Source organism: Oncorhynchus mykiss, chromosome 17 (genome assembly GCF_057628025.1).
Source record: "Oncorhynchus mykiss isolate SJ-2025 chromosome 17, ASM5762802v1, whole genome shotgun sequence".
NCBI classification, from domain to species: Eukaryota; Metazoa; Chordata; class Actinopteri; order Salmoniformes; family Salmonidae; genus Oncorhynchus; species Oncorhynchus mykiss.
Genome location: NC_143038.1, coordinates 61,819,213 through 61,963,391, shown reverse-complemented (window position 1 = coordinate 61,963,391; position 144,179 = coordinate 61,819,213). Strand labels below are relative to the sequence as shown.

The 144,179-nt window shown below is 42.9% G+C and overlaps 4 protein-coding genes across 41 annotated transcripts in view; 1 reads left to right on the top strand and 3 right to left on the bottom strand.

Annotated features, from left to right (window-relative positions):
* LOC110494629 (E3 ubiquitin-protein ligase TRIM62) overlaps window positions 1-12,946 on the bottom strand; it is a 42,550-nt gene extending 29,604 nt beyond the window's left edge. For 7 of the 37 annotated variants that reach the window (XM_090206225.1, XM_090206240.1, XM_090206230.1 and 4 more), the window contains exons 1-2: window positions 12,794-12,912; window positions 11,090-11,671 (exon numbers count right to left, since the gene is read on the bottom strand). In XM_090206225.1, coding sequence (XP_090062351.1) covers window positions 11,090-11,497 — 408 coding nt within the window. In that variant the 5' untranslated portion in view covers window positions 11,498-11,671; window positions 12,794-12,912. Of the gene's footprint in view, window positions 1-11,089; window positions 11,672-12,391 lie in introns of all 37 variants that reach the window. The other 30 variants (XM_090206223.1, XM_090206238.1, XM_090206228.1 and 27 more) reach the window with 12 other exon arrangements.
* A 20,431-nt stretch (window positions 12,947-33,377) lies between these two features.
* On the bottom strand, window positions 33,378-55,585 carry LOC110494628 (uncharacterized). Of its 2 annotated transcripts, none has more exons than XM_021569860.3 (9): window positions 55,144-55,585; window positions 38,558-38,663; window positions 38,064-38,189; window positions 36,051-36,206; window positions 35,813-35,906; window positions 35,535-35,722; window positions 35,037-35,111; window positions 34,856-34,920; window positions 33,378-34,739 (listed from the first exon to the last, which is right to left on the bottom strand). In XM_021569860.3, the coding sequence occupies exons 1-9, from the start codon at window positions 55,267-55,269 to the stop codon at window positions 34,260-34,262; spliced, it is 1,416 nt and encodes a 471-aa protein (XP_021425535.2). In that variant the 5' UTR covers window positions 55,270-55,585; the 3' UTR covers window positions 33,378-34,259. The 2 variants fall into 2 exon arrangements, with proteins under 2 accessions (XP_021425535.2, XP_021425536.2); XM_021569861.3 differs by lacking the exon at window positions 55,144-55,585 and adding an exon at window positions 53,948-55,141.
* A 975-nt stretch (window positions 55,586-56,560) lies between these two features.
* On the bottom strand, window positions 56,561-67,758 carry LOC110494627 (uncharacterized). Its single transcript, XM_021569859.3, has 10 exons — window positions 67,412-67,758; window positions 66,191-66,236; window positions 59,952-60,056; window positions 59,556-59,736; window positions 59,091-59,305; window positions 58,772-58,927; window positions 58,429-58,584; window positions 58,156-58,175; window positions 57,800-58,052; window positions 56,561-57,025 (listed from the first exon to the last, which is right to left on the bottom strand). Exons 1-10 carry the CDS (start codon window positions 67,469-67,471, stop codon window positions 56,796-56,798), a joined length of 1,422 nt encoding a protein of 473 aa, XP_021425534.3. The 5' UTR covers window positions 67,472-67,758; the 3' UTR covers window positions 56,561-56,795.
* A 34,077-nt stretch (window positions 67,759-101,835) lies between these two features.
* On the top strand, window positions 101,836-125,646 carry LOC110494625 (membrane metallo-endopeptidase-like 1). Its single transcript, XM_036948232.2, has 24 exons — window positions 101,836-102,151; window positions 108,953-109,247; window positions 109,759-109,803; window positions 110,167-110,226; window positions 110,390-110,551; window positions 110,723-110,803; window positions 110,960-111,055; window positions 113,577-113,695; window positions 113,818-113,883; window positions 113,984-114,118; window positions 114,402-114,491; window positions 115,018-115,154; window positions 115,533-115,626; window positions 115,935-116,063; window positions 116,218-116,316; window positions 116,912-116,995; window positions 117,132-117,235; window positions 117,346-117,404; window positions 119,936-120,055; window positions 120,194-120,327; window positions 120,478-120,543; window positions 120,685-120,780; window positions 124,257-124,333; window positions 124,415-125,646. Exons 2-24 carry the CDS (start codon window positions 109,091-109,093, stop codon window positions 124,512-124,514), a joined length of 2,310 nt encoding a protein of 769 aa, XP_036804127.1. The 5' UTR covers window positions 101,836-102,151; window positions 108,953-109,090; the 3' UTR covers window positions 124,515-125,646.
* Window positions 125,647-144,179: the final 18,533 nt, after the last annotated feature.

Genomic DNA, 144,179 nt, shown 5'->3' with positions numbered 1-144,179 from the left:
CCTAGTCATAGATAGACTGTTCTCTCTGTTACCGCACGGCAAGCGGTACCGGAGCGCCATGTCTAGGTCCAAGAGGCTTCTAAACAGCTTCTACCCCCAAGCCATAAGACTCCTGAACATCTAGTCAAATGGCTACCCAGACTAATTGCATTGCCCCGCCCCCACACCACTGCCACTCTCTGTTGTCATATATGCATAGTCACTTTAAAAACCTACATGTACATACTACCTCAACTAACCGGTGCCCCAGCACATGGAATCTGTACCGGCACCCCCCTGTATATATTGTTATTTTTTACTGTTGCTCTTTGATTACTTGTTACTTTTCTTCTCTCTTATTCTCATCCATATATTTTTTAAATTACATTGTTGGTTAGGGGCACGTAAGTAAGCATTTCACTGTAAGGTGTTGTTTTCGGGCGCAAATGACTAATAAAATTTGATAGCAAAGTTAGGACTACTTTTAACAATTCCCCCTGGTTTTTGTTTGGCATCCGTTTAAAAAGTGAAAAATCGGAGTCTCAGCATCATTCTGTTACCGTGGAATTTCCATCTCTGATCCCATTGCACCTTGACTGAGAAGGGGGAGACGTCGGAGTTACTGGGTAAACAGAGATAGGCCTAACCTACATTTATAATACAGAGGAAACACAGGAAGGGTAAACGACGTCAACCAGACAGGCTTCCCCACTCCTGGAGCACCATTAGAGTGGAGGGGTTGGGCTGTGAGGCGTGGAGGGGTTGGGCTGTAAGGCTCACTGATGGAGCAGTAATGAGGACTCCAATCAACAGTACACCTAATTAAATCATCTGGAGCTAAATCACAGACACAGGGAAGGAATCACATGAGATTATGGCCCACACTAGCCCTGGCCTCTAAACAATGGCCTGTAATCTGGGATGCTAAATCCAAAGCTAATCAGGAGCGCACAGCTCAGAGCCTTAGGGCTTTCATGGGGTCTGAGGCTGTCGTCCACACAGCACAATAATTACATTACGGACATGCTGCTCTAAGGAGAACTAAAGGAGGGTGGTGTATGGGCTACTACAGTCTACATACCCCACTAGACTAGCATTTAATATTCACTTTTAATACTCAGATGAAGTTGTCGCAAGGATAAAATTATATCCATGTAAAAGATTTCCATGCTGATCTGTTCCACAGTATCAACAAGGTGAACTAGCAGAAATGGGCCTATATAAACCCAATTACGCTGGCCTATTTCTCAAGCCTCGCACCGAATGTGGATATAGCATTCATCTGCTGTTTCTTCAGCGCGTTGTGTTTCAGGGATCACCAGCTGGAGAACCCTTTTCACCCAATTCTACAGAGAGTTGGACTGTAATAAAACAGATGTGGAGACCAAAGACTGGCCTCAGGATAAACGGAATGTTGGTCAATCCATCGATAAACAGTGGAGACTAATCCAAATCTGAACAGTGGAGCGAACAGTCCTTCAGTGTAATAAATTCTAATCTCTGACCAAGAGAATGCAAAACCAGCAACAGTCGATGTATTATCTCAACACCTGTTCAGTTCTTCAATGAGACAGTGGAAAAAAAGAGAAACATGCAGTAAAATGAAGATTGAGAGGATATGGGTGAGCTTGTCATGTTCCCATGGGAACCGAGAAGTCTAATTCACAACATCCGACTTGCCCATTGTAAACATACAGAAACTCCTCTATTCAAACAATACAGGACAGCAGATGTAAAGGATCCAAGATGGCGTAGCAGTCAGACGTCTTTGTCTTGTCCCATGTGTATATATATTTTTCATTGCATTCTTTTTAATATTTTTCCTAAACCTCAACTTCAAAATACTCTCCTGCAACCCGCCTCACCCAATGTGGTGTGAATCCGGAACCCCGCCGATCCTCTACGACTGGAATACCGACATAATCTGCCCGAGGATTCCAACATGCCCCTCAGGCACGACGCCCGTTGAAGGACCATTCTGCTAACTGGCTAGGCCTGCTAGCTACCTAGAGCAACTTGGAACCCTACTAATTCCACGACTGGTCTATCGATGTCACCACACGAAGAGGCAAAAACAGACTTACCCCCATCGGTACGTCCCCCAAAGGCTAACTTGCTAGCCCCGGTCTACTAACTGCTAGCTTGCCTGCCCCGGTCTGCTAACTGCTAGCTTGTTTAGCCCCGGCCTACTAACTGTTATCGTGTTTGCATCGGGCCTGCTAACTGTCTGAATCGCCGTGTTCCCAGTCAGCCTTAACCAACTATGTTGTCCCACCTCCTACATATGCAATGACATCACCTGGTTTAAACATCTCTAGAGACTATATCTCTCTCATCATTACTCAATGCCTAGGTTTACCTCCAATGTACTCACATCCTACCTTACCTTTGTACACTATGCCTTGAATCTATGCTATCGTGCCCAGAAACCTGCTCCTTTTACTCTCGGTTCCAAACGTGCTAGACGGCCAGTTCATTTAGCATTTAGCCACACCCTTATCCTACTTCTCCTCTGTTCCTCTGGTGATGTAGAGGTTAATCCAGGTCCTGCAGTGCCTAGCTCCACTCCCCAGCACGAGCTCAGAAGATAGATGGGGTGCAATCAATTCACATATGGTATCGAGGGCACAGCTGGGGGTAGAGGGAGGTCTATACCAAGTGGCAACAATGAGAGACTTGTTTCTGGAAAGGTACATTTTTAGAAGTAGAAGCTCGAATTGTTTGGGTACGGACTTGGATAGTAATACAGAACGCTGCAGGAATAGATACAGTGCCTTGCGAAAGTATTTGGCCCCCTTGAACTTTGCGACCTTTTGCCACATTTCAGGCTTCAAACAAAGATATAAAACTGTATTTCTTTGTGAAGAATCAACAACAAGTGGGACACAATCATGAAGTGGAACGACATTTATTGGATATTTCAAACTTTTTTAACAAATCAAAAACTGAAAAATTGGGCGTGCAAAATTATTCAGCCCCCTTAAGTTAATACTTTGTAGCGCCACCTTTTGCTGCGATTACAGCTGTAAGTCGCTTGGGGTATGTCTCTATCAGTTTTGCACATCGAGAGACTGACATTTTTTCCCATTCCTCCTTGCAAAACAGCTCGAGCTCAGTGAGGTTGGATGGAGAGCATTTGTGAACAGCAGTTTTCAGTTCTTTCCACAGATTCTCGATTGGATTCAGGTCTGGACTTTGACTTGGCCATTCTAACACCTGGATGTTTATTTTTGAACCATTCCATTGTAGATTTTGCTTTATGTTTTGGATCATTGTCTTGTTGGAAGACAAATCTCCATCCCAGTCTCAGGTCTTCTTCCAGAATGGTCCTGTATTTGGCTCCATCCATCTTCCCATCAATTTTAACCATCTTCCCTGTCCCTGCTGAAGAAAAGCAGGCCCAAACCATGATGCTGCCACCACCATGTTTGACAGTGGGGATGGTGTGTTCAGGGTGATGAGCTGTGTTGCTTTTACGCCAAACATAACGTTTTGCATTGTTGCCAAAAAGTTCAATTTTGGTTTCATCTGACCAGAGCACCTTCTTCCACATGTTTGGTGTGTCTCCCAGGTGGCTTGTGGCAAACTTTAAACAACACTTTTTATGGATATCTTTAAGAAATGGCTTTCTTCTTGCCACTCTTCCATAAAGGCCAGATTTGTGCAATATACGACTGATTGTTGTCCTATGGACAGAGTCTCCCACCTCAGCTGTAGATCTCTGCAGTTCATCCAGAGTGATCATGGGCCTCTTGGCTGCATCTCTGATCAGTCTTCTCCTTGTATGAGCTGAAAGTTTAGAGGGACGGCCAGGTCTTGGTAGATTTGCAGTGGTCTGAAACTCCTTCCATTTCAATATTATTATCGCTTGCACAGTGCTCCTTGGGATGTTTAAAGCTTGGGAAATCTTTTTGTATCCAAATCCGGCTTTAAACTTCTTCACAACAGTATCTCGGACCTGCCTGGTGTGTTCCTTGTTCTTCATGATGCTCTCTGCGCTTTTTAACGGACCTCTGAGACTATCACAGTGCAGGTGCATTTATACAGAGACTTGATTACACACAGGTGGATTGTATTTATCATCATTAGTCATTTTAGGTCAACATTGGATCATTGAGATCCTCACTGAACTTCTGGAGAGAGTTTGCTGCACTGAAAGTAAAGGGGCTGAATAATTTTGCATGCCCAATTTTTCAGTTTTTGATTTGTTAAAAAAGTTTGAAATATCCAATAAATGTCGTTCCACTTCATGATTGTGTCCCACTTGTTGATTCTTCACAAAACAATACAGTTTTATATCTTTATGTTTGAAGCCTGAAATGTGGCAAAAGGTCGCAAAGTTCAAGGGGGCCGAATACTTTCGCAAGGCACTGTATAGCAAGCAGCTTCAGTGGTAGCCGCAGTAGCAAGCAGCTTCAGTGGTAGCCGCAGTAGCAAGCAGCTTCAGTGGTAGCCGCAGTAGCAAGCAGCTTCAGTGGTAGCCGCAGTAGCAAGCAGCTTCAGTGGTAGCCGCAGTAGCAAGCAGCTTCAGTGGTAGCCGCAAGCAGCTTCAGTGGTAGCCGCAGTAGCAAGCAGCTTCAGTGGTAGCCGCAGTAGCAAGCAGCTTCAGTGGTAGCCGCAGTAGCAAGCAGCTTCAGTGGTAGCCGCAGTAGCAAGCAGCTTCAGTGGTAGCCGCAGTAGCAAGCAGCTTCAGTGGTAGCCGCAGTAGCAAGCAGCTTCAGTGGTAGCCGCAGTAGCAAGCAGCTTCAGTGGTAGCCGCAGTAGCAAGCAGCTTCAGTGGTAGCCGCAGTAACAAGCAGCTTCAGTGGTGGCCGCAGTAACAAGTGAAGTAACTACTGCATCTTTATGTCTGAGGACATTATGTCTGGACAAGTCTAACAGAACATGCCTGTTCTGCCATTCCCCATGGCTCTGTTTCCGCACAAATGCAAACGCTGTCTCTCTTTCTCTCTGCAATGCCACTGAGCGCTGAACTGTTCAAACATTAGCGAGTTATTTAACCATTTTTTTCACTCTGCCTTGTTCTGGGAACCACCTCTCTCAGAAGAATAAGGAATGAGGAGGAAGATTAAGGACGGGATAGAGAACAAGAAAGTAAACGAGAGTGAGGAAAGAGAGGGGGACCGGGAGCGGACTGGGACAGGCCTCAGGAGAGAGCCACGGGTGCCCTTGAAATTGCCTGACTCATTACTGCAGCAATGGCCATGCATGTGGAAGGGGAGCTCAGAGAGAGCTGTGTGAGTGTTAGAGAGTGAGCGAAAGTGAGAGAAAGCCCTGGTTAACCCCTGAAGGGACACTTCAAAGGCCCATACGCTCCTCTCTTTCCCCTGCTTCAAATACCACACAGTGTTAGTGGAGCAGGTAAGGGGAAAATGTTAACACCTCATCCTTAACCTGTGTGTTCTGGACCAGATAAGGATGAAATAATAACTGGGGAGGTCTAATGGAGAATGGTGTACAGGAGCTCCCTTTAACTGAAATACCTTGTTGGAGAGGTTCAACACTAGTGCTCCCATAGACCTCATAGCAGTAGAGCAAATCGGAGGGCCATTGGAAACTTTGCTAAAGCAAACAGATGTGCTGCACCCCTACCACAGCCTCCAGCCTATCCCTCAAAACAGAGTATCTGAAGCTCAGTCCCCAAATCCCTGTATGCATGGATAACCAGGGCTACAGAACCCTTCTCCTCTTGTCTGGGTTTCCCATCACCGCTGTCTAATGACAAGCAGAGCAGAACGAGGTACATGTCCCTGGGGCCACTGGAAAGCAGGCAAAGGCTCTAACTCCATATACTCCTGTCCCAGTCCCCATGCTGCTCTGCACACTGACAGACCACATTACAATTAAGGGACTGGCCTTAGTGACTCAAATTTGTCTATATGGAGCAAAGCTAAATATTCTGAGAATAAAGCACACATTCACAGCGTCCGTACAGGTCTGATAAGCTGTGTGGTGAAAGATGCCGTTGAAACAGCAATCTGCTAGCCTGTTTTTAGATGACAACAACATGGAAAACAAAACCAGAGGTCACCATTATTGCGTCAAACAAAGCTGTCCATTCACCCACAACACTTCAGACGAATAGGCAAGCAAATCAAATTAAATGTTTAAATAAGGCTAAACCAATAACCAACTAAACATTATTTCCATTTGTGTACAGGGGTTGTGCTGTCCATGCCAGCCTTTATGAACAGAGGCATACAGCCCTCCTAGGCAGAGTGCAGGAGCCCTTTTCCCTCTGAATCTCTGCTTCCTCAAGCAAATGGCAGAGCTGCCAACATATCCTTCCCTATACCACCTTAATATCCTTCACATTGAAAAGCATGTGCGCAGACAGTGTGTGTACGTGCGGACAGCAGCGTGTGTGTCACTGAGCTGAAGTGGAGGACATGCTAGCTAGCGCATTATAGATTTGACTGCAGCATGGATCCACAGGGGTAAGGATGACAATCGGCAGGAGCTAAAGCCCCCTGACATCAACAACCTGCATGCCTGTGGTCAGAGCAGAGAAGTGACATGCCAAGCTAAGGAGATTACACCTTCTCTCACTCTCAGCCCAAAGAGTAGCTCCTGCCCTGCCTGGCAGCCACACGACAACTAAAGCCCTCGCTGGGTTCATCTGTGGGCAGAGTCAGGCCAACAGACTGTCAACCACATCCCTTATCTTGCTCAACATATGTGGCAACAGTCAGGGCATTTCATCATCTTTAAGGCACTCAATACAAAACCAAAATGTTTATACGTAAACAGCAAGGTAACCAGAGACATTTTGCTCTATCCCCCCAGTCTTCCATTAGGTCAATGGGCAATATAGCTACAGTATGCTGTAACCTAAAAGCAAGCTTCCTTGGACAAACTACTGCATTGAGATAGGAATTGAAAAGCAATGTTTTAACCCAGGGCAGTAGACCTGGTGGAGGAGTCTGTCAGCCTAGACACATTTTCTCCTCCTCCTCGGTCTGACTGAGAACCTCCTCAGGGAGCTGCAGTGTCATTACAGCCAGAGAGAGAACAAAAGGGAGAACAATGTGTGTGTCCACCAAATTCCATCCCACCCAGCAACAAATACCCCTCAGTCTCACCTGACAAAACAAAAGATGAATCCCATTCAACAGACACACCCCACCTGGCATCACAAGTGCCTTCTGAACACTGTCTGAGTTGAACATTACTTTTAGACACCTTTGTCCATCACACCATGACACTTAACTTCTTCGGGGTAGGGGGCAGTATTGGGAATTTTGGATGAAAAGTGTGCCCAAATTAAGCTGCCTGCTACTCAGCCATAAAGGCTAGAATATGCATATAATTAGTAGATTTGGATAGAAAACACACTGAAGTTTCTAAAACGGTTTGAATGATGTCTGAGTATAACAGAACTCATATGGCAGCAAAAACCTGAGAAAAAAATCCAACCAGGAAGTGGGAAATCTGAGGTTTGTAGTTTTTCCACTCAGCCCCTATCGAATACAGTGGGATATTGATCATGTTGCACTTCCTACGGCTTCCACTAGATGTCAACAGTATTTAGAAACTGGTTTGAGGGTTCTACTATAAAGGAGGGGCTCATAAGAGCTCTTGGAGTGAGTGGTCTGGCAGAGTGCCACAGGCTCAGTCTCGCGCGCTCACGTGAAAGGTAGCTACGTTCCAATTAATTTCTGAAGACAAAGGAATTGTCCGGTTGGAATATTATTGAAGATTTGTGAAAAACATCCTAAACATTGATTCTAAATATTGTTTGACATGTTGCTACGAACTGTAACAGAACTTTTTTTGACTTTTTGTCTGCTCCTAGTGAAAGTGCGTCATGAATGTGGATTACTGGACTGAACGCACAAACAAAAGGAGCTATTTTGACATGAATTATGGACATTATCGAACAAAGCGAACATTTGTGGAACTGGGATTCCTGGGAGCACATTCTGATGAAGATCAAAGGTAAGTGAATATTTATAATGCTATTCTGACATCTGTTGACTCCAACATGGCGGATATCTGTTTGGCTTGATTTGGGCTCTGAGCACTGTACTCAGATTATTGCTTTTTTCGGTAAAGTTTTTTAAAAATCTGACAGCGGTTGCATTAAGGAGAAGTGTATCTATAATTCCGTGCATAATACTTGTATTTTCATCAACATTTTATGAGTATTTCTGTAAATTGATGTGGCTCTCTGCAAAGTCACCGGATCTTTTGGAACTACTGAACGTAACGCGCCAATGTAAACTCAGATTTTTGGATATAAATATGAACTTTACCGAACAAAACATACATGTATTGTGTAACATGAAGTCCTATGAGTGTCATCTGATGAAGATCAACGGTTAGTGATTAATTTGATCTATATTTCTGCTTTTTGTGACTCCTCTCTTTGGTTGGAAAATGGCTGAATGCTTTCTGTGACTCGTTGCTGACCTAACTGATCTATGTTCTGTTTTTGCCGAAAAGCGTTTTTGAAATCAAACACTGTGGTTGGTTTAACGAGAATTTTATCTTTAAAATGGTGTAAAATACTTCTATGTTTGAGGAATTTTAATTATGATATTTCTGTTATTTTGAATTTGGCGCCCTGCAGTTTAACTGGCAGTTGACAGGTGGGACGCTCCCACGTACCCTAGAGAGGCTAACTCAGCATTACCAGGGCATGCTGTTCAAAAGGAACTTCTACCCAAAGGCAAAACCTTTGCACAGTACGTTTCTTTAAACCGCCCAACTGGTCATTGAATGCTAAAAGCATTTTTTATTTTTATTTAATGGAACTGAAAGACCCAAAATGTTGGCCAATAACATCCTCAAAGAGCAACATTTCTGTTCCCGTCATTTCACTGAGCTAAACAAGAAATTACTTGAAAAATGACGACTCTCAGAAAATACAATGACTCGTATTTGAAGTCACACTTATAGGGGACATGTTTGTTTCTGTATCTTCTCTCGGGGTCCTGTAGATCGGGGCAGCTTTTTACCCTCCTGCTGTAAAGTTTATACGAAATGTCACAACAGATCCCATTGGAAAAGGCTCCAAGGAGAGAGAGAGAAACTGTCCAAGAAGAACAGCATGTTGTACTAATTAATTATCTATTGAGATTACACTGCCCTGACCTTTTGAATGCTCCAAGGCAGCCTAGATGCATCAAGATGGACTGTTTCAAGGCTCCTACAGCTCAGCAGCAAGGACATGCGAAATAGTCTACTAAGCCTTTGATTGTCAGGTACTTAACATTAAAAGAGAGGTTCTCTCTCTTCCTGAGTCAAGGAAAAAATAAGTTCAGTATACAATGAGGGGATAACATAAGGAACATTCAGAGCCTGCAGCCATCCCACAGACAGCCTAGCCTAATGCCTGTTGGACAGAAGAGGGATTGAGGAAATCATTTCAAACGGCACAAGTCTGATCCTTTTTCAGAGCTCCCTCCCTGGTGTTGACCAACCTACAGTGTTAATCATGTGCTCCAGTATCACACCTCGGCTCTGGTCCAACAGTGGCTTGGGACAGAGAGTGCGTCTATAGCTGCCTTGAGTGTTGACGGATTCAAGGGTATAATACACAAAACAAATGGGATTGGACTGTTATACATACTGTAACAATGGAGTGCAAAGAGAAGAGAACAGGATTAGCTACAATGCCAGAGTTATGGGATTGTGTCTCTGTGGGACTAATCAAAGTACGGAAGAAAAGGCTAACGATATTCATTGACTGAGTTTGTGGTAATATTGGGAATATCAAAGGGAAATATATTGAATTGGATTGTTGCTCTACATACGCTAGCATTAGTCTATACAGAGATGCTATTCATTATTTTAGACTACATGTGTAATGCCATGATGTAACTAAATCAGCTGAATCATTATTCTTTGTGAGCCCAAATGAAGGACAACTGTAGTGATGGAAATGTCATGGAAAGTCAGCCCATAAGGGTGGGGGAAACAGCTTGATGGGATTTCATAGTGCCCGAAACAACATTGATAGAAAATAAACCACAACGTATAAAAATCTGATATGTGCTTATTCAACCTGTTTACTCTGCCAGAGGGGCAAAGATCGTGTGTTCATTTGCGAATCAACGGTTGGTCCTCCGGCCCTTGGCAGACGACGTTTGTTTAGCCTATATTATAGTAAAACAATTGTCTTGACTGACAATAGCATTACTCTGGTGTTGTTAATCTTTTGAGGTAAACATCAAGGACAATACATCAACAAGTTCCGCTCTCAGAAAAGGGCACAGAGATCAATAGTCAGGTTGTTAACTGACTATCCTACCGATCCTTGACTTCGGCAATGTAATTGACAAAATAGCCTCCAACACTCTACTCAGCAAATTGGATGCAGTCTATCACAGTGCCATCCATTTTGTCACCAAAGCCCCATACATTGATGCGACATGTATGCTCTCGTTGGCTGGCCCTCGCTTCATATCCGTCGCCAAACTCACTGGCTCCAGGTCATCTATAAGTCGTTGCTAGGTAAAGCCCCGCCTTATCTCAGCTCACTGGTCACCATAGCAGCACCCACCCACAGCACGCGCTCCAGCTGGTATACTTCACTGGTCACCCCCAAAACCAATTCCTACTTCGGCCGCCTTTTCTTCCAGTTCTCTGCTGCCAATGACTGGAACGAACCTCATCACCATATTGTTATTTATTTAGCTCCTTTGCACTCCAGTACCGCTACTTGCACACTCATCTTCTGCACATCTATCACCCCAGTGTTTAATTTGCCATACTGGAATTATTTTGCCACTATGGCCTATTTATTGCCTCACCCCCCTTATCCTACCTCATTTACACACACACACTGTATATAGAGACTTTCTCTATTGTATTATTGACTGTATGTTTGTTTATTCCATGTGTAACTGTGTTGTTTGTGTCGCACTGCTTTGCTTTATCTTGGCCAGGTAGCAGTTGTAAATGAGAACTTGTTCTCAACTAGCCTACCTGGTTAAATAAAGGTGAAATAATAAATAAATAAAAAATAAATAAAAAATGGAGCTCAGTTTCAAAAGGCTTTCATTCCCCCCTAATTCAACTCCTGAGCCCTGGCTATGACTAACACTTAGAATTCTGGACACCCCATGGTACTAGACGAGGAGAAAGGACATCCAGTGGAACTGACCTGTATCTCCTCGTAGGCCTCGTCAATAGTGGTGACCTGGTGTTGCTCGTGTAAGGCTGGCTCGTCACAGAAGAAGCATACCAGGCTCTTGTCGCTGAGGCAGAAGAGCTTGACCTTCTCATGGTCCTTGCACGGATAGGAGCTCCTCTGCGCGTTGAGGATGGCGTCCAGCGGGAAGGCTGAGTAGCGCTCCACGATGTTGGACAGCTTGAGGCTTGGGGAGAGAAGAGGGTCTGCGAAGGTCCTCCTACACTCAGGACAGTCTCGGGCACCGTGGGGCTCCTGCCTGCTCCAGTGCTCAGTTATACACTTACGGCAGAAATAGTGCTCACAGCCAAAACTGACAGGGTCCTGATAGATACTCAGGCAAATGGAACACAAAAGCTCGTCCTTCAGACAGCAAGCCATTTGCAAACATAGAGGTTGAGATGCATCTGACTGCACACTGCTTGGGAGCAGAATGCACCTGGTTATATTTTTCAATACACTGTTCTGGACTGAGAGATCACATCAGGGTTTGGTTCTTGACTGTCAGTTCAATGACACCCACTTCAGAATCTTGGCCACTATTCTTTGATCTTTCTGCAATGACAAAACACAGACATAGCCACTGTGGAGCAATCTAATACAGACAGCAGACGGTATGCAAAAATATATACATCAAAGTAAATCTGATAAAGGGTTTAAGTAGTAAACCAGACATCTTTGGCATTCATCTCTTGGTGTGCAATAGCCAGCAAGGATAAGCTGTGGTCGCTGGAAGTTATGATTTTACCACTTGTTAGCTAGGAAATTTGAACCACTGTCAATTCTATAGCTTTTGAATCGCATACGTGGTCAAGCAAAAAGATTGAGCTTTGTTTTTTAACAGCATGGTTACATTCTCATTGTCTTCTACGACGATGGAGTCGCTCAACACAGCAACTGCAGTATTTTGACCTGTTCTCCTTTGGACACTGGCCGAATTAATGTCATAAGCTAGCACATTAGCTAGCTACGCTTAGTAGGGGAGCTAACTTATATGTCCAATAATGACCCCCGGCTAAGAATCGACATGTCTATAAAAATAAATACAAATAAGTGAGATAACAAGCTCCCTTAATTTGCCATACAACTTATTTAACTCACGTTTGTTACCTGGCTATTTCTGAATTTCGTTTCGCTTGTCAGCTAATATTTTCAATTGCAAAACTGACAACGTTAGCCGTCTAATTCGATAGCTAGCTAACGTTAGTTGCCTTGCTGGCCAGCTGGACTTAAACATCGCTATCTGCCTCCTCCATAAGAAAGAGATCAACTTACCATAGCAAATCTCCTTAAAATTTTACGTTAAATCATTTTGCTTTAAACGCAACCCTGTCTGATATTTTCCAAAATAATAAAAGAAAACCGCACCAGATCAAATTAATAATTTCAGACAACCTCACTCACAAGCATTCACGCCACCCAAACTGACATCCACTGCTGCTCAGTCGATCTCACTCTCCTTCAGAAAGGAATGAAACACAGCAATAGAAACAAACCAACGCTCCACCTGCGCGAACTATGGGTGTCACACTGACACATCAAAACTCTTCGTTCAATCTGTGGTTGCGGATTCACATACACATGTTATTTGCTTGAGTTAAAATTTAAAACGCATAAATGATTACGTACATACAAGTACACAGACGGAGGAAACGCTACTGGTGATAAATGTTGTACCCCTGTAAACGAATGGAATGGCGCAAACTTCGACGCGCTCAGCTGAAAGACAAAGATTAGTTCCGCTAGCACAGCAGCACTAACGTCAAAGACAGTAAAGTCACAGAGTTTCTAAACACAGAGGCGCAACATTGCAAGACTTCCGGGAAGGCTTACAAAACAGACCAAGCAGACCAGGCTGGGTTTGAGAAGGCAATGAGAGAAGTGAACGATTCTTCCTTAGCTGTTCATTTTCTAGAAATCTAAAGGCACAACCTAGATTCGAGTCAATGTCTGCCGAACGGTTTGTGCTGATTGTACTTTGATTGTGACCGCCGGTTAAATGGTGTCCCTTGAGAATGCAAGAACAAGATGTATGTCATGGGAAGTGCAGCATATTCATAAGGAGACATATACTTGGAATATGGAGGAGGAGTGGAGGGAAAAACAGAGGCAGATGAGGTCTAAGAGAGAGAGGGAGGAAGACTGAAAAGATTTGGAGTGTGTCCTCAGATCTTCAAAAAGTTATACAGCTGCACCGTTGAGAAGCTGTTAAGAAGCCTTTTGGACTTAGACTTGGCGCTCCGGTACCGCTTGCCGTGCAGTAGCAGAGAGAACAGTCTATGACTAGGGTGGCTGGAGTCTTTGACAATTTCTTTGAAATTGTGCTTTGCGGTCGGAGGCCGAGCAGTTGCCGTACCAGGCAGTGATACAACCTGTCAAAGACTCCAGCCACCCTAGTCATAGACTGTTCTCTCTGCTACTGCACGGCAAGCGGTACCGGAGCGCCAAGTCTAAGTCCAAAAGGTTGTATCACTGCCTGGTACGGCAACTGCTCCCCCTCCCTTTTTAAGCTGCTGATACTCTCTGTTTATTATCTATGCAGAGTCACTTTAATTCTGCCTACATGTACATATTACCTCAATTACCTCAACTAACTTCTGCCCCCGCACATTGACTCTGAATCGGTACCCCCTGTATATAGCCTCGCTACTGTTATTTTACTGCTGCTCTTTAATTGTCTTTTATTTTTATTTTTCACTTATCTATTTTTTACTTAACACTTGTTTTTCTTACAACTGCATTGTTGGTTAAGGGCTTGTAAGTAAGCATTTCACTGTAAGGTTGTATTCGGCACTTGTGACAAATACCTTTTGATTTGAAGAGGGTGAGCTTGAGTCGGTTAAAAATGGCAGAAATTGGGAGATGGTTTGTTAAAGAAGAACGATAGAAAGTGTATGCAGAGTGAGCTGAAGACAGGAGGAGAAATGGAAGTGAATGAGGGCGAAGTATCAGGGGTGGTAGGTGTGGTGAAGTTCTCTGAGCCTGAGGCTTGGACCGAGGGTCAGGATAAAGATGAGTCTGTGACAGTAGGAGTGAAGTTTTTGGAAAAAGTGGACCCTTGCTTTTTGGCTGATCCATTTGTGGTTTCATGGTGAGTGAAAACAGAGTTGGGTGCAGTGGAATTGGTGAGGGTAACCAGAAGTGATCTTGTGATAATTGTTTGTGTTTCTGCTGGTCAGAGCGAGCAGGCGCTCCACGTTAAATGAATGGCAAGATGTGTGAATTGTTTTGCTCTCAAGAAAAGGGCACCATTGGAATGAGTGATTACTGGGGTAGCAGTAAATGTGAAAGTTGACCAACTGAAGGGGAAGATTCCTGGTGTTTGTGATGCTCGTGGTTTAGTGCGACACAGACAGGGTGGCATGAGTGGTGAAACAGAAAAGTCGTTGTCTGTTCTTTTGAGTTTTGATGTTTAAGTCTTTGCCGAACAAAGTGATGTTAGGATATATAAGTTATCCTGTACAAGCTTTTGTGCCGAATACATTACGTTGTAACAGGTGTCAAGCTTATGGGCATTTGGCAGCAGTGTGTAAGATGGAGGTTCCTAGGTGTGAGAAGTGTGCAAAAGGGCACGACACAAAGGAATGTGTAGCATTAGGGAAAGTAGTGATATGTGTTAATTGTAGGGGTGCCCAGGGGGCTGGGGATCAGAAATGTCCCGTGTGAGAGAGGCAGGTTGAGTTTTCCAGTGTTCGAGTAGTGCAGACGTTGTCATATGCTGAAGCAGTAAATAAAGTTGTGGAAGATGGGTCAAGAGGGAGGGATCCTGAGAGGAGTTGTGTGTGAGTCGTAGCTCTGCACCAGTACAGAGGGATAAACCAACAAGTGAAATGTTTCAGTAAGATTGGATTTTTAGCATTTATAGCAATGGTTATCAACTGTACTGCAGGGATGGAACTTAAGTCGCAGAAAATTGAGGTTGTGGTGGCAGCTGCAGAGAGGTATTTGAGTGTGCGAGACTTGACGTCAGAAGAGTTACAGGGTGTGTTAAGTGGTAGTGTCCCATCCTTTCTGGCTGTTGGCCTGGACTAAATATATTTAAATTGTAGGACTAAATATATTTAAATAGTGGAGTAGGGTGTTTTATTAACTTTTTTGAGAGTGTAGTGTTAGCTAAAATAAATAAAAATGAACAAATGAACTAAGTATAAGGGATTTATACCCCAGTCTACTAGGTGGCGGTAATGCAACATTTATTGGATGCCAACCGCCATTAAACCTCATCGGAAGACGAGCCAATGTCAACATTTTATTAGTACAATTACTCTGTGAAAGTGACTAACTGACAAATTTTTGTCAAAAACAACTTTAGTAGTGCCTTTGATTTGACGGCCTGCACATACGCAGTTTGGCGCGAGACGACCATTAGACTTAGCATTATTTTTAATTTCAAATTAGAATACAATAACAACAAAAAACATAGGACTTCACTACATTTCATATTTTATATTTTGTTATTGGCAAATTCTAAAGATTCAATTAAATATTGGATTTCATGTAAAAAAAAAAAAAAACATATTGCAGATTTCAAATATTTGTTTTTGTGTATATACAATTTACCAGAGAGAATGAAGAAATTAACGACTAATTCAGTAGTTTTGTTTTCGTTTAGTAAATAACATATTGCATCTTTCATTGTAAATAGTTGGGTCTTTATTAATTCAATTCTAAATGTAATTACTTAACTCAGTCCAAAATAACTTCTCAGAGTCACACTTAAAAAAAATTGTATAATAGCTTCCCCTTATTTATTCCAGAAAAGGCATATGTCCTCTAAGCCCATGAATTTAGACAACAAGATATTGCAAGGGGTGTATTTTGTGCATGGTTTTTAAAGTTAATTTATTTTACTTTATTTGATATAAAACATTTGTGTAATATCTTTCAGTAATATATGCATTCCAGAAGAATTTCCCTCTAAGGGAGATCTTGTTCGTGGAGTGAAAGAGATATCTTAAGAATGTATTATTACATTTCTTATCCAGCAGGGGGCAACCTTCTAACATAAATTGTGCATCTATCTTCACATGTTCTCCAAAACACAAATTAGATTTTAAGTCTGAAGGTACTGCTTTCCCAATATAATTACATTTTTATAATGTTTTGGGAAGTTATATGTTTAGAATAACTTTCTATAAGAGAGTATAGTTCCTTCTTTATCAAATAAATCAAGCACAAATATATTTATTTCAAATTACTTAGGGAAGAATAAAGACTTGTTTTTAACAACATCTCTGTTGTTCCACATAAGTGTTTTGTGTGGGGAGAAGTTGTGGACATAATATAGTTTCCAGGCTAAAGGGGCTTGTTCATGAAATTTGCAGTTTGATGGCAAATTTTGCGGCAGAATAGTTGCACTTCAACATATATTGAAGATCACCAAATTTAATAAAAATATGACCGTTAGACTACAGACAGAAGGGTTAAGCCAGACACGTCACAGAGGCTATAAAGCTGAAGCATCCGTTTGGAACAACCAAATATGGTAGTGAGAGAAAGTCCAGTCGCATGTCGTGGGAGATGATGAAACAAGGGCCGACATTCTGCTAATGTTCTTACCGTTGAAACATCTGATCTCAATAAATGTTTCTGTTTCCAAAACTAGAATAAGTTATGAACACAGCGCACTAAGTTCTATAGACTTGATGCTTTGAAAAAGTGAAACGAAAAAATATTTTTTAGAAGGAGTGCAAGGTCGAATTGAGTTTGTGCACACGTGCACTGCCCTCCTGCCGAACTTTTCCTCCTGTGGTCTGAATCACTGTTTAATGTTTAATTGTGCGTTCATCTAAATGACGACATAGTTATTGTCAGTTCTCACTGGACATGATTCTCAGTTATCTGAACCATGAGTGGTCAGATGTCAGAAGATGCTTCAGATGCAGTGCCATTCCACATCAGCTTCAACATTAGCCCCGGTCTCGGATCCGAACCCTGCTTTGGAGTCCCTCACAGCGGTGCCACAGCTTTCTCCAGGGCCAGAGGAGCTACCAGAGCTCACCCTGGCAGAGCACCCTACCACTGTGCTCCAGCTGACCACAGCCGTGCAGATCCAGCCTGTTCCAACAATGGAACTCAAGTTAGTATTTGGGCCTACTACACTACACCTGCTCCTGCCATGGAGCTTCAGCTTACCACTCCCACAGCTGTGCATCAACAAGCTCATGAGTCTCAACTGCTTGCCACAGTTGTGCCATCTCCAGTGACTGAGGTTCTGCCGACCCCTGTTCTGGACCCAATATTTATCCTTACCACCCTGCCTATTCACCTTGAGGGAGAATCCTACTCCTACTCCAGCTGACACCTCTGGATGTCAGTTGATCCATAATGCGGGAGCCCTGTCAGTCCCTGCCTGGTGAAACCTGCCGGTCTCAGCCCTGGTGTTCTTGCTAGCCCCTCCAAACTGTTTCCTGCTAGTTCCAGACTTGGGAGACCCTTATGACGTCCCCATGGGGAACCCTCCTGACGTCCCAGTGGGGGACCCTCCTGACTGACGTGTTCAGTGTCCTGTCGTAAGAGACACCTCACCTTCTGCCCTACTAGGTCCTCAGTCTATTGCCGCAGTAGGTCCAGAGTATTTTAGCCCTGAGTTCCCTGATTCCCTTGTGGCTTCACAATTTCCTGCAAAGCTAGGTCCCCAGTTTCCTATCCCAGTAGGCCCAGAGCTTTCATCAATCCATGGATCCTTAACAGTTCTAACAGTCAGTTTCTTAACAGGTGCCTGTTTATCAATAATTGGAAGAATCAATTTCATAAATTCATCAAGTGCAGCGTCTGGATGCGCCTCATTAATCACATCAGACACATCAGACCAACAAATATTTCTAACATCATCCACATAAGAGTCACAGCAAAATATTTTAGGCCCAGCTGTTGGAACTTTGGCTTTCCTGGATATAGCCACTATATCCTGATCACTGCATCCAATGGCTATGGATACAGCTTTAGAACAAAGTTCTACAGTATTAGTAAAAATGTGATCAATACATGTGATGATATTGTTCCTGTAGTGTTTGTAAACAACCTGGTAGGTTGAATAACCTGAACCAGATTACAGGCACTGGTTACAGTAAGAAGCTTCCACTTGAGCGGGCAGCTTGATGAAAACCAGACAATATTCAGGTCCCCAAGAAAGTAGACCTCTTTGTTTACATCATATACACTATCAAGCATTTCACACATATTATTTAGATACTGACTATTAGCACTTGGTGGCCTATATCAACACCCCTAAAGAAAAGGCTTTAGATGTGCCAAGTGAACCTGCAACCACAACACTTCAATAACACTTGACATAAAATCTTCTCTAAGCATTACAGGGATATGGCTCCGAATATATACAGCACCTCCTCACCTATAAGCATTTCTGTCTCTTCTATAAATGTTATATCCTTGTATTGCTACTGATGTATCATCAAATGAATTATCTAAGTGAGTCTCAGAAAAGGCTAATATATGAATGCTATCTGATGTTAGCAGCTATTGATTTCATGAACCTTATTTCTAAGGCTACATATATTAATATGGGCTATTTTCAGCCCTTTCCTGTGCAGCTTATCAGAGATATACATAATATTGAAAAGAGCAGACAAAGCAAGAGAAAAAAATATACATTTAGCAGTCCATTAATCAATGGAAATTGACCACTATCGGCCTGGGCTTGTCACCTGGGCCGATGGTGGGTTTTTCAACCCTGTGAGCCGCTCCACCTCAATTTTCCTGTGGTCCAACTTCAATTTCTCAGAGATCATTTCCCTCACTTTGTCCTCAGTCTCCATCCAGGTCTCATGCGGAGATCCTGCAATTCCGTCCACAACCATGTTGTTTCGCCTTGATTGTCCCTCGAGAAACTGTTCTTCAGGTCCTGGACCTCTCTGGTCAAGTCGTTAATTCATTTATTAGTAGAATCCACAAGTATTTGGACAAAACACTTGAAACTATTTTCTTGTTGTTGTAACAACTGCTTATAGGTAACTTTTTGTTTGTTTTGTTCGACTTGCAAGATCCTACCCTTGACCTGCAAAACCCTATTCCAACTCCCATACCATCAACTTCCACAGGAAATGCATACCCTGTAAGCACACCATAGACACCCTCTACTGTACACATACAAAAATTAAGATCTGTGGAGAGCTATTTCAGCAGGTTGCTGACATTGTGGAGCATAGGACATACTGTGATATGAAATTAGGAAAGGAAATGTTTTAGTTATGGAAATTATAGGTTTAGCTGACAAGTGTAGGAATGGCATGATTCGTCATAACACAGGTTTACTGTACTAGCTTCTCACCTACTTTGGCACCATATAAAAAGTTGTTGAAAAGACACCAACACAGAATAGAAAGCATATAATAGAACACCGACAAAACATACATTTTGACGATTACAATAGATTTAAATAGTGTTCCTTGATATTCAGGATGTTCAGCACGCAAGACATTCCATCACTAGCCCAACACCATCAGCTTCCCAAAAGGCAGTCTACAGTGTAAGCATCCTATTCTACAGTGGTTTTCAACTTTTTGGGGGTTATTTGACCCAAATCACATTTTCTGTACTCTTGAAATACTCAATAATGAACCACTGCCATAGTACATCCCTGCTTATTGACTTAATGTAATTCCTGTAAACACAACACATTGATCAATAAAACGCAACATTTTTAAATAAAACAATGTTTCTTGTAAACATGGAGATCATAGCTACCCTTTTGAAAGTGCAGAGGCTTTCAAAAGGAAGCTGTATCAAACAGAGCAGCACAGGAATGAACTAATCAGGAAATTGCCTCGACACAAACCAATATCCTACATGGTTTCCTCTAATCATAACCACATCCATGCAGGTAATGTCTGATGTTGGATGGGATGAGCGTACGTCAGAACGTCCTGTATAACTCGGCATCAGATGACAATGTGGGCCTTGTTGACATGACAGATGACAAGGGTAGTAAGAGGGAAGCAGTTGAAGCCTTGGTGTTTATGATAGTGGGCCTTGATGGCTAATGGAAGGCCCCAGTGGCCTACTTCTTCACCCGGACACTTACTGGGGAGGTCCAAATAACATTAACAGAGCACATCAACGACATCAATATACAGTACATCTGGAGGCGCTGACCATGGATAGGCATGCATCGAACACAACAATGTCTCGTCTTTTTGGATGCCAGTTCGACCTTAAGACCCAAGAGACCACCGTAACGTCATTTACACCATCTGGGGTTGACAAGCCAACATCTTTTTTTTAGTTATATGCCACATGCTCAAGCTTGTTAGGAACTCACTGCACTGCTACAAATGCCTCAAAAGTGAGGATGAGGTGATCACATTGTCGACCAAGGAGGCATGTCGATTTTGGACAACAGGAATCCCCTGCCGCTCTGTTGCCCAGGCCCTGAAAATGCTGTACCTGTGTGAGGAACACAAGTTTTAAGCTTGCATGCTTACAGTCAGGTTCTGTGAGGTAATAATTTCGTATTTGTATATCTTATCTCACACATTTATCTCAGGGAATGACATCTGAAATGCAAACCAAACTATTTATTGTTATGTTACAGATCATAGACAAGCTGTTTGACGTCTTCAACACAAGGAGCACAAGGAGGCCTCGGCTCAAAGGCTGCCATCAACACTGACAATCTGCACCAAACTGATGCATTCCTGACAGAAGCATGGAAGTACCTGCTCAACTTAAAACACGGGGGACAAGACTCTATACGCCAGGAAAAGGGTGACCTGATATTATTGTTTAATGCACAACAAAATGGTGACTTAAAAAGCACAACAATACCTGAAGCTGTTTCTCAGCATGTGTCCATTGATGCCTCCTCTGAAGTCCTGTTATCAGACGGGGTTAGAAGAAACAAAAACCTAGTTATTTCTTTCTGAATGAAGTGCAGACCCATACCACCTATAAGAATCCAAACTACAACTGTATTTAACTACTAACTGTATTTAACCTTGAACTAAAATTCAACAATTCGTTACAATTCAAAGCTTTTTCTCCCAGACACACTGCAGTCACCGAATGGGTGGTCAACATAGATTCCCTCATCAGGATCCTCCCTGCTCTCCTGCAACTACAGAAGCATGTCCTCACATATACATTCAGCCAAGACCATCTGGAGCTGTTCTTCAATGCAGTGAGGAGATCTGGTATGTTTTGAACTACCTTGCCTTGTCTCAGGATGACACCACCATCTGTCTTTACAGGAGGCTGGAAATACAACCCGAACACAGGGCAGTTCCAGGCTGCATTCTGCCGCCTTCTCGCAAGGTGTGGGGGGAAGGCAAGGATAACAGGCAATGTGGTCGGCCATGACTCCACTGACTTCGTCCGTGTGGCCTCCGATAGAGCAATGACACCAGCCACTGGGGACAAGGAAGTAGAGTCTCCCTTTACCAACGAGCCTGGCCTGGTCACTGTCGCCATCAACACCACAGATGAATGCACTAATAGGTGCCTTGTTCAAGGGCACATCAGCAGATTTATCCCCTATTCCGCTCGGGGATTCAAACCAATGAACTTTTGATTACTTGCCCTAACCGCTAAGCTACTTGCCGTCCCCATCACCTTTATGTTAAAGCAACACATTACTGAAACACAAATTGGCATTGACAACCACCATTACACACTAATCATCACACTCATCACCAACATCTACTCCAAACTCAGGAAGCACCACATCGTCAAATGACATACAGTAACAACAAAATCCAGAAAACTAACAGGTTCAACCTAAACAAGAGCATAAACTTTCAGGCCAGTAACTTTTTTTATTTATTATTTTGTAATTTTTTAAAGTAAAATGTTTAACCTTTATTTAACTAGGCAAGTCAGTTATGAACAAATTCTTATTTTCAATGACAGCCTAGGAACAGTGGGTTAACTGCCTTGTTCAGGGGCAGAACGACACATTTTTACCTTGTCAGCTCTAGGATTCGATTGAGGCCAAGTCATAGCCAGTCACTAGTGGTCTCCTTGTGGAGCCTTATCCCCCGGGCCATAATGAATGCATTTGTATTTAATGTCGTTTATGTATTAGCTGATCATTTTGTTAACATCTTTGGTGCCTATAATGTTACATAATCTGCATTTGGCTTAATTAAAATGTGTACCTACAGGTTAGCTAGCAGCTAATGTTTTGTTTTAATTTCCTTACCTACAACTTTCTCAAGGACAAACTCACTGCACCACATAATGTTAGCCTACTTCAAAACTGTCCACCATATCGTGCAAGTTAGCTAGACAGCTCTAGCTAGCTAACAGTACTCAGGCACTCAACACATAGACAGTTAGCTAGCTAGGTAACGTTAGCTACACCATTCAATTTGAAGTCTGGTTTAACATTACTTTTATACCCAGGCATTACTGAAGGTAATGTAATCACTAACGTTAGCTAGACAGCTCTAGCTAGCTAACAGTAACTGTATAAGGCACCCCACACATAGACAGTTAGCTAGCTAGCAAGCTTGCGAGGTAGCAAGCAACCTAACCCAAACTAACGTTATCTACAGTGTCTTCAGAAAGTATTCATGCCCCTTGATTTATTCCACATTTTTTTGTTGCCTTAATTCAAAATGGATTGAATATATTTTTCTCTCTCACTCATTTACACACAATACCCCATAATGACAAAGTGAAAACATGTTTTTAGAAATGTTTTATTTATTGAAAATAAAATACAGAAATATCTAATTTAACATGAGTATTCACACCCCTGAGTCAATACTTTATAGAAGCACTTTTGGCAGAGATTACAGATGTGAGTCTTTCTGGTTAAGTGTCTAAGAGCTTTGCACACCTGGATTGTACAATATTTGCACATTATTCTTAAAAAAATTATTCAACTTCTGTCAAGGTGGTTGTTGATCATTGCTAGGCTGCCATTTTCAAGTCTTGCTATAGATTTTCAAGCTGATTTGAGTCAAAACTGTAACTAGGCCACTCAGGAACATTTAATGTTGCCTTGGTAAGCAACTTAAGTGTATATTTGGCCTTGTTTTTTTGGTTATTGTCCTGCTGAAAGAAGAATTTGTCTCCCAGTGTCTGAACCAGGCATTCCTCTAGAATTTTGCATGTGCTTAGCTCTATCCAATTCTAAAAACTCCCTAGTTCTTGCTGATGACGAGCATAGCCATAACATGATGCAGCCACCACCATGCTTGAAAATATGAAGATGTCACGTTCTGACCTTAGTTCTGTTATTATATCTTTGTTTTAGTATGGTCGGGCGTGAGTTGGTTGGGCAGTCTGTGTTTGTTTTTATATGTTGGTTTTTGAGTTCGGCCTAGTATGGTTCTCAATCAGAGGCAGCTGTTGGGTTTCACTTTTGGGTGGTGGGTGTTTGTTTTCTGTGTGAGTGTTTGGGTCACACGGTACTGTTTTGGTTTTGTATATTCACATCATCGTTTATTGTTTTGTTCGAGTGTTCTATTGTCTATATTAAAAACATTATGGACACTTACCACGCTGCATTTTGGTCCTCCGATCCTTCATACTACCCCTCTTCATCAGAAGAGGAGGACGAAAACCCTTACAGAAGTGTGGTACTTAGTGATGTGTTGTGTTGGATTTTCCCCAAACAACGCTTTGTATTCAGGACAAAGAATTAATTTATTGGCCACATATTTTGCAGTTTTACTTTACTGCCTTATTGCAAACAGGATGCATGTTTTGGAATATTTTTATTCTGTACAGGCTTCTGTCTTTTCACTCTGTCAATTAGGTTAGTATTGCAGAGTAACTACAATGTTGTTGACCCATCCTCTGTCTCCTATCACTGTTATCAGGGAACAGCCATTGTTACCTGCTATTGGTCAGTTCCGGTGTTATGAGACTGAGGGTCTCTCGACACAGATTACTTGTTTACATAGCAGGTTAGGATAACTATTGTGGCAGGTTAGGATAATTAACGTGGCAGGTTAGGTGAATTAGCGTGGCAGGTTTGATGAATTAGTGTGGCAGGTTATGAGACTGAGATTATGGTTAGGAAAAGGGTTAGGCTTAGCTACTATGCTACAGTTCTCAACAACTGTTGTCCCCGATGCAAAATAAATGGCCACGGACCACTGGCGAGCATTAATAGATTTTTACTTGATATCAAGAAAGGTTAGCAGAGCATTTTCGCTAATCCTAACTCTTTTCCTATCCTTAACCTCAGTCTCCCAACCTGCTACATTAATTCTCCTAACCTGCTATGAAAAAGTCACTTCGGTATCAAAGTGGCGTGAAAAGAGTGTTTCCCTAGCGGAGTAGAAAGATGCCTAAGGGGAGTCCCTACTTCTGTTTTTCAAGATAAATGGAAGTTTGGTTTACACCGATACAGTATTTTCAACCTGAAACATCCGCTTTTTTCAAACACTGCTAAGAGTGTTGGTTGGGGAACACCGTCAGCAGAGAAGGTGCAATTGCGGCACAAAGGAACCCGTCTTTATACTTCTATTGGTAAATTTTTAAGCTATGACTCCGGTACACAGCCGGCAGGCTGGGCTGCATAGGATGAACTATAACGTAGGATGCCAATTGCCGATAAACCCCACAGAAGAAGGGCAGGTGTTCGGCAGGTATTAGCAAAATACACTGGGTGCTAACTAGCAAGGACTCTGGTACACAGCAGGCGGGATCGGTAACTACCTAGCTAGCTAGTAGACTGTCCTTCACCCCCTCTTGACGAGCACTGCTTTCCCGCAGTTTTGTTAATCGCGGCGAAGGCAGGTGTTCAACAGGCGGGAGTGAAGGACACTGTGCGCTAACTAGCTAGCTAGCTACACTGAACAAAAATAAAAACGCAACAATTTCAAAGAGTTACAGTTCATATAAGGAATCAGTCAATTGAAATAAATTAATTAGGACCTAAGCTATGGATTTCATATGACTGGGAATACAGATATGCATCTGTTGGTCACAGATATCTTTTTAAAAAATAGGTAGGGGCGTGGATCAGGATACCAGTCAGTATCTGGTGGGACCACCATTTGCATCACACAGTGCAACACATCTCGTTCGTTGACCAGGCTGTTGATTGTGGCCTGTGGAATGTTGTCCCACTACTCTTCAATGGCTGTGCGAAGTTGCTGGATATTGGCGGGAACTGGAACACGCTGTCGTACACGTCGATCCAGAGCATCCCAAACATGCTCAATGGGTGACATGTCTGGTGAGTATGCAGGCCATGGAAGAACTGGGACATCTTCCAGGAATTGTGTACAGATTCTTGAGACATGGTGTCGTGCGTTATCATGCTGAAACATGAGGTGATGGCGGCAGATGAATGGCACGACAATGGGCCTCAGGATCTTGTCAGGGTATCTCTGTGCATTCAAATTGCCATCAATAAAATGCTATTGTGTTTTTTGTCCATAGCTTATGCCTGCCCATACCATAACCCCACTGCCACCATGGGGCACTCTGTTCACAACGTTGACATCAGCAAACTGCTCGCCCACACAACACCATACATGCTTTCTGCCATCTGACCAGTACAGTTGAAACCGGGATTGATCTGTAAAGAGCACACGTATTCAGTGTGCCAATGGCAATCGAAGGTCAAGACCCGGGTGAGGACGACGAGCGCACAGATGAGATTCCCTGAGACGGTTTCTGAAAGTTTGTGCAGAAATTATTTGGTTGTGCAAACCCACAGCTTCATCAGCCTTCCAGGTGGCTGGTCTCAGACGATCCCGTGGTCTGCAGTTGTGAGGCCGGTTGAATGTACTGACAAATTCCCTAAAATGACGTTGGAGGCAGCTTATGGTAGAGATATTAACATTCATTTCTCTGGCAACACCTCTGGTGGACATTCCTGCAGTCAGCATGCCAATTGCACGCTCCCTCAAAACTTGAGACATCTTTGGCACCGTGACAAAACTGCACACTTTAGAGTGGCCTTTTATTGTCCCTAGCACAAGGTGCACCTGTGTAATGATCATGCTGTTTAATCAGGTTCTTGATATGCCACACCTGTCAGGTGGATGGATTGTCTTGACAAATTATAAAATGCTGACGAACAGAGATGTAAACAAATTTCTGCACAAAATTTGAGAGAAACATGGGATCAGCACTTTACATGTTGCGTTTATATTTTTGTTCATCATACTTCTTCAGTTACATCCTTTACACTCAGCGCAACTCCAAAGACAACCACCTTGATAGGTGTAACAGCAGATCTCCGCTTCGTCTGAAGAGGAGTAAGGATCGGACCAAGATGCAGTGTGGTAAGTGTTCATGATGATATTTTAATAAAGACAAAATGAACACTCGAACAAAAACAATAAACGATAACATGAAATCTACAAAAAACGAAACAGTACCGTGTGGCGACAAACACACACACGGAAACAAACACCCACAAACCAACAGTGAAACCCAGGCTACCTAAGTATGATTCTCAATTAGAGACAATTAACGACACCTGCCTCTGATTGAGAACCATACTAGGCCGAAACAGAAACCCAACATAGAAAAACAATCATAGATTGCCCACCCCAACTCACGCCCTGACCATACTAAATAAAGACAAAACAAAGGAAATCAACGTCAGAACGGGACAGTACAGTTCCCCCCCCCCCCCAAAAGGTGCGGACTCCGGCCGAAAAACCTGAACCTATAGGGTGAGGGTCTGGGTGGGCATCTGTCCACGGTGGCGGCTCTGGAGCGGGACGTGGACCCCACTTCACCATAGTTTTGGTGCGCCTCTTAGCCCGCCTCCGTGGCCTCTTTAGAGTGGCAACCCTTGCCGCCGATCTTGGACTGGGGACCCACGCCACGGGTCCCGAAAGGACGGGATTCTCCGGCAGCGCCGGACAGGCGGGAGACTCCGGCGGCGCCGGACAGGCCGGCTCAGGACAGGCGGGAGACTCCGGCGGCTCAGGACAGGCGGGAGACTCCGGCGGCTCAGGACAGGCGGGAGACTCCGGCGGCTCAGGACAGGCGGGAGACTCCGGCGGCTCAGGACAGGCGGGAGACTCCGGCGGCTCAGGACAGGCGGGAGACTCCGGCGGCTCAGGACAGGCGGGAGACTCTGGCGGCTCAGGACAGACGGGAGACTCTGGCGGCTCAGGACAGACGGGAGACTCTGGCGGCGCTGGAGAGGAGGAAGGCTCTAGCAGCGCTGGACAGGCGGGAAACCCTGTAGGCAGAAGACGGAGGGACAGCCTGGTGTGGGGGGCTGCCACCGGAGGGCTGGTGCGTGGAGGTGGCACTGGGTAGACCGGACCGTGCAGGCGCACTGGAGCTCTTGAGCACCGAGCCTGCCCAACCTTACCTGGTTGAATGCTCCCGGTAGCCAGGCCAGTGCGGCGAGGGGGAATAGCCCGCACTGGGCTGTGCTGGCGAACTGGGGACACCATGCGTAAGGCTGGTGCCATATACGCCGGCCCGAGGAGACGCACTGGAGACCAGATGTGTGAAGCCGGCTTCATGGCACTTGGCTCGATGTCCACTCTAGCCCGGCCGATACAAGGAGCTGGAATGCACCGCATAACACGGTGCCTGCCCGGTCCCTCTCGCTCTCCGGTAAGCACGGGAAGTTGGCGCAGGTCTCCTACCTGAATTCGCCACACTCCCAGTGTGCCACCCCCCAATACATTTTTGGGGCTGCCGCTCGGGCTTCCAGCCTCGCTGCCTTCTCATACCGGCGCCTCTCTGCTTTCGCTGCCTCCAGCTCTGCTTTGGGACGGCGATATTCCCCTGGCTGAGTCCAGGGTCCTTTGCCGTCCAGAATCTCCTCCCATGTTCAGGAGTCCTGTGTACTTTGCCGCTGCTGCTGCTGCCTGTTACCACGCTGCTTGGTCCTTGGTTGGTGGGTGTTTCTGTAACAGCAGATCTCCTCTTCGTCTGAAGACGAGTAAAGATCGGACCACGATGCAGCGTGGTAAGTGTTCATGACGATATTTTATTAAAGACAAAATGAACACTCAAACAAAAACAACAAACGATAACGTGAAATCTACAAAAACCGAAACAGTACCATGTGGCGACAAACACTCACACGGAAACAAACACCCACAAACCAGCAGTGAAACCCAGGCTACCTAAGTATGATTCTCAATCAGAGACAACTAACGACACCTGCCTCTGATTGAGAACCATACTAGGCCGAAACAGAAACCAAACATAGAAAAACAAACATAGACTGCCCACCCCAACTCACGCCCTGACCGTACTAAATAAAGACAAAACAAAGGAAATAAAGGTCAGAACGGGACAATAGCCGCTTTGCTACGCAGATCCACACGCAACACATTCCAATCCGATATCCTTTTTGGTTGCACTGCACTCTCCCTCTGCTCCTCGGAAACACAAAAAAAATAAAAATAAGCCCACTTCTTGGTATCTTCACTGACGCAACCTTATCCAACATATCTATGATATTCATTGGGATGTCAAATGGATCTCCCTGATATTGCCATCGGTCTAAAACCCTCACTGCAACAACAAAAAAAGTAATAGCAAGGCTTGGCATTTGCCAGATTCCATGACCACTTTACTTCTCTTATGTTCCTTCTTGTTCACCATTGCAGTCCAATCCTCACTCTTATCTCCACTCGATGCGCCAACAATTTCAAACAAAACATCCACCATCTTCCACCCGCGATTTTTCTGCTTACTTCTCCCACATCTCCATCCAGTTGTGTCGGGAATAACAGTTGTTGACAACTGGACCATTTTAGCTTTTTTCCTAACATTAACCTCATTCTTCTAACCTGCTATGTTAATTATCCTAACCTACTGCGTTAGTTTTTCTAACCTGGTACGTGAAGTCACTTCTGTCTGTAGCTGGATTAGTCTTAGTAAAAATGTTACAGTTGCCATCAGTCCCGGAAAACCATCAGTATCACCACACAGGAACCAATGGAATGTTCGAGGGGGGAGGGGGGTGTTCCAGCAGATGCAGGAATGCCCACATGAAATATCCTGTAATATCCTATGTTTCACAGAATCGTGGCTGAATGACGACATGAATATTCAGCTAGCGGGATATATACGCTGCACCGGCAAGATAGAACAACACACCCTCGTAAGACGAGGGGGAGGGGCGGTCTGTGCATATTTGTAAACAACAGCTGGTGCACGAAATCTAAGGAAGTCTCTAGATTTTGCTTCCCTGAAGTAGAGTATATTGTGATAAATTGCAGGCCACACTACTTGCCTAGAGCTATACTTTTAGTGGCTGTTTTTTTACCATCACAGACAGATGCTGGCACTAACACCACACTCGGTCAGCTGTATAGGTAAATAAGCAAACAGGAAACCACTCACCAAAAGGCGGCGCTCCTAGTGGACGGAGACTTTAATGCAGGGAAACCTAAATCAATTCTACCAAATTTCCATCAACATCTTAAATGTGCAACCAGAGGGAAAGAAATTCTAGAACACCTGTGCTCCACACACAGAGACGCGTACAAAGCTCTCCCTCGCCCTCCATTTGGTAAATCCAACCACAACTCTATCCTCCTGATTCCTGCTTACAAGCAAAAATTAAAGCAGGAAGCACCAGTGACTCGTTCTATAAAAAAGTGGTCAGATGAAAAAGATGCTAATCTACAGGACTGTTTTGCTATCACAGACAGGAACATGTTCCGAGATTCTTCCGATGGCATTGAGGAGTACACCACATCAGTCACTGGCTTTATCAATAAGTGCATTGAGGACATCATCCCCACAGTGACTGTACGTACATACCCCAACCAGAAGCCAGGGATTACAGGCAACATTCGCACTGAGCTAAAGGGTAGAGCTGCCGCTTTCAAGGTGCGGGACTCTAACCCGGAAGCTTACAAGAAATCCTGCTATGCCCTGCGACGAACCATCAAACAGGCAAAGCGTCAATACATGGCTAAGATTGAATCATACTACACCGGCTCCAATGTGGCAAGGCTCGCAAACTATTACAGACTACAAAGGGGAGCACAGCTGCGAGCTGCCCAGTGACACAAGCCTACCAGACGAGCTAAATCAATTCTATGCTCGCTTCGAGGCAAGCAACACTGAGGCATGCATGAGACCATCAGCTGTTCCAGGTGACTGTATGATCCCGCTCTCCGTAGCCGACGTGAGTAAGACCTTTAAACAGGTCAACATACACAAGGCCGCGGGGCCAGACAAATTACCAGGATGTGTACTCAGAACATACAAAGACCAACTGGCAAGTGTCTTCACTGACATTTTCAACCTGTCCCAGTCTGTAATACCTACATGTTTTAAGCAGACCACCATAGTTCCTGTGTCCAAGAAAGCGAAGGTAACCTGCCTAATCGGAAGCCATTAAGTGCTTTTAAAGGCTGGTCATGGCTCACATCAACACCATTATCCCAGAAATTCGTAAATCACCCTAACAGATCCACAGATGACGCAACTCAATTGCACTCCACACTGCCCTCTCCCACCTGGACAAAAGGAACACCGATGTGAGAATGCTGTTCATTAACTACAGCTTAGTGTTTAACACCATAGTGCCCATAAAGCCCATCCTAAGCTAAGGACCCTGGGACTAAACACCTCCCTCTGCAAATGGATCCTGGACTTCCTGACGGGCCGCCCCCAGGTGGAAGGGTTGGCAACACACTGATCCTCAACACGGGGACCACTCAGGGGTGCGTGCTCAGTCCCCTCCTGCACTCCCTATCCATGACTAAAACACCATCATTAAGTTTGCTGACGACACAACTGTGGTAGGCCTGATTACCGACAACGATAAGACCGCCTATAGGGAGCAGGTCAGAGATTTGGCATGGGTCCCCAGACCTTCAAAAAGTTATACAGCTGCACAATCGAGAGCATCCTGACTGGTTGCATCACCGCCTGGAGTGGTAACTGCTCGACATCCGATCATAAGGCCCTACAGAGGGTAGTGCGTACGGCCCAGTACATCATTGGGGCCAAACTTCCTGCCATTCAGGACCTACAGTGCATACGGAAAGTATCCTGAATACTTATGTATACAGTGCCTTCGGAAAATATTCAGCCCCTTGACTTTTTCCAGATTTTGTTAGTCTGATGCTAAAACTGTTTAAAACTGTACACAATACCCCATAATGACAAAGCAAAAACAGGTTTATAGAATTGTTTTCTAATGTATTAAAAATACAATAACTGAAATATCACACTAACATAAGTATTCAGACCCTTTACTCAGTACTTTGTTGAAGCACCTTTGGCAGTGATTAAAACCTTGTGTCTTCTTGGGTATGACGCTACAGGTTTAGCGCACCTGTATTTGGGGAGTTACTCCCATTATTCTCTGCAGATCCTCTCAAACTCTGTCAGGTTGGATGGGGAGCGTCACCATACAGCTATTTTCAGGTCTCTCCAGAGATGTTCGATCGGGTTCAAGTCCGGGTTCTGGCTGGGCCACTCAAGGACATTAAGAGACTTAGCGAAGAAGTGACTTCGGGACAGCTTGGTTTTGTGCTTAGGGTCGTTGTTCTGTTGGTAGGTGAACCTTCGCCCCAGTCTGAGGTCCAGAGCGCTCTGGAGCAGATTTTCATCAAGGATCTCTCTGTACTCTGCCTCGATCCTGACTAGTCTAAAAAACATCCCCACTGCATGATGTTGCCACCACCATGCTTCACCGTAGGCATTCAGGTCAAAGAGTTCAATCTTGGGTTCATCAGACCAGAGAATCTTGTTTCTCATGGTCTGAGAGTCTTTAAGTGCCTTTTGGCTAACTCTAAGCGGGCTGTCATGTGCCTTTTACTGAGGAGTGGCTTCCATCTGGCCAATGAAGTCCTGATTGGTGGACTGCTGCAGAGATGGTTGTCCTTCTGGAAGGTTCTCCCATCTCCACAGAGGAACTGTAAAGCTCTGACAGAGTGACCATCGGGTTCTTGGTCACCTCCCTGACCAAGACCCTTCTCCCCCGATTGCTCAGTTTGGCCCGAGTGGCCAGATCTAGGAAGAGTCTTGGTGGTTCCAAACTTCTTCCATTTAAGAATGATGGAGGCCACTGTGTTCTTGGGGACCTTCAATGCTGCATAATTTGTTGGTACCCTTCCCCAGATCTGTGCCTTGACACAATCCTGTGTCAGAGCTCTGTGGATAATTCCTTTGACCCCATGGCTTGGTTTTTGCTCTGACATGCACTGTGGGACCTTATATCGACAGGTTTGTGCCTTTCCAAATCTTGTCCAATCAATTTGAATTTACCACAGGTGGACTCCAATCAAGGATAATCAATGGAATCAGTATGCACCTGAGCTCAATTTCAAGTAAAAAGTTCTGAATTCTATTTTTTATTCATTTGCAAAAACGTTTTTAAAAAAGTTATTGCTTTGTCATTATGACGTATTGTGTGTAGATTGCTGAGGATTTTTTATTTATTTAATAAATTTTAAAATAAGGTTTTAACGTAACAAAATGTGGAGAAAATACTTTCAGACCCCATAGGCATGTTAGGAAGGTTCAAAATATTGTCAAAGACACCAGTCACCCAAGTTATAGACTGTTCTCTCTGCTACCGCACGGCAAGCAGTACCGGAGCGCCAAGTCTAGGACCAAGAGGCTCCTCAACAGCTTCTACCCCCAAGCCATAAGACTGCTGAACAATGAATCAAATGGCCACCTGGACTATTTTCATTGACCCCTCCCTTTGTTTTAACCTGCTGCTACTTGCCGTGTATTATCAATGCAGTCACTTTACCCCTACCTACATGTACAAATTACCTTGACAAACCTGTAACCCCTGCACATTGACTCAGTACCAGTACCCTCTCTATATAGCCTCATTATTGTTATTTTATTGTGGGATTTAAACCAACAATGTAGTTTTAAGAAAATTGAGTTAAGGGCTTAAGGAAGCATTTCAACTGCTGTTGTATTAGGCAAATGTGACAAATAAAATTAGATGACTACTCAGGTGCACCTTGTGCTGGGGACAATAAAAGGCCACTCTTAAATGTGCAATTTTGTCACACAACACAATGCCACAGATGTCTCAAGTTGAGGGAACAAGCAATTGGCATGCTGACTGCAAGAATGTCCAACAGAACTGTTGCCAGAGAATGTAATGTTCATTTCTCTACCATAAGCCACCTCCAATATCGTTTTAGAGAAGTTGTCAGTACGTCCAACCGGCCTCACAACCACACACCACGTGTAACCACGCCAACCCAGGACCTCCACATCTGGCATCTTTACCTGCAGGATCGTCTGAGACCAGCCACCTGGGCAGCTGATGAAACTGAGGATTATTTCTGTCTCTAATAAAGCCCTTTTATATAATGACACAGGGCGAGACCCAGATGCAGACACAGGAGGCAGATGGTTTGAGTCTCTGATATTTATTAAAATACAAGGGGCAGGCAATAGGCAGGCCGAGGACAGGCAGACGTTCATTAACCAGGTCAGAGTCCAAAAGCTACAGGGAGACAGGCAGGCTCGAGGTCAGGGCAGGGTAAATGGTCAGGCAGGTGGGCTCGAGGTCAGGGTAGGCAGAACAGGTCGGAACCGGGAGGGCTAGAAAACAGAGACTAGGAAAACCAGGAGCATGGAAAAACTTGCTGGTAGGCTTGACAAGACGAACTGGCAACAGACAAACAGAGAACACAGGTATAAATACACTGGGGATAATGGGGAAGATGAGCGGCACCTGGAGGGGGTTGAGACAAGCACAAAGACAGGTGAAACAGATCAGGGTGTGACATTTTGTGGGGGAAAACTCATTCTGATTGGCTGGGCCTGGCTCCCAAGTGGGTGGGCCTATGCCCTCCCAAGCCCACCCATGGCTGCGCCCCTGCCCAGTCAATAAAAATCCATAGATTAAGGCCCAATTAATTTATTCCAATTGACTGATTTCCTTCTATGAACTGTAACTCAGTAAAACCTTTTAATTTGTTGCATGTTGTGTTTATATATTTTTTCAGTGTATATTTACAACATTCACAGTAATTACATACATTACTCACATATCAATCATTCTTTGAACAGTCATTGACATTCTATTCAGGTGCTCAAGGCTTTCCAGCACAGCACATTATGACAAGTCCATGCCTAAGACACATGAACAGTCATTCTGTGCAGTCTCTCTCCACCAATTCAGTCAGCAACAGTAGTAGCAATCATATAAAAACAGAGACAACAACCAGTGTGAAAAAATATAATTAAAACATAATCTATTGTCTGGTGCTGTCCTATCTGCTGCCAGTCCTCAAACATAATTTCCACTCTCCTGTATTGCCGTAAGTGCCTCTTTTCCGCCCTCTTGCTGTGGCATGTTGACATGCACCTCCTCCTCCCTTGATAGAGGGAGCTCAGGGTCAGCCTGGGATGAGTCTATGTGGGTGCTGGTAGGTGTGGCGCATGACCCATTTCCTAAGGTCACAGGGTAGTTAACAGTGATGTTGACATTAACTAGGGGACTAGATGGCAAGGGACTGGTAGGCTGGGGGCTGGTGGGTTGAGGGCTGGGCTGGGTGCTGGACTGTGGAGGAGTGGACTGAAGGGGGCCTATTGACAGGCCCTCCAGGCTGTTGGAGCACTCTGACACCCAGGTCCTTCTAGTATCTTGCTGGTTCTCTGCCTGACTGGGATTGCTGCAGTTTCCCTTTCCCATCAAACATTGCTGCTGTTCCCGATAGCTAGTAATGAATGAACTGTTCTGAAGAACCATTGGTCCGTCACTATCAAACTGAGAGAAAGAGCGAGAGAGAGAGATATGCGATATGTTTAAGATTGAGTTGAAGCTGTTGAAATGTTCTTGTCTCCAACATATGCTTTACTTAGGTCAAATAGAAAAAAACTCACTTTAATGGCCTCCCAATTTCCATTTCTATCTTCTATAGAAGATACAAGCCTGGACCCTATGAAAGCTGTAAGAGAACATAGTAAACCTACACTAAAATGTTGGTATATGCATATCTATCCTTACAGTCGGTCAATTATATTGTTATTACCCAAATCAAGTGCTTAGTCTCTAATGCTTTACCTTTCTTGTAAATGACTGTGCCTATGATCAGCAGCAGGATAACACCTCCGATAACACCTCCGATAACACCTGAAACTAATAGACACAGGAGCAGAGGTACAACCCAGCGGTATCCACACATAGGAGAGATGGAGGCAAAGAAATGTAAAAATCCTGAGTGTGGTGCAACAACTTCATATCTCTGACACACGGACTGCTGTACAGTTGTACAATATTAATTTGATCACTTTTTTTTGCTGAAAATTCTCCTGCACAGCCCGAAATGCAAACGTGTAATGTATTCAAGGTTTAAAAAGACTTCTAAAGTTTGTCATTTCCACTTTAAAATGCCAGACTTGATTTTCCATAACAAAAAATGTATCAACCCCTACAAAATATTTCCATTAATTGTAATCCACATAATAATTCACATTTCCTCTTGCTGCAGGATCATTTTCTTGCTGTAGCAAACTTTCTCAATTTAAGATCCTACATCTGTATTTAGCTGCCTATATTTACCTATACGAAGGTCAAAACCTGGTGATTTGCCCCCTATATGCAGGTTCTGTAGACTTGGCGTGGTATGCCCTGTACCAGAGGTCGGAATTGTGGTCGGTGGGCGGGTCGGTGGTCTAACCTTAGGTCCACACACAGCATTTGATGTGGTGTTACCATAAGTCAGTACACCCCTTCTCTGCGACACACAGCTGAGGATACAGTGTCATTGTTAACATAATAAAGTTAGTGTGTGTGTGTGTGTGTGTGTGTGTGTGTGTGTGTGTGTGTGTGTCACTTACTCTGTGTGGTGCTGGCAGGTCTGGGTGTAGGAGTGCTGGTCAGAGAAGGTTCCATTAGGGCATGGTGCACAGTTCACATCTGAATCTGTTGTCCCTGAAACATTCACCAACACAAACACATTTACAGTGAACCGTTATATTCAAACTTTCAACTTTCAGTATAATTTTCAATGAGGACAGAAACATGTTGAATTTGTGATAAATACGGTCAGGCCAAACTCGTGTCTAGCTATAGTACCTTCTATGGCAACACCATGGCCAGGCTGGCAGTGTGTATAACTGCCACACTCCTTACAGTTTGGGTGTTGTTCCATTATGCAGAACTTCCCAGTCTGGCACATACACTGGGTTTTGGTGGTGCTAGAGCAATCCTGGGCATACTGCAGGCCTTTGTCTTCTCACATAAACAAATAAGATGCTCATTACAGATTAGGTGTATCAACTCACACACACACACGCACGCACACACACACGCACACATGCACATAATCCTAAGGAAAAAAATACAACAAATCTAAATCACTGTTACAGTGCCTTCAGAAAGTATACAGACATTTTTACAAATTAATAAAAAATAAACGTGAAATGTTTTGAGTAAATAAGTATTCAACCCCTTTGTGCTTAACAAGTCATATAATAAGTTGCATGGACTCCCTCTGTGTGCAATAATAGTGGTTAACATGATTTTTGAATGACTACCCCATATCTGTACCCCCACACATACAATTATTTGTAAGGTCCCCCAGTCAGGTAGTCAATTTTAAGAACAGATTCAAACTCAAAGACCAGGGAGGTTTTCCAATGCCTCGCAAAGAAGGGTACCTATTGGTAGATGGGTAAAAAAAAAGCAGACACTGAATATCCCTTTGAGCACAGTGAAGTTATTATTACACTTTGGATGGTTACTCCACAATACAGGAGCTGAAGTTACTCCACAATACAGGAGCTGAAGTTACTCCACAATACAGGAGCTGAAGTTACTCCACAATACAGGGGCTGAAGTTACTCCACAATACAGGAGCTGAAGTTACTCCACAATACAGGAGCTGAAGTTACTCCACAATACAGGAGCTGAAGTTACTCCACAATACAGGAGCTGAAGTTACTCCACAATACATGAGCTGAAGTTACTCCACAATACAGGAGCTGAAGTTACTCCACAATACAGGAGCTGAAGTTACTCCACAATACAGGAACTGAAGTTACTCCACAATACAGGAGCTGAAGTTACTCCACAATACAGGGGCTGAAGTTACTCCACAATACAGGAGCTGAAGTTACTCCACAATACAGGGGCTGAAGTACGACGTTCGCCTGAATTAATCACACTGTTCACTTGGGAACGGTTCAGTAGGAAACCAGAAATCTAGTTGTGCTGAGGAGAGCTTTGTGAAAGCTGTCCCTTCCGCAAGGTGGGCGAGTGGCTCCATTTATGGAGGCAAGGAGCTCACTTCATTCGCCACTCAACCTGTCTGTCTCCAACAGATGATGTGATTGGTTACTTCGAATGTTCTCGAGTGGCTTAGTTAGCTAATAACTAAGCCACTCGAGTGACTTAAATCAGCTTGAAAATCAATGGCATGACTAGAAAATGGCTGTCCAGCAATGATTAATAACAACCAACTTGAAAGAGCTTGAAGAGTTAAAAATAATAATGATGGACAAATATTGTACAAACCAGGTGTGCAGAACTCTTAGCAACTTCCCACTGGTACACACTGATTGAATCAATGTTGTTTCCACGTAATTTCTATGGAACTAATTTGACCTAACATGGAAAAGACATCGAATTGGCGTCTGTGCCCAGTGGGTGACCCAAAAAAGACTCACAGCTGTAATCACTCCCAAATGTGATTCTAACATGTATTGACATGTTGAATACTTATCTGATCAAGATATATTAGTGAATCAAATGCTTTATTTGTTAAATAATGAAAAAATCTGTCTACAGATAGAAACAACATAACATTCTGAAGTCATATGGGACAGAGTCTTACAGGCATGGGAAACAACATTGGGTATGGATACGGTGGGAACGTGTGCCTGAGCAAGTGCGATGTCATTAATGTTTGTTGAAATGAAATCTTTCTGAAGGCACTGTAACATGACCAATCATTTACTGCAATATAATCCACCCACCTTCTGAACACTGTATATAACATGACCAATCATTTACTGCAATATAATCCACCCACCTTCTGAACACTGTATATAAGATGACCAATCATTTACTGCAATATAATCCACCCACCTTCTGAACACTTGGGACATCTGAAGCATTTTGTGAAGTAATTGAAGGTCCCACTGTATTGGCCACTGGGACATGGTTCACACACTGTGTCTGAGGTAGTGCTGCATTCATTCTTAAGGCGTGTCCCTGTCATGACATTTAAGCAGTAAGACACGAGGGGGGTGTGGTATATGGCCAATATACCACCGCTAAGGGCTATTCTTAGGCATGACGCAACGTGCAACCCCCGAGGTGCCTTATTGCTATTATAAACTGGTTACCAACATAATTAGAGCAAAAAAATACATGTTTTGTCATACACATGACATACTGTCTGATATTCCACGGATGTCAGCCAATCAGCAGTCAGGGCTCGAACCACACAGTTTATAACAATGCATAACTTACAGTAATCATCTCAGTACATGTACACCGTACATCTTTCTAGCCCTGAAATCCTTACTTTCATATTATGTACGGAAACAGTTTAATTCATGTTGACGGTCATCACTTACCGGGAGCACACTTGCTGCAGCACAGGTTTATCAGTGTGTTATAGTATTCAGCTGTTTTGTTGCGACAGGTTTCAGCAGAGTCTGGTGTGTATGGCAGAGTGTACACCTGTAGAGAAAAAGAGACCATGAAAGTGCACCTGATCAGAAGGAGGAATGATGAGTAACATGTCCACCAATATTTTCCTTTTTCTTCTATTTAAACTTCTAGTACAACCCAAGGGTTGGATATTGTGTCCGAAGAAGACCTATTATATATCTGTTGGAGACGAGGGAATATACAATGAAACATTAGTGGTCTAGTCATTATTTGCCAGTAGACACAGGGCATGTAAAACACACAATGTACTGACAGTAAAACACATTTTAAAAACCTGTGTGTCTCCAGTATCTTGTATATGACATGAAGTGGTAGGAGGAGAAAGGAGAGAGACTTTTGATAAGCTGCCAGGACTGGCTACGTGGTCTGACTGAACAATACAGCTATACCACTGCCAAGGCCTCACACGATCATCCTCCCTTTAGGACAGAATGCCTTTAACAGCCATTTCCTTTTCACGTATGGCAGCCCCCCAAAACAAACACATAACAAATCAGGGAAAGTGAATCTGGGGTTTTATTGACTGGAGGAAACCCTCTATCTTTTAGTCTGGCACTCCCCTAGGGCTCGTGTCATTGAGGAAGGTGGTGACTACAGAGACGTCACTCACAGGGTGGGGAGCAGTTACACGAGGGAAGAGAAATAAAAGACTGTGTTCCCCACAGCTCTGCCACATTCATATAAATGCCCTTGAACTGATGACAGTGCTTCATGCTTTGATGCCCTTCAGGACAGACAATATGTGTAGAATACTATGTACATTATGCACTGGGAGTGCGACCCTAGTCCCTGTGTCTTTGCTTCAAAAGACGATGCAAGCCGATCATTCACTGTGAACACTTTAATTACAATAGTAGTCAGAAGAATGATGGGAATAGTTCTTCATGTTGTCACACCCTGTTCTTTCACCTGTCCTCTTTATTGTCTCCACCCCCTCCAGGTGTCGCTTATTTTCCCCAGTATTTATCCCTGTGTTTCCTGTCTCTCTGTGTCAGTGTATTTATCCCTGTGTTTCCTGTCTCTCTGTGCCAGTGTATTTATCCCTGTGTTTCCTGTCTCTCTGTGCCAGTCTATTTATCCTTGTGTTTCCTGTCTCTCTGTGCCAGTGTATTTATCCCTGTGTTTCCTGTCTCTCTGTGCCAGTGTATTTATCCCTGTGTTTCCTGTCTCTCTGTGCCAGTGTATTTATCCCTGTGTTTCCTGTCTCTCTGTGTCAGTTTGTCTTGTATGTTTAGTCAAGTCAACCAGCGTGTTTGTTTTTCCTGTACTCCTTTTGCTATTCTCCTTTTTCTAGTCCTCCTGGTTTTGGTTTCTGGACTCTGTACCTGCCTGTCTGACCATTCTGCCTGCCTTGACCACGAACCTGTCTGCCACTCTGTACCTCCTGGACTCTGATCTGGTTTTGACTGTTTTGCCTGTCCACGACTATTCTCTTGCCTACTCCTTTTGGATTATTAAACATTGTAAGACTCCAACCATCTGCCTCCTGTGTCTGCATCTTGGTCTCGCCTTGTGCCTTGATAAATGTAGTTATAAAGATGTGGTTTTAACAAGAGAGAAACAATCAAAAAGGTACAATTAGTCATGAATAAGGAATAATCAACAACACAGTAACATGGCAATCCGTTGGATATATGCACAGTGGCGTGTATTTATTGATGCCAAGTGAAGCCAGGCTTCCCCCTCAGAAATGGACCAATTTATCTTTTGTCTCTCTGTTTCATAATTTTCATTAAATTCGCAAGGCTGAATGTATCTCTCACAGGAGAAAGCATCGAACCGAGGGAAACTGCGCCCCTCTGTCTCTCTATGTGTAAGCCATCTATCTGATGATGTCTGGTCCAAATGAGTATGACATTGTTGCCGCCCGTAGCATTGATTGCAAGGGAAGCCAGCGAGCATTTGGCCTCCCTTGATAGAAAAAGTAGAAAAAAAATTGCCAATCAGCGTTGAGCTAAACTGAGTTGAGAATGGTCCTGGCACACTCAAAATAAGTGTCAAGGGAAGCCAGCTTGGATTTTGGCGTCACTCTAATCAAATCGCATTGAGCGAATTGTTGCATCTCGTTGTGATGTTGTCCTCCAAGGGCTAGCTAGCTAAAATTTGGACTTTCCAAAATTAGTCATGGATGGAGATTTGGACTTGTGGTTGTAATTCTCTGTACTGGCCAATGATTATAACAGCGATTCTGATTCAACCATTAATTAATCAATTGTTGTCCCCCTGGCCTGACAGGATGGAGGTTCAATATGTAGCTAGATGTAGAAGGCTAATGTTAACAAGCTAACGTTGCCCATGAATGGAAGTTAGGCTAGTGAGCAAGCATTTTAGCCAGGTAGCCTAGGACAACAAAAAATAAAAAGTGTACTGTATGACAGAGGGATAGACCGTTTTCGTCAACATGAAAGAGAGGAGGATCACATTGGCGTTTCTCTACAAGTAGGCTGAGTCAACATGTTTTTCTACTTGCATGAACATGAACACACACACACACACACCCGTGCACACAGAAACCAGAACCATGGACAGCCACGTCATATTTAGCTTACGTTGATTGGCGCTGGAAAAGTGGAGGCAGCGCTTTGTGGACTTCACCGGACAGAGTTTGAAATCCAGTTGTATGATAAAACAAAAGGTGTGGTTGAATTTATTCTGCCACTGTGTCGTCTTATTGTCTCAGCCTTAAGGCCTATATATCACGGTCGCAAAGCTAATTAGTTAACAGGTTAAAGAGCAAACAACGCAATTATCACAACACATTGGTTGCAATGTGGCTTTTTTTCTTAAAACTTTAAACTTAGCTCAATGACTGGAAATCTGCAGGAACAGTTAGCATCCTAGCAGTTCTTGTTCATCCGACTCTGGGAAAGTAGATAACGGTCTTCATTGCCAAAATTTCGAACTGTCCCTTTAATATAGAGGAAATTGGAGCCTGAGCCCTCTGCACTGGCTGTGCAGACAACAGCAGGAACTCCTGGAAGTGTCTGGAGTTGGGTTGTAACACATAGGGGTATTTGGCATCTGTGCAGTCGTCAAATTGGCTAAATTTGCGACAGGAAAAAGTAGTACATTTAGTGGGGTAACAGGGACAGAATCTAAAGCTATGCAATTACGACCCATGCTGTTTACAATAGGTCCAGTATTAATACCGGGCTCATTCTTTATGGTAGCTGGGGTAGAACCAATTTTGAGTGTGGATCATTTTTTGCTAATGGATTCTAAAAGGTAACAAATTAAAACTGGCACGACCAAACACTTCTCGCAAGCTCAGAAAACCTTAGGGGTTTTAATTGTGAGACACTTTATTCCATCTTATTCTGAAATAGCTTTACAGAATTGACGAAAGGGAAGAGGTGTCCTCGCGAGCAATTAGAGTGGAGTTAATATTGTGAACAATTGTTTGTAGAGTTAAAGAAACAATTGTAATTGTAGAGTTTAAAAAATAAATTGTGTCAAGCGCCAGCATATCTTTTCCTTCTTGGGTACAGTGGGAATCGTCATGTTAAACTTCGGTGTTTGCCAATTATGATTATGCATAGCTTAACGCATTATTAATACTTGTCATATTTTGTGTTTATTTTTCTTTTCAAGTCTTTTGCTATCACTCTCTTAGGAACCTGAAGGAGGAGAAGAAAGACAAAAGCTCCAGCTGAAATGGCATTATCTGTACAACAGCGGAGGTCATGGCACATAGAGTATGCATAGTGTGATTATAAATTTGAGGCCAGGGCTTTATGCCCTGGAAGCAGATTACATAGTCAGAGGCCATAAGTCTCTGAGGTGTAAACATACAAATCAACTGAGAATATTAATCATGTATTCATTTCAAAGTTTATGTAATGTTGAACAGTATGGAGTTACTATTCAAAAAGGAGGGAATGTTGGATAATAGCTTGAAATATACTTATTCATGTTACCATACTAGAACTTATTGATTACCTTGTATAAGGAATATATATATTGGGGTCAATGAAGGGTGGATAGGAACTTGGTTTATGGAAAGTTACTGAGTGAGACAAGGGGAAGTGCAGGAAGTTCATATTCATTTCCATGTTTCTAAGGAGGGAGGTGAAGGGTAATAGTTAGTCTCTGATAAGGCAGGCCAGCTGAGGAACTAGGGAGGAGCGAGGAATTCGGCTTGAGGTCAAGTCAACAGATGACGTGAAAAGAAACCCTTGGGAGGGGGGCCAGAGGGGCCACCACAACAACCCTCTTACTACAGTCCTATCTCACACACTTCCACACCCACAAAGGTTCTAGCATCAGGCAGGGCCATAACCACACCAGTGAGAGGAACCAATTAAGTTCCTGCCTAGCAACAGAGATGTATTGGCTGTCTAGATGTGTAAGGAGTAGGAGGTTATAAATATATGTGATTGTGTAATCATGCTGTCTCTGCAGCTGTATGACCCAGTGGGTGAATAAACTTGGTTTGAATGCATGCAAGGCTGCTGTTCCTGATGGCTTCCCCGGTCGTGTGCTCAGAGCATGTGCTGGGCAGCTGGCCGAGGTCTTCACTGACATTTTCAACCTGTTACTGGCCCAGTTAGTTTGTCCCCACGTGCTTTAAGGCCGCAACCATTGTGCCAGTGCCGAAGTAGTCAACCGCATCAAACCTGAAATGACCTGTTGCACTTCTGTCCTGTCTGCACCCCCCATTTACACCAGAGATCTGTAAATAATGACTAGATCCCCAAACAATGGGAGTCGTTGTCCCGAACACGGGAAGGCATGCGACAACTTTAGGTCCCAAATAAGCCCCTAGAAATGCATTGGGCTTATTAATGCCAGAGTGAAACCTTTCGCTTCGCCTCTTTCTCTATCGTTTACACACACACACCAAGGCCCTCCCTTGCCTCTCACAAAGTTGAGAGATCACATCTTCCCCTCTGACAAGCGGTTTCAACTCACTATTTGCATTTGAGGTTTGGTCCAAGTCCAACATAAATCGGTCATTTGTACATCAAAACACATTGAGACATTATTTTAGCTGAAGATTGTTATTTTAGCTGTCTAGTCTGTATTTTTTTTATATATAAATGTGCAATAAACGTAACACAATTGTATAAGGAATTGGCAACTCGTTCTTATTGTCAGAAATAAGGTAGGTCACCTGATTTCAATATCTGAACAAAGTGGACAGGGTAATATGCTTTTCAAACCCTTGGAGACAGACACGGGTGTGTTCATAACAATTCAAATGTTAAGCCTTGTTAGCTAGCAAATAGATCCTAGTTGGCTAAACTTGAAATATAAAAATGAGTTGGCTCATCACTAGCACCTGGGCTTGAGATTGTTCATTTTCTATAGCCTAATGCCTGCTACAAGAAGTTAGTCATTATTAGTGAATGTGCATTTTACATGGTTCTAAACTCAGCAAAAAAATAAACGTCCTCTCACTGTCAACGGTGTTTATCGTCAGCAACCTTAACGTGTGTAAATGCATAACAAGATTCAACAACTGAGCCATAAACTGAACAAGTTCCACAGACGTGTGACTAACAGAAATGTAATAATGTGTCCCTGAACAAAGTGGGTTCAAAATCAAAAGTAACAGTCAGTATCTGGTGTGGCCACCAGCTGCATTAAGTACTGCAGTGCATCTCCTCCTCATGGACTGCACCAGATGTGCCAGTTCTTGCTGTGAGATGTTACCCCACTCTTCCACCAAGGCACCTACAAGTTCCTGAACATTTCTAGGGGGAATGGCTCTAGCCCTTACCCTCCGATCCAACAGGTCCCAGACGTGCTCAATAGGATTGAGATATGGGCTCTTTGCTGGCCATGGCAGAACGCTGACATTCATGTCTTGCAGGAAATCATGCCCAGAACGATCAGTATGTCTGGTGGCATTGTCATGCTGGAAGGTCATGTCAGGATGAGCCTGCAGGAAGGGTACCATATGAGGGTGGAAGATGTCTTCCCTGTAACGCACAGTGTTGAGATTGCCTGCGATGACAAGCTCAGTCTGATGATGCTGTGACACACCGCCCCAGAACATAACGGACCCTCCACCTCCAAATCAATCCCGCTCCAGAGTACAGGCCTCTGTGTAACACTCATTCCTTCGACGATAAACACAAATCCGACCATCCCCCCTGGTGAGACAAAACCACGACTTGTCAGTGAAGAGCACTTTTGGCCAGTCCTTTCTGGTCCAGCGAAGGTGGGTTTGTGCCCATAGGCGACATTGTTGCCGGTGATGTCTGGTGAGGACCTGCCTTACAACAGGCCTACAAGCCCTCAGTCCAGCCTATTGCAGACAGTCTGAGCACTGATGGAGGGATTGTGCGTTCCTGGTGTAACTCAGGCAGTTGTTGTTGCCATCCTGTACCTGTCCCGCAGGTGTGATGTTCGGCTATACCGATCCTGTACAGGTGTTGTTACACGTGGTCTGCCACTGCGAGGACAATCCGCTGTCCGTCCTGTCTCCCTGTAGCGCTGTCTTAGGCGTCTCACAGTACGGACATTGCAATTTATTGCCCTGGCCACATCTGCAGTCCTTATGCCTCCTTGCAGCAGGCCTAAAGCACGTTCATGCAGATGAGCAGGGACCCTGGCCATCTTTCTTTTGGTGTTTTTCCAGAGTCAGTAGAAAGGCCTCTTTAGTGTCCTAAGTTTTCATAACTGTGACCTTAATTTCCTACCGTCTGTAAGCTGTTAGTGTCTTAACGACCGTTCCACAGGTGCATGTTCATTAATTGTTTATAGTTCATTGAACAAGCATGGGAAACAGTGTTTAAACTATTACAATGAAGATCTGTGAAGTTATTTGGATTTTTACAAATTATATCTGAAAGACAGGGTCCTGAAAAAGGGACGTTTCTTTTTTTTCTGAGTTTAGTTAAACTTGGAAAGTGCATTTTCAAAAGCCAGATCAGGATGATTGCAAAAAGCAGGTTAAACTATTTAGAAAAAAATCATAAAATTAGTAGTGGGTCTTATGGTTGTGGAAGGCTTCTATTTAGCCCGTCACAGGCCCTGAATTCCTTTGATTATTGCTGAATATTTGAAATGTAGTGTACTTTACCTTTAAATTATACAATGCTTATTTTGAGAAAATAATCAAATTGAAAAGTATAAATTGAATCGCCCATATGTTTTCTTTTTTTAGATTGTTAGGCCATTGCCCAGCCCTTGTCATGATCAAGGGCTAGTTTTGGCCTACCACACGTTATTGCATCCCACTTTTGCCATTCGTATTGTGCTCTTGCTATGCTGTTGCTATGTTTGTATAGCTTAAATCATGAATATGTTTTTTGCAAATTGCTATTGATATGTTTAATAATGCTATTCATAGTGCAATGTTTTACAATTATAGCATTTGATAACCTAATTATGCATTCATGTACTAACATTATTGCTTGTTATTATTTGCTAACCAAAGTCAATCAAGACCAGAATCAGACTAATGCCAACTGAACTTTCAACTGTCATTCATATCATGACTCAACAATACAGTGATTCAAATCATATCAACAACCTACCATGACATGTACCATCTGAGTATAAAGACTCAGGCCCTGGGCTGACGTTTTGTACAAGTTGTGTATGAGTGCTACTGCTAACATTAGCAGTCATTGCCTGTATTTTTTCCATGAATATGAAATATAATGCCACATCTGTTGATTTTTAAGAATAACATGATAAATACACTGTGTACCAGTCAAAAGTTTGGACACCTACTCATTCCAGGGTTTTTCTTATTTTTTACTATTTTCGACCTATATGCAACACAGGACACGCTAGATACTATCAAGTAATATCATCTAGCGTGTCCTGTGTTGCATATAATCTGACTGAGCATACAAGCATACAAGTATCTACGTATCTGACTGAGCGGTGGTGGGCAGAAGCAGGAGCGTAAACATTCATTCAAACAGCAGTTTCGTGCGTTTTGCCAGCAGCTCTTCGTTGTGCATCCATCAAGCATTACCCTGTTTATGACTTCAAACCTATCAACCCCGGAGATGAGGCTGGTGTGACCGAAGTGAAATGGCTGGCTAGTTAGCGCGCGCTAATAGCTTTTCAAACTTCACTCCCTCTGAGCCTTGGGGTGGTTGTTTCCCTTGCTCTGCATGGGTAAAACTGCTTCGATGTGGTGGCTGTTGTCGTTGTGTTGCTGGTTCGAGCCCAGGGAGGAGCGAGAAGAGCGACGGAAGCTATACTGTTACACTGGCAATACTAAAGTGCCTATAAGAACATCCAATAGTCAAAGGTTAATGAAATACAAATGGTATAGAGGGAAATAGTCCTATAATAACTAGAACCTAAAACTTCTTACCTGGGAATATTGAAGACTCATGTTAAAAGGAACCACCAGCTTTCATATGTTCTCAAGTTCTGAGCAAGGAACTGAAACGTTAGCTTTCTTACATAGCACATATTGCTCTTTTACGTTCTTCTCCAACACTGTTTTTGCATTATTTAAACCAAATTGAACATGTTTCCTTATCTACTTGAGGCTAAATTGATTTTATTGATGTATTATATTAAGTTAAAATAAGTGTTAATTCAGTATTGTTGTAATTGTCATTATTACAAAAAAAAATAACATTTAAATCAGACAATTAATCAGTATTGGCTTTTTTGGTCCTTCAATAATCGGTATCGTGTCACCGGCAAATCACCCCCACACCTATTCGTATGCTTCACGATGGGAAACACATGCAGAGAGCATCCGTTCACCTACTTTGTGTCTCGGGGGTTGGAACCAAAAATCTCAAATTTGGACTCATCAGACCAAAGGACAGATTTCCCCCGGTCTAATGTCCATTGCTCGTGTTTCTTGGCCCACGCAAGCCTCTTTTTCTTATTGCTGTCCTTTAGTCGTGGCCTTTTTTCAGCAATTCAACCATAAAGGCCTGATTCACGCAGTCTCCTATGAACAGTTGATGTTGAGATGTGTCTGTTACTTGAACTCTGTGCTGCAATCTGATGTGCAGTTAACTCTAATGAACTTATCCTCTGCAGCAGAGGTAACACTGGGTCTTCCTTTCCTGTGGCGGTCCTCATGAGAGCCAGTTTCATCATAGCGCATGAAGGTTTTTGCGACTGCACTTGAAGAAACTTTAAAAGTTCTTAGTTTTCCGCATTGACTGTCTTAAAGTAATTTTGGACTGTCATTTCTCTTTGCTTATTTGAGCTGTTCTTGCATATGGTCTTTTACCAAATAGGGCTGTCTTCTGTATACCACCCTTACCATGTCACAACACAACTGATTGGCTTAAGGAAAGAAATTCCACAAATGAACTTAACACGGCACATGAGTTAATTGAAATGCATTCCAGGTGACTACCTCATGAAGCTGGTTGAGAGAATGCCAAGAGTGTGCAAATCTGTCAAGGCAAAGCGTAGCTACTTTGAAGAACTTGTTTAACACTTTTTCGGTTACTACATGATTCCATATGTGTTATTTCATAGTTTTGATGTCTTCAATATTATTTTACAATTGTCAACGCTAGATAATATCTAGTAATAATATTTAGTAATATCATCAACCATGTATAGTTAACTAGTGATTATGATTGATTGTTTTTTATAAGATAAGTTTAATGCTAGCTAGCAACTTACCTTGGCGTACTGCATTTGCGTAACAGGCAGTCTCCTTGTGGAGTGCAACGAGCGAGAGGCAGGTCGTTATTGCGTTGGACTAGTTAACTGTAAGGTTGCAAGATTGGATTCCCGAGCTGACAAGGTGAAAATCTGTCTTTCTGCCCCTGAACGAGGCAGTTAACCCAACGTTCCTAGGCTGTCATTGAAACTAAGAATGTGTTCTTAACTGACTTGCCTAGTTAAATAAAGATTAAATAAAGGTGTAAAAAAATATTATAATTTTTTTTTTTATCCGGAAATCGTCAAAATACCGATTTCCGATTGTTATGAAAACTTGAAATCGGCCCTAATTAATCGGCCATTCCGATTAATCGGTCGAACTCTAGTGTTAACCCTGGTGTCCTGGCTAAAATTCCCAATCTGGCCCTCAAACCATCATGGTTACCTAATAATCCCTAGTTTACAATTGGCTCATTCATCTCCCTCCTTTCCCCCTGTTCCCTAGGTTGTTGCTGTAAATGAGAATGTGTTCTCAGTCAACTACCTGGGTAAATTAAATAAATAAATAAATAAATAAATACCCCTGTGCACAAAGCGAGGTCCATACAGAAATGGTGTTTCGAGATCGGCGTGTGAGAACTTGACTGCCCTGACCTCAACCTCCATCGAACACATTTGGGATTAATTGGAATGCTGACTGCAAGCCAGGCCCTCCTGTCTCAGACTCCAGTATTTATGCTGCAGTAGTTTATGTGTCGGGGGGCTGGGGTCAGTTTGTTATATCTGGAGTACTTCTCCTGTCCTATTCGGTGTCCTGTGTGAATCTAAGTGTGCGTTCTCTAATTCTCTCCTTCTCTCTTTCTTTCTCTCTCTCGGAGGACCTGAGCCCTAGGACCATGCCCCAGGACTACCTGACATGATGACTCCTTGCTGTCCCCAGTCCACCTGACCGTGCTGCTGCTCCAGTTTCAACTGTTCTGCCCTATTATTATTATTATTATTATTATTATTCGACCATGCTGGTCATTTATGAACATTTGAACATCTTGGCCATGTTCTGTTATAATCTCCACCCGGCACAGCCAGAAGAGGACTGGCCACCCCACATAGCCTGGTTCCTCTCTAGGTTTCTTCCTAGGTTTTGGCCTTTCTAGGGAGTTTTTCCTAGCCACCGTGCTTCTACACCTGCATTGCTTGCTGTTTGGGGTTTTAGGCTGGGTTTCTGTACAGCACTTTGAGATATCAGCTGATGTACGAAGGGCTATATAAATACATTTGATTTGATTTGATTAATCACCCAATATCAGTGCCTGACCTCACTAATGCTCTTGTTGCTGAATGGAAGCAATGTTCCAACATCTATTAGAAAGCCTTCCCAGAAAAGCAGAGGCTGTTATAGCAGCAAAGGGGGGACCCACTCCATTTTAATGCCCATGATTTTGGCATGAGATGTTCTACGAGCAGGTGTCAACCTACTTTTGGTCATGTACTGTACCTTATCAATATAAACATGTGAAAGACTGTTCAAGTTTTGTTACTTAATAAAAGTTTGAGTTGGACGCAGCAATCCAGCCTGTCCAGTGTGCACCCCACAATGTACCAGTGGCCATGAAAGCAGCTACGATAAATACGAAGCAGATGGCCACATCATATCCATCACCGAGCCTACGGACTGGATAAGTAATATGGTTGTCGTCAAGAAACCAGACAAGCTACGAATATGCATTTATCCTAAACACCTCAACCGGGCTCTGCGACGTTCACATTACATTATGCCCACGTTGGAGGATGGTCTTTACAAGCTCCCAAAGGCCAGAGTTTTCACGCTCATGGACGCCAGAGATGCCTTCCTGCAGTGCAAGCTTGACGAGCCCAGCAGCTACATGACTACCTTTTGGACACCCTGGGGCAGGAAGAGGTGGTTGAAGCTTCCGTTTGGTGTCTCCGTGGCTCCAGAGGTGGATCAGCAGAAACAGCATGAGCTGTTGATGGGACTCAGTGGCGTGGAACCCATAGCAGATGACATCCTCGTAGTGGGCAGTGGAGACAGTGATGAGGAGGCAGAATGTGACCATGACGCCAAGCTGCTGGCCCTGATGGGCAGATGCATACAGGTTAAGCAAGGCTAAACATAAAAAATCTTCAGTTTAAAGTGCCAGAGGTCCGCTTTCATGGGAGCATCTTGTCCTCCACTGGATTGAAGGCGGATCCTGAAAAAGTGAAGGCTGTCTTGGAAGGCAGCGCTTCGTCAGATTCGTCACTTACCTGGCAAAGTTCCTACCGCGGCTCTCTGAAGTGTGTGAGCCTCTAAGGAGGCTCATGGACAAGGACACCATCTGGCATTGGGTCCCAAAACATGACGCAGCGGTGAGGGAAATAAAACAACTGGTCACCCAGACACCTGTACTGGGATACTACAATGTGTCAAAACCTGTCACGATTCAGAGTGACTCAAGCCAGTATGGACTTGGCTGTTGCCTCATGCAGGAGGGCCAGCCTGTGGCATTCGCCTCTAGGGCACTCACCCCAACAGAGCAGAACTATGCCCAGATAGAGAAGGAGTGCCTCAGCATTGTGTTTGCATGCCAACGCTTCCACCACTACCTGTACGGGCGCAACAATATTACCGCAGAGACAGATCACAAGCCCCTTATTGTTATATTCAGCAAGCCTCTCCTGAATGCCCCAAAACGACTGCAGAGCATGCTACTGGCCCTACAAAACTACAACCTCAAGGTGGTGTATAAGCCAGGGCCAGAGATGTATGTGAGTGACACGCTCAGCAGGGCTACTGCATCGGGCACACACACACGCTTCATGCATGAATAACACGCAGTGTGCAGCTTACAAACAGAGCAAGTGGATGTTGAACACATCAACCAGGCTGACTACCTCAACGTTACGGACCAGCACCTTATACAAATCAGACAGCCCACAGACAGGGACGGGCAACTCCAGGCATTGAGGTCTGTGATTCTGATGGGCTGGCCCGACTGCAGGGAAGAAACTGCTTTAGCCGTCAGAGAATATTGGCCAGTCAAAGAGGAGCTCAGTGTTCAAAATGGAGTAATATTCAAGTATCAGAGAGTCATTATTCCCGGTCTCTGCACCCTGAGATATTGGTGCGAGTGCACTCAAGTCACATAGGAGGTGAGGCCTGTTACAGACAAGCACGTGACACACTGTATTGGCCAGGAATGCAGAGTGAAATCCAAGACTATGTCAGTAAATGCACAATCTGCAATGAATATGCCATTGAGCAACAGAGAGAGACGATGATGTCCCACGAGCTACCGATGCGCCCCTGGCAGATAGTAAGTCTAGATCTCTTCCAGCACAGTGGCAAAGACTTTCTGCTGGTAGTCGATCATTATTCAGACTTCTTATTCTTATTATCATTATTCAGATTGACCTCCTCCACGACCTCTTGGGCAGAGACAACGATCAAACGCTGCAAGGCTCAGTTTGCCCGCTATGGCCAACCAGATAATTTCAGATAATGGACTCCAATTATCAGGATTTGAGTTCCGAAAATTAGCTGCATTGGCGCAATACCCCGACAGAAAGCATGGATAGCAGCCCTGCCCAGCGCCTCATGGCACGGCGCTTAAAAGCAGCTCTACCAGTAGCCAGCATTCTCCTGGAGCCATGTGTGGTGACAGACGTGCTGGTGAAGCTACGTCACAGAAGACAGGTCTCCAAGTTCATCTACGACAAATCAGCAAAATACTTACCTGAGCTCAGGGTGGGTGAAACGGTGCGAATGAAGCCACTACCAGGGGACCGGACGGGCCTCTGGAGACTCGGATCCTGTGTACAGAAAGTGGCACCACGCTCCTACTTGGTTGAAGTGAATGGATCACTGTACCATCGTAAAAGGGTTGACCTTCAGATTGCTGAGCCAGCACCTACTCAGAACCCTGATGGTCATAGGGGTCGCATGACAAAAGAAGGAACCCCAGCAAGTCACATGGGGACTGAGGTACTGGGCGAAGAGCCAGGGGATCACAGGTCGGCCGCTCCCTCGCCCATCAATACTCCCCTTAGGCATTCAGGTGACACGCCTGTGCGGGAACACGCAGTCCTCGCAGACAAGCCCCCTGTCTTTTCACGCTGTGGGCGTCAGTCCCAGCAATCAAAAATACTTAATCTGTAGGTTTCCCATTAGGGATTGTTGACAGACAGAGATAAAAGTAAAGAGAGTATCAAAATGTGTTAAGTTGTTACCTGAGGAAGAAAAAAACAAACTAAACTGTTCATGTTGGAAATTATTACTAGGTTTGTTTTATTAGTGAATTGACAGCTCCTGTCCTATTTTATAAAAGGGAAGATGTTATGGGTGTAAAATGGCACAGTGATGCCATCTGTTGGTAAATGTTAATTACTGCAACTCCAGTGTTTTTACCGGTGTGCTTGAGATACCCGGATGTATTGCAATGTCATGAACAAGACTGGTTACTCGCATCAATGCCTCTGTCTCGTCATTTAACATTCAAACAACGGTGACATGATATCATTGTCGTGAAGTGCAAATGAGCAATAGAAAACCGATTGCGCAAAAATGACATTCAGATTTTTTTTTACGTGGGCTCCCCGTGACGCCCCCGGCAAGATGCCCCCTTGGGCGGCTGCCCATAACGCCTATACCTAAAATTAACTATTGACCATCTGGGGCTAAATTGTAGGCCTGCTCCTGGTTTGGTATTCTGATGTATTTAATTTCTTTCTGAACAGACAGCAGCAATGATATAACTATGGAATATGTATTTCAATGTATCTTGCGTGCTGCAGCACCTCCAGAACCCCTTCGTTCTGCTATGATTCTATAAGGAAATAAATTATGAAGTGCAACGCTGGAGAGATGAGAGTAGCAGGCTCATGTCTATCAGAGTAGAGAGAGGGAGAGATCGTAGAAAGTGAATCTCATTCTAGTTCTCTGCGAGATACAAGCGCGCTTCTCTCTTACCACAGCAATGGCCACGCGATGGGCTATATAGGCTACAATGTTGCGCAAATCATAAACCCAGGCCAGCACAACAAGAATCAATTATCAGGCACGTTTTCACATTACGTTTTTTAGATAGCAGCCAGGAGAATTACTGAGGAGTCCAATTGAATTAGCCTAACTTTGATTGCTTTTATTATAATTTTTACATGGCAAACTGTGAAAAGTATTTTTAATGCCATGAGAGATACCGGATCCTGGTAAATGGGTTCAGGAACGAAACCAAAACTGAGAGGTACCGGATCCTGTTCAGCAACAGACTGTTAATTACATGACCTACAAGTATATGTTTCCGACATTTTCTGACCACTGAACAACTATTGATTTAGGGCTCCGGAGTGGCACAGCGGTCTAAGGCACTGGATTTCAGTGCTAGAGGCGTCACTACAGACCCTGGTTTGATTCCAGGCTGTATCACAACAAAGTCCCATAGGGCAGCGCACAATAGGCCCAGCGTGGGTAGGCCGTCAATAAGAATTTGTTCTTAACTGACTTGCCTAGTTAAATATAATATAAAATGAAATAAAAAACAATTAACAAAGTCGCAAAGAAAACAGGAGCTGCCTCCACCATTTCAACATCATCAAATCACCTCTTCTTATTCTAATATAGTGACAACTGAAAGATACCAACAACTATTTACTCCAATCAAGGTAAGCTAAATATGATGTGGCTGTCCATGGTTTTGATTTGTATGTGTATGTTGTGCAAGTAGAAAAACATGGTGACTCACCCTACTTGTAGAGAAACGCCAATGCCATCCTCCTCTTTCATGTTGATCAAACATCTGGGGTGGCAGGGTAACTTAGTAATTAGCGCTTGTGTTGTGGACTTGTAACCATAAGGTTGCAAGTTCAAATCCCTGAGCTGACAAGATACAAATCTCTCGTTCTGCCCCTGAACAGGAAGTTAACCCACTGTTCCTAGGCTGTCATTGAAAATACAAAATTGTTCTTTAACTGACTTGCCTAGTTAAATAAAGGTTTTTAAAAAATCTAGCACTCTGTTATACAGTACATTTTAATTTGTTTGTTGTCCTAGGCTACCTGGCTAAAATGCTTGCTCACTAGCCTAACTTCCATTCAAGGGCAACATTAGCTTGTTAACATTAGCCTTCTACATCTAGCTACATTTTGAACTTCCATCCTCTCAGGCCAGGGGCACAACAATTAATGGTTGGATCAGAATCGCAATTATAATCATTGGCCAGTACAGAGAATTAAGTTAAACCACAAGTCCAAATCCCTAACTCCATCCATGGCTAATTTAGGAAAGGGACAATTGTAGCTAGCTAGCGGACAACAACAGAACGAGAAGCAACAATTAACGTTTTTCTGTCAGTGATGTATCCTCTCAATGGGATATGATAGGAGTGATGCCAAAATCCAAGCTGGCTTCCATGGGCACCTTTTTTTGGTGTGCCAGGACCATTCACAGTTGAGCTCGCTCGCTCAGTTTAGCTTAACGCTGATTGGCTAATTTGGTATAATTGTATTATTAAGGGAGGCGAAATGCTCGCTGGCTTCCCTTGCCTACAATGCTATGGCGGCAATAATGTAATACCCGTTTCGTTTGGACCAGACAGCATCAGATAGATGGCCTACACGGGGGCGCTGTTTCGTTCGCTCGGATGCTTCCTCCTGTGAGACACATTCAGCCTCTTGCGAAATGAAAGAACATTATGAAACACAGAGACACGAAAGATACATTATTTAATATTTTGTTTGGTCAATTTATTTGAATACACGCCTCTGTTAAGCACTGAACCTACCTGCATTTGTCCTATAAAAACTGTCGTTTGCATTTTCCGTTTGGAGTAAACGTTTTTTTGTAGCGTTTTGCATTACCCCGCCCCCTCCCCATTACACCATTGTCTCGCTTATTTTGGTCGCTCAACTCAACTTTCCTTAAAGTCCGCAGGACACTTACCGTGTTCTCAACACGCTGAACCATGATCGCGAGAAGTATCCTTACTGTAAGGATGCCACTTACAGTGCTTAGTATCATGATTGATACAATTATTATTGCCCCTTTAAGATCTTGAGAAAAGTCCATATAATACTGAAACCGCAGATTGCCTAGCCTACAGAAGAATGCTCGAATTACCGCCCCGACGGCAAGATAAATGAGTTTCCTTGAAATGCTGAGTGTTTGAGGAAACAGAGGGCGTCTTTCTACTTCCAGCAGTTATCCATTTAGTAACGGAATTACGATTTCCAAACACTTAATAATTAATAAACAAAATCTCAAATATATTGGTAGGTCTACCATCAAAAACAAAATCAAATCGATGTATTAGTGAGATGCTTCGTAAACCACAGGTGTAGATTAACAATGAAATGCTTACTTATCGGTCTTTTTCCAACAATGCAGAGTTAAAGATACAGATACAATTAAAATATAAGTAGTGACACGAGAAATACATACTTGTTACTTCTGGGAACTTTCATTATCCTCGATCCTCATGAGGGAGAGAAATTAGAAAATATTTTAACGACACAGTATGTGGGTTTTGGATTACGGAATTACAAGGCACAAGACAATATTTCTTAAATTTACAGAAGGAAAACAATTTTGTGTTTAGATAATTTCCTATACCTTTTAAGACTTTTTCTAGTATATGTTTTCTAAGACCCATTTTCCATTGGTTTGTCCAGAAATCAATGCCTTTACTTATGCCTAGCTTTTAAAATGGAAATGGTTGAAAAATGTATCTATGCCTTCATTTCTCAAAAATATAGACCCTAGCTTTCATTTGACACCTAATTTGATATTCTCCTATTTCTGTCGAGGAACAGACTGGAGATCATACATGTAGGTTACTGTATAGCAATGTCTTGAATATAAATTCACAGAACAATGCTTGTGACCAGATGTAGGCTACTGATAACATAGCAATTATATGCGGCTTCATGTCTGCAAATGTGGATCATTTTATTTGAAAGAGAATTGTATGATTATTGCTCTTCCCTGTAAGAGGACATTAAGGCAGTAGCCTTGTAAAATTGTCATTGTGTTATGCTGTCTTTAAAATGAAAATATGCCCTATGCTGAACATGGCTATGTTTGAGTATACATTTCCCAGACAGTCCATGTATTACTTCACAATGAAAAATGGTATGCTCTTTACACCCCAACTATCATGGTTATTGAAGTTACTTCACACCTCGTATGAAGTGCTTGTCTTTTCATTTTTTGTGGTTGATACAGTTTAATTTGTGAACATGTACCCTAGCATGGGAAACTCCAACTCACAGCGTCATCACCGCATATCATACAGAACATGCATTCCTCTCTTAGGTACTGTCCCAGCACTGCTGCTGTGAAGTAAGACCATAACATGCAGTTCAAACAAGTTGTCACTCTTTAATAATAGAAGGCCCATAGACCCCAGTGTATTTTGCAATTCAGTCTGTCTTTACAGTAGCAAATAATATTCAGTCTGTCTTTACAGTAGCAAATAATATTCAGTCTGTCTTTACAGTAGCAAATAATATTCAGTCTCCCTCTCCCAGAGATGGTATGATATTGACTGAACCTGCCCCCCCCCTCACACCCCCTCACCATTTTTTTCATAGTTTTCAATTGCTGGTGGCTGGCACGGGGTAGCTCAGCTCTTTGCAGGTATCCTTCGGCGTACTCATTCCCTCTGGCCCCAGAGCGGAGCCCCAAGGGAGTGGGTAGGAGGACTCCTGCTGGGGCTTGCTGGTGAGGGGACAGCCCTCTCCTCCACTCTCCCCTTGATCCCCCTCCCTGTCTGATTTGTTGGATCCCAGGACAACCGTCCCTGGAGAGTAGATGTATATGGACCCTGAATCAAACACCAACAAGCACAAACATTATCAGATGAAACTATTGAAACAGGTGACACAAATGTATATATATTATGCACAGTAAATGCTGATGTAAAACCTGGTGGACTTAGCAGTGTAATAAATTAACAATATGACACAGAGGAAGTGAAAAGCTGGCATCACTCAGCAGCATGTGCTTCTGTTTTTGTATGCATGATTCTGGCTTCCTGTATCCTCACTAAATTAACCTCTGACCCTGATTTAAAGTATGCACTGCACTGGTGCTACTGTTTCTTGGCAGGAAAACGTTAACAGGAAGTTCAAACTAGAAGAAGTATGTCTCAACTCGCGGCCAAAGAAAACAACTGGAACGGGTAATGTGAACTCGGACGCATGTAAAAAAAAAAAAAAAACTTCCTTGTGCAGAACACAGTCACATTTTTCCAGACCTGAGTTTTCCCGACCCTTTAGGCCAGGGGTAATCAACTCGTACCCTACGAGGTCTGAGCTTGCTGGTTTTCTATTCTACCTGATAATTAATTGCACCACCTGGTGTCTCAGATCTAAATCAATCCCTGATTAAAGGGGAACTATGAAAAAAAAGGTCCAGCGTTTTGAGGTCCAGAGTTGAGTTTGAGGGCTCTAGGCCCTAGTTATTGGACAATGTAGCAGAAAATATGACTCTCCAAATGTGTCTGCACATCACGCAAACATAACATATACAGTGTAATAATATGACATTCATGCATTTAATAAATCAGTAACAGTGCAGAGTGATCCACTACACCTACCTACTATGTTGCTAATGTTTTCTCCTCCAGAGGGATCTACTGAGACATTCTGCATGCCCCCTGGAAGTTGTGACCCTGTACCCTCCTGTCTAGGATCTCCCCCAGTCTCCCTCCCCAGAAGATGCTGGGCCTCCAGGTGTGGGATTCTCTCCTGTGGCAGCATGGCCTGCTTATAGGAAGCCGTCTGTAGGGCAGCAGGACAAGGCTGGCACTCCCACGCTTTATAGCTCCCTCTCAGACTTTCCTTACAAATCTGGTTGTCCCAAGGTAGAGAAGTCAACATTTATACTTCTAGCAACAATGGACAGTAGTTTGATTCAAACTTTATGCAACTAGAGAATAAGTAATGTACTCACATATTTCCGAAATATTGGACCTAAAGGAATCAAAATTATATTTATAAGTGGTCAAGTCTTAGACTGAGTATAATAGTAATCAAAATACATTGTTTTTCACGTATGTATACACACAATGTTTCACTGTCTCCCCCTGCAGGGGAGTATAGGTGGTGTTAGTGTTCGCTTTGTCAATAATTGTTGCTAGTGTATTTATTTACTTACTGTGTCTTATAGAAAAATGCCATGTATCACTGCATATGTGTTTGTTATCTAACCACTTTATTCTCTCACCTTTCCACTTGTGCATGGACTCCAGTGACCTCCCCCTACACCCCACAAAGTAACCAATCAGCAGCAGAGTGACCCCTAAGAGCCCAACTATCAGCAGCAGCAAAGGGAGACTGGGAGGGCTCTGTCCAGAGGCTGGGACTGGGAGATGAGGTGAGTCTGGGGTGAACAGAGAGACAGAAGCAGGCTGTAGTGGTGAACCTGTCAGTGTTATGTTACCTTCACTGAATATAACAGACCATTTAAAGGACTAAACCAACTACAAATTAATTTCTGAAATAATTATGAATTGTCACATCTAGTAGAAATTGAGAGAGGGGATACTCTAGTCTTTTGAGAACTATACCATTGTCTTTTGTGGTAAGAGGGGGTGCAGAGGCAGACTCTGCAGGTGAGGTGTCACTGTCCACCTTGCATGGCTTTCTCCTGGTGGTGAGCTTGGTTGCGAGGGAGATGGAGGGGTCTCTCCTGGCTTGGGACAGAGAGGACCTGATGAGAACGTCTGGAATAAATAGACAACATGTGTGATTAAATGGCAGGGTGACGTCACGGGACAACAAGACCTCTAGTACTTGACTGGTGAAGCTTGTTAAAACGCTCCAGGGACAGAGCAGGAAATGCTTGGATTTCACTCAAGTATGAGAAAGCTTTTCTAAGAGCCATACTCTCAGGAGACCAAACCAGTCGAGATGCGGATCTCGCGATGAGGAGTTCTCTGTTGGTGCCGACACCACTGGATATAGCAGAACGAAGGGACATCTTTGAGCTTTGAGCAGGTGGAAGTGCAGTAGTTGTAGGAGAGGTGGGGGAAGTCTGGGCACACACACGATCCTGAGAGGCAGTGCCCTCTGTTACCATGGTCATTCCCTTATGGCCACAACTGGTAGGGGAGAAGCCAGGAGATAACGTGTTTATCTAAATGAGAAAGTACAGTGTTCGATACTACTAGTACTAATAATAATTTCATTTACTGTAAAAGTAGGCCTTGGGTACAATTGTTAGTTTCAAATGACTCAAATCCAGTAGAAGGAGCTACAGCATCATATTTGAGATATTTATAGGTAGACAACATGTGAATCAGTACAGTGCATGTGGTGCTCGGTACCAGTGTTCTGTAGCTGTGGACTCACACTGTGTGGGGTTTGCAGGACGTGGCTAGGTTTGCTGTGTTGGAGAAGGTGCCAGACACGCACGGTTTACACCTCCTGCAGGTATACTGGGCAGTGCTGGCACAGAAAAAGCCCCTGACACAGTGGCACACCCGGTTTGAGTCCCGGCGGCATTCCTTCACCTGTGTCAAGTGCCGATCAACTTTGCCCACCAACAAAGACAAGACACACAAACACACAAATTATCAATGAGACATTTGCTCTGAATATGTTTATCCACTCTATTCAAAAGTAAAATAACGGCAGCATTTTACATGAAACTATTGTTACCTTGAGTTAAACTACAAATTATGGGTATGATGTCTATTGTGTAGAGGAATTAACTAACACAAGGTAATGCCTATATCTAAAAGTTACCTGAGCAGGCTTTAGTACAGAAGTCACACTTAGGACGGCCATTAAGCTTGTACCAGTAGTAACCATTGGGACAAGGGACACACTTACACTTGTTAATGATGAAGCCTACAAACACAAATGACAGAGAGCTGTTCACATAATGTATCAACATCCTGATTACACACTTCCCTAAATCTTTCTCTCTCTCAATGCATTGTCACTTTAGTAAGTAAAATGGGTTCACTGAAGTTAAGATCCAGGAATGGAAGAATGATTCCCCAAAGACTGTTCTGAATGTGAAGTTGCCTGCAAACCACAAAGATGCAATATGCAGACATCGCTCTGCCAGTTCCTGGTTGCTAAAATTATAATAGTTCGCCTAATTTAGATTGGTAGATTGGGTGGGCTATTTACAGATGGACTATGTACAGCTGCAGCGATCATTTAGCTGCTCAGATAGCTGATGTTTAAAGTTAGTGAGGGAAATGTAAGTCTCCAGCTTCAGCGATTTTTGCAATTCGTTCCAGTCACTGGCAGCAGAGAACTGGAAGGAAAGGTGGCCAAAGGAGGTGTTGGCAGCTTTGGGGATGACCAGTGAGATTTACCTGCTGGAGCGCGTGGTACGGGTGGGTGTTGTTATCGTGACCAGTGAGCTGAGATAAGGCGGAGCTTTACCTAGCATAGACTTATAGATGACCTGGAGTCAGTGGGTCTGGCAACGAATATGTAGTGAGGGCCAGCCGACTAGAGCGTACAGGTCGCAGTGGTGGGTGGCATAAGGGGCTTTGGTAACAAAACAGATGGCACTGTGATAGACTGCATCCAGTTTGCTGAGTAGAGTATTGGAAGCTATTTTGTAGATGACATCGCCGAAGTCGAGGATCGGTAGGATAGTCAGTTTTACTAGGGTAAGTTTGAGTGAAGGAGGCTTTGTTGCGAAATAGAAAGCCGATTTTAGATTTGATTTTGGATTGGAGATGTTTGATATGAGTCTGGAAGGAGAGTTTACAGTCTAGCCAGACACCTAGGTATTTGTAGTTATCCACGTATTCTAGGTCAGAACCGTCCAGAGCTGTGATGCTAATCGGGCGGGTGGGTGCGGGCTGCGAACAGTTGAAAAGCATGCATTTGGTTTTACTAGCGTTTAAGAGCAGTTGGAGGCCACGGAAGGAGTGTTGTATGGCATTGAAGCTTGTTTGGAGGTTAGTTAACACAGTGTCCAAAGAAGGGCCAGAAGTATATAGAATGGTGTCGTCTGCATAGAGGTGGATCAGGGAATCACCCGCAGCAAGAGCGACATCGTTGATATATACAGAGAAAAGAGTCGGCCCAAGAATTTAACCCTGTGGTACCCCCATAGAGACTGCCAGAGGTCCGGACAACAGGCCCTCAGATTTGACACACTGAACTTTGTCTGCGAAGTAGTTGGTGAACCAGGCGAGCTAGTCATTTGAGAAACCAAAGGCTATTGAGTCTGCCGATAAGAATACGGTGATTGACAGAGTCGAAAGCATTGGCCAGGTCGATGAAGACGGCTACACAGTACTGTCTTTTATCGATGGCGGTTATGATATCATTTAGTACCTTGAGCGAGGCTGAGGTGCACCCATGACCAGCTCTTCTTAGACTTGCTGTCAATGAGAATGACAGATCTATAACTCACACTCTATGTGAATTTGTTGTGGCCGCCCAAAAAGTTACATATTGCAGCTGAGTCATAAGGGAGTGTTTAGTGGTTTGTGCAACAACATAGGATGAAAAAGGAAGTTGAAGAGTAAGTACTTAAATTAGTCTCTGTTAGACAGTACACAAACAGGGCTGGCGACAGAAAAGTAGGTTACCTTTGCAAGTTTATCCAAAATGATTCCAACATCCAAACCAATGTCAGTCATCTAGTGTATGCAGTATATAAAACAGTGATCCGAACAGTGCACTCGCCAACTTTCCTTCAATTTCACACCGGAAAACGCATCCTATTGAGCAAAACAGTGCCCCTCTGTCTTACTATATGTAGCCCATGTATCTGATTCTGTCTGGCCAAAAAGAGTATGACATGCCACGAAAACTACAGGTAACAGCTAAAATAAAGGAAACACTTGAGTAAATGATACAAAGTATATTGAAAGCAGGTGCTTCCAAACAGGTGTGGTTCCTGAGTTAATTAAGCAATTAACATCCCATCGTGCTTAGGGTCATGTATAAAAATGCCCAGTTGCCCATTATTTTGGATACCATGGCTAGAAGAAGAGCTCTCAGTGACTTTGAAAGAGGGGACTCAAAGGAGCATAGGGGGTTTACATGCATCAAAACTGGGACCAAGAGACAGAAGCGTTTTTTTTTCCAATCTCAAGGCCATCAGACTGTTAAATAGGCTTCACTAGTCAGCCTCCACACAGTACGCTGCTCTGAACTTAGTCACTTGCCGGCAACCACCCGGTTACTCAACCCTGCACCTTAGAGGCTGCTGCCCTGTGTACATAGACATGGAATCACTGGTCACTTTAATAATGTTTACATGCTGTATTACTAATTTCATATGTGTGTATATACTGTATTCTAGTCAATGCCATCCTATTCAACTATTGCTGTATGTACTATTCTACTCTACGTATTCTACAGATACACTAAATATTCTTTCCACATACTGTCCATAATATACATTCCATCACATCATATATATATATATATATATATATATATATATATATATATATATATATATATATATATATTATACTCCGGACTCCGACATTGCTTGTCCTAATATTTATATATTTCTTAATTCCATTATTTTACTTTTAGATCTGTGTGTATTGTTGTGAATTGTTAGATATTACTCCACTGCAGGAGCTAGACACGCAGGCATTTCGCTACAGCCTCAATAACATCTGCTAAATATGTGTATGTGACCAATAAAATTTGATTTGATTATGGGGTGAGACAGCGTTTTACACCCCCATCAACAAAACACCAAATTATGGAATTTCTCGTGGAAGAATGGTGTCGCAACCTTCCAATAGAGTTCCAGACCCTTTTAAAATCTATGCCGAAGTAGATTGAAGCTGTCTTGGGGCTGGTGGTGGCCAAACACCATTAAAACGCTTTGTGGTGGTGTTTCCTTTATTTTGGCAGTTACATGTACAGTGGGGCAAAAAAGTATTTAGTCAGCCACCAGTTGTGCAAGTTCTCCCACTTAAAGAGATGAGGCCTGTAATTTAGGTAAGCAGCTTGGTTTGAAGAAATCAACTGTGGGAGCAATTATTAGGAAATGGAAGATATACAAGACCACTGATAATCTCCCTCGATCTCAGGCTCCACGCAAGATCTCACCCCGTGGGGTCAAAATTATCACAAGAATGGTGAGCAAAAATCCCAGAACCACACGGGGGGACCTAGTGAATGACGTGCAGAGAGCTCGAACCAAAGTAACAAAGCCTACCATCAGTAACCCACTACGCCACCAGGGACTCAAATCCTGCAGTGCCAGACGTGTCCCCCTGCTTAAGCCAGTACATGTCCAGGCCCGTCTGAATTTTGCTAGAGAGCATTTGGATGATCCAGAAGAAGATTGGGAGAATGTCATATGGTCAGATGAAACCAAAATATAACTTTTTTGTAAAAACTCAACTCGTCGTGTTTGGAGGACAAAGAATGCTGAGTTGCATCCAAAGAACACCATACCTACTGTGAAGCATGGGGGTGGAAACATCATGCTTTGGGGCTGTTTTTCTGCAAAGGGACCAGGACGACTGATCCGTGTAAAGGAAAGAATGAATGGGGCCATGAATCGTGAGATTTTGAGTGAAAACCTCCTTCCATCAGCAAGGGCATTGGAGATGAAACATGGCTGGGTCTTTCAGCATGACAATGATCCCAAACACACCGCACGGGCAACGAAGGAGTGGCTTCGTAAGAAGCATTTCAAGATCCTGGAGTGGCCTAGCCAGTCTCCAGATCTCAACCCCATAGAAAATCTTTGGAGGGAGTTGAAAGTCCATGTTGCCCAGCAACAGCCCCAAAACATCACTGCTCTAGAGGAGATATGCATGGTGGAATGGGCAAAAATACCAGCAACAGTGTGTGAAAACCTTGTGAAGACTTACAGAAAACGTTTGACCTCTGTCATTGCCAACAAAGGGTATATAACAAAGTATTGAGTTAAACTTTTGTTATTGACCAAATACTTATTTTCCACCATAATTTGCAAATAAATTCATTAAAAATCCTACAATGTGATTTTCTGGATTTTTTTTCTCATTTTGTCTGTCATAGTTGAAGTGTACCTATGATGAAAATTTACAGGCCTCTCTCATCTTTTTAAGTGGGAGAACTTGCACAATTGGTAGCAGACTAAATACTTTTTTGCCCCACTGTATGTGCTCAGCTACTTCCTGTGCCATGACGTTTCATCATAGGCTCCAAAGTGGCAGTTTCTGACAGTGTTGAATCAATTTTCAATTACTGAATGGCATGAAGTGAATTCACCATGTATCAGTAACCACGTTTCCATCCAACCTTTTTATGCGCGTAACGTACATGTCGGATAATGGAACATTTTGTCGGTAAACGACAAAACAAAATGCGCAAGACAAGATGGGATATTTTTGTTTTGGTAAAATTAATTATGCGAGAAATGGTGATGGGAATATTGATATAATAACCATCATACGGAAGTAAACTTGGGAGTCACACAATGATTTGTTCTTCTGTGGACTTGTGGTTGTAGTTAATTCTCTGTTTAGCCAAATTATTATATTGCCGATTCTGATCCAACCATAAATTCATACATTGTGCCCCTGGCCTGAAAGGATGGAAGTTCAACATGTAGTTACAGTGGATGTAGTATGCTAATGTTAACTATTTATCTTATCTTATTTAGCTTACCGTTCCTTTGAAAATAAGTTAGGAGAGCAAGTATCATAGACCATAGACCGTTTAGTCAACATGAAAGAGGAGGATGACGTTGGCGTTTCTCTATAAATAGTGAGTCAACATGTTTTTTTCTACTTGCACGCACACACATATTTGCACACAGAAATCAGTACCATGGACAGCCACATCATATGTATCTTACGTTGTTGATTGGACTAAATCGTTTTTGGTATGTTTTAGTTTTTACTGTATTAGACTAAGCATTGGTAATTAGATGACGTTGACATGTCGAAGTTGAAATGGTTTTGGAATAGTGGAGGCAGCTCAATAGTTCCTTAGTATTCCGAAAATGCTTGAAACATTACATTGATTGACCATGCTGCAGGTCATGTAACTGTTTGTACATGCAATTTGTTTTGTGGACTTTCCGGTTTTGGAAGGAAACAAATGTGTGGTTGAATTATTATTGTCTCGGTTTTAGGCCTATATATCACGGTGTCAAGGCATATGAAGTTGTTAGGTTATTGAGCAAACATCGCACAACACATTTTACCCACGCACCGCTACTGTTTATTAGGCTACAGATGAAATACGCTATTATGAACTTCAGAAGGTGTTGAAAGTGCACACGGTGATTAATGCTCCTTTCCAATAAATATCCAGGGCCTTATTCTGGAGACATGATTATCGATGCTTGGTTGCTTTTTGACGAATACAAATAATATCGCTCTTTTATCCATAATAATCTCATCATGTAGGCTACATGTGTCAAACTCATTCCACAGAGGGATGCGTGTCTGTGGGTTTTCGCTCCACCCTTGTACTTGATTGATTGAATTAAGGTCACAAATTAGTAAGGAACTCCTCTCACCTGGTTGTCTAGGTTTTAATTGAAAGGAAAAAACAAAAACCCGGAGACACTCGGCCCTGGGTGGAATGACCCGGATGTAGGCTATCCTAACCGCAATGTTTCTGCCAGCTGTTGGCTAGAGCGCATGTGCCAAGACCAGAGTGGGCACATTTGCAATATAAGGCTAAACTTTTTTTTAAACAAAACCATCAGTAATTTATTTTTACAAAACCAATAGTAGAGTTGAAAATTCGATGGAAACCCATTTAACTTGTATTCTTTATTTGGTACATGAGAATTTAACCGAAAAAGTTATGTTTATGTGCAGCACGTCATCACGCACAGCCTTTTCTCCGCAACTGGTCAATTTGATGGAAACATCTCAGGTGGGAAAATGCGAATATTGTTTTTATGAGGATTTCAAAATATTCGCATGAAGATATGTTGCCAATTAGATGGACACGTAACTACTGTGAGACAAGTGTAATCTTTCACCACACTTTTACACTCTAGATCAGGGGGAAGCTGATTACGTTACCTGAGTCACAGGTACGAGGACAGCTAGACAACAACACAGAACAAACCTGAGAGAGAGAGAGAGAGAGAGAGAGAGGGAGAATATTTTTCATTAGAATAATCATTATTTTATTTCGCAACAACAGGATATTTCAGTTCCCAGAGTGGACGTCAGCTATGACGAACATTGCACGCACGATGGAAATGCCAAGGCCACCTCACACTTATCTACAGGACACCTACATTTCCTCTCAAAACCACAAACCAGTTCAGAAAACAGTGACCAATGTGACAGAATGTACCAACAAATACCTGGCAAAACCACCCACACAAACAAACCAACAAATTATTGGTAAAAAAAAATGATACAAAACAAAAAACTGAATAGTATTATAATACTAGTTATTATTATTATTATTATTATTTGTAGTAATAATATAGTATTATCTCCCTATTGGGAAAGATTGTTTGACTAAGTGGACAAATTCCAAAGGGTCATCTTGAGCTCCACATTCAAGTTCATGTTGACACATATTAAGCTTATTATGGCTGTAGGCTACTGGCAATCAAAACAATATTAGGCCAAATCAATAATAGTGCTGTCATAAGTAAAGTTTTTGTTAAGCAACAAAAAAAAAACTACACAATTTAAACTCTTATATTAACAGTTCTTTCAGATTGATAAGCTTTATAAAACAGTCAATAAACTAACCCCCTGGTGTTAACTAACATGTTATGAGAGCATTCTTGATTTCAGTGGATGACCTGCTCTACATATAACTATGTACAATACCAGAATGACTTTTTACTGGCAGTATAGGGCCAATTACCATCAGGCCTCGCTGGGGTTTTGGTTAAAAAGGTTTCTGTTCCTGTAAGAGCAGTGGCTACCTAGTCATTTCTTTCTTGTTCACTTACCTGCAGGCTATTTTCCATTATTAAAACATGTATCAACCAAGAGAGAATAGTGTTACATTTAAGAATTATGGTTACACTGCCATTTATAACAATGTCAAATGTAACAGACTACTGTAATTGTAACTATAAAATATTTATTATAAACACCAATAACAAAAATCATAATAACATATGATAATAAACCACCATCATCATCATCTCCACAATAATCATTAACATGTAGTCATAATAATTTACTAGGTCTCATCATTCTCCTCATTAAAAATGCAAAAAAAATGCAAACCCAATCGCATCAGTAAAACATACGGTTGGCTAGGCTACTCACCAGATTAAAAAAGCAAAGTATTCTCAAAGGATATGAGGTAATACGGCGTTGATAATCCATTTCAAACTACTGAGATGCTAGTTGTAAAAAATGTCGTTTTTCAAAAGAAACAAGCCGAAACGTGTTGTTTTACCATGCCTGATTGAATCTCTCTCTGATCAAGGTGCTCAAATAGATGCAGTGGAGGTTTTGTTCATGTTCGAGTTTGGCGGGGTTATGTCGTCAGTGGGTTGTCCAATAAAGAAGCAGATTAACATAGCGCGGGTGTTGGCCATTTCCATCTGTGGTAATCGCTCGTGGACCGACTCGGGCAACATATCAGATAAAGAAGTATTTACTCGACATTTAAATTCTGGTTTTCCCAGCACTAGAGGCTTAGCCTGATTGCCATCTGTTCATTTATTACATTACACTCCTTTCCGCTTCTGTCATTTGTCAAATATCAGAATGTAGCTAAAAAGACTGGTACCCAGACACGTTACTAGAGGCTTCACTAAAACCAACTTTCTGATATAAACTACTAGAGGCATCACTAAAATTACTAGAGGCATCACTAAAACCAACTTTCTGATATAAACTTGAAGATCTTGAATGTTGATTTTAGTATAGACAATTCCAATTGTGTGATAAAGGGGACATTTTCCCGAGCCATACCTCTATAGCTTCTACCCATCCTTATTTCAGATAAAGGAAAAGAGCGACGAGGGCTGCTTTTTAGTATTCAAACAGGGTCTTCCTCTCTGTTGATTTATTAATGTTATAATGCAGGGATTTTTTTTTTTTACTTTTCTTGCTCATGGATCCCCGCCCAGGCAAACCGGCGACCCAGGGACCCCCATCACATGTTAGCAAAAAACAAAATCACGTCTTGTCCTGTCTTCAGGTGAATGATAATGTCAAGTAGAAGTAATTACCATTTAAGAATGTTGACCTTCCCACAGTCAGTGGTATAAAGAAACTGAGTATCTGTACTTTATTTTACTATTTATATTTTTGACAACTTTCAAGCCTACTTTTACTCCACTACATTCCTCAAGAAATATATATACTTTCTACTCCCATACATTTTCCTTGACACCCAAAAGTACTCTTTACATTTTGAATGCTTAGCAGGACAGGAAAATGGTCCAATTCATACACTTATCAAGCGAACACGTGGTCATCTCTACTGCCTCTGATCTGGTGGACTCACTTAACACAAATGCTTTGTTTGTAAATTATGTCTGAGTGTTGGATTGTGCCCATACCTATCCATCAATTTTAAAAACAAAACAATTGTGCCATCTGGTTTGCATAATATAAAGAATTTGAAATTATTTACAGCATTTACTTTCTAGTTTTTATTATTTCAATTCATAGGATTCATACAATACATTATGAATTTATAATGTATAAAATCCCCCCCACCCCTCACCGGCAATGTGCTAGCATGTAAAATAAATCATGGGATAAAAACAAATAAATTAACATTACATAGTAAATCTGCTGAACAATATATCATATAGCCTCAGAAATGGTGACAAATTACTGATACACATTCATGGATGTAAAGGCCCGTTGGTTACAAGTTCAGAAATGTCCACTGCTGCTTTTTTCCATGTGTCCAGGGTGGACACCTTGGTCCTGTCACATCTGCTCCTGCCCCCCCCCCCCCCCCCTCCCCCCAGCCATTCCCCAGTACACTCTCTCTCTCTCTCCCTCCCTTTCTGTTTGTGTGTGATGGTGTGGTTGGGGACAGGTGTGCTAGAGTCCGCAGATACCTACCAGCTACAACTCGTTCCATTATCTAGACCTCTGCAAATACTCAGTTCTGCCACTTCCACTCTGCCAGATCGTAATCTCTGCTCAGTCAGTTTATGCTTCTAGACGTTATTATTATTCAAGATCCTGTTACCCTGCTGTACCTGTTTCCCTGCTTGATGCTGTTTATCCTCTCACTGCAGTTTTGCCGCCCTGACTCTGGCTCCTGTCTCCTGTTCCACTTCTCACCACGTGCTACCCTGTTCTGGACTCACCGCACCACCACCTCCTATAGGATTCCCCTCCGGACCTGTTTACCCTCAATCAACATGACCAAGCTCTTAAAACCCTTCTGGAGACTACCTTCGCCCAAAGCTCACAACCTGTCCCTCCTCTCCGCCCCGGGAGCCGTTTGTTCCTACTCCAGAGCGCTACGATGGTAATCTTGGAACCTGCAGGGCCTTTTTGGTACAATGTTCACTAGTATTTGAGCAACAGACCTACTCTTATGCTCGTGAACAAGCCAAGATGTAGTTTTTGATTGGTTGCCTCTGTGGAGCAGCGCTTTCCTGGGCCACTGCTGTGTGGGAGGGACAGTCACCCATTTGCTTCTCCTGTAGTAGATTCACGGAGGAGATGAGAAAGGTTTTCGACCACACGGTTTGTGGAAAGGACGCTGCTAAACGACTCCTGTCCCTCCATCAAGGCTCCCAGAGTGTTGCTGAAATGGCATATGAGTTCAGCACCCTCGCCGCAGAGAGCGACTGGGATGAGGAGGCTCTTCAGGGAGCATTCCGGAACTCACTCACTGAGACCCTAAATGACGAGTTGGTGTCCAGGGAGGAGCCTGATCTTGATGAACTAATTTCTCTCACTATCCGCATTGACAACCGTCTCCGGGAGCGTCGGAGGGAGAGGGTAGTTAAGGTTGCAAGCTCCTTAACATCTGCTTCAGTGCCTTGTTATTTTCCTCTGACTGTATCCCAACCCCAGGCATGTTCTGAACCTGAATTCATGCAGCTCGGCCAGAACCGTCTATCTCCGGAGGAGAGGCAGCGGCGTGTCGATACTAGGAGCTGTCTATACTGTGGCCAGGTTGGTCACCTGGTTTCCACTTGTTCCCTGCGTCCAGCAAGAAGAGAGAGGCTCAGGGGATATGGGGAAAATACGATTGGGTCAAATCGCCTGCCCATGTTCCCCCAGACCCCTGTTTGAGGCCAACCTTGTGTGGCAGAGTCAGACTTTTCCTCTAGCTGCTCTTATAGATTCAGGTGTCGACGAGAGCTTTTTGGACCGAGGTGTTGTCAACCAGTGTAATGCTCCGGGTGTCGTGGGTGTGGAGTCAAATGCAGGAGACAGAGAGTTCAATGCTGCGCGTCTTTTAATCGCACCAACGCACCACAGGGTGCTCACAAAAAAGTTACGTTCCCAAAACACAGGGAATCAAAATGTACAATGGGAAACAATCCCGACCGGGCACTAACACGTGCCTATACCACAGAGCCGAAGGTTACATAGAAATAATCCCGCACAACAACCAGGCGGGCCGGCTGTCTAATAAAGACAAACTAATTAAACATCCACAGGTGCTACCACTCAACATACAAGGAGGGGGAGGAAAAACAATCAGTGGCAGCTAATAGGCCGGTGACGACGACCGCCGAGCGCCACCTGCCCGGGAAAGGGAAACACCCTCAGTCGGACTCGTGACAACCAGTTGGGCCTGGACACTGTTCCACTTAATTCACCTCTCGATGCCTACACTCTCAACGGTAAGCTTCTCTCCCGTGTCTGTGAGAAAACCGTTCCAGTCATCCAGCGTCTCTCTGGTAATCACCAAGAAAAAATCAGTTTCCACATAATCGACAGTCCCTATTCTCCTCTGCTTCTGGGCCATCCATGGTTAAAACTACACAACCCACAGATTGACTGGACCACCGGGAGGGTTACAACTTGGAGTACATTTTGTCATTCCAATTGTCTACATTCTGTCCTCCCACCTGCCTTGTCTGTACCTCAGTCCATTCCAGAACCCCCGGACCTGTCTTCTGTTCCTCCAGAGTATCACAGCTTAGCTTGTGTTCAGTAAGCACCACACCTCGTCTCTGCCGCCTCATCGCTCGTACGACTGTGCTATTGACCTCCAGCCTGGAGCTCCCCTCCCCAGTAGCAGGTTGTATAACCTTTCTTGCCCCAGATCTAAGAATACCAAGCCTGACGCCTTCTCCCGTCAGTTCACCGCAGACAACACAGGTACCGAGCCAGAAATCCTTATGCCATCCTCCTGCATCGTTGCTGCTGTCTCCTGGGAGATCGAGTCCTGTGTTCGTCAGGCTCAGCTGAACCAGTCTGATCCAGGAAACGGTTGTTGTAAGGCTTTGTTTGTGCCAGATTCAGTTGCTCTGAAATTCTTCAGCTGGCCCATGCTACTCACCTCACCTGTCACCCTGGCATGAACCGGACTGTCGCCTTACTGCAGCAGTGATTGTGGTGGCCCACCATGGTGAGAGACGCTCGGGAATTCATCTCAGCCTGCTCGGTCTGTGCCCGGAACAAAACCTCCATCAAACCTACGTCCGGTCGGCTTCGCCCTCTTCCCATACCCAGTCGTCCCTGGTCACACATAGCTCTAGACTTCATCACTGGCCTTCCTCCATCTAACAGTAACTCAGTCCAGGACCACAGGCGCCGTTGTCATTGCACCTGGAGGAGGGACTGGTCTGTTCCTCGTGCCTCTGCCAGGACCCAATCCCAAGCTAACCGTTCCCGTGCTCCAGTCTACACTCCAGATCAAAAGGAATTCCATACCTCACACCCTGACAAGTCGGGTTGTGCACCAGATGGCGCCCTTGGGGGGGGGGGGGGGGTAATTGTCACATCTGCTCCTGCCACACCCCCTAGTGGTCATCCGGTGTCTGCTTGACCTGCAGCCATTCCCCCAGTACTCTCTCGCTCTCTCTCTCTCTCCACTGCTTTTGAGGGGCACATGTCCGTTTAGAAGTTTGACCAATGGATGTACTGCTAGTTCTGCTCCCCATGGGAGCCCATAGGCTCACATGGATAGGCGGAGATGAAGGTAAAGACAAAATTATGAACCTGGACATTAAAACACTGGTGGATTTCCTGGAAACTGAGGAGTCCATTCAAATTGAATGTCTTTGAAAGTATACATACCCTTCTTAGACCAATAATCTGATATAAATGGTTTCTTACACAATAATTATTATTTATTACGCCATATTGGAGAGTATGAATGCAATTTAAGATTAGTTCTCATATGCTTCTTTGTAGCTTTCCACACATTTACTGAGTGTGCTATAATGGGTCCAAACAATAACACACATTTTCTAGGAGTCAATCCAGAAAAGAATACATCTTGTAATCTAATTGGTGAAACTATTGACTCTTCTACAGCACGCCAAGGAACAGAAGCCTCTGGGATTAACCAGGTCTTCAGGAAATTCATTCGGAATGATAGGTGATACATTTTTTTGATTTGGAACTGCAAGTCCACCTGATGCTTTTGTTCTCTGTAGTGTTGCATATTTAATCTGTGGTCTCCCCCAAATGAACTTCTTTATGAAGTTGAGACCAATGGTCTATAGGAGGAGGCAGTGGTAACATGGAACTCATAAAATTGATTATGAGGAAGGATAATTGAGATTTTGATCATTGAGATTCTAGCATGCAAAGAAGTGGCCATATCAGACCATATTTTTCTGTATTTTTGGATCTTTTGAAAAGTTTCTAAGTAGTTCTTCCTGCCAGTAGTGTGAATAGATGGGGATATGGTAATGCCTAAGTACGTGATTTGTTTCTTCACTGGGATCATGGGTGGTAGTTGCACGCTTCCCATAGCTGAGTTAAGAGCTAGTAGAGCTGATGTAGACCAGTTGATCGGAAAATAGACATTATTGGCTGGAGGGATTCCTGAGCGTTTGTGACGTAGAGCAGTATGTCATCTGCATACAGAGAAATTGCTTGTTCAGTTTGTTTGATTTTGATATGTGAGGAAGCCTAATGTTGACGTATGCTTTGTGCCAGCGGTTCAAGAGGGAGCAAATAGCATAATGGAGGCGGGACAGCCTTGTTTACGTCCTCGTTGTATGATAAATGGATTAGAATGGGTAGTGCCAGTAGATATAAGAGAAGAATGATTCACATGCATGGTGCGAATCATATGTATAAATCTGGTCCCAAAACCAAAATGTTCAAGAACAAGGCATAGATATTCCCACTCTAAGCAGTCAAAGGCTTTCTCTGCATCTAATGATAGCACAGCACACGGGGTATCCAGATAGGAAGCCCCAGCAACCACATGAAACAGGCGGCACACGTTATCGGCTGCCTGACGATCCTTAATAAACCCTGTTTGTTCAGGATGTATGAGCTTGTTAATAACTATCTCTTGACTAGAACTTTGGCATACATCTTCATTTATGTTCCGATTAAACTCATTGGCCGAAAATCTTTTCCTTTCTTAGGGATATAATAGCTGATTTGATGTTTCTGTGGAATTGTACTTTCTCAATAGAAATGTTAAGAGATTCAAGAATAACTGGTCCTAGCTCTTCCCAACAGTTGAGAATGAGTTCAGGAGGTATTCCATCAATACCAGGCAATTTTTATCTATCTTATTTAAAAAAGCAGCTTTCAGTTCAGATAAAGTGACAGGTTCCTCTAATAAAATGATATGTTCTTGAGAATGTTTGGGCAACTTAAGGTTCTCCAGGAACTGCCGACAAGCAGAAGTATCAAAGCTATGTGATGAACTGTATAAATCTGAATATTATGCTCTAAAAGTTGCATTTATTTCTGTAGGATCCAGATTTCAATCCCCTAGTAGATCTGATCAACTGTATTCATCTTGTTTCAGCATGTTTAAACTGAAGTGACAGTAAGTGGCTTGGACTACTCCCTTGAAAATAGTGTTTTTGTCACACCCTTTGCATAATGAATTCTGCTCTACGTCGCAACAGGTCATTAAGTTCCTGTGTAATTGTTCTTAGCTCAATTTCTCTCTCTGTTGACTAGTTATTTTTAAGAGAGTCTTTCTGCATTTTACAATGATTTTCCAATTCACTGATTTTCTGTAAATTAGAGGAAAAAGTTTCCTCTTATGAAACCTTTAACAGCTAACCATACCATAGTTGAGTCCTCCTTATTTCTAAAAAGTATTTTAAATTGGATCTAAACTGAAAGATGAAGTCAGAGTTGTGTAGTAAATATTATTACTACTATCACGCTTTTTCATTGGGAAGATTTGAAATGTATAAAGAAATCAAATGAACATGGTTGGCAGATGTTAATGCGAGTGTAGCGAAATGCTTGTGCTTCTAGTTCTGACAGTGTAGTAATATCTAACAAGTAATCTAATAAATTCATAACAACTACCTCGTACACACAAATGCAATAAAGAGATGGAATAAGAATATATATACATATAAATATATGGATGAGCGATGGCCAAGCCACATTGGCAAGATACAATAGATGGTATGGAATACAGTTGTCGGAAGTTTACACACACCTTAGCCAAATACATTTAAACTCAGTTTTTCACAATTCCTGACATTTAATCCTAGTAAAAATTCCCTGTCTTAGGTCAGTTAGGATCACCACTTTATTTTAAGAATGTGAAATGTCAGAATAATACTAGAGAGAATAATTTATTTCAGCTTTTATTTCTTTCATCACATTCCCAGTGGGTCAGAAGTTTACATACACTCAATTAGTATTTGGTAGCATTGCCTTTAAATAGTTTAACTTGGGTAAAATTTTTCGGCTAGCCTTCCACAAGCTTCCCACAATAAGTTGGGTGAATTTTGGCCCATTCCTCCTGACAGAGCTCGTAAGAGTCAGGTTTGTAGGCCTCCTTGCTCGCACACTCTTTTTCAGTTCTGCCCACAAATTTTCTATCGGATTGAAGTCAGGGCTTTGTGATGGCCACTCCAATACCTTGATCTTATTGTCCTTTAGTCATTTTGCCACGACTTTGGAAGTATGCTTGGGGTCATTGTCCATTCGGAAGACCCATTTGCGACCAAGCTTTAACTTCCTGACTGATGTAATGAGATGTTGCTCCAATATATCCTCATACTTTTCCTTCCTCAAGATGCCATCTATTTTGTGAAGTGGCTTGCAAACCTCCCCCTTTTTTCTCCGAACATGACGATGGTCATTATGGCCAAACAGTTCTATTTTTGTTTCATCAGACCAGATGACATTTCTCCAAAAAGTACGATCTTTGTCCCCATGTGTAGTTGCAAACCGTAGTCTGTCTTTTTCATGGATGTTTTGGAGCAGTGGCTTCTTCCTTGCTGAGCGGCCTTTCAGGTTATGTCGATATAGGACTCGTTTTGCTATGGATATAGATACTTTTGTACCTGTTTCCTCCAGCATCTTCACAAGGTCCTTTGCTGTTGTTCTGGGATTGATTTGCACTTTTTGCATCAAAGTACATTCATCTCTAGGAGACAGAATGCATCTCCTTCCTGAGCGGTATGACGGCTGCGTGGTCCCATGGTGTTTATACTTGCGTACTATTGTTTGTACAGATGAACGTCGTACCTTCAGGCGTTTGGAAATTGCTCCCAAGGATGAACCAGACTTCTGGAGGTCTACAATTTTTTTCTGAGGTCTTGGCTGATTTAAAAAATAATTCCCATGATGTCAAGCAAAGAGGCACTGAGTTTGAAGGTAGGCCTTGAAATACATCCACAGGTACACCTCCAATTGACTCAAATTATGTCAATTAGCCTATCAGAAGCTTCTAAAGCCATGACATAATTTTCCGGAATTTTCCAAGCTGTTGAAAAGGCACAATCAACTTAGTGTATGTAGACTTCTGTCCCACTGGTATTGTGATACAGTGAATTATAAGTGAAATAATCTTTCTGTAAACAATTGTTGGTAAAATTACTTGTGTCAGGCACAAAGTAGATGTCCTAACCGACTTGCAAAAACTAGTTTGTTAACAAGAAATTTGTGGAGTGGTTGAAAAACAAGTTAATGACTCCAACCTAAGTGTATGTAAACTTCTGACTTCAACTGTACATATGAGATGAGTAATGTAGGATATGTAAACATGATTAGTGGCATTATTAAAGTGACTAGTGATACCTTTATTAAAGTGGCCAGTGATTTGGGTCTCTATGTTGGCAGCAGTCTCTCTATGTTAGTGATGGCTGTTTAGCAGTCTGATGGCCTAGAGATAGAAGCTGTTTTTCAGTCTCTCGGTTCCAGCTTTGATGCACCTGTACTGACCTCGCCTTCTGGATGATAGCTGGGTGAATAGGCAATGACTCGGGTGATTGATGGCCTTGATGATCCTTTTGGCCTTCCTGTGACATCACGTGCTGTAGGTGTCCTGGAGGGCAGGTAGTTTGCGGGGTTGAGACCCAGAGCCTTAAGCTTAATGATGAGCTTGGAGGGTACCAAGATGTTGAATGCTGAGCTATAGTCAATTAACAGCATTCTTATATAGGTATTCCTCTTGTCCAGATGGGATAGGGCAGTGTGTAGTGTGATGGTGAATTGCATCGTCTGTGGACGATATGATCCTTGACTAGTCTCTCAAAGCACTTCATGATGACAGAAGTGGGTACTTCGGGGCGATTTAGTTCAGTTATCTTTGCCTTCTTTGGTACAGGAACAATGGTGGCCATCTTGAAGCATGTGGGGACAGCAGACTGGGATAGGGAGCGATTGAATATGTCCGTAAACACACCAGCCAGCTGGTCTGCGCATGCTCTGAGGACGCTAGGGACTCTACGGCTAGGGATGCTGTCTGGGCCAGCAGCCTTGCGAGGGTTAACACGTTTTAAATTTCTTACTCATGTGGGCCACGTAGAAGGAGAGGGGGGCCCACATACTATTTTAGTTTATAGAAGCCAGATAAACTTTCAACAACATGTAGGTTATACTGAACACTACTGAAGAGATAATTGGTTAGCTAGCTAACAGTTGTGATGAAGACTTACTTAACTAGCTGCTAACGTTATTAGCTGTAACGTTACTTTCCCAATCACCCAGCTAGCTGGAAAGCTAGTTCTCTAGCTAGCTAGCTTGCTGGTGCTCTGTTGTCGAAGTTCATAATGATCACAAGTTAATTAGATCAAATGTTCCTCAAAACTCATTGGAGTTGTGGGAAAATGATCTTGACCAGTTCACTTAATCCATAGGTTCCCCGGTGCTTGCATGGCCCCGTTGTTGAATCTTCTTCCTCTCAACAGGACCAGTGGCGTGGTGCTCACTGCAGTGCTCGTGGTTGTACTCGCCCAGTGATGCCACAAACTCCTTGACGTCTTGTGCTGTGGTGAATGACAGACACTCTCCTGTGTGTGGCCCGGAGCGTTGCTGGATAGGTGAGGAGTGACTGGATGCCTCTCAGTCTGAGTTTGTTCCGGACCTCGTTGAAGACTTTGCTGTGTGTGTGTGCTGTAGAAAAACCACAGAACATTACCATCATGGTGAATGAACTCTGCTGCTCCGGCTCTTTGTAGAATGGCTTGGCGGTCGTTGTATCGGGGACCTTGAAGATCAGCGTCCTCGGGTCTGTCTGAAGCATTACTAGTTCCAGGTCCCGAGTAGATGCGATGGGCTTACATTTGAGCGACGTGAGTGGTCCTCCATTTCTGCCATCTTGAGCTGCATCTTCTCCAGTTGTGAAGAACAGTTGTTGATTTTCCGTTTGCTTTCCCTATTTTCACCTTGCAGATTGTCCACTTTAGTAGACAGATTTTCAATCACTTTCATCCTTCTCTCAATGTGGATTGGAATAGCTTCAACAGCCGCAAAAGTCTCTTGATGTTTTCTTTTGAGTGGTTCCACCACCTCAGCTAACATCCGTTGCAACATACCCTTGAGAGAGTTCTGTTGCTTGGCTTCAGAAATTGCGCCAGCTATGAAGGCCTCAGTTTCAGTGCTGAAGGCGGTCTTCTGACGCTTAACTGTAGGGGAAGAAGTCTGAGAAGCGCTGTTTACCTTACCTCCTTGGGTACTCGGCATTGTTAGTCAGTCTTGGGTTTGTTGTTTAAGAGTTCCTTTTTAAAATAATGTAATAAACTATGCAGTGTTTTAGTGACGAGCGACCATAACGGCCGTTGATAACATGACTTTTTTGCATTTACCTTCACTTTTGATACTTAAGTATATTTTAGCATGTACTATTACTTTTGATTCTTCAGTATATTTAAAATCAGATACTTTTACTAAAGTAGTATTTTACTGGGTGACTTTTACTTGAGTACAGGTGTGCCAAGCTTATAGCATGATACCCAAGAAGACTCAGGGCTGTAATCGCTGCCAAAGGTGCTTCAAAAAAGTTCTGAATAAAGGGTCTGAATACTTATGTAAATGTCATATTTCAGTGTTTTTTTATATACATGTGCAAATATCTCTAAACCTGTTTTTGCTTTGTCTTTATGAGGTATTGTGTGTAGATTGATGAGAGAAACAAAACTATTTAATCGATTTTAGAATAATGCTGTAACATAACAAAATGTGGAAAAAGTCCTGTAACAGAACGTACTTAAACAACAAGGAGAAACTGATTCAGACAGGACAGTCATCCAGGGTCTCTTCTTCAGTAAGCAATAGTGACATTATGTAGGTCTAATCCAAAAATGTGCTAGAGTTACTCATACACTTGGTGAATGCCCATGGTGTGCTGGGGGTTTTCCTTCTTTATTGACAGTGATGAGGGTGAGAGGTCCTCTTCAGATCATCTGTAAGGAGGGTATATCAACAGTCATTCATCAAATAATAATACTTCGCTATTTCAGTCATAGCCCTCATATTATTTTGGTTAAAAATACTTGAACCACAGATCATAATCACAGCTCAAGAAAAATATATTAGATTAAGTAAATGCACTTAGCCTGTTTGTTGACCTGTCGAAGTGTGCAGATCACTCTGTCATGGAGCTCTATGCATCCACAATCCCTAAGGGAGGAGGGAAAACAGTGTATCAATTTCAAACAGACAAACTAAACTGGTTGGGTTAGCTTTTTTTCTGTGTAGAATTCATTTATGCTATCCAGTCATAGCCCAGTAAGGGCTGCTGTCTCTCTGAGGCTGACATCTGCTCCAGTCCAGGGGATTGGAATGTGTCGTTATCCACCTCCCTCTATGGACACAAGCAGAGGGAAACATTTTTAATGAGACTATAAAAGGTGAAATGTGCTGCTCAATAAAAATGCAGCAGTGAGTTCAGTGAGATTAAGCAGTTGTATTGCTCCACTTTGATGATACAGTGCCATCTAGTGGGAGAAGATATACCTATCTTTCTTTAAATGGTCTATGATAGTAGTAACAGAGTAATTGCAACAGTAACAACTTTGATTTAGGACTATCAAATTAAACCTTAATTGGAAATTAGCCTAGTCATTGCTTTTTAATTGCATAGTAATGGAGTTGAACAGAACTGTCCACACACCACTTCTGTAATAACAAAATCACACGTTCACTCTCCTGATTATAGAGAATGGGCCTTGTAAAGGCCCTCCTAATATCCAGTGATCTGACAAGACTTGCAAGACAGCCGTTGGCTCGGTCTTGAAAAAGTCCTGTGTAAACAGTAGTGTGTTCTGCAGCTTGGCCTGGTTTGAGCTTGTGTCCTGTGGTAAGGGATGGTGTGGAGGTCTGACAGAGGGTGACTTTCACAGATTCCTCTGCCTCACCTGAGGAAAACGGGTTCAGCATTATTTTCTATGGAAATCTTATGATGTGACTGATATGCCAATATTAGTCTAGAGCACAGTTACATACACACAATAATGTGATTATTGTGGATAATAAGATTAATATAATAGTTTGTTTAAAACATTTACATGCTTTGCAAGAAGAACAATTTCCCTAATAATCTTGTTTACATGGACACATCTGAAGTCAGGCTTCTGATGGGACTTTTGATGAATGCAGAAAATCGGCAATGACCATGTTATTTTTGTGAATACTTTTTTATTCTGAGTTCGGACATATAACGTTTGTATGTGAAAACTATAAGATGCATACTTCAAGTTTTTCCAAACTCACTTCACTGCTTGCTGATTATACACTGTACTGCAATATTGTAGCGGGTTTACTAATGCGTTAGCTCTAGTAGCAATATTGACTATGACTTTAGCTAATATAGTGACAATGATGTAGGCTGTGTGTAGCGGTTTTTATATGAGGGTTTTGCTTGGAAAGGTTTTATCGACTGGTCACAGACAGCTGATGTGTTGTGCACTGAAGTCCAAAAGTGAAGGGAAAAGGTGAGAAGAGGAGAGCGTGTAGATGCAAGAAGGAATTAACGAGCAAAGTGATCATGCTGTATGTGGCTGCTATGAAAGTGAACTGTTTTTCAAATCAAACTTTATTTCTCATATGTGCAGAATACAACAAGTGTAGACCTTACCGTGAAATGCTTACTTACAAGCCCTTAACCAACAGTGCAGTTCAAGAAGAGGTAAGAAAATATTTAACAAATAAACTAAAGTAAAAAATAATAAAAAGTAACACAATAAAATAACAATAACGAGGCTATATACAGGGGGTACCGGTACCGAGTCAATGTGCGGGGATACAGGTCAGTCGAGGTAATTTGTACATTTAGGTAGGGGTGAAGTGACTATGCATAGATAATAAACAGCTAGTAGCAGCAGTTTACAAAACAAATGGAGGGGGTTGGGTGTCAATGTAAATAGTCTGGTGGCCATTTGATCAGGAGTGTATTCATTCCGACGATTATGTTGAAAAATATTTCTTAAACTGAAGAAAACGGAACGGAACGGGGAGAAACATACCTGTATTTGTCCAATAGAAACTCTAGTTTGCGACGCTTGGACTAATAATTACACCCTAGATCATCTAGATGCAGGGTGGAATTGCAAGGTGCAAGGTGGAATTGAATGTGTCACTGTCTGTCACCTTGATTACTAAAAATTGTGTCTCAACCTGTGCATCTACATTGTAAACTTTCATTCATAGGCTAGGATGTAGCAACCTCATGATGGGTATAGGGGAAAACTCAAGTATAATGTAATAACCTAAACCTATCGATGTTACATTGAGCTGGGTGAATGGAATATGAATGAGTCATCCAATATGCTGTAATAGAAATAAGGCCATGCTCATTAAAAAAAGTCCTCCCTCATCTTAAACGTCACCGACCGCCACTGCAAGCAGAGTAAGCTGTTTACATGACTAATGCCATACTCTGCCTTCTGACATAATCAGTTTAATATTGAATTATTAGTTTGCATGTAAAAATACTCTGGCATCAGTTATTTTGCATTCAACTGACATAGCTAGCTAGCTTGCTATCTACATCCAGTTCTCTGTGGGGCTGTGGCCTGTGTCTCAGTGTTGTCTCTCTCCTTGAACTGTACAGTAGGTTTACTGAGAGCAGACCTGGCAGTACCGAGGTCATCATGGTCTTTGCAGGGGGTCTGTTTTCTTTATTTTGACCTCGGTTTTTTGTTGTCTTCCCATCCGAGTCACTCTCCAAGCTGCCTTGGATAGTCAATACTCTTTTGGTTTGGTGCCTCAACTGCATCAATAAGTCTTTGTTGTGCTCTCGCAAGGCGCTCATTTATTCAGACGAGAAGAGCAAGCAACTTGATCTTAACGTTAACTGGCTAGCTAACCAAAAGTTAGAGCCAGTGTTGGTAAATTCTGAATACGATATCATTGTTCAAGATATTTGGCAAATTTGCTGGCTAGCTATGTCATACAAGTTTTAAATCGATGTAGCTATAATCATTTATATGCTAACCTAATGCAAGTTTGATCAGTTTCGCTTATGTTTTCAGCTTGACTTTACCTCCAGAACAACGCATCACGGTACAACACATTTGATTAGCTACTGTTGTTAGTTACCCATAATGCAGGTCATCACTAGTTACCATAGCCACAAAGTCATAAACCTGCCTATTTCTTCAATTGATCTTCTTTTAAAATCAGATTTTAACATAACCTTAACCAAAGACATTACCGTATGAAGATAGGCTAAAACTGCTTCTCCAATAGAAATCCCCGATCACATGGCGATCTTGGCTAGCTAAGCTCATGCGCAGAACCTCGTCATTGGGTCTAATGGTCTTCTCGCATCGAAATCAAAGGCATTTCTTCGATATAAAGTTGGTTTTCACCAAAATTAAAACGTGTCAGTTTGTCGCCTTGAGACAATTGAGCCATGGATTGTGTATGTTTGCCATTCAAATATTTAAGTGCCTTTGAACAAGGTATGGTAGTAGGTGCCAGGCACAGCAGTTTGAGTGTGTCAAGAACTGCAACTCCGATGGGTTTTTCACGCTCAGCAGTTTCTGTGTGTATCAAGAATGGTCCACCACCCAAAGGGCATTCAGCCAACTTGACACAACCTTGGGAAGCATTGGCGTCAACATGGGCCAGCATCCCTGTGGAACACATTCGACCCCTTGTAGAGTCCATTCCCTGAACAAATGAGTCTGTTCTGAAGGCAAAAGGTGTGCAACTCAATATTAGGAAGGTGTTTGTACACTCAGTGTACATTTAGGTTTCAAAACTCTGTGATTTGTCAGGAAGTCAGTATTCTATTTTTAATTCAAATGATAAGGAGTGACATAACACAAGCCCCAGACCAGTATATAATCGCTTTTACCGATTGTCTGTATGATGTGCAATGACTGTCTAATATAATGGGCATATTCCTAATTAGTTTATGAATACTGGTACTTGTGAAATGTAGATAAGGTCAATGCAAAGTTTTTCATTGTGCCATCATAAAGGACAATCTGTGCTTGTAAAAGTGTAGATATTTCTGACTATTCATCCACTGCTTACTAGCAGGAGGAGATTAGTTTATCTAGAATTAAACCTGTCCATCCGTGGTGACATAATCATGGCACTGCAGGGGGTGGAGGGGGGGGGGGGTCACAGTCATAATGATATGCATACTCCCGTGTTGAACGGTGCTGAGCTGTGTGGGCGAGCTGCTACTCTGTATTCCAGTCATGGCTCGTTTGCATTGAGATGTGTCCCAGCCAGTCCAGTGTGATTGGCTGACCACATTACTGTGAGTTGCACCCCATTATCATTAAATGGTGCCAGTCATGAAGTCATATACTCCTCTGTGTCCCTGTAATTACTCTCCCACTGTTGTGCTCCAGGCAATTAGGCAACTGCCTGCTGCCAGAATGCCTCATCGTCCATTAACCACTGATAACGGACATCACAACAACAAAACAAAAAAAGAGGGACTTACACAACATTTACAAACATATCATTATTAGAATTTTTAATAAATGAGAACCTTCAGTACTGTAAAAGCCCTGGTTCATTTGATATTGGTAATCGTGTATAAATGTGAAGCAATGCTGACAATTCTTAATGTGTGTTTGGGACCAGAGCTCTGGGAGCTTGTTTGGGGACTAAAAGGGTAAAGAATGAACTAGAGAAATAGCCCCACAGTGGACGTGTCGTAATACCCATAAAACGTAGAGGTCAAACCTGGAAATGGTTCCAATCATTTTTTCACTATTCATTTTTCCCATAAGGGATTTTTGAACCACTTCTAACAAGGTCTGTGTTTCATGTAGACTTTCACTGGTGTGATGTTTTGGTAACCGTGTAAATCTCTCTTGAACCAGGTGACTTTAATGTATTCGGCTCTATTTCCTCTCAAATTTGAAAATGTTAATTAGCATCAAAGTAGACATTGTGCAAGACTATAAATCCCTGCAAGCTCCGGCACCTTTGCTGTCAGCTAGCTAGCTTCTAGCTACCTTGATCCAAAACAAAAGATACATTGAAAATGTTAATTTACTTTTCCATATTTAACTAATATTTGTTGGCTTATTTATGGTTTGGTCTTGTGTCTTCTACAGAATACTATCCTAGTAGCAGTCAGATATTTACATTGTGCCATGAATAGTAGGCAATTGTTTTGCAAAAAAAGCTAGCTACCAAGATGAAATTAGCAACATGCCCTTATTTTACCAGATCCTCTTCTCTTTCAGCCAGTGGAGTCTATATTTAATCCCTTATAATGTCTGCCAACTATATGAACGAGGTGAAATCTATTTCAATTCATGGTGTCAGAATGCACTGCTATATTAACGCAATTCAGAACTAACTTGTTGACATGTTCTGTTGCAGATTCAAAGCCAGAATGATTGCAGAATCATGAATGAATAAGCATATTTATTTGACAAGAATGCACCTAGTCACCCATCAATCACGTCAAGCACCCAAACTCCAACAATTACATTATTTTAAATACATTTAAATAGTAAACAATGCATAAAATATGCATTTTATACATAACATATAAACATGTGACTTGAAGTAAAGATTCAATCATTTTACTCACTAATGCCTGAAACCTGGGACATTGAGGGGCACCATATTAATCATTATTAATAACCAAGAGCGCTTTTCCATGTTAGGAATTAGACCAGCACAAATAACACAACATGTAAAATAGCATATTGTAATTTTCGGTGGGTCAGTTACAAATGGAGAAACAACTGGATGCTTAAAGTAGGTTTAATATAAAATACTATTCCAGCAGAATGACAAACACACTTAAGACTGAAAACAAGGAAGCCATGCCTAAATGCAGCTCTGTCAATACACTTCTGGTCAATTTAACAGGTCCATGTTGGAGCAGCACCTTTACCACTGCATTCAGTCTGAACCCCAGAATAAGAGGAGTACGGCATTACACAGGCGACAAAATGTAGCAAAAGCAGTACACCACAACACTTTTAATGCCACTTACAGACGGGCTGCGGTAAGCAGCAAAGATTATGTTTAAATTACAACATTTGAACTGACAACAACCGGGAACGCTGTTCTCTACACACGGTAGACGGATTTTCTCATGGTTCAATTGCCATTTACCACGGCCCGTGTGTAAGTATCTTTAAACGTGTTACTGAGTCTAGATGTTATCAAGTAGCATAGGGGAAATGGGTGAAGGTAGGGTGGGTTTATAGAGATAAGATGGAGAGTTCCAAAGCGCAACTCAATATTAAGAAGGTTTCTTCATGTTTTGTACACTCAGTGTATGTCTGCCGCAAAGAGACAAGAGAGAGCATGACAAAATTTGTTTTGATCAGTCATGGAAATAAAAGTGCTGAAAACATGTTGACTCACTATTTAAAAAGAAGATGGAAAACAAGCTATAGGATGAAAAATACAGACTACCCATCCCCCCCAGCCCTCACCCATAGACACAAACAAACATTATCAAGAATGCCTAGCTTCACCATCAAAGTTAGCTGGCTAGTTAACTATCAAGCTAGACTGTTGGCTTATAAAAGCCAAAGAAATCTAAACTCGTTTTTATGAATTTCTCATGCATTTAAATGGCTAGACAAATAGACGGCTTATGAAGGCTAATGTTGCTAACTAGCTAACCATGAGCTAGAGATTTTTAGCTTTGCCTTGATTCGGCAGGCTCATCCAGATCATCATGGCCCTGGTGAGTGACATGAAGCTTGAGACAGACATTTGTTGTTCTGTGTGATAGACACATTAGCAGATAATTAGCATTAGCAAATACAGGCGAATATATTGATAAAAGACACTTTGCCTGAGAGAGATTTACACGGTTATCAAAATATCACACCAGGGTTAGTCTACACGAAACACAGCCCCTATTAGAAGTGTTAAAAAATATCAAAATATCACACCAGGGTTAGTCTACACGAAACACAGCCCCTATTAGAAGTGTCTAAAATCCCCTATAGGAAAAATGACCATGTTTGACCGCTAGGTTTTATGGGTATTAAGACTCATACTGTGGTAAACTATATCATGTCTCTAATATGATCCATTTCATACCCTGTAGAGGGCGATGTCGTGTGACTTTAAAATAACTATTTTAGATAAGAATGAACTGTAAAAGTCAATAACAAATGGAAATGTCTTACACAAGAAGTAAACCAGGACACTGTGTTCATGCTGAGGCTGAGCTAAATGCTCCAACCGTGTTAAAACTCGTTTCAAATCCCATCTGGAGTAGCTGAATGTATTGATCTCATCATAGTTTTACGGGGTGTAGAAATACTGTGGGTCCTTCACTGCTAGATGGGAACCTTGTTTTTACCATATGATATTGCTCTTACTATTTCCTCTGAGCTAAAATTCCCTGTGGGATCTCCTGCTGTGGAGCTGCAGGCCTCACACTGGGTCTACGGAGACCAGTCCAAGTAGGCTACAGTACATGGAAAGAAAAATAAACCAAAGCCAATGTAAATATACATCAAATGTTTGTATAAGTCACGTAGGGTGTTCTCTGACTAGATTGGTTCCCATTTAATACAGAACATACCATCATTTGTACAGTTGGTTTTATTGCAATCACCATCATCATTCATAATTTCATGACATTAAATCTTTCCACCTTCTTTCTTTTAAGGTGCCCAGGGAAAGGTAAATGCCACAAAAAGAGATGGAATCCCCCTCTCTCTGCTACCTCTCAATTTAAGATATGATTTAATCTCAACTATATGATTCTAAAATATTGACTCTGATTTAAACTTTTGTCTGTGGGCTAGGCCTACAGCCTGACAGTGACACCTCTTGTATACTTCATTTGAAATCATGTTTGATAAGCAGTAGGCAGGACTGGGAAACATACTACATGGAGGAGATTGTGATGGACAGTGAAGGGTCAGGGTGGGTGATAGGATCAGGCTGAGAGGGGATGCCTGTCACAGCAGGTGGCAGTGAGATATTGAAGGGGGAGGTCACCGTGCTGATAAAGAGACACAGAGGGTCGATTGTTCCCACCATCCTGCCGATAGCAGGTGGATGCCATTAAGATAAAGGGGATTAGGCCTGGCACAGGGAGAGGGCTGAACTGGCTGTCCTGGCTGCCATGCTCTGATGGACAAGACAGCAGGAGAGATCACACTGGGTGAGAGACAGAGTCCAAGAGGAGGTATGCAGAGACACAGTCTCCAAAATAGGTTTGCAGATACTCTACCTTTCAGCAGCAACACAGGAACCACAAATGCATTAAGTAATCAAAGACACTAAAGGCTGTATGCAATCCACACTGTACAGTGTCAGGGCAAAACAGAATCCTTCCTAGGTTGTAGAAACACGTGTTCTTTGAGTTCCCTTTTTCCTCCACATAATAAACATGCTTCTAATCAACTGAGGGGATCTAAATGTGCAGCCATTCCTGGATGGGACGAATATTGTTTTGTCTTCCTCCATAAAAATCCAGGTACTGGCATTATCAGAGAGGGATTATGGTAAGAGCACAATGAGAAAAACAGAACCATGGCAACGGAGCACTCTTTAGCTAGTATTTAGGTGTGCAGGGCACCAATGGTTTTCCTGGAATGGAGTACTTATCTGTGTATAATCATTGTAGACCCTTGGTATTCCAAGAAAGGATCTCCCCATATGCTATCCAGGCAGATCACCCGTGACACAAGTCAGTATTCTGACGTCCATCCATATCTGAGGACGTCAGGAGATGATGTGGGAACCGGCCACTAGAGGCAACAGTGGGCACTGATACCTTCAAGTAAGGTTTCGGTTTAGCCAAAGTATTGGTGATGGCGGATGGGTGTAAGCATCTGCCTCTAGTTCCAAAGATTACATGTTCAAATCTAGTGATAGAAAGTTGTTTTAAAGGGAAACGTCAAAATGTTCAACTTCATATTCATCTTCTCCAGCACCACCCCAACATCAACATATGTGTATATCACAATAGCACTCTCATTTTTAATTCATCAGTTGACCGCCTGGATTTTGTGTCGCCCTTTACACTCATACCCATAAACGGGTTGGAATGTCAGATTTGTGCACTGATATGCAGCTAAATTGGAATGCCGTGGATGTACAGTAACATGCTATCAATGACGTCAGACCTCAAGCTCTGCGCTTAACAAGGTATGGGTTTTGACTGACAGCCATTCTGAAATTGGGCACCATGCATGACAAGAAGTTGCCCCCATCCCTCCGCTAATCGTGCAACTCTTGCATATTTTGAAATTATGTAAATTAAGAGGACTATTTTGAAAGATAAGACGATGATTATAAATACAGCTTTGATGTCATACAAGCAAGCCAAATACCCTTGAGTCCAAATGTGCACTTCACATTTCCATATCATAAAACTCATGTCATATACAGTGTCAAAGTTTATGATCACTATGTTTGATGAACAACTGCAAGATGACATGACATCAAACCTTGTGTTGTTCTGAACAGAATGAGCCTGTTTGTCTATTTTGAAGAAAACTTGTCACAGAACACACACCTGAATGCACTCATGACTCTTTTCGATGCGCACCAAAATTGCGATCTGTTTCTCTAAATTGCCTTGTGAAAGCTTAACACTATAAGATCGTATTTTATAGTCATGTTGGAAATAGAAGTTTTCAATTATTATTTTTTTATTATTTAACCTTTATTTAACTAGGCGAGTCAATTAAGAACAAATTCTTATTTACAATGACAGTCTACCAAAAGGCAAAGGCCTCCTGCAGGGACAGGGGTTGGGATTAAAAATTAAAAATATAGGAAAAAACACACATCACGACAAGAGAGACACCACAACACTACATAAAGAGAGACCTAAGACAACAACATAGCAAGGCAGCAACACATGACAACACAGCATGGTAGCAACACAACATGACAACAACATGGTAGCAACACAACATGGCAGCAGCACAACATGGTAGCAGCACAGAACATGGTACAAACATTATTGGTAACAGACAACAGCACAAAGGGCAAGAAGGTAGAGACAACAATACATCATACAAAGCAACCACAACTGTCAGTAAGAGCGTCCATGACTGAGTCTTTGAATGAAGAGATTGAGATTAAACTGTCCACTTTGAGTGTTTGTTGCAGCTCGTTCCAGTCGCTAGCTGCAGCGAACTGATAAGACGAGAGACCGAGGGATGTGTGTGATTTGGGGACCTTTAACAGAATGTGACTGGCAGAATGGGTGTTGTATGTGGAGGATGAGGGCTGCAGTAGATATCTCAGATAGGGGGAGTGAGGCCTAAGAGGGTTTTATAAATAAGCATCAACCAGCGGGTTTTGCGATGGGTATACAGAGATGACTAGTGTGACGACCCTCCCACTCTGTCTGCCGTATTCTGTCTTTGTTCTTGTTTCCTTATTAGGATGCCGGTGGGCGGAGTTGGGAGGGTCGTCAGCTTCATGGGAAACACCTGGGCCAGGTGTCTCCCAGGATAAATAGACCTCTTCCACATTCATGGAAGAGACTCTCTCCATGCAGACACCTTTGTAGATTGTGTTGTGGTCATGGTGGCCTTTTGTTTGTTTGCTTTGGCACCTTTCAACATCCTGCATTATCACATTCATGCATGCAAAACACTCACACTACTGATTACTGATTACACACACACCATTGTATATTTTCCTTAGTTGCTTTAGTTAATAAATATATATTTTGTTACTCCTTATCTCCACGTTGTCTCCCTTTGTTACGGGCTTTGAGCCGGTTCGTGACACTAGTTTATAGAGGAGTATAGAGTGCAGTGATTTGTCCTCTAAGGAGCATTGGTGGCAATTCTGATGGCCGAATGGTAAAGAACATCTAGCCGCTCGAGAGCACCCTTATCTGTCGATCTGTTAATTACATCTCCGCAATGTAGCATGAGTAGGATAGTCATCTAAGTCGGGCTTAGTTTGGCAGCTGTGGTGAAAGAGGAGTGATTACGATAGAGGAAACCAAGTCTAGATTTAACTTTAGCCTGCAGCTTTGATATGTGCTGAGAGAAGGACAGTGTACTGTCTAGACATACTCCCAAGTACTTGTATGATCTGACTACCTCAAGCTCTAAACCCTCAGAGGTAGTAATCACACCTGTGGGGAGAGGGGCATTCTTCTTACCAAACCACATAACCTTTGTTTTGGAGGTGTTCAGAACAAGGTTAAGGGCAGAGAAAGCTTGTTGGACACTAAGAAAGCTTACGTACAAATGATGCCTACCTGACCCAGATTGGGATTTATAATGGCCCGTTTTTGCATTGTGCGTAAACAATAACAGTAATTGTGTGATAATATGTAATATATGCCATTTAGCAGGTGCTTTTATCCAAAGAGACTTACTGTCATGCGTGCATACATTTTACGTATAGTCCCTGTCATAAGTTTAGACACAGCTACTCATTCAAGGGTTTTTCTATATTTTTAATATTTTCTACATTATAGAATAGTAGTGAAGACATCAAAACTATGAAATAACACATATGGAATCATGTAGCAACCAAAAAAGTGCTAAATCAATTCTTCAAAGTAGCCCCCCTGTAATGGGAATTTTAATGTTTGTGCTTTTCTTATAACTAATTTCTGTGTTCTATTCATGTGCTGTTCTATAAACCAATTTCTGTGTTCATGCAAGTGGCTGACTGTACAAATCACACCTATCAGTAGCTGCAATTTGGCAGTATGGCCTGATGTTGTTTTGAGAACGAACGATATCTCAGTTTCAAGGTCTCAGCTTAGAGAGGAGAAGAATCGTGAGGTGTTGGTCTGTCACATGTTATGAAACAGTATTGGTCGGTCACGTGAATGAAACAAAACGGTAATGATTAATTAATGATGCTAAATCATGCAAATATAACTTGTTTGTGTATAGCCATATATAAGACAACTGCTGGGTCTGCCCAAGCAGAGCTCCTGATTGACATGTGTACTATGGTGCATTGAGTTGGTTGGAACCTCCCCAGCACGCTGACAAGTAAACAATGATTAATTTAAGATTGACCTTGAGTGTCCCTGCGTAAGAATATTTTGCTTTGCACACTCTTGGCATTCTCTCAACCAACTTCATGAGGTAGTCACCTGGAATGCATTTCAATTAACAGATGTGCATTGTTAAATGTCAATTTCTGGAATTTCTTTCCTTCTTAATGCATTTCAGCCAATCAGTTGTGTTTTGGCAAGGTAGGGGTGGTAAAAGACCAAGTCCATATTATGGCAAGAACAGCTCAAATAAGCAAAGAGAAATGACATTCCATCATTACTTTAATAAATCCTCTTGGGGCTAGGGGGCAGAATTTTCACTTTTGGATAAATAGCGTGCCCAATTTCAACTTCCTGCTACTCATGCCAAGAATAAAATATATGCATATAATTAGTAGATTTGGATAGAAAACACTCTGAATCATGTCTGTGAGTATAACAGAACTTATGTAGCAGGCAAAACCCAGAGGACTAACAGTTCAGATTATTATTTTTTGCCTCTCTCTGTTCCCTGGCTTGTTATTGCCAAGGGATATTTCTTAGGGACCTGTTTTCAGTTCCTACCGCTTCCACTGGATGTCACCAGTCTTTGGAATTTGGTTGAGGTTATTCCTTTGTGCAATGAAGAAGTAGGTCAACTCGGAACTGGGTACACTTTTGTGAGTTGCGCAAGATGTGAAAAGTAGCACTGGTTTGTTTTCTTTCCTGTATTGAACTCAGAATGCCCCGTCTACAATTTGATCGATTATTAACGTTTAAAAATACCTAAAGTTGTATTACAAAAGTAGTTTGAAATATTTTGGTAAAGTTTATAGGCAACTTTTGAAATATTTTGTAGTGACGTTGCATTTTTTGTAAGCTGTATTTTTTTCTGGATCAAACGCGCTTTATAAATGGACATTTTGGAAATATATGGACGGAATTAATCGAACAAAAGGACCAATTGTGATGTTTATGGGACATATTGGAGTGCCAACAAAAGAAGCTTGTCAAAGGTAATGCATGTTTTATATTTCAGCGTTTTGTGTAGTGCCTGCAGGGTTGAAATATGCTAACTCCTTTGTTTACTGCTGGTGCAGATGGTGCAGGCTATCAGATAATAGCTTCTTATGCTTTCGCCGAAAAGCATTTTTTAAATCTGACATGTTGGCTGGATTCACAACGAGTGTAGCTTTAATTGAGTATCTTACATGTGTGATTTAATGAAAGTTTGAATTTTATAGTATTTTATTTGAATCTGGCGCTCTGCATTTTCCCTGCCAATTGGCCAGTTGAGACATTTGCGTCCCGCCTATCCCTAACTAGTTTTAAGACATGAAGGTCAGTCAATGTGGAACATTTCAAGAACTTTGATAGTTTTTGTGACTGCACTTGAAGAAACTATCAAGCGCTGTGATGAAACTGGCTCTCACGAGGACCGCCACAGGAAAGGTAGACACAGAGTTACCTCTGCTGCAGAGGATAAATTCATTAGTTACCAAACTCAGAAATTGCAGCCCAAATAAATGCTTCACAGAGTTCAAGTAACAGACACATCTCAACATCAACTGTTCAGAGGAGACTGCGTGAAACAGGCCTTCATGGTCGAATTGCTACAAAGAAACTACTACTAAAAGGACACCAATAATAAGAAGAGATTTGCTTGGGCCAAGAAACACGAGCAATGGACATTAGACCGGTGGAAATCTGTCCTTTGGTCTGATTAGTCCAAATTTGGGATTTTTGGTTCCATCCGCCATGTCTTTGTGAGACGCAGAGTAGGTGAATGGATTATCTCTGTGTGTGTGGTTCCCACCGTGAAGCATGGAGGAGGAGGTGTGGGGGTGCTTTGCTGGTGACACTGTCTGTGATTTATTTAGAATTCAAGGCACACTTAACCAGCTTGGCTACCACAGCATTCTGCAGCGATATGCCATCCCATCTGGTTTGTGCTTAGTGGGAGTATCATTTGTTTTTCAACAGGACAATGACCCACACATCTCCAGGCAGTGTAAGGGCTATGTGACCAAGAAGGAGAGTGATGGAGTGCTGCATCAGATGACCTGACCTCCACAATCACCTGACCTCAACCCAATTGAGATGGTTTGGGATGAGTTGGACCGCAGAGTGAAGGAAAAGCAGCCAACAAGTTCTCAGCATATGTGGGAACTCGTTCAAAACAGTTGGAAAAGCATTCCAGGTGAAGCTGGTTGACAGAATACAGAGAGTGTGCAAAACTGTCATCAAGGCAAAGGGTGTCTACTTTGAAGAATCTCATATATAAAATATATTTAGATTTGTTTAGCACTTTTTTGGTTACTTCATGATTCCATATGTGTTATTTCATAGTTTTGAAGTCTTCACTATTATTATACAGTGTAGAAAATAGTAAAAAATAAAGAAAAACCCTTGAATGAGTAGGTGTGTCCAAACTTTTGAATGGTACTGTATGGTGGGGATGTAGGATGGTGTTCCAAACAAAACAACTACAAGTGTGCTTGCTCTAGTTTCTTAATGGCACAGGAGAGCTCAAAACAGCACCTTACAGTTGAAGACTATTCTTTGAGTCATAAAAGTGCATTGAAATGACTTAGGAACTGTGCACACTTTGAAAAAGTGTCTTGTTACTGAATGTATCAAGAGTATTTTGAGATTTCGTTATCAACAAATGCAGTGAAAAGTACAGTACATGTAAAATGCACATACAATCAACAGTGTAATGTTTGGATTCAGTCTTGTGTCAGATGAACTGTTGTGTCCTCATCTTTGGTCAACGATAAACACCTGCCTCTGATTGAGAACCACTCCAGGCAACCATAGACTTACCTAGAACACTACACTGAACACAACCCCATAAATCTACAAAAAACCCTAGATAAGACAAAACACATAAATCACCCATGTCACACCCTGGCCTAACCAAAATAATAAAGAAAACACAGAATACTAAGGCCAGGGCGTGACACTTCCAAAGTATTCATCCCCCTTGGCGTTTTTCCTATTTTGTTGCATTAAAACCTGTAATTTAAATAGACTTTTATTTGGATTTCATGTAATGGACATACACAACATAGTCAAAATTGGTGAAGTGAAATGAAAAAAATGACTTGTTTCAAAAAATTCTAAAAAATTAAAAACAGAAAAGTGGTGATTGCATATGTATTCACCCCCTTTACTATGAAGCCCCTAAATAAGATCTGGTGCAACCAATTACCTCCAGAAGTCACATAAATAGTTCAATAAAGTCCACCTTTGTGCAATCTATGTGTCACATGATCTGTCACATGATCTCAGTATATATACACCTGTTTTGAAAGGCCCCAGAGTCTGCAACACCACTAAGCAAGGGGCACCACCAAGCAAGCAGCACCATGAAGACGAAGGAGCTTTTCAAACAGGTCAGGGACAAAGTTGTGGAGAAGAACATATCAGGGCTGGGTAATAAAAAAAGATCCCAAACTTTGAACATCCCACGTAGCACCATTAAATCCATTATTAAAAAATGGAACGAATATGGCACCACAACAAGAGAGAGAGAGGGCCGCCCACCAAAACACACGCACCAGGCAAGGAGGGCATTAATCAGAGAGGCAACAAAGAGACCAAAGATAACGCTGAAGGAGCTGCAATGCTCCACAGCGGACATTGGAATGTCTGTCCATAGGACTATTTTGGAGAGTGGCCAGAAAAAGACAATGCTTAAAGAAAAAAATAAGCAAACACATTTGGTGTTCGCCAAAAGGCATGTGGGAGACTCCCCAAACAAATGGAAGATGAGACTAAAATTGAGCTTTTTGGCCATCAAGGAAAACACTATGTCTGGCGCAAACCCAACACCTCTCATCACCCCGAGAATACAATCCCCACAGTGAAGCATGGTGGTGGCAGCATCATGCTGTGGGGACGGTTCATTGGCAGGGACTGGGAAACTGGTCAGAATTTAAGGAATGATGGATGGCGCTAAATATAGGGAAATTCTTCAGGGAAACCTGTTTCAATCTTCCAGAGATTTGAAACTGGGACAGAGGTTCACCTTCCAGCAGGACAATGACCCTAAGCATACTGCTAAAGTAACACTTGAGTGGTTTAAGGGGAAACATTTAAATGTCATGGAATGGCCTAGTCAAAGCCCAGACCTCAATCCAATTGAGAATCTGTGGTATGACTTAAATATTGCTGTAAACCAGTGGAACCCATTCAACTTGAAGGAGCTGGAGCAGTTTTGCCTTGAAGAATGGGAAAAAATCCCAGTGGCTAGATGTGCCAAGCTTATAGTGGCATACCCCAAGAGACTTGCAGCTGAAATTGCTGAAAAAGGTGGATCTACAAATGATTGACTTTGGGGGGTGAATAGTTATGTACGCTCAAGTTATTATTTCTTATTTTATGTTGTGTAAATCAAATGATACAAACCCCCCCCCAAAATATATTTTAATTCCAGGTTGTATAGCAACAAAATAGGGAAAATGCAAAGGGGATGAATACTTTTGCAAGCCACTGTAGGCCAATTCCCACCAGTGTAAAGGGTTAATGGCACATTTAATTCAATTATTAACCACTAGAATACAACTGTCACACATAGAAACAAATACCTGAAGAGCACAGGCAAATACAAAAAATATATACACATGCACATGTTTGCATGCAGGTACGCACGCACGCACGCACACACACACACACATACACACACAAATGTGCGTACAAGAACAGTCGCAATTAGACAAACATTATCCTTGCTACTCAATGACCCTCACGAGGACAACTCTCGGTCTTCACAAATGGCTGGTTATCAACAAAGTAATTATGCTCTAGGGTTTCGCCTCAGTGAGAGAGGCATTAAAGACTGCTCAGTGCTCAGACAGCGTTTTTAAAAGGAAAGACAACCTAACAGGCAACAGGCAATGCATACTAATGTACAACCACCCATACAGACACTCAATAATCATAACCAGGAGAGAAATTTTGAGAAAGCCTGGAAAGACCATCATGAGAAGGAAAAATCATATCAGGTAGTTGTGGGCCTGGAGAGATACAGTTGAAGTCGGAAGTTTACACACACCTTAGCCAAATACATTTAACCTCCGTTTTTCACAATTCCTGACATTTAATCCTAGTAAAGATTCCCTGTCTTAGGTCGGTTAGGATCACCACTTTATTTTAAGAATGTGAAATGTCAGAATAATAGTAGAGAGAATCATTTATTTCAGCTTTTATTTCTTTCATCACATTCCCAGTGGGTCAGAAGTTTACATACACTCAATTAGTATTTGGTAGCATTTGCGACCAAGCTTTAACTTACTGACTGATGTCTTGAGATGTTGCTTCAATATATCCACATAATTTTCCTCCCTCATGATGCCATTTATTTTGTGAAGTGCACCAGTCCCCCCTGCAGCACAGCACCCCCACAACATGATGCTGCCACCCCCGTGCTTCACGGTTGGGATGGTGTTCTTCGGCTTGCAAGCCTCCCCCTTTTTCCTCCAAACATAACGATGGTCATTATGGCCAAATAGTTGTATTTTTGTTTCATCAGACCAGAGGACATTCTCCAAAAAGTATGATCTTTGTCCCCATGTGCAGTTGCAAACTGTAGTCTGGATTTTTTATGGCGGTTTTGGAGCAGTGGCTTCTTCCAAGCTGAGCGGCCTTTCAGGTTATGTCGATATAGGACTCGTTTTACTGTGGATATCGATACTTTTGCACCTGTTTCCTCCAGCATCTTCACAAGGACCTTTGCTGTTGTTCTGTGATTGATTTGCACTTTTAGCACCAAAGTACGTTCATCTCTAGGAGACAGAACGCATCTTCTTCCTGAGCTGTATGATGGCTGCGTGGTCCCATGGTGTTTATACTTGCGTACTATCGTTTCTACAGATGAACGTGGGACCTTCAGGCGTTTGGAAATTGCTCCCAAGGATGAACCAGACCTGTGGAGGTCTACAATGTTTTTTTCTGAGGTCTTGACTGATTTCTTTTGATTTTACCATGATGTCAAGCAAAGAGGAACTGAGTTTGAAGATAGGCCTTGAAATACATCCACAAGTACACCTCCAATTGACTCAAATTATGTCAATTAGCCTATCATAAGCTCTTAAAGCCATAACATAATTTTCTGGAAAGGCACAGTCAACTTAGTGTTTAAAGGCACAGTCAACTTAGTGTATTGTAAACTTCTGACCCACTGGAATTGTGACACAGTGAATTATAAGTCTGTAAACAATTGTTTATAAAAATTACTAAAAATGACTTGTTTATAAACAATGACAATTGTTTATAAAAATGACAATTGTTTATAAAAATGCACAAAGTAGATGTCCTAACCGACTTTCCAAAACTATAGTTTGTTAACAAGAAATTTGTGAAGTGGTTGAAAAACGAGTTTTAATGACTCCAACCGTAGTGTATGTAAACTTCTGACTTCAACTGTATGTTGACCAGTACTTGTTAAGAGGGCTTTATGTGAGTTGACAAACCTGCAGAGCCATGTGTCTCTATGTATTATTAGATAGCAGTAAATCTATAGAGGAAGAAACATCAGCCCGTGAATCTAAAGCCTGACACCACCCTGACAGCCAGTCTGTAGGGACTAATGCTGTCACACCAGACAGACAGACAGACAGACAGACAGGCAGGCAGGCAGGCAGGCAGGCAGGCAGGCAGGCAGGCAGGCAGGCGGGCTCAACATCCACTCCTGTCAAACCATAATTAATGGGTTTATTTTACCCAGCTCTTACCCATGGAGGAAATGGTTGTTACGTTACCCCAGAACACACGTTTGTTTGGACCTGTCTACAGAGACAAATCGTGTTTGACAAACATGGGACTGAATGTATTTTTTTTTTACGTGGGATCGTATCAATTTAGTGGCAGCATGACTTAATGGGATTCACATCTAAAACAATGCTAATTCTAAAGTTATGCAATGATAAGCTCATTTATGGTGTGTTAGCTGGAGACATTCTGAGCAATAATCCTTTAGAATTCTGCAGGGATATAATTAATAAATGGCATAAAATGTGAAATCTGCAACTGATGATTACAACCATTATCATCGGCTTATGTAATATACTGTATGTTCCAGCAAGAAATGAACTAATTCCAGAAAAATAAATGGAACATTAGATGGTCAAACATAAATAAATACATTCCTAGAATAGGAAGATAAATGATGGGGATAAAACAGTCATCACAAATGAGCAAAACGGAGGACATTTTATATGGAACTAAAAATGATATCATTTTGATTTGTTCTATTTTTCTAAGGTCTTCGAAAGCCAAGTCAACAAACAGATTACCGACCATTTCGAATCTCACCATACCTTCTCTGCTATGCAATCTGGTTTCAGAGCTGGTCATGGGTGCACCTCAGCCACGCTCAAGGTCCTAAACGATATCTTAACCGCCATCGATAAGAAACATTACTGTGCAGCCGTATTCATTGATCTGGCCAAGGCTTTCGACTCTGTCAATCACCACATCCTCATCGGCAGACTCAACAGCCTTGGTTTCTCAAATGATTGCCTCGCCTGGTTCACCAACTACTTCTCTGATAGAGGTCAGTGTGTCAAATCGGAGGGTCTGTTGTCCGGACCTCTGGCAGTCTCTATGGGGGTGCCACAGGGTTCAATTCTTGGACCGACTCTCTTCTCTGTATGCATCAATGAGGTCGCTCTTGCTGCTGGTGAGTCTCTGATCCACCTCTACGCAGACGACACCATTCTGTATACTTCCGGCCCTTCTTTGGACACTGTGTTAACAACCCTCCAGGCAAGCTTCAATGCCATACAACTCTCCTTCCGTGGCCTCCAATTGCTCTTAAATACAAGTAAAACGAAATGCATGCTCTTCAACCGATCGCTACCTGCACCTACCCGCCTGTCCAACATCACTACTCTGGACGGCTCTGACTTAGAATACGTGGACAACTACAAATACTTAGGTGTCTGGTTAGACTGTAAACTCTCCTTCCAGACCCATATCAAACATCTCCAATCCAAAGTTAAATCTAGAATTGGCTTCCTATTTCGCAACAAAGCATCCTTCACTCATGCTGCCAAACATACCCTCGTAAAACTGACCATCCTACCAATCCTCGACTTTGGCGATGTCATTTACAAAATAGCCTCCAATACCCTACTCAACAAATTGGATGCAGTCTATCACAGTGCAATCCGTTTTGTCACCAAAGCCCCATATACTACCCACCATTGCGACCTGTACGCTCTCGTTGGCTGGCCCTCGCTTCATACTCGTCGCCAAACTCACTGGCTCCATGTCATCTACAAGACCCTGCTAGGTAAAGTCCCCCCTTATCTCAGCTCGCTGGTCACCATAGCATCTCCCACCTGTAGCACACGCTCCAGCAGGTATATCTCTCTAGTCACCCCCAAAACCAATTCTTTCTTTGGCCGCCTCTCTTTCCAGTTCTCTGCTGCCAATGACTGGAACGAGCTACAAAAATCTCTGAAACTGGAAACACTTATCTCCCTCACTAGCTTTAAGCACCAACTGTCAGAGCAGCTCACAGATTACTGCACCTGTACATAGCCCACCTATAATTTAGCCCAAACAACTACCTCTTTCCCAACTGTATTTAATTAATTTATTTATTTTGCTCCTTTGCACCCCATTATTTTTATTTCTACTTTGCACATTCTTCCATTGCAAAACTACCATTCCAGTGTTTTACTTGCTATATTGTATTTACCTTGCCACCATGGCCTTTTTTGCCTGTACCTCCCTTCTCACCTCATTTGCTCACATTGTATATATACTTGTTTATACTGTATTATTGACTGTATGTTTGTTTTACTCCATGTGTAACTCTGTGTCGTTGTATTTGTCGAACTGCTTTGCTTTATCTTGGCCAGGTCACAATTGTAAATGAGAACTTGTTCTCAACTTGCCTACCTGGTTAAATAAAGGTAATTAAATAAACAAAAATAAATATTAAAGAAACATAAAGGTCCAGTATGTTCTTGATAAAAACAACAAGTGTCATTTATACTACAATCCAGGTGTCACAATCTTTCAATTTCCCCCAGAGACCTACAGTATCTGCAATTCCCAACACAATTCGGATCAAATGAGAGTACTAGTGCAGCAGGCTTTTATCAAACTCATACTAGCTGCTCCATCAAAAACATGACTTGACTTCATTCCTAATAGCCTAATTAAAAAGCTTTCAAAGCTTGTTTTCTCAAAGTTCCTAATCATTTAGACAGTGAAGCATTTACTTACGGCCTGAGCAAGCACAAACATACACTGCCTTAAACACTTTGAATTCATCTCTAATGATTGAATTTGAGCTCCTGCACTTGAATAAAATTAGCACACGCTTTTGCCGAGCACTGGGAGCAGTCTCCACTTCATACACAGGTGGAGTACAGAGAGCATCCAGACAATCATCTAATCAGACAATCAGCCATATAAGGATTAACAAGAATGACAAGTCATGTCTGGTAAACAGCTTGCTATCCCTAAGACGACTATCAACATACAATAGAGTACATATCAACAAGCTGCGAGTTGGCTACTGAAAAACAAAGGTCACGACTCCCTGAACACTTGGTTTGAACCATTCAAATGTGTGGACGCAGCCAGACATTGTACCTGTACTGTTCTTCACCAGCTGTTGACGGTCCTCTCTATTAAGTTAGCAGTGACACACATGTCACTGTATTGTTTAACTGAGTTACCATATGTAATTATGAAGTTAGGAAATGGGGGCACTTACCCAGGGCATGAAAACAGGGGAATTTCAATATTTAAAAGCATCTCCTGGCCCCTACTTTCCCGCTGAACGTGAAATCAAGACTGTTCAGGAAATCTCAGCGAAAAGAGACCATCATATTTCAATAAATTCTTGAATGCATAGAGCACATCATCCTTCCGAGAGTTTCAGTTTAGCTATCAATGGTATTTATTCATGTAGCTATAGATGGTTCTGTCTCTTGGGGGTTGAATGATTTCTAAGTTATAGGAACAACATTCCCTCCAACTAAATGATTAGTTTAGCTCCAGAATTAGCTCCAGAATTATGAGCTAATTTGCAAAACTCGATTTCCCATGCTCAGGGCATAACAATAGAATATTTGACACAAGGACCCATTTCTAATGGAATGGAATACAAATATTGCTGTGAGATCTCATACATTTAGTAACTATAGCCCTCTGTCTGTTTCACACTCCCCAGCCATATGCACTATGTAGCCTATTTCTTTGAGTGCCACCTTGTGAATGAAGAAGGATGTTAGTGGGAGACACTGTGACCAGCTATCTCTCTAATATCAGTTCATTACTGTGGTTAATCAGCCTGATAATGAGCCTGGGCGCCACGCCATTTCAATCTGACACCAGGGCAGGGTTCATGTCTCAGCCAGCAGCAGCACCAGGCAGCAGCTAACTAACTTCCCCCAAGCAGTAGTGCCCTCCCTGGGGCTGGGGCTGGGGCTGGAGGGTAGAGCCATGAGAGGGGCAACATGGTTTTAACCTGCTCATTCCACCTGGGACACGAAAGAGACATTATATTACGTTCCCTACATTACATTCCCTATACTCCCTCTGCAGAATCCTGTAAGCCATGCTTTTCTCCAGTTGCTCTCCCAGGCAGCTTCCCGTCTCTCAGCATCCCTTTGTCCTTTTCACTGATTCACTCAGCAGCTGGGAACCTTCAATAGAAACCTCTGTGAGAAAATGAAACACTGAGGAGGAAACTGATGCCTACTGCGATCTTCCTATCCCCTCTTCTGCTTCTCGCTCTCCTTTACTCTCTCTCTCTCTCTCTCTGTCTGTCTGTCTGTCTGTCTGTCTGTCTGTCTGTCTGTCTGTTTGTCTCTCTCTCTCTTTCTCTCTCTCTCTCTCTCTCTCTCTCTCCCATTCTCTCTCTCTCTCTCTCTCCCATTCTCTCTCTCTCCCATTCTCTCTCTCTCTCTCTGTCCCCCTCCCAACAGTCTTCATCTCCTCATGATTTCTTATTATCACTCTCACTATCTCACTGGCAGCCTGCTACCATCTCTCCCTATACCCCTCCCCTCCCTCCATCTCTCACTCTTTCACCCCCCCCCCTCTCTATCTCTATCTCACTCACTCTCTCACTCTCTCACTCTGTCTCTCTCTCTCTCTCACACACACACACTCCCTGAGCTGCGAACTGGACCAGATAGTATCTCTCCAGTATCCAGTTCCACAGCCTCATTTCTCCACACACCAGCTCTGGGTGACAGCTCAGTAGGGGTGTCTGGGAAATACAGCCTGCTGTAAGGGACGTCTCAGGGAGTTCTACTGACCAGATACAGGTAAGGAGCACTGCCTCACAGGCACTCCCTCGCTACACACCTCTGAACACCTTGTACCAGGACAGGTTCATACACAGGTATACCTTCATAGCTGCTATAGCTTCAGCTTTTCATAGGATTTAAACTGGAGTCTCATTTGTAAGATCTTTGCTGGTCATTTAATTTAGATGACAAAATATATGTCTCATTTTGCTCCCAGTCAGAAAACACTTTTCTGTTCTATTTTGAATGAAAACTGTATCGTGTGTGTCGACTACCACATGGATTATTTCAACCATGAATTCTATGTTTGTGCATCCAACAAATACCTCCAACTCCACCTGAAATGTCATTTTAGCAAACTACTAGACAACAATTCAAAATAGTTGAAATATTACAATGTTATATTTTCTATGTAATTATACAGTTATAAACAAAGCAATATGTCTAGATGTGAGCATATTAGACTGTTCATACACTGTTCACACTGTTGACCTGACACACTGGCACAGAGTGGAGAGTTTAGAGAAGTAGCTACGGTACCAATCACCGAACATGTCATCCAAACTAATGAGAAAATATCTTTAGAAAAAGGAACATTTTAATCCATTACATTTTCCACCCGAAGGTTTCCTTTTGACACATACAGATCCACACCATAACACTGCATCATTGCTCTCATTCACTAAGTGAAACGCTGCGCATGGTGCTCAAGTCTCATGGCTCATGGCCTAAATAGAAGGACTCTTTTCTAGATGACTAAATCTAATCTATTCTTCAAGACGTATGAGGGTAATACCTATATCAACGGAATTGAATGCATACATGAGCACCACCATTAGTGAGAAAACTGATTTAGAAGAAGGTCCTTGATGACAATACAATCAAATCACTATTAGATATCAAATATGCAATATCTAAATATATAAAAAATATCAATTACTTATTATTATTGTTATTATTACCGAAACCTTGGTAGAGCATGGGTGGAGTAGGCATTGTGGTGCTGGAAAACCTTGGTAGAGCATGGGTGGAGTAGGCATTGTGGTGCTGGAAAACCTTGGTAGAGCATGGGTGGAGTAGGCATTGTGGTGCTGGAAAACCTTGGTAGAGCATGGGTGGAGTAGGCATTGTGGTGCTGGAAAACCTTGGTAGAGCATGGGTGGAGTAGGCATTGTGGTGCTGGAAAACCTTGGTAGAGCATGGGTGGAGTAGGCATTGTGGTGCTGGAAAACCTTGGTAGAGCATGGGTGGAGTAGGCATTGTGGTGCTCCTGTGAATTTCCTTTCTTTTTCGGCTTCAGACCAATGCAACAGAGACACGCAGCTCTGAAATAGAGACAGACAGCTTTTGCCAATCTATTAGAGATGGGCAGTGAAGACCTGCAGCTCCTCCAACATACAACAGTATGCCATCCTCCCCCTCCATCCTCCCCTCATCTAGCCCTCCATCCTCCCCTCCATCCTCCCCTCCTCTAGCCCTCCATCCTCCCCTCCATCCTCCCCTCCTCTAGCCCTCCACCCCTCCATCCTCCCCCTCCATCCTCCTCTCCTCTACCCCTCCATCCTCCATCTCCTACATCCTCCCCCTCCATCCTCCCTCCCCTGCATCCATCCTCTCCCTCCATCCTCCCCTCCTCTACCCCTCCATCCTCCCTCCCCTCCATCCTCTCCCTCCATCCTCCCCTCCATCCTCCCCTCCATCCTCCCTCCCCCTCCATCCTCCCTCCCCTCCATCCTCCCCCGCCTCCATCCTGTCCCTCCATCCTCCCGTCCTCTACCCCTCCATCTTCCCTCCCTCCCCTCCATCATCCCCTATCCATCCTCCATCTCCCCCCCTCCATCCTCCCCTCCTCCCTCCCCTCCATCCTCCCTCCTCTTCATCCTCCCCCTCCATCCTCCCCTCCTCCCTCCCCTCCATCCTCCCTCTTCTTCATCCTCCCCTCCATCCTCCCCTCCTCTACCCCTCCATCCTCCCTCCCCTCCATCCTCTCCCTCCATCCTCCCCTCCTCTACCCCTCCATCCTCCCTCCCCTCCATCCTCCCCGCCTCCATCCTGTCCCTCCATCCTCCCCTCCATCCTCCCTCCCCCTCCATCCTTCCTCCCCTCCATCCTCCCCCGCCTCCATCCTGTCCCTCCATCCTCCCGCCCTCTACCCCTCCATCTTCCCTCCCTCCCCTCCATCCTCCCCCATCCATCCTCCATCTTCCCCCCTCCATCCTCCCCTCCTCCCTCCCCTCCATCCTCCCTCCTCTTCATCCTCCCCCTCCATCCTCCCCCTCCTCTTTCCCCCCAGTCATCCATCACAGCAGTGCCAGACATGTGCCCATGAGTATTCATCAAGAGGAGTTACTGGGGCACAGAGACATGAACCTCTTATTTACAGCCCTGCCTCCTGTCACTCCTAATAGAAGTCATCTAGAGAAAGTATGCAACAGGCTGGTATTGGAGGAGGCTTGTATGGGAGGAGAATGGTATGGGAGGAGGCTTGTAAGGGAGTAGGCTGGTATTGGAGGAGGCTGGTATTGGAGGAGGCTTGTATAAGAGGAGGCTGGTATTGGAGGAGACTGGTATTGGAGGAGGCGTGTATGGGAGGAGAATGGTATGGGAGGAGACCGGTATTGGAGGAGGCTGGTGTGGGAGGAGGCCGATGTGGGAGGAGGCGGTATGGGAGGAGATGGTATTGGAGGAGGCTGGTATGGGAGGAGGCTGGTATTGGAGGAGGCTGGCATTGGAGGATGCTGGTATGGGAGGATTCTGGTATGGGTGGAGGCTGGTATGGGAGGAGGCTGGTATGGGTGGAGGCTGGTATGGGAGGAAACTGATATGGGAGGAGGCTGGTATAGGAGGAGACTGGTATTGGAGGAGAATGGTATGGGAAGAAGCTGGTATGGGAGGAGGCTGGTATTGGAGGAGGCTGGTATGGGAAGAAGATGGTATGGGAGGAGGCTGGTATTGGAGGAGGCTGTTATAAGAGGAGGCTGGTATTGGAGGAGGCTGGTATTGGAGGAAGCTGGTATTGGAGGAGGCTGGTATTGGAGGAAGCTGGTATAGGAGGAGGCTGGTATTGGAGGAGGCTGGTATGGGTGGAGGCTGGTATTGGAGGAGACTGGTATAGGAGCAGGCTGGTATAGGAGCAGGCTGGTATTGGAGGAGGCTGGTATTGGAGGAGGCTGGTATTGGAGGAGGCTGGTATAGGAGGAGGCTGGTATTGGAGGAGGCTGGTATAGGAGGAGGCTGGTATTGGAGGAGGCTGGAATAGGAGGAGGCTGGTATAGGAGGAGGCTGGTATTGGAGGAGGCTGTTATTGGAGGACTCTGGTATGGGAGGAGGCTGCTATTGGAGGAGTCTGGTATAGGAGGAGACTGGTATTGGAGGAGGCTGGTATTGGAGGAGGCTGGTATGGGAGGAGGCTGGTATTGGAGGAGGCTGGTATAGGAGGAGGCTGGTATTGGAGGACTCTGGTATGGGAGGAGGCTGCTATTGGAGGAGTCTGGTATAGGAGGAGGCTGGTATAGGAGGAGGCTGGTATTGAAGGAGGCTGGTATTGGAGGAGGCTGGTATTGGAGGAGTCTGGTATAGGAGGAGGCTGGTATTGAAGGAGGCTGTTATTGGAGGAGTCTGGTATGGGAGGAGTCTGGTATTGGAGGAGTCTGGTATAGGAGGAGGCTGGTATTGGAGGAAGCTGGTATTGGAGGAGGCTGGTATAGGTGGAGGCTGGTATAGGAGGAGGCTGTATAGGAGGAGGCTGGTATAGAAGGAGTCTGGTATGGGAGGAGTCTGGTATAGGAGGAGGCTGGTATAGGAGGAGGCTGGTATGGGAGGAGTCTGGTATGGGAGGAGGCTGGTATAGGAGGAGTCTGGTATAGGAGGAGGCTTGTATTGGAGGAGGCTGGTATAGGAGGAGGCTGGTATTGGAGGAGGCTGGTATAGGAGGAGGCTGGTATTGGAGGAGGCTGGTATAGGAGGAGGCTGGTATTGGAGGAGGCTGTTATTGGAGGACTCTGGTATGGGAGGAGGCTGCTATTGGAGGAGTCTGGTATAGGAGGAGGCTGGTATAGGAGGAGGCTGGTATTGGAGGAGGCTGGTATTGGGGGAGGCTGGTATTGGAGGAGTCTGGTATAGGAGGAGGCTGGTATTGGAGGAGGCTGTTATTGGAGGAGTCTGGTATGGGAGGAGTCTGGTATGGGAGGAGTCTGGTATAGGAGGAGTCTGGTATAGGAGGAGGCTGGTATTGGAGGAGTCTGGTATAGGAGGAGGCTGGTATAGGAGGAGGCTGGTATTGGAGGAGTCTGGTATTGGAGGAGTCTGGTATAGGAGGAGGCTGGTATAGGAGGAGGCTGGTATTGGAGGAGTCTGGTATGGGAGGAGGCTGGTATGGGAGGAGGCTGATATTGGAGGAGGCTGGTAAGGGAGGAGTCTGGTATAGGAGGAGGCTGGTATTGGAGGAGTCTGGTATGGGAGGAGGCTGGTATGGGAGGAGGCTGGTATTGGAGGAGTCTGGTATAGGAGGAGGCTGGTATAGGAGGAGGCCTGTATGGGAGGAGGCTGTTATTGGAGGAGTCTGGTATGGGAGGAGGCTGGTATGGGAGGAGGCTGGTATTGGAGGAGTCTGGTATAGGAGGAGGCTGGTATAGGAGGAAGCTGGTATAGGAGGAGTCTGGTATAGGAGGAGTCTGGTATTGGAGGAGTCTGGCATAGGAGGAGGCTGGTATAGGAGGAGTCTGGTATAGGAGGAGGCTGGTATAGGAGGAGGCTGGTATAGGAGGAGTCTGGTATAGGAGGAGGCTGGTATAGAAGGAGTCTGGTATGGGAGGAGTCTGGTATAGGAGGAGGCTGGTATGGGAGGAGTCTGGTATGGGAGGAGGCTGGTATAGGAGGAGTCTGGTATAGGAGGAGGCTGGTATTGGAGGAGGCTGGTATAGGAGGAGGCTGGTATTGGAGGAGGCTGGTATAGGAGGAAGCTGGTATTGGAGGAGGCTGGTATAGGAGGAGGCTGGTATTGGAGGAGGCTGTTATTGGAGGACTCTGGTATGGGAGGAGGCTGCTATTGGAGGAGTCTGGTATAGGAGGAGGCTGGTATAGGAGGAGGCTGGTATTGGAGGAGGCTGGTATTGGAGGAGGCTGGTATTGGAGGAGTCTGGTATAGGAGGAGGCTGGTATTGGAGGAGGCTGTTATAAGAGGAGTCTGGTATAGGAGGAGGCTGGTATTGGAGGAGTCTGGTATTGGAGGAGGCTGGTATAGGAGGAGGCTGGTATTGGAGGAGGCTGGTATAGGAGGAGGCTGGTATAGGAGGAGGCTGGTATAGGAGTAGTCTGGTATAGTAGGAGGCTGGTATAGGAGGAGGCTGGTATTGGAGGAGTCTGGTATAGGAGGAGGCTGGTATTGGAGGAGTCTGGTATAGGAGGAGGCTGGTATTGGAGAAGTCTGGTATAGGAGGAGGCTTGTATGGGAGGAGGCTGGTATTGGAGGAGTCTGGTATAGGAGGAGGCTGGTATGGGAGGAGGCTGGTATTGGAGGAGTCTAGTATAGGAGGAGGCTGGTATAGGAGGAAGCTGGTATAGGAGGAGTCTGGTATACTAGGAGTCTGGTATTGGAGGAGTCTGGCATTGGAGGAGGCTGGTATAGGAGGAGTCTGGTATAGGAGCAGGCTGGTATAGGAGGAGGCTGGTATAGGAGGAGTCTGGTATGGGAGGAGGCTTGTATAGGAGTAGTCTGGTATAGGAGGGTCTGGTATAGGAGGAGGCTGGTATAGGAGGAGGCTGGTATAGAAGGAGTCTGGTATGGGAGGAGTCTGGTATAGGAGGAGGCTGGTATGGGAGGAGTCTGGTATGGGAGGAGGCTGGTATAGGAGGAGTCTGGTATAGGAGGAGGCTGGTATAGGAGGAGGCTGGTATAGGAGGAGGCTGGTATAGAAGGAGTCTGGTATGGGAGGAGTCTGGTATAGGAGGAGGCTGGTATGGGAGGAGTCTGGTATGGGAGGAGGCTGGTATAGGAGGAGTCTGGTATAGGAGGAGGCTGGTATAGGAGTTGGCTGGTATAGGAGGAGGCTGGTATAGGATGAGTCTGGTATAGGAGGAGGCTGGTATAGGAGGAGGCTGGTATAGGAGGAGGCTGGTATAGGAGGAGTCTGGTATAGGAGGAGGCTGGTATAGGAGGAGGCTGGTATAGGAGGAGGCTGGTATATTAGGAACAGGTGCCGATAAGTGAATATATGCAAAGTGATGCCGAAAGGTATTAGTAATTGAGGGTTTGTTCCCCAGAAATGCTCATTTGCAATATTGTGTTCAAATGAAACATTGCGATGATGAGGAAATATTGCTCTGGAAGCATGTTGTAGAGAAGTGTACAGCCAACTGTAGAATTATAAAGGGCCACATTACACCTATTCAGTTAGGTCTATAATTTTTTAAAATCTAAATGCACAAATTCATAATTCCATTAAAAATGCTGTAAGAAACCGACTTTATATCTAACATAGGCCTAAAAGGACCACTTGCAAGGCTAAAAATGTCTCAAGTCTAATTTAACAAATCTTACTCTATGTCCCAACCTCGTAATTTTCAGAAAATAGCGAAGTACCCCACCCGAGATCACAATTTGTCATGCAGTGTCAGCTAAGGCTGGTTCAATACCACATCACAGCAGCAGTCAAGGGAACACCATGTATTTGACACGTAAAATAATTTCATTGCAATGTTGCGCAGTAATGGAACTGTGGAAGTGTGTGATTGATTAGACTATTAGCATAGAAAGGAGACACTTTCATATGGAGAAGAGATAAGTCAAAGGTTCAACTATGTTTTTCTCACTCGCTCTAGGTCACTTGAGCGACTGGCGTTGCACTGCATCAGTTTACACAGCCCACTCACACGCAGGGACGCACCGCACGCTCTCTGGCTGTACCCCGTTCCTGTCACTCTCCACACTACTTTTCCAGAGAGCCCGGAGAGCTGAGAATGGGCAAATCCGAAAGCCAAATGGACATCATGGAAAAATCTACCAAACCAGGGAAGCGTCGTTGGACTGTTGCAGAGATTGGGCTGTCTGTGCTGTTGTTGCTGGTCAGCTGTGCCCTAGCTGGACTGATAGTCCTCTACACATCGGCTCTGAGAGGTAGGCTCAACCCAGTTACAATAAAAATAGAGTTTGACCTCCACTAATTACACTCACCTCACTGGAAATGACTGAAGAAATACCATAGCATGTGTGATGTTTCAGGTGTTTATGTTATAATTTGTATTGTTTGAAAGCACATTCAAGCAGTAGGTTATTAAAATAGGAGAGTAACAGAAAACGTTATCAGCATCTTTTGACAGCTATTCCAGAGTGTTTTGTGAAATCTATTGAGGCATAAATAGGCAACCAATTTTCAGAATACAATTATTCAACGAGTTCTAGCCTACTGTACTAGCAGTGGAGGCTGCTGAGGGGAGGACGGCTCATAATAATGGCTGGAACAGAGCAAATGGAATGGCACTGTATTTGATAATATTCCACCTATTCCGCTCCAGCCATTACCAAGAGCCCGTCCTCCCCAATTAAGGTGCCACCAGCTTCATGTGTGTACTAGGTACAGTACCTGCTCTGAACAAGTGTTTTTAGTGTCTTTTCATCTCCAATGCAGAGCGGTCCAATAGACCTGGTGTGTCAAGGAGCTCAGTCACTGAGGGTGAGTCTTGACACAGTTGAAATACTGTATGTGTTTATATGTTATAGGATACGGTACGATGTAAACTGGACAGAGAATGATCCCCTTTTAATTCCCTCTGCTGCCTCATCAGCAGTGTCGGACAAAAGCGAGGAGAACAGAGTCATTGCTGACACAGCCATTTCAGAGACCAGACAGACAGACAGACAGACAGACAGACAGACAGACAGACAGACAGACAGACAGACAGACAGACAGACAGACAGACAGACAGTATCAAGCAAGGATTTGCCAGAGAAATCTAAAATCCCTTGATGCTGCTGCTAATAAATTCCTACTCTCTGCCAGGAATGACAATAGTATTTATTTTTTGGATGTTTTCAGGGCAGAAGTATCGTTCTGGCCCCAGCAATGTTTGCACAACTCCTGAGTGCGTCACATCAGGTGAGCAGTTCCGTCTGCATATGGGGTTGTCCGTCCTCCAAAAACAAAACTCATCACTCAATTTATATCAACATAACAGATAACTGCATCATAATTATTCCCTTTCCTTCTATGTTATTCACATTCTCCCCTATCCGTCCTCCGCTGACTTTACCCTCCACAGCCGCTCGTCTCTTGCAGAACATGGATGCGACGGTGGAGCCGTGTCAGAACTTCTACCAATATGCTTGTGGGGGCTGGCTGGAGCGTCATGTCATCCCAGAGACCAGCTCCCGTCACAGTGTCTTCGACATCCTCAGAGACAGGCTGGAGATTGTGCTCAAAGGTCAGACAGCGACATGTTTCCATGGGAACCTCAGGGTCAGCCATTGTGCGGGAAAAGAGACCTATGCTCAGATACGGTGTTTTTTACAGGATCAAATCTATTTTCTGTGTTAGATCACATCACTAGACAGAATGAGGTACATTTTTGTTTCTGTTGGTCGTCTCCTCACAGGAGTTTTTGAGACTGAGAGTGATCAGGACCGTGACGCCTTCAAGAAGGCCAAAACTCTCTACAGCTCCTGCATGAATGAGAGTGAGTAGGGCTCCTCTCAACCAAACTCCAAACTAACATTATTACACAGACGTTTGGTCTCGGAATCAGCTGCATACTCTGTAACATTCATTAACAGTACTGTATGTAAGATTGACTGACAGTGTGTTGCTAATAGTGTCGTGTTGTCTTCTGTAGCTCTGATAGAGCAGCGCGACTCCCAGCCACTCATGCTTCTCATTGACAGCATAGGAGACTGGCCGGCTGCCTCAGAGGACTGGAACAGCACTACTGGTACTGATACACACACAGTGTTGTATAACTTACCATGTGGGGAAACACAATTCAGTCCCATTCAAAATCCTATTTTCTCTGACCTCTAACCCTAAACCTAACCCTAATTCTAACCATTACCTTCACCCAAAACCTAACCCTAACCGTAACCCCAAAACCTAACCTTAACCCTAACCCTAAACCTAACCCTAGCTCCTAACCCTAGCTCCTAAATGTAATTCTAACCCTAACACTAATTCTAACCTTAACCCTAAACGCCCTAGAAATAGCATTTGACTTTGTGGCGACTAACAAAAACTCCCCAGTTGGTCCAATATTTGTTAGTTTACTATTGTTGTGGGGACTTCTGGTCCCACGTCCACCAACTGAAATGATGAGTGATATGATTGTGAGTGACATGTGACATGGTCATCCAGGCGGGCCCCCCTGGCTCTACTGAAGGGCAGTCAGGTGTAGTGACGGGGGGGTGGATGTGTTGAGTGGGCAGCTTCCCAATCAGGACTGTGACTGATTCTTAAAATAGACCGCTTTTCTCTGCCCTAAACCAGACTGCCGCCAGTGTAATTAAATGTAGGTTCTCAAACAGAATTTACAACGTGGAAGTGCATCTGGTGCATCTGCACAGACAGATTTATGACTGCACTGTAAATTGTGTGGCAGTGGCCATCTAAACTTGGCTGTGTGAGAGGTAGTCAGTCTAATCTCTGCCAACCAGATGTTGAATGTTAGATTTAATGTACACAATCAGTCAAAAGTTTGGACACACCTACTCATTTAAGGGGTTTTCTTTATTTTTATTGTTTTTTTTTACATTGTAGAATAATATTGAAGACATCAAAACTATGAAATAACACATATGGAATCATGTAGTAACCAAAAAAGTGTTAAACAAATCAAAATATATTTTATATTTAAGATTCTTCAAAAAAGCCACCCTTTTGCCTTGATGACAGCTTTGCACACTCTTGGAATTCTCTCAACCAGCTTCATGAGGTAATCACCTGGAATGCATTTCAATTAACAGGTGTGCCTTGTTAAAAGTTCATTTGTGGAATGTCTTTCCTTCTTAATGCATTTCAGCCAATCAGTTGTGTTGCAATAAGGTAGGGGTGGTATACAGAACATAGCCCTAATATGGACCAAGTCCATATTATGGCAAGAGCAGCTCAAATAAGCAAAGAGAAACAACAGTCCATCATTACTTTAAGACATGAAGGTCAGTCAATGTGGAACATTTCAAGAACTTTGAAAGTTTCTTCAAGTGCAGTCGCAAAATCCATCAAGTGCTATGATGAAACTGGCTCTCATGAGGACCGCCACAGGAATGGAAGACCCAGAGTTACCTTGGCTGCAGAGGATACGTTCATTCGAGTTAACTGCACCTCAGATTGCAGCCAAATAAATGCTTCACAGAGTTCAACTAACAGACACATCTCAACATCAACTGTTCAGAGGAGACTGCATAAATCAGGCCTTCATGGTCGAATTACTACTTTAGTAGTAGCAAAGAAACTACTACTAAAAGGACACCAATAATAAGAAGAGACTTGCTTGGGCCAAGAAACACGAGCAATGGACATTAGACCGGTGGAAATCTATCCTTTGGTCTGATGAGTCCAAATGTGAGATTTTTGGTTCCAACTGCCCTGTCTTTGTGAGATGCGGAGTAGGTGAATGGAGGATCTCCGCATGTGCGGTTCCCACCGTGAAGCATGGAGGAGGAGGTGTGATGGTGTGGGGGTGCTTTTCTGGTGACACTGTCTGTGGTGGAATTCAAGGTAAACTTACCCAGCATGGCTAGCACATCAGTCTGCAGCGACACGCCATCCCATCTGGTTTTCACTTAGTCCCACAATAATTAGTTTTTCAACAGGACAATGATCCACACATCTCCAGGCAGTGTAAGGGCTATTTGACCAAGAAGGAGAGTGATGGAGTGCTGCATCAGATGACCTGACTGCCACAATCATCTGACCTCAACCCAATTGAGATGGTTTGGGATGAGTTGGACTGCAGAGTGAAGGAAAAGCTGCCAACAAGGGCTCAGCATATGAGGGAACTCCTTCAAGACTGTTGGAAAAGCATTCCAGGTGAAGCTGGTTTTAGAGAATACACAGAGTGTGCAAAGCTGTCATCAAGACAAAGGGTGGCTACTTTGAAGAATCTCAAATATAAAATATATTTTGATTTGTTTAACACTTTTTTGTTTACTAAATGCTTCCATTTGTGTTATTTCATAGTTTTGATGTATTCACTATTATTCTACAATGTAGAAAATAGTAAAAAATAAAGAAAAACCCTTGAATGAGTAGGTGTTCTAAAACCTTTGACCGGTAGTGTATTTGGATTTGTTTAACACTATTTTGGTTACTACATGATTCCATAGGTGTTATTTCATAGTTTTGATGTATTCACTGTTATTCTATAATGTAGAAATTGAAACTCCCTTGAATGAGTAGCTGTATTCAAACTTTTGACTGGTACTGTATTTATGTTTAATTGTTTAATTGTTTTATCCCAGAGGAGGCCTGGAGCCTGGAGGACACTCTAGCCACCCTCATCTCTCGTTACCACAAGAAGGTCCTGCTGGATATGTATGTGTGGACTGATGACCGCGACTCCCGGCGCCACATCATCTACGTAAGGACAGTGTTTGAATACGCAATGTTCCAATAGTTCAGTGCTTGTGTTTTTTTTAATTAAATCTTCTCCCATTCTGATTGGGTGGTAAGAAAACTTACAAGTCTGTTTTTATTTTACAGATTGACCAGCCAGGACTAGGAATGCCATCCAGAGAGTATTACTTCAATGATGGAAACTACAAAAGGGTACTTTCATAAACAGTATTGTGTATTAATGTATTGTTAATGTCATTGCACTGGAAAAGACAAGGTCATCTTTGTATGTATGTGTCATGTGGCTCTTTAGGTTCGAGAGGCCTACCTGCAGTTCATGGTTTCCATGGTGAGGATTGCCCGGGAAGACAGGAACTTGACCCAGGAAGATGATCGTGTGGTCGAGGAGATGGTGCAAGTGCTGGAGCTGGAAACAGATATTGCAAATGTGAGTGCCGGCCTGTCACAACAGGAACCGGAACTGTGACAAAAGTTAAAAAGAGACAAGAACACAAATGAGGTGGATTTATCCCCTCTTATTAAATTAATTAGTCTTCAACAAGAAACATCTAATAGAGTCGGATGAAATCAACTAAACTGTACTACATGTCATCTTCATGTTAAAAACTTGAATCGATCAACATTATGGCTAATTACAGTGTTTGTCACCTTACATTTCAATGCATCAGACATGACTGTAGGCCTATGCTTTCTGTCTTGTCATGTCAAAGGCCACATCCCCTGCTGAGGAGCGGCAGGATGTCACGATTCTCTACAAAAAGATGACCCTGACTGAGCTGCAGGAGTCCTTCAATCTCAACGTAAGTGCTTCAACTCTAGTGATCTCCAGTGGATAAACCTAAATCTAATGGCATTGTCTATATAAAGTAGACAATGTTTTATACTATATATATATATATATTGTAGCGAATTCGGGGGGTAGCCACGACTGGGACTCGAGCCCTGGTCCAGCGACTGTCAAGCCAACACCTTAACCGTTACGTTAAGAGGTCCAAACCCCTTGATGATCTTGTTGGTTTACGTTTGAGTCAGTTACAATACCCCCTTCTGTCGGGAGAGCGTGTTCCCACGCTTCTCTATACCAAGTCCCTCACATGTACACGCCATTCCGATGGCCTCACAGGCACCATCCTACTTCTGACACCAATGTAGTACATTTGGGGGTTGCCTCGGGTCCAGCGACTGTCAACCCAACACCTTAGCCATTACGTCAGAGCTTCTTGACGAGGTCGCTAGTTGTTAGGTTAAGATCGCTACAAAATGCACTTGTAGATTGCAGAGCAAGCCTCAGACTAATATTACTAACAAAAATGCTATTTCTCCCAGGGTTTTAACTGGACAAGGTTTGTGCGTGGTGTGTTGTCCAGCGTGGCTGTGAAGGTACAGCTGGAAGAGGAGGTGGTGGTCTATAGCTCCCCTTACCTGGATAAGATGAACAAAGTGCTCTCCAAACACACTGTCAGGTCAGAGCTGATGATGTGTAGTTAAAATTTGCCTCTATCTATATTTTATCTACTGTGATTTATCATGTGAGTCATGCAGAACGGTACACTCTTAGAACAAAAAGGTGTTATCTAGAACCTAAAACAAAATGGTTATTCGGCTTCAGGCAGAACTCTGTTGGGTTCCATGTAAAACCCTTTCCCCAGAGGGTTCTAAAAAGAAACCAAAAGGGTTCTACCTGGAACCAAAAATGGTTATCTTATGGGGACAGCCGAAGAACCCTTTTGGAAACCTTTTTAGATTTGTGGTTGCATCACCTAGCGCTGTGTGTCACATACAGTAAATCCATTGGTTGAGTGATTGAGGGACATTATTGGGTGAAATGTCTCCTCCTCCAGAACCATGCAGAACTACCTCACCTGGCAGGTTGTCATGGAGAGAGTCAGCAGCCTTAGTCGACGCTTCAAAGATGCCAGGGCACACTATAGAAAGGTGAGACAGAGATATGAGCACATCTAGGAGCACCCTGAGGGCTCCATTCAATCCATATCGTGGAAATAAATTCAGCATTACATTGTGATTGAAATTCAAAGGCAATGTTCCCGCGATAGCGAAGAATGCGTTCACGGTAAACGCTGCATGCATATGTCGGCTCAATTGGAAATTACCTTAAAATGTATATTGCGCAATCTGTAACACTTCAACGATACAGATTTAATGAGCCCTTAGAAACAGACACATTGAAAAGCTCATTCATGTATAAACGTGTGGGAACTTTGACGGTCTGTCTGTGTGGTCAGGCCCTGTATGGGACGACAGTAGAGGAGGCGCGGTGGAGAGACTGTGTGCGTTACGTCCAGGGCAGCATGGAGAACGCAGTGGGGGCTCTGTATGTGCGAGAGACCTTTGCTGGCGAGAGTAAACGCATGGTGAGTCACTCCTGTAGACAGGATGCAGACAAAACAGGAAAATCTGCTCCGGCTTCTATAATCACTGTCACTACAGCAGTTTAGTCTGCACTTTGTGTGTGTGTTTGTGTTTGCTTTCCCTGTAAATTAATATATTATCTCTTTGTGTGGGCAGGTTAGTGACCTCATCAGTAAGATCCAGGAAGCGTACGTGGAGACGCTAGAGGAGTTGAGCTGGATGGATGACCAGTCTAAGGAAAAAGCAAGAGAGAAGGTACAAACATACAATGTACAGCTAGCTGCAAAATAATAGAAACAAATTCATAACGTGTCTTAATAGGGTGTTGGGCCACCACCAGCTTCAAAGCACCTTGGCATCGGTTCTACAAGGGTCCGGAACTCTATTGGAGGGATGCGACACCATTCTTCCATGAGAAATTCCATAATTTGATAGTGGTGGAAAACACTCTCAGGCGCCGCTCCAGAATCTCCCATAAGTGTTCAATTGGGTTGAGATCTGGTGACTGAGACAGCCATGTCATATGGTTTACATTGTTTTCATGCTCATCAAACCATTGTGTCCACTTGTGCCTTGTGGATGGGGACATTATCATCCTATAGGGGCATGGCCATGGTAGCCAAAATAATGGCCTGCACAGCATTTTTATACATGACTCTAAGCATGATATTAATTGCTTAATTAACTCTGAAACCACACCTGTGTGGAAGCACCTGCTTTCAATATACTTTGTATCCCTCATTTACTCTAGTGTTTCCATTATTTTGGCAGTTACCTGTACATCATCAGTGTTTTGAATATGTAAAATAAATAACTTACCAGCTGACTGTTCTATTGCTCTATGTTACAGGCCATGGCCATTAAGGAGCATATTGGCTATCCTGACCACATTCTGGAAGAGAGCAATCTGAAGCTTGACCAGGAGTATGCCCATGTATGTCTGTGAGACCTGCCCACACATTAGCCCCTTTGGGCCTCAAAGGATTATGATAAATCCTCCTTTTCAGAGTGAAATGGATGTACAAATTGTCGACTAGATTTTTTTCTGATGAACTGGTCTCTGTCTGCAGTTGAACTTTAGCGAGGAGAACTACTTTGAGAACATCCTTGAGAACCTGCAGGCTGAAGCACACAAGAGTTTGAAGAAGCTGAGAGAGCCGGTCAACCCAGACATGTAAGATACATCCATTTAGCCTCACATAGACACACGTAAACATAAACACATGTACACATTCCACATTCCCTCTTAAATGGTGAGATCTATATTCTAGTGTTTTTTTCTAGGTGGATCATTGGTGCTGCTGTGGTCAATGCTTTCTACTCACCAAACAGAAACCAGATAGGTAAGATGACAACAGCCAACACACTGGCTGCATCTTTCGTCATCCATCTAAAGTTATCTATCGCCGGCCAATCCTGACTTAAGGATATCCCTTACTCCCTTACATACAGGCCAATCCTGACTTAAGGATATCCCTTACTCCCTTACATACAGGCCAATCCTGACTTAAGGATATCCCTTACTCCCTGAGTACATACAGGCCAATCCTGACTTAAGGATATCCCTTACATACCTATAATTGTGACTACAGTATTTGTTTCTATACTAGCAAAGGATTTATTTCTTACAAGTTCTTGAATGATTGAAAAATAGTCAACTCCTGATTTAAGAAATGATGTGAATGCATGCAGCTAACTGGAGCAAATAAAACAGTCAACTCCTGATTTAAGAAATGATGTGAATGCATGCAGCTAACTGGAGCAAATAAAACAGTCAACTCCTGATTTAAGAAATGATGTGAATGCATGCAGCTAACTGGAGCAAATAAAACAGTCAACTCCTGATTTAAGAAATGATGTGAATGCATGCAGCTAACTGGAGCAAATAAAACAGTCAACTCCTGATTTAAGAAATGATGTGAATGCATGCAGCTAACTGGAGCAAATAAAACAGTCAACTCCTGATTTAAGAAATGATGTGAATGCATGCAGCTTGCAGCTAACTGGAGCAAATAAAAGGGATATATTTTGAATAGGGACTCGTTTGCATTTGGTTGTAATAATATTACGTTACATACAGAACATTAAACATTACATTGAACATTTCTTCCCCTGAACCATAGTGAAATATTACACAACTCTTCAAGCCATTCCTTTGGGTCTATTTGTAGTCTTACTGAAAGCTGACAGACAGACCACCTGGTGACTATTATGGTTTGGCTCTGATGTGAGTGCTATGCTGTGTGAAGTTTCACCTTTTAATGTCACATGCAGAAGTACAGTGAAATGCCTTTCTTGAAAGCTTCAAACCCAATAATACAGTAATCAATATCAATATACAACTAAAAATAACACAAGGTTATAAACACACAATAAATGAAACATTTAAAATATGAAGAAAAAAAGTAAGAAGTCAGTTCCAATCCCATAGACATGTAAGGTGACTAGGCATCAGGATATGAGGTTTAGAGAAGCAGCAGTGTAAATGGTGACTGTATGTGAGTGCGTGTGTGTAGAGTTTATATGTGTGCATTGGAATGTCAGTTTGAGTGAGTGTGTAGAGTCCTGTGAGCGTGCATAGACACAGTGCAAAAATAGTCTCAAAGCTATTATGTTAGCTATTTAACAGTCTTATGAGCCCATATGTATGAGTCTTTTCTGTAGGTATGTGAGCCTTCTCTGCAGGTATGAGCCCTCTCTGTAGGTATGAGCCCTCTCTCTAGGTATGAGCCTTCTCTGTAGGTATGAGCCCTCTTTTGTAGGTATGAGCCCTCTCTGTATGTGAGCCCTCTCTGTAGGTATGAGCCCTCTCTGTATGTGAGCCCTCTCTGTATGTGAGCCCTCTCTGTATGTGAGCCCTCTCTGATAGTGAGCCCTCTCTGTATGTGAGCCCTCTCTGTATGTGAGCCCTCTCTGAATGTGAGCCCTCTCTGATAGTGAGCCCTCTCTGTATGTGAGCCCTCTCTGTATGTGAGCCCTCTCTGTATGTGAGCCCTCTCTGTATGTGAGCCCTCTCTGTATGTGAGCCCTCTCTGTATGTGAGCCCTCTCTGAATGTGAGCCCTCTCTGATAGTGAGCCCTCTCTGTATGTGAGCCCTCTCTGTATGTGAGCCCTCTCTGATAGTGAGCCCTCTCTGTATGTGAGCCCTCTCTGTATGTGAGCCCTCTCTGATAGTGAGCACCTCTCTGATAGTGAGACCTCTCTGATAGTGAGCCCTCTCTGTATGTGAGCCCTCTCTGTATGTGAGCCCTCTCTGATAGTGAGCACCTCTCTGTATGTGAGCCCTCTCTGTATGTGAGCCCTCTCTGTATGTGAGCCCTCTCTGTATGTGAGCACCTCTCTGTATGTGAGCCCTCTCTGTATGTGAGCCCTCTCTGTATGTGAGCCCTCTCTGTATGTGAGCCCTCTCTGTATGTGAGCCCTCTCTGTATGTGAGCCCTCTCTGTATATGAGCACCTCTCTGTATGTGAGCCCTCTCTGTATGTGAGCCCTCTCTGTATGTGAGCCCTCTCTGTATGTGAGCACCTCTCTGCCGTGTGCACCGGTGTTCTGTCTCACTGCCACTTTAACCTCATTGTGAGAATAATGACTGGCAGTAATGCTTTCCGCTGTTGATAGAATGGATCTAGTTTCAGGCTCCAGTGCACACAGGCTTTGTGGCTAAAAGAGATGGGGTTGGGGCGCAAGCCACAATGAATTCCACTCAGACAATGCCGCAAACACATGGACTGGTAATGTGAAGTGGTGATTAGTCAGATATGAAGCTGAAATTCTGTTTAATTGGCTTGCTCCTAAGGTTGCAAAATGATAGACTCTCTTTGTTCATTTGGCCTGATCTGTTCTCTGTCCATTTCTCTCTGTTCTTTATCCTAGTATTCCCTGCAGGTATCCTGCAGCCTCCTTTCTTCAGTAAGCAGCAGCTCCAGGCCCTGAACTTTGGAGGAATAGGAATGGTCATTGGACATGAGATCACCCATGGGTTTGATGACAATGGTGAGGCAGTCCTCATATCACTGTCCATGTTTGTGTCCAATGTGTTGCACAGTCATGATTAGTATAGAGTATTAATTAATAGGAACATTTAAATGAGACTGCATCACAATTGATTCCACGTTTTATCTTTAAAAACAGGCCGTAATTTTGATAAGGATGGTAACATGCTTAACTGGTGGAGTAATTATTCTGCTGAGCACTTCAAGGACCAATCACAATGCATGGTGCAACAATATGGCAACTTCAACTGGAAACTCGCAGGCGGACAAAATGTGAGTTTCCCATTGTAGCAGAAGGATAGGAAAATCAAACATTTAGTTATGTGTACTGACTAATACTTCATTTTAGCTTCACTAGAAAAGATTATTGACGATGAAGGATTTTTTGTGAGTGTGTTAATGACTGTCTCTGCGTGACCCCAGGTCAGTGGAATTAGCACTTTGGGGGAGAACATCGCTGACAACGGAGGAGTTCGGCAAGCCTATAAGGTGTGACACCCTCACAAAACCCATTCAACCCCCACAACACAATGAAAACACAATGAACCACTCTCTAACACAAATGGATTTCTGATTAAATAGTATGTAATTATATTTGACATTTCAATGTTTTTGTGTGTTTGTGGTCAGGCCTACATGAAGTGGATGGAGAGAGAAGGTGAAGAGCATCGTTTACCTGGTCTGGACATGGACCACAAACAACTTTTCTTTCTTAACTTTGCACAAGTGAGTAAACACCACTTTAAAGTGATACTTCGGGATTTTGGCAATGAGTCCCTTTATCTACTTTCCCTTGTGGATACCATTTTTATGTATCTGTGTCCAGTAAGAAGGAAGTTAGAGGTATTTTGGGAGCCAATGCTTACTAGTGTTAGCACAATGACTGGAGGTCTATGGGTATCTACTAGCATAGAAATTGCAACCACTTGTTCCTCTGGCTCTGGGGAAGTAGATAAAGGGCCTCATTGACAAAATCCCAAAGCATCCCTTTAATAAATTTAGTTGTCTGGAGTAGACCACTGTTTCTCAACCTTTATTGCATCAGGGACCTAAAACCTACACGACATGTAAGTCGGACAACTGCTCGTCGTGGACAACTGCTCGTCGTGGACAACTGCTCGTCGTGGACAACTGCTCGTCGTGGACAACTGCTCGTCGTGGACAACTGCTCGTCGAACATCTCATTCAAAACTCATGGGCATTAATATGGAGTTGATCCCCCATTTGCTGCAATAACAGCCTCCACTCTTCTGGGAAGGCTTTCCACTAGATGTTGGAACATTGCTGCGGGACTTTCAGCCACAAGAGCATTAGGGAGGTCGGGCACTGATGTTGGGCGATTAGGCCTGACTCGCAGTCAGCGATCCACAAAGTTGGATGCACAGAATCGTCTAGAATGTAATTGTATGCTGTAGCGTTAAGATTTCCCTTCACTGGAACTAAAGGGCCTAGCCCAAACCATAAAAAACAGCCCCAGATCATTATTCCTCCTCCACCAAACTTTACATTTAGCATTATGCATTGGGGCAGGTAACGTTCTCCTAGCATCCGCCAAACCCAGATTTGTCCGTCGGACTGCCAGATGATGAAGCGTGATTCAACACTCGAGAGACCATATTTCTACTGCTCCAGAGTCCAATGGCAGTGAGCTTTACACCACTGACGCTGACATTGGCATAGTGATCTTAGGCTTGTGTGCGGCTGCTCAGCCATGGAAACCCATTTCATGAAGCTCCCGACGAACAGATCTTGTGCTGACGTTATTTCAAGAGGCAGTTTGGAACTCGGTGAGTGTTGCAACCGAGGACAGAAGATTTTCATCGGTCCTGTTCTGTGATCTTGTGTGGCCTATCACTTTGCGACTGAGCCGTTGTTGCTCCTAGATGTTTCCACTTCACAATAACAGCACTTACAGTTGACCGGGGCAGCTCTGGCAGAGCAGAAATTTGACGGTGCCACGTTCAAAGTCACTGAGCTCTTCAGTAAGGCCATTCAAGTCAAATCAAATCAAATGTATTTATATAGCTCTTCGTACATCAGCTGATATCTCAAAGTGCTGTACAGAAACCCAGCCTAAAACCCCAAACAGCAAGCAATGCAGGTGTAGAAGCACGGTGGCTAGGAAAACTCCCTACAAAGGCCAAAACCTAGGATCAACCTAGAGAGGAACCAGGCTATGAGGGGTGGCCAGTCCTCTTCTGGCTGTGCCGGGTGGAGATTATAACAGAACATGGCCAAGATGTTCAAATGTTCATAAATGACCAGCATGGTCAAATAATAATAATCACAGGCAGAACAGTTGAAACTGGAGCAGCAGCACGGCCAGGTGGACTGGGGACAGCAAGGAGTCATCATGCCAGGGCATTGTCCTAGGGCTCAGGTCCTCCGAGAAAGAGAAAGAAAGAGAGAATTAGAGAGAGCATACTTAAATTCACACAGGACACCGGATAAGACAGGAGAAGTATTCCAGATATAACAAACTGACCCTAGCCCCCCGACACAAACTACTGCAGCATAAATACTGGAGGCTGAGACAGGAGGGGTCAGGAGACACTGTGGCCTCATCCGATGATACCCCCGGACAGGGCCGAACAGGAAGGATATAACCCCACCCACTTTGCCAAAGCACAGCCCCCACACCACTAGAGGGATATCTTCAACCACCAACTTACCATCCTGAGACGAGGCCGAGTATAGCCCACAAAGATCTCCGCCACGGCACAACCCGGGGGGGGCGTCAACCCAGACAGGAAGATCACATCAGTGACTCAACCCACTCAAGTGACACACCCCTCCTAGGGACAGCATGAAAGAGCACCAGTAATCCAGTGACTCAGCCCTTGAAATAGGGTTAGAGGCAGAGAATCCCAGTGGAAAGAGGGGAACCGGCCAGGCAGAGACAGCAAGGGCGGTTCGTTGCTCCAGAGCCTTTCCGTTCACCTTCACACTCCTGGGCCAGACTACACTCAATCATATGACCCACTGAAGAGATGAGTCTTCAGTAAAGACTTAAAGGTTGAGACCGAGTTTGCGTCTCTCACATGGGTAGGCAGACCATTCCATAAAAATTGAGCTCTATAGGAGAAAGCCCTGCCTCCAGCTGTTTGCCTAGGGACAATTAGGAGGCCTGCGTCTTGTGACCGTAGCGTACGTGTAGGTATGTACGGCAGGACCAAATCAGAGAGATAGGTAGGAGCAAGCCCATGTAATGCTTTGTAGGTTTGAAATCAGCCCTTGCCTTGACAGGAAGCCAGTGTAGGGAGGCTAGCACTGGAGTAATATGATCAAATCTTTTGGTTCTAGTCAGGATTCTAGCAGCCGTATTTAGCACTAACTGAAGTTTATTTAGTGCTTTATCCGGGTAGCCGGAAAGTAGAGCATTGCAGGAGTCAAACCTAGAAGTAACAAAAGCATGGATACATTTTTCTGCATCATTTTTGGACAGAAAGTTTCTGATTTTTGCAATGTTACATAGATGGAAAAAAGCTGGACTATTCTACTGCCAATGGTTTCCTATGGAGATTTCATGTCTGTGTGCTTGATTTTATACAACTGTCAGCAACAGGTGTGTCTGAAATAGCCAAATCCCCTAATTTGAAGGGGTGTCCACATAGTTTTGTGTGTATATATAGTGTATATTACCACCCTTCCTCCACTGCTGTTCACGGACCATTGAGAAACGCTGGTCTAGAGACCACTGACAGCAAAAGCCCCAAAACTGTATATTTTCCTAAATACTTGGGTTTCAAGTAATAAACAGTTGGACCAAGGGGTTTAAAACTACTCCAGATCATTATATCAAGCTACCTACCTAGGGGTCCAGAATATTTTGCCAAAATAAAGACCACTGCGGTACTGTGCCAGGGAAAACAAGGCCAGAACAAAGCCAGACTAGTGTTTGACAGTCTTCATCCAAAACCAGGTCAAAGCTAAAGTCAAGCATAATCCCTGCTGGGATTATTCAGTTGGGCTGTCGAACAGCGCCTTGGGAAAAAGACTTGGTACCCCTTAAGGTGTTCTCTCTGTCATGTCATGTTCCTCGTCATTTTATGGTTTACATTCAGTCCCAAAATTTCTTCACTTGTAAAATACGAACAGGTGTAGTTCAGAAAATAAATGTGTTATGGGCACAGTAATACTGTATCTGCTGTTATTGTGTCAAAATTGAATTCATGAATTAGTGATACATCTTCCTCCTCCAGGTATGGTGTGGTGCCTATCGGCCTGAATATGCCAGCCAGTCCATCAAAACGGACTCCCACAGTCCCCTAGAATACAGGTAACGACCAACTGTAGCGTTTGGCTATTCCAACCTATTTTCTGTCATTAATCTGTTAACACTCTTTATCTTCTCTCACAGGGTGCTCGGCTCCCTACAGAATTTTGGAGCATTCTCAGACGCATTCCAGTGCAAACCGGGTACTCCCATGAACCCTGAGATAAAATGTCGGGTGTGGTAGCCAGTTTCTGCCTTCTTCTACTCTTGTTAATTATTTCTTGACTCGGGCAACTGAACAAAAGAACATGCTTAACCTTCACAGAGGCATCCTGCCTTAGAGTATGTCTGATAGATTTACATGGCAGAAGATAATAGATATTTACACAAGTGTTTTAACAGTGTGTAAATGCAGAATACAGTTTATATATGGACTGGATAACTGACCAAACTACACCCTAGTATCACCACTTGAAGCAGATTAAAACTACGATTAGACAGCAAAAACACTTGCAAGGAGTGTGTGCTTATATGGCTACTCAGCTTGAAGATGTTGTCTGTGGGTGAACAGTTTTACTTGTGGTTTTGTTGTATACACTCTCAGGAAAAAAGATTCTGGGTAGAACCAAAAAAGGTTTCTATAATTGCTTAATTTATGGCACCCCTAAAGGTTCTATATAGAGCCAGTTCAGTTCTTCACTGAACCTAAATTTGATCCATATAGGGTTCTAAATTTTAGTTCAGTGAATAAGAATAAGGGTGCCATATATGAAGCAAGCAGAGAACCCTTATTGGTTCTATCCAGAACCTTTTTCTCTAAGAGTGTACTTGTATCAATCTGAAGCTCCACTGTGGGTGGTCAGTTGATACATGAATAGTCGGGGAAATGTAGGAAATTCCTAAGATTTTGTAGAATAGGTTTCAGCCGAGCTGGCTTTAAATGCTTTAACTGACTTTTTGAAGAATTTCCTAAACAACTCTTTCTGCTTTTTGTCAAGTCATGCGGGTGGCAAATCCACAGCGCTTTGAAGCCCACATATTTAGTGGCTTAAATCTATGTGCGCCGAGTATCTTCAGGCACCGTGTTGCCTTGTACGATCCTGTCTGATATGAAACATTTGTTTTTCAAGACATTTTTCCACGAAGCAAGAGGTAAAGTGAATAATAACACACTGGTTGAATCTACGTTTTTCCCACGATGAAATTACGTGGAACCAACGTGGAATAGACGTTGAATTGATGTCTGTGCCCAGTGGGAAGTTTCTACGAAATGAATAAAGGCTCTGTGAGAAAATGTAGAGCAGCAGTGAACTAGAGCTGGCTTGGCTACGTCACTCTTTGAAATAAAGCAATTTACCTGAAGACAGACTGTTAAACATTTGCAGCTTTAATCTTATATGAACATTTAGAAAATCTAAAAAGGATGGCTTAAATTTTTAGCTAAAACATACACTACCGTTCAAAAGTTTGGAGTCACTTAGAAATGTCCTCGTTTTTGAAAGAAAATCTAATTTTTTGTCCATTAAAAAAACAATAAATTGATCAGAAATACAGTGTATACATTGTTAATGTTGTAAATGACTATTGTAGCTGGAAACAGCTGATTTAAAAAAATATATACTTTCTTCTGAAACTCGTCAGTCTATTCTTGTTCTGAGAAATGAAGGCTATTCCATTCGAGAAATTGCCAAGAAACTGAAGATCTCGTACAACGCTGTGTTCTACTCCCATCACAGAACAGCGCAAACTGTCTTTAACTAGAATAGAAGGAGGAGTGGGAGGCCCCAGTGCACAACTGAGCAAGAGGACAAGTACATTAGAGTGTCTAGTTTGAGAAACAGACGCCTCACAAGTCCTCAACTGGCAGCTTAATGAAATAGTACCCCACACGTCTCAAAGTCGACACTGAAGAGGACTCCGGGATGCTCAGTTCTTCTGTCCAGTGTCTGTGTTCTTTTGCCCTTCTTAATGTTTTATTGGCAAGTCTGATATAAGGCTTTTTCTTTGGAACTCTGCCTAGAAGGCCAGCATCTCAGAGTCGCCTCTTCACTGTTGACTTTGAGACTGGTGTTTTGCGGGTACTATTTAATGAAGCTGCCAGTTGAGGACTTGTGAGGCATCTGTTTCTAAAACTAGACACTCTAATGTACTTGTCCTCTTGCTCCGTTGTGCACAGAGGCCTCCCAGTCCTTGGGGATTCGATCTAGCAACCTTTCAGTTACTGGCCCAATGCTCTAACCACTAGGCTACCTGCCGCCCCTGTGTACTACACAGCGTTGTACGAGCTCTTCAGTTTCTTGGCAATTTCTCGCATGGAATAGCCTTAATTTCTCAGGACAAGAATAGACTGACAAGTTTCAGAAGAAAGTTATTTGTTTGTGACCATTTTGAGCCTGTAATCGAACCCACAAATGCTGATGCTCCAGATACTCAACTAGTCTAAAGAAGGCCAGTTTTATTGCTTCTTTAATCAGAACAACAGTTTTCAGCTGTGCTAACATAATCGCAAAAGGGTTTTCTAATGATCAATTATACTTTTAAAATTATAAACTTGGATTAGTTAACACAGCATGCCTTTGGAACACAGGAATGATGGTTGATAATGGGCCTCTGAACGCCTATGTAGATATTCCATAATAAATCTGCCGTTTCCAGCTACAATAGTCATTTACAACATTAACAATGTCTACACTGTATTTATGATCAATTTTATGCTATTTTAATGGACAAAAAATTTCATTTTCTTTCAAAAACAAGGACATTTCCAATTGACCCCAAACTTTTGAATGGTAGTGTATATACATGTGAAATCTACAAATATGTAATTGCTTGGAAAGTAGCTTAAAAGACTTGCTAGGCTAACACTGTTTTCTTTGAGAGTTATAGTGATGATCTGCCACGGATTGATCAGTATCTTATTTATGATAGATACTCAATACATGGTGACAACTGTAAGTTGAAACTAAGTGATTTTAGTTACTGTATGTCTTGTGTTACATTTCAGAGATAAACATTTGATCAACCAGTGTTCCTTATCTCAGAGCATTGGGCCTTATGAGGATATGGTCAGAAAGCAACATTTAGAGAGCTACATTTCAAAAAGGTGCACAGACTGAAAACTGATCCCAACATCCCGTAATAGAGTCATGGGTTTGGACTAGCTAAGTGACTTAATGAGGAATGTGTAGTCATGCCTCAGCTGCATGGCGTCCCACCTGTAAAACAAAACATTATCTGTACAGAGGAAGGAAACCTCTACATACACACTGGGCCCTAAACAGGGGAATAATTTCTCCTCCCTCCATTATATATATTTTTTTAAATTTACAAAGAGACATCTGTTACTTTTGCATCTGGAACCCCTTTCCATATTGGGTGTGCAAGAAATGGAGGAATGAAATAGAATAAAGTATTCTGCTAAAATGGGATACTGTGTGTAGCAGTTCCTTTTATGGCCTATTATCTTTCATGGTCTGACTTGGCTGTCTAAAATAACAACATTTCAGAGATCACTACGAGATGTTCCACAACTGTTTCCAGGACAGGTTCACAATTTGGTTCACAATTTGTCCAAAAACAATTTTAATTTCATTTATTTTTATTGTGATGTACACTTGATATTACACCCCCCTCCCCCCCCCCCCCCCCCCCCCCCCCCCACACACACACACACACACACACACACACACACACACACACACACACACACACACACACACACACACACACACACACACACACACACACACACACGAGGTGGAATGTAGGTATGAATAAAGACACTGGAAACTCCACAAGTGTAGGTGAGGGGTGAAGTGGCACCTCTTGATCACTGCCATTGATCAGTGGCCTGGGGATGGAAAGGCTGTGTGCTGTAGCATGTATGAGGACTGTCGGGAGCATGTTAACTAACCACTATAAGGGGTCTCATGATAACACAGATGGACAGATGGACACTGGGGAAATGGCTTCTCATTAGATAGTTGCCAGTCAGGGCCAGGACTGTTTCAATGTTGATTAACAAGCAGCAGAACTAAAGAGCAGAACAGGAGAGTGGAACAGAGAACCGGACAAAATGATTAAACAGGCTGGCATGGTGCTGAGGAAAACAAACACACTGATATTGCTGAGAGCTCAACACAGTCAGGATGCCTTGGTCAATTGAACATGACTGTTCTGTCTCATCAGAGACTGATTTATTGAATGTTCATGATATACTGTATCTGCCTTTGAAACTTTTTCTACATTCACTCTGCCTGTTTACTTCTTGTAATGGCTTACTGTAGACTGGTGTACAGTGCAGGGGATTCCAATAGCTTTGGGACTAGGATGTGAGTGGTGTTGTAGTATAATGACAGTCAAAGTGACTCCCCATAGTCACTTTAAAAATAGTAACTTACATTTAAACAGCCTACTGTTATAAGGCACAGTATAGTGGTGTCAATACCATCTGCACAGAAAATATTTTGAGGATTGTACTTCATACACATTTTGTCTATAAAAACATAGCACACACACACATATACAGTACCAGTCAACAGTTTGGACACACCTACTCATTCAAGGGTTTTCTTTATTTATACTGTTTTCTACATAGAATATTAGTGAATAATAGTGAAGACATCACAACTATAAAATAACACATATGGAATCATATCGTAACCAAAAAAGTGTTAAACAAATCAAAATGTATTTTATATTTGAGATTCTTCAAAGTAGCCACCCTTTGCCTTGATGACAGCTTTGCACACTCTTGGCATTCTCTCAACCAGCTTCTTGAGGAATGCTTTTCCAACAGTCTTGAACGAGTTTCCACATATTCTGAGCACTTGTTGGCTGCTTTTCCTTTACTCTGCGATCCAACTCATCCCAAACCATCTCAATTGGGTTGAGGTCAGGTGATTGTGGAGGCCAGGTCATCTGATGAAGCACTCCATCACTCTCCTTAGCCTGGCGGTGTGTTTTAGGTAATTGTGCTGTTGAAAAACAAATGATAGTTCCACTAAGCACAAACCAGTTGGGATGGTCTATCGCTGTAGAATGCAGTTCTAGCCATGCTGGTTAAGTGTGCCTTGAATTCTAAATAAATCACAGACCGTGTCACCAGCAAAACACCTCCACACCATCACTCCTCCTCCTCCATGCTTCACGGTGGGAACCACATATTCAGAGATAATCCATTCACCTACTTTGCGTCTCACAAAGAAACAACGGTTGGAACCAAAAATCTCAAGATTGGACTCATCAGACCAAAGGATAGATTTCCACCAGTCTAATGTCTGTCCATTGCTTGTGTTTCTTGGCCCAAGCAAGTCTCTTATTATTATTGGTGTCCTTTTAGTAGTGGTTTCTTTGCAGAAATTTGACAATGAAGGCCTGATTCACTCAGTCTCCTCTGAACAGTTGATGTTGAGATGTGTCTGTTACTTGAACTTTATTTGCGCTGCAAGGCTGGTAACTCTATGAACATCCTCTGCAGCAGAGGTAACTCTGGGCCTTCCTTTTCTGTGGCTGTCCTCATGAGAGAGAGTTTCGTCATTGTGCTTGATAGTTTGTGCTACTGCACTTAAAGAAATGTTCAAAGTTCTTGAAATGTTCCACATTGACTGACCTTCATGTCTTAAAGTAATGATGGACAGTCGTTTCTCTGTGCTTGAGCTGTTCTTGTTATAATATGGACTTAGTCTTTTACCAAATAGGGCTATCTTCTGTATACCACCACTACCTTGTACAACACAACTGATTGGCTGAAACGCATTAAGAAGGAAAGAAATTTCACAAAGGAACTTTTCACAAGGCACACCTGTTAATTGAAATGCATTCCAGGTGACTACCTCATGAAGCTGGTTGAGAGAATTCCCCAGAGTGTGCAAAGCTGTCATCAAGGTAAATGGTGGCTACTTCAAAGAATCTCAAATACAAAATATATTTTATTTTGTTTAACACTTTTTTGGTTACTACATGATTGTGTTGTTTCATAGTTTTGATGTATTCACTAGTATTTTATAATTTAGAAAATAGTACAAATAAAGAAAAACACTTGAATGAGTAGGTGTGTCCAAATTCTTGACTGGTACTATATATATAGTATAGCTCCTTTAACCTGTGATAATAGATGGACATTTCCCCACTATTGTATTCCTTAGACCATGAGAATTAAATAAATAAATAATATAGATAGACTATCTGGTATTGGCTGTTCATTCTTCTTGCATAACTACCTTATGATATAACTCTAAACCAAAATGGAACACGCAGAAAATACATTTCTGAAACAACAAAATTATACCTTGTCATTGCTGTGTGCTTCTCTGTTATTCACAGGTGAAAGCTTATACTGCTATATAATTATCTAGACCAACAGCTATTTTTGTGACTCACAATCCCTTATTAGCGCTATCAATTGATTGTTTACCTGAGATGTTTCAAGTCTCCATTTTCAATGTTGAATTGTGATTATTATAGAGCTATTGAGCTAAATCCTTACTTCTCAAACTAGTGAGTAATTTTCAAACTATTGATTATAATAATCGATGGGTACTTTACAATGTTCTGAATTTGTGCTGTTTTGTGATAAATTGCATATTGCATAAGCATTGCATTAGTAACATGCAATTTATTATGTCACTGTATATCTTGATGTAAAAACAAATGCTATACTTATTGAAGATATGAAGTCAAATTGATTAAATGAACTTGTCTAAGCATCACATGTAGTGTTTGGAGTTTATTGTGGAATGCAGGTTGGATATTCTAATGCTGTTTATTCACATTTTACATAGAGTAGATAGACTTGTGCCTAGATAAACCTAAGTCAATCTAATGGTCCTATTTCTTCCAGATGGGGTAAACAAAAACTGATAAATGAGGAGTTGATAGCTTGTTTATGTGAGTTTCAGTTCTCCCTGTCAAAAAATGATATGGTTATTGTAAGGTCTTATTTAACCAACAACTGACAGCTCTGTACACATATGATGACTGAACTACAGTGCCTTGCGAAAGTATTGGCCCCCTTGAACTTTGCGACCTTTTGCCACATTTCAGGCTTCAAACATAAAGATATAAAACTGTATTTTTTTGTGAAGAATCAACAACAAGTGGGACACTATCATGAAGTGGAACAACATTTATTGGATATTTCAAACTTTTTTAACAAATCAAAAACTGAAAAATTGGGCGTGCAAAATTATTCAGCCCCTTTACTTTCAGTGCAGCAAACTCTCTCCAGAAGTTCAGTGAGAATCTCTGAATGATCCAATGTTGACCTAAATGACTAATGATGATAAATAAAATCCACCTGTGTGTAATCAAGTCTCCGTATAAATGCACCGGCACTGTGATAGTCTCAGAGGTCCGTCAAAAGCGCAGAGAGCATCATGAAGAACAAGGAACACACCAGGCAGGTCCGAGATACTGTTGTGAAGAAGTTTAAAGCCGGATTTGGATACAAAAAGATTTCCCAAGCTTTAAACATCCCAAGGAGCACTATGCAAGCGATAATATTGAAATGGAAGGAGTATCAGACCACTGCAAATCTACCAAGACCTGGCCGTCCCTCTAAACTTTCAGCTCATACAAGGAGAAGACTGATCAGAGATGCAGCCAAGAGGCCCATGATCACTCTGGATGGACTGCAGAGATCTACAGCTGAGGTGGGAGACTCTGTCCATAGGACAACAATCAGTATATTGCACAAATCTGGCCTTTATGGAAGAGTGGCAAGAAGAAAGCCATTTCTTAAAGATATCCATAAAAAGTGTTGTTTAAAGTTTGTTTAAAGTTTGCCACAAGCCACCTGGGAGACACACCAAACATGTGGAAGAAGGTGCTCTGGTCAGATTAAACCAAAATTGAACTTTTTGGCAACAATGCAAAGCGTTATGTTTGGCGTAAAAGCAACACAGCTGAACACACCATCCCCACTGTCAAACATGGTGGTGGCAGCATCATGGTTTGGGCCTGCTTTTCTTCAGCAGGGACAGGGAAGATGGTTAAAATTGATGGGAATATGGATGGAGCCAAATACAGGACCATTCTGGAAGAAAACCTGATGGAGTCTGCAAAAGACCTGAGACTGGGACAGAGATTTGTCTTCCAACAAGACAATGATCCAAAACATAAAGCAAAATCTACAATGGAATGGTTCAAAAATAAACATATCCAGGTGTTAGAATGAATCCAATCGAGAATCTGTGGAAAGAACTGAAAACTGCTGTTCACAAATGCTCTCCATCCAACCTCACTGAGCTCGAGCTGTTTTGCAAGGAGGAATGGGAAAAAAATTCAGTCTCTCGATGTGCAAAACTGATAGAGACATACCCCAAGCGACTTACAGCTGTGATCGCAGTAAAAGGTGGCGCTACAAAGTATTAACTTAAGGGGGCTGAATAATTTTGCACGGCCAATTTTTCAGTTTTTGATTTGTTAAAAAAGTTTGAAATATCCAATAAATGTCGTTCCACTTCATGATTGTGTCCCACTTGTTGTTGATTCTTCACAAAAAAATACAGTTTTATATCTTTATGTTTGAAGCCTGAAATGTGGCAAAAGGTCGCAAAGTTCAAGGGGGCCGAATACTTTCGCAAGGCACTGTAGATGTTTTTATTTTACAAGGAGTGTTAACAGTGTTCACAGAGCTCTGCAAAACACTCAACAACATCAAGGTGCAGTCATTGATTCTAAATCTTTATTACAATCCCACAAGCCACTAAATTGCTAGTTTAATTTAAAAGTGGCTCAACTTATACATACAGTACCTAGTGAAAGTCTACACACCCCTTCCACAGTCTTCACATTTTTGTCCTTCAGAGCTACGCAACACATTTTCAAAGTGCAATAAATAAATAAAACATTTTCCAAATGAAGAATAAAATAAAAACCTAAATGATTTTGATTGTGTATGTCTTTACACCCCAGGGATAATACTTAGTGGAATCACGTTTTCTTTTAATTTAACCTTTATTTAACTAGGCAAGTCAGTTAAGAACAAATTCTTATTTACAATGACGGCCCTCCCCGGCCAAACCCGGACGACGCTGGGCCAATTGTGCGCCGCCCTATGGGACTTCCAATCACTTCCTTTTCCTATTGTGATATAGCTTGGAATCGAACCAGGGTCTGTAGTGACGCCTCTAGCCCTGAGAGGCAGTGCCTTAGACCACTGTGCCTCTTGGGAGCCCAATGTTGGCAGCCATTACAGCTGTGAATCATTTTGAATAATATTCTACCAACTCTGACGGCAACATACTGTATGTCCATTGTTTTTTTTTCAATTGCTTAAGCTCAGTAAATTCGGTTGGGAATGATTGGCACACAGCAATATTCAACCCTTGTCTCTGCCTTTCAAGCAAATGTAAGTCAAGACTGAGGCTGGACAACTCAAAACCTGAGGCTGGACAACTCAAAACCTGAGGCTGGACAACTCAAAACCTGATGGAAAGCCATTCTGGTGTGTCTTTGGCATAAAGGGGTGTGTAATTTTCTCGCTGAAGAAAATCTAAATCAAATCAAATCAAATGTTATTGGTCACATACACATGGTTAGAAGATGTTAATGCGAGTGTAGCAAAATGCTTGTGCTTCTAGTTCCGACCATGCAATCATATCTAACAAGTAATCTAACAATTTCACAACAACTACCTTTTACACACAAGTGTAAAGGAATGAATAAGAATATGTACATATAAATGTATGGATGAGCGATGGCAGAACGGCATAGGGAAGATGCAGTAGATGGTATAGAGTACAGTATATACAGTGCCTTGCGAAAGTATTCGGCCCCCTTGAACTTTGCGGCCTTTTGCCACATTTCAGGCTTCAAACATAAAGATATAAAACTGTCTTTTTTTGTGAAGAATCAACAACAAGTGGGACACAATCATGAAGTGGAACGACATTTATTGGATATTTCAAACTTTTTTAACAAATCAGTGTCGTTTAAAGTGTTGTTTAAAGTTTGCCACAAGCCACCTGGGAGACACACCAAACATGTGGAAGAAGGTGCTCTGGTCAGATGAAACCAAAATTGAACTTTTTGGCAACAATGCAAAACGTTATGTTTGGCGTAAAAGCAACACAGCTGAACACACCATCCCCACTGTCAAACATGGTGGTGGCAGCATCATGGTTTGGGCCTGCTTTTCTTCAGCAGGGACAGGGAAGATGGTTAAAATTGATGGGAAGATGGATGGAGCCAAATACAGGACCATTCTGGAAGAAAACCTGATGGAGTCTGCAAAAGACCTGAGACTGGGACGGAGATTTGTCTTCCAACAAGACAATGATCCAAAACATAAAGCAAAATCTACAATGGAATGGTTCAAAAATAAACATATCCAGGTGTTAGAATGGCCAAGTCAAAGTCCAGACCTGAATCCAATCGAGAATCTGTGGAAAGAACTGAAAACTGCTGTTCACAAATGCTCTCCATCCAACCTCACTGAGCTCGAGGAATGGGAAAAAATGTCAGTCTCTCGATGTGCAAAACTGATAGAGACATACCCCAAGCGACTTACAGCTGTAATCGCAGCAAAAGGTGGCGCTACAAAGTATTAACTTAAGGGGGCTGAATAATTTTGCACGCCCAATTTTTCAGTTTTTGATTTGTTAAAAAAGTTTGAAATATCCAATAAATGTCGTTCCACTTCATGATTGTGTCCCACTTGTTGTTGATTCTTCACAAAAAAATACAGTTTTATATCTTTATGTTTGAAGCCTGAAATATGGCAAAAGGTCGCAAAGTTCAAGGGGGCCGAATACTTTCGCACGGCACTGTACATATAGATGAGTAATGTAGGGTATGTAAACATTATATAAAGTGGCATTGTTTAAAGTGACTAGTGATACATTATTACATCCAATTTTGAATTATTAAAGTGGCTAGAGATTTGAGTCAGTATGGTGGCTGCAGCCACTCAATGTTAATGGCTGTTTAACAGTCTAATGGCCTTGAGATAGAAGCGTTTTTTCGGTCTCTCGGTCCATGCTTTGATGCACCTGTACTGACCTCGCCTTCTGGATGATAGCGGGGTGAACAGGCAGTGGCTCGGGTGGTTGTTGTCCTTGATGATCTTTATGGCCTTCATGTGACATCGGGTGGTGTAGGTGTCCTGGAGGGCAGGTAGTTTGCCCCCAGTGATGCGTTGTACAGACCTCACTACCCTCTGGAGAGCCTTACGGTTGTGGGCAGAGCAGTTGCCGTACCAGGCAACGCATACAGCCCAACAGAATGCTCTCGATTGTGCATCTGTAAAAGTTTGTGAGTGTTTTTGGTGACAAGCCAAATTTCTTCAGCCTCCTGAGGTTGAAGAGGCGCTGTTGCGCCTTCTTCACCACGCTGTCTGTGTGGTTGGTCCATTTCAGTTTGTCCGTGATGTGTACGCCGAGGAACTTAAAACTTTCCACTTTCTCCACTACTTTACCGTCGATGTGGACAGGGGGGTGCTCTCTCTGCTGTTTCCTGAAGTCCACGATCATCTCATTTGTTTTGTTGACGTTGAGTGTGAGGTTATTTTCCTGACTCCACACTCCGAGAGCCCTCACCTCCTCCCTGTAGGCCGTCTCGTGGTTGTTGGTAATCAAGCCTACCACTGTAGTGTCGTCTGCAAACTTGATGATTGAGTTGGATGCGTGCATGGCCACACAGTCATGGGTGAACAGGAGAAGACTGAGAATGCACCCTTGTGGGGCCCCAGTGTTGAGGATCAGCGGGGTGGAGATGTTGTTTCCTACCCTCACCACCTGGGGGCGTCCCGTCAAAAAGTCCAGGACCCAGTTGCACAGGGCAGGGTCGAGACCCAGGGTCTCGAGCTTAATGACGAGTTTGGAGGGTACTATGGTGTTAAATGCTGAACTGTAGTCGATGAACAACATTCTTACATAGGTATTCCTCTTGTCCAGATGGGTTAGGGCAGTGTGCAGTGTGATTGCGATTGCGTCGTCTGGGGACCTATTGGGGCAGTAAGCAAATTGGAGTGGGTCTAGGGTGTCAGGTAGGGTGGAGGTGATATGATCCTTGACTAGTCTCTCAAAGCACTTCTTGATAACAGAAGTGAGTGCTACGGGGCGTAGTTACCGTAGCTTTCTTGGGAACAGGAACAATGATGGCCCTCTTGAAGCATGTGGGAACAGCAGACTGGGATAGGGATTGATTGAATATGTCCGTAAACACACCAGCCAGCTGGTCTGCGCATTCTCTGAGGACGCAGCTAGGGATGCCATCTGGGCCGGCAGCCTTGCGAGGGTTGACACGTTTAATTGTTTTTCTCACGTTGGCTTGTCCTCAAAGCGAGCAAAGTAGTTGTTTAGTTTGTTTGGGAGCAAGACATCGGGGTCCTCAACGGGGCTGGTTTTCTTTTTGTTGTCCGTGATTGACTGTAGACCGTGACACATACAGTGGGGCAAAAAAATACTTATTTTCCACCATAATTTGCAAATAAATTCATAAAAAATCCTACAATGTGATTTTCTGGATTTTTTTCTCATTTTGTCTGTCATAGTTGAAGTGTACCTATGATGAAAATTACAGGCCTCTCTCATCTTTTTAAGTGGGAGAACATGCACAATTGGTGGCTGACTAAATACTTTTTTGCCCCACTGTACCTCTCGTGTCTGAGCCGTTGAATTGCGACTCTACTTTGTCTCTATACTGACGCTTAGCTTGTTTGATTGCCTTGCGGAGGGAATAGCTACACTGTTTGTATTCGGTTATGTTTCCGGTCGCCTTGCCCTGATTAAAAGCAGTGGTTCGCGCTTTCAGTTTTGCGCGAATGCTGCCGTCAATCCACAGTTTCTGGTTGGTGAAGTTTTTAATAGTCGCAGTGGGTACAACATCACCAATGCACTTGCTAATAAACTCGCTCACTGAATCAGCGTATACATCAATGTTGTTGTTCGACACTATCCAGATCATATCCCAGTCCACGTGATCGAAGCAATCTTGAAGCGTGGAATCAGATTGGTCGGACCAGCGTTGAACAGACCTGACCGTTTCCTGTTTTAGTTTCTATCTATAGGCTGGGAGCAACAAAATGGAGTCGTGGTCAGATTTGCCGAAAGGAGGGCGAGGGAGGGCTTTGTATGCGTCCGCGTTAAAGTTAGAGTCACAATGATCCAGAATTTTGCCAGGTAGGGTCGGTCATTCGATATGCTGATAAAATTCAGGGAGCCTTGTTTTTAGATTAGCCTTGTTGAAACCCCAGCTACAATAAATGCAGCCTCAGGATATGTGGTTTCCAGTTTACATAGAGTCCAATAAAGTTCTATGCCAGGGTTAGGTTTTCAGAAGAATGAGGCATGTTTTCCTTAACCTTTTCACCTGGGCTTTGTTCCTTTCATATTCTTTTTTATTCTGACAAACTCCCCAGTACCTGCCGATGACACTTAACATGATGATGCCACCATAATACTTGAAAATGCATGGGGTTTCATTACGAGTTGTGTGCTATTCGATTTGACAAAACATTTTTTAAATTGTATTTAGGCTAAATGGTTAATGCAATGTTTACGAAAAAAATGGATACATGTTTCCCTAAAAATTGTGCAAGGTTAGTATTCAAAATTATTCACAGCTGCCAACGGTGATTCCACCGAGTATTAACTCTGGAGTGTGAAGACATACACAATCAAGACATCTTCATTTTGAAAATGTCTTATTTTTATTTCACTTTAAAAATGTGGCGTAGGTCGTGTAGATCGATAGGGTGGGTGAAATCATATTTAATCCCTTTTTAGATTAAATTTGAAGGCAGCAAAATGTGAAGAATGTGCACCTTCACATACCCTATATACAGTATACAAAAGTAGTGAACAAGAATGTCAATGCAACATGCAACAATTTCAAAGATTTTACTAAGTTACAGTTTGTATAAGGAAATCAGTCAATTTAAATTAATTAATTCAGCACTAATTTATGGATTTCACATGACTATAGGCAGGGGTGACTAGACAGAGCCAGGCCCAGCCAATCAGAATTAGTTTTCCCCCACAAACAGGCTTTTTTCAGCAAATACTGGGACAGGTACCGTCAGTAAACTGTGAGTAACTTAGTATGATTAAGCACACTGCTCCTTGATTACAGTAGTATGCTTTTCCGCCACATGTTTTTCTCTGATATTATGCCTGCTACAGTAGCTATTGTTGTAGGACATTTATAACTCTCTCACATTCATCAGCAGGTGAAAGCCAGCGCTCTAGAACATCCCTTTAGTTCTAAATACAGCGAGAGGAAACGTTAAAATCAGTTTGGAGATGTCATTCCAGACCAAACAGTAGGCAGTCAGTGTGTCTGTAGGCTCAAATCCAGGGGAAGACATCCTGTTTTTCCCACAGCTAGTACGTAATGCTGCTATATATATATATGTGTGTGTTTTCCACTGTAGGTAGACTTTAGTATATCTACTATTTTTTTGTTTTACAGACAAAGACAGTATTTTCATTTCCTCTTTCTTTGTGCCTTCTGAGTTGTACGTGTTCTCTGCTGCATTTCTGAGGACGTACTGGTCCTTGAAGTAAACTTGGAGTCAAGCAATGATACACTAGATATACAAAAGTATGTGGACACCCCTTCAAGTGAGTGGATTTGGATATTTCAGCCACACCTGTTGCTGACGTGTTTATAAAATCGAGCACACAGTCACGTAATCTCCATAGACAAACACAGTCAGTAAAATGGCCTTACTGAAGAGCTCAGTGGCTTTCCATTTGGCACCGTCATAGGATGCCACCATTCAAACAAGTCAGTTCGTCAAATTTCTGCCCTGCTAGAGCAGCCCCGGTCAACTGTAAGTGCTGTTATTTTGAAGTGGAAACATCTAGGAGCAACAACGGCTCAGCCACAAAGAGGTAGGCCACACAAGCTCACAGAACGGGACCGCTGAGCGCTGAAGCGTGTAGCACGTAAAAATCATCTGTCCTCAGTTGCAACACTCACTACCGAGTTCCAAACTGCCTCTGGAAGCAACGTCAGCACAAGAACTGTTCGTCTGGAGCTTCATGAAACGGGTTTAAATGGCCGAGTAGCCTCACACAAGCCTAAGATCACCATGCGCAATGCCAAGAGTAGGCTGGAGTGGTGTAAAGCTTGCTGCGTTGAACTCTGGAACAGTGGAAACGAGGTCTCTGGCTGTCCGATGACGGACAAATCTGGGTTTGTGGATGCCAAGAGAACGCTACCTGCCCTAATGCTTTGTGCCAACTGTAAAGTTTGGTGGAGGAGGAGTAATGGTCTGGTGCTGTTTTTCATGGTTCGGGTTAAGCCCCTTAGATCCAGTGAAGGGAAATCTTAACACCACAGCATACAATGACATTCTAGACAATTATGTGCTTCCAACTTTGTGGCAACAGTTTATGGAAGGGCAGTGCTTACTTAATGTGAGCTGAATCCTGCCAGAACAGGATCCGGCACCTCTCAGTTTTAGACAGTTTTGTTTCTGAACCCATTTGCCAGGATCCGGTACCTCTCATAGCATGAAAAATGTTTTTTCACTGTTTGGAATGTAAAAATTATAATTAAAACAATCAGCAAATTCAAGTTGAGTCCTCAGGAATTCTCCTGGCTGCCCCCTAAAAACGTAATGTGAAAACATGCCTGATAATTGATTTGTGTTGTACTGGCCTGGGTTTATGACATTGTAGCCTATATAGACCATCGCGTGGCCATTGCTGTGGTAAGAGAGGAGCGCGCTTGTATCTCGCAGAGAACTAGAATGAGATTCACTTTCTACGATCTCTCCCTCTCTCTACTCTGATAGACATGAGCCTGCTACTCTCATCTCTCCAGCGTTGCACTTCATCATTTATTTCCTTATAGAATCATAGCAGAACGAAGGGGTTCTGGAGGTGCTGCAGCATCCATCATAAATTGAAATACATTTGCCAAAGTTATATAATTACTGCTGTCTGTTCAGAAAAAAATGAAATAATTCCATATACTACACCAAGAGTAGGCCTACAATTTAGCCACAGATGATGAATAGTTCATTTTTTTAATTACCTAGCTGTGGATTCCGTTAGCCCAATCACTATATGCTGTCGTGTCTTTGGTATGCCGGATTAAGTGATATGACATGCTATTCTATAAAATAATTTCTCCGTAATTAATATTGCCTGATTGAGCTAATCATGTAAATGTAATTAACTAGAGAGTCGGGCACCACAAAATAATATTTATAGAGCTGTTATCTTCCGAATAAACTCTTAAAGACCTAGTAATATTTTACATCAATAGCAGTCAATATTAATCGTTATCTTAATTCAGTCTCATCTGAAAGCTGTAAATTCTTGGATATCTGCACGAACCCTGACTAACAAGTTGAATCAGCAATACAAAATTGGGTTTAATTTTTTATTTACTAAATACCTAACTAATGACACAGTATTACACATACACATATTTAAATCATAACTTTATTACAAATTACGTCATAAAGGAAAACGTCCCTGGCGGGCGGAACAGGTATGACAGTTGGTTACACAAAATAAAAGGGGCTGGGTTTGAGTGAAAGAGCGGGAAGACTGAGGAACAAAGGGCGAAGCTGTGCTATGGTAATACAGTATCTTATCTATCTTATGCATTCTAACTTACCGCCCATTTGGAACAGGAAAATGCAATAAATATTTAATCTGAGCTGCTCTTTGGTAGGTTGGTGGTAGATGGAAGGCCGTGTTGCCCAACTGAGTCCTTTGAAGAATGTCTCTGCTGCTAAATTGAATACGTTGTAGTAACGTCATTGTGTGGTAGACGGGATACTCTGTCTGTTTCTTCCTAACCTGCGTTTGCAGCTGCGGTTGCTAACTCAACGGCAAGGAGGTATCACTTCTGTAATGAATAAGAGTTCAAAGTTCATACCATTCACAACCAAAGCTCACGCTGAATTTGGCTTCGTTCTGTAGTTATTATCTGAACCCTTCTGACATTGGACCGTTGTCCCCACATCCTCGGAACAGGAGGTTATATTGTCGTCAAGGGTTTATATAGGAAGGGAGAGGAGGGCGTGTTTGAAAGGTTTTATAGCCCATGTCCCTTCACAGGGGCGGGCCACTGATTGAGCAGAGCCCTATCTTATGAAAACCCAAATCTCACATTTTAGAAGCTAAAATCACATTTTATCCCATTACGAATAATTTCATATTCAAACATTTCAATTGAACAACAATTCCATGTGAATCCGATAACTCTGATGTGTAGACTTTCCACTCTAGAGTTTATGTCATCTTATCATTGATGAGAATGTCTCAGATGACAACCGAACTGACATCATATTCATTAAGTACCACCGTATAAGTTCCATTGGTCGGATTACTAGAATATAGTTAATTTCCCCCCACCTTCTGATGTTCCCAGAATCTCTATGTTAACCAAGGGTTTGCAAATGTAACATCAGTAGGGTAGAGAGAGAAAAAAGGGGGAAAGAGGTATTTATGACTGTCATAAACCTATCCCCAGGCCAAAGTCATGACAATGCCTACAGTCTGGAACACACAGCAAGCATCGGCCATCACCAGTGATTGAGCTGAGCATCAATGTGTGAGTCAGCGAATATGTAAAGCTTTTTAGGACTATAATTTCCTCCTCATATTGTACAATATGTGTGTCTCCCCATCTAAAATTATGTAGAATTGCATGAAAGGCACTTATAAAGGCCACATTTTCCCCAAACCCTAGGCTACAAAAAATACTCTCCATTTGTGCAACGTCTGCAAGCGCCTCTACAGTACTGCTCTATGCCAGTAAGCAAAAGCAATGCATTACTATAAAATACATATTTTTAATGCGTTCTGGTGCCTCAGAGCACCCGGGTCACTCCCCTCTCGGGCTCAATTTTTGTTTCGGCACATTTCAATTTACAAATTAAGCACTGGGGAAGGACCTTTCCTGTTTCAGCATTACAATGCCCCCGTGCACAAAGTGAGGTCCATACAGAAATGGTGGCCTGCACAGAGCCCTGACCTCAACCCCATCAAATACCTTTGGGATGGTATTGGAATGCCGATTGCGAGCCATGCCTAATCCACCAACATCAGTGCCCGACCTCACCAATGCTCTTCAAATCAAATCAAACTTTATTTGTCACGTGCGCCAAATACAAATATAGACTTTACCGTGAAATGCTTACTTACAAGCCCTTAACCAACAGAGCAGTTCAAGAAGAGTTAAGAAAATATTTACCAAGTCGACTAAAATCTAAAGTAATAATAAAAAGTAACACAATAAGAATAACAATAATGAGGCTATATACAGGGGGCGTCGGTGGGGGTGAAGTGACTATGCATAGAGAAATAACAGCGAGTAGCAGCAGTGTACAAAAGGGAGGGGGGGTCAATGTAAATTGTCTAGTGGTGATTTTGTTTATTGTTCAGCAGCCTTATAGCTTGGGGGTAGAAGCTGTCGAGGAGTCTTTTGGACCTAGACTTGACGCTCCGGTACTGCTTGCCGTGCAGCAGCAGAGAAAACAGTCTATAACTTGGGTGACTGGAGTCTCGGACAATTGTATGATCTTTCCTGGATGGCAGGGACTGGGCCGTTCGCACTACCCTCTGTAGCTCCTTACAGTCAGATGCCGAGCAGTTGTCATACCAGGCGGTGATGCAACTGGTCAGGATGCTCTCGATGGTGCAGCTGTAGAACCTTTTGAGGATCTGGGTACCCATGCCAAATCTTTTCAGTCTCCTGAAGGGGAAAAGGTTTTGTCGTGCCCTCTTCACGACTGTCTTGGTATGTTTGGACCATGATAGTTAGTTGGTGATGTGGACACCAAGGAACTTGAAACTCTCGACCCGATCCACTACAGCCCCATCGATGTTAATGGGAGTCTGTTCGGCCAGCCCTTTCCTGTAGTCCACGATCAGCTCCCTTGTCTTTCTCACATTGAGGGAGAGGTTGTTGTCCTGGCACCACACTGCCAGTTATCTGACCTCCTCCATATAGGCCGTCTCGTCGTTGTCGGTGATCAGGCCTAGCACTGTTGTGTTGTCAGCAAACTTAATGATGGTGTTGGAGTCGTGTTTGGCCACACAGTCATGGGTGAACAGGGAATACAGGAGTGCACTAAGTACACACCCCTGAGGGGCTCCAGTGTTAAGGATCAGCGTGGCAGACGTGTTGTTGCCTACCCTTACCACCTGGGGATGGTCCGTCTGGAAGTCCAGGATCCAGTTGCAGAGGGTGGTGTTTAGTCCCAGAGTTCTTAGCTTAGTGATGAGCTACGTGGGCACTGTGGTGTTGAATGCTGAGCTGTACTCAATGAACAGCATTCTCACATACAGTTGAAGTAGGAAGTTTACATACACTTAGGTTGGAGTCAGAAAAACTCATTTTCAACCACTCCCCAAATTTCTTGTTAACAAGTCGGTTGGGACATCTACTTTGTGCATGACACAAGTAATTTTTCCAACAATTGTTTACAGACAGATTATTTCACTTATAATTCCCTGTATCAAATCTAGTGGGTCAGAAGTTTACATACACTAAGTTGACGGTGCTTTTAAACAGCTTGGAAAAGTCCAGAAAATTATGTCATGGTTTTAGAAGCTTCTGATAAGCTAATTGACATAATTTGAGTCAATTGGAAGTGTACCTGTGGATCTATTTCAAGGCCTACCTTCAAACTCAGTGCTTCTTTGCTTGACTTCATAGAACAATCAAAAGAAATCAGCCAAGACCTCAGAAAAAAAATTAGTAGACCTCCACAAGTTTGGTTCATCCTTGGGAGCAATTTCCAAATGCCTGAAGGTACCAAGTTTATCTGTACAAACAATAGATTGCAAGTATAAACACCATGGGACCACGCAGTCGTCATACCGCTCAGGAAGGAGACCCGTTCTGTCTCCTAGAGATGAACGTACTTTGGTGCGAAAGGTGCAAATCAATCCCAGAACAACAGCAAAGGACCTTGTGAAGATGCTGGAGGAAA

Coding starts and splice junctions, on each gene's coding strand:
- LOC110494628 (XM_021569860.3), bottom strand. CDS start 55,269: ATGGACTTTTCTCAAGATCTTAAAGGGGCAATAATAATTGTATCAATC. Junction 34,921..35,036: donor CACAGTCATTTACAAGAAAG/GTAAAGCATTAG, acceptor GTTCTCTTACAG/CTTTCATAGGGTCCAGGCTT. Junction 34,740..34,855: donor GAAATTGGGAGGCCATTAAA/GTGAGTTTTTTT, acceptor TCTTTCTCTCAG/TTTGATAGTGACGGACCAAT.
- LOC110494627 (XM_021569859.3), bottom strand. CDS start 67,471: ATGGATTATCAACGCCGTATTACCTCATATCCTTTGAGAATACTTTGC. Junction 58,585..58,771: donor TCTTACCACAAAAGACAATG/GTATAGTTCTCA, acceptor TGTTCACCCCAG/ACTCACCTCATCTCCCAGTC. Junction 58,053..58,155: donor GTCCAATATTTCGGAAATAT/GTGAGTACATTA, acceptor TGGGACAACCAG/ATTTGTAAGGAAAGTCTGAG.
- LOC110494625 (XM_036948232.2), top strand. CDS start 109,091: ATGGGCAAATCCGAAAGCCAAATGGACATCATGGAAAAATCTACCAAA. Junction 114,119..114,401: donor TGGAAACAGATATTGCAAAT/GTGAGTGCCGGC, acceptor GTCATGTCAAAG/GCCACATCCCCTGCTGAGGA. Junction 124,334..124,414: donor CACAGTCCCCTAGAATACAG/GTAACGACCAAC, acceptor CTTCTCTCACAG/GGTGCTCGGCTCCCTACAGA.